Below are 144,179 nucleotides of genomic sequence, written 5' to 3'. Positions count from 1 at the left end.
GAAACAGCATTGCATCAATTTCTCCTAAGCAGAGTATCTTGCAAGGCCTCCACATTTTTGGCCAAGAAAGAGTCTTGGGTTTGCTGTTTTGCAGCTTTATTCCAGGCTTGTCTAGGGCTGGTATTCCTCTGCCAGGTAGGAACAGATTTGCAGCTTTGCAGGTTGCTGTCCTGTTGAGCAAGAAACCTGTGCTGCAGGAATAGATTTTTTAAAAATCTTTGCTTTACCTGCACACATGGTGTATGTAGATACAGACGGAAAACAGATTCAAGAAAATACCTTGGTGAAGAATGTGCAACCAAGAGCACCTCGTGGCTCCTGCTGCACAGCCTCCCGTGTGGCCCAAGCCTTCTTTTTGCTGTTTGTAAATCACTGGCTTGTGCTGACCGCTACGTGTTTAGTCGCTTATTTAACCTTGATAGAGATTGAAGAGAACGAAGGTTAAAATAGAGATGTGCAAAAGATTACTTAGTACCATTAAATTTAATGTCTTTTCTACTAATAGATAAGACAATTTCTGTCTAAAATATTTTTGAGTCAGTGTAGGCTATGATGGCAAAAAAAAAGACATTTTTATGTCTTTCTGCTATTTCCGAGTTTGGATGCTTTCTTTTATTCACTCTTTTATTTCTTTAATTCGTATTAAATGGTTCCAACGTTGTCTTTTGTTTTTCCTGTTTCTCAACGTTCCTAATAAAAAATCCGGCAATAAAAGAGCAATAAAAGGTAAATTCACACTTTAGCTGACATTTTATCATGTATTTCTCATGCATTCCGAAATTCCCACCCCCGAAATCCATAAACAGAAAATCATCATTTAAGCCAGGGGATCATAACAGCAGATACCGCTGATGGTGTCACCCAACCTTTACTCACATCATTAGCCAAAGGGGAATAATACTTGGAATTAGTTGAGTGGGTGCTTATTTTCTGAGTTTCCTGCAAAAATCGTTATGTATTTATTACTTTACTGTGGAATGACTAAAGAGCTGTATTTTTGCTCCAGTCCATAAGTGTTATTGCATAGGCTTAATGCTACTCATAAGACTATATGAGCCACATACACAAGGAGGGCCGAGCACAGGTAACAAAATCAGAGTCTTAAAACCTCACCCTTAGACTTAAGAATCAACCACCCACATTTTAAAACCAGTTCTCTATTCCCACCTCTTCACTCAAAGGCAGAGGGCAGGCTGCTCTGTCAGCCGGGTGACAGAGGTGGCCCTGGCACCCACGGGGAGGGGACGGGTGGGCAAGTGCCGGCACCACCACCAGACACGGGCAGGTGATGGGGCTTGGCCTGACCCGCTTCTCCCTCTGCCGCTGTTTGGCACGAGCGGGATGCAAATGTTTCATCCTTTGAAAGGCTGTCACAGTCCCTTCCTTGCTTCCCCTGAGCAAGCCTGAAGGATTTCGGCCAAAATGCCTGGAGCACCCTTAGCCAGGGCAGGTCTGGTGTCTGCTGTGGGGCAGGGGGCTTGTCCCCAGGGCTGGAGGTGGGCATCGCACCGGAAGGCTGCAAGGCTTCACCAGCCTGATGTGAACACACGAAGGAAGATGTGGTCAGCTGCTTTTCTGACCACCAAGCCTCTGTCTTGCACTTAACGGACTTCAGCTAATCAATCCAGAGCTCCCAAGGAGTTAAATGCAGACATAATTCTTTCGTCCATAGCGGGCTGGAGATCTGCGGGCAGGGTTCAGCCACGATGCTAAAATCCCATTGAAGCAGAAATGTCATGTTATTTACTTACTGAAACAATGCTCTTATTACAAAGACATGTTAGGAGTGAAAATATGACAGCGTCTATTTTAGGTTGTCATTGATCTTTAATTTGCTGTGACCTGAAGGTTTTCTATGTAGTCAGTGCTTTTTGGCCAAAATATATGACTGCAGGGAAATGAGTAAATGAGTGCCAGAGATGTTCTTTTTTTCCTATGAAAAGACTGAAATTGCTTTGTGTAAATGTGTGGAAAATGCTGATATTTTGTTTCTATAAATACTTTGCCTCCTGCGTGCTGTATTTCATTTGTGCTGTTTCCTAGGAGTATTTGGCTTCTTATCACTTTTACGCAGGGTGCTGAATACAAATGAGCTACAGTTTACCCAGCAACCGGGCTGCGGAGCATTTGTGACTGTTGTGCATTTCCTGAGCAAGAGTAACTACTGAATGAAGCAGATTACCCTGTAGCCTTGCAAAACACTGGGGATTATAAAACATGCATTTAGTGGGTAAATACACAGAGGAAAATGCACAGACGCTCTCTGTTTCTATATATATGGATGTGTGTGTATATGAATATATCTGGGTGATGTAAAAAAAACTCCAACCTGAAATAATCCGTCCTTTTGAATGAGAATTTAAATATAGCGAAGGCAAAAAAAATTCAAAGTTGCATATCTTGTTCTCAGTGACACCACCTACAACCATGCTCCTTGTTTATGGAGTCTATAAATAAGGCTCCATTACCACAGACGCATGTGATCACGGGATGATTCAGGTTGGAAGAAACCTCAGGAGGTAGCTACTCTAACCTCTGCTCAGAGTAGGGCCAGCTCTGAGGTCAGACCAGGTTTCTTAGGGCTTGATACAGTTGTTCCTAGAAACCTCCAGGGATGGAGACTGCACAGCCTCTCAGGGCAGCTGCCCCGCTGTCTGATTGTCCTCCTGGGGAAAACCTTTTTTCCATATATCTAGTCTGAACCTCTCTTGTTTCATCATCTGTTGTCTCTCATTCTCCTACCATGCATCTCATTCATCACCTGCCTCCTCAATGACCTCCCTGTAGATGCTGGGGGGCTGCTGTCAGGTGCCTCCAAAGCCATCTCTTCTCCAGACTGGACAAGTCCAGTTTCCGCAGCCTGTCCTCACAGGGATGTGCTCCAGATCCCGGCCAGGCTGGGGGCCCTCGGCTGAGCGCACCCCAGCTCATCGTCCTCTTTATTTGAGAGGGGCAAAACTGGACCCAGGACTGCAGATGTGGTCTCACTACTGCTGAGTAAAGGGGTTTAGTCACTTCCTTGACCTCCTGGCCATGCTCTTGTTAGTACAGCCCTGGTTGCTCTTGGCCACCTTTCCTGCCAGGGTGCACTGCTGTCTCATGCCCAGCTTGCACTCACTGACATCCCCAGGTCCATCTCAGCAGAGTTGGGCTGCAGTTGTGTTGCTTCTGGGGACTCTTCCTTCCCAAGTGCAGGATGTGGCATTCATCCTTGTTGAATTTCAGGAGATTCCTGCTGGCGCATTCCTTCAGTGTGTCCAGGTCCCTCTGGATGGCAGACCTGCCCTCCCATGTATTGAATGCCCCCCTCGTTTGGTGTCATCTATAAACTCGATGAGAGTACACTCATGGTGTCATTGATAAAGATGTTAAACTGGTGTCTTGGTTTCAGCTGGGACAAAGTTAATTTTCTTTCTAGTGGTTGCTCTGTTTCAGCTTTGGTATGAAAGGAATGTCAATAATGCATATTGCTTTGGTTGTTGCCAGGTGATGTTTATATTTTTTCAAGGACTTTTTTCAGCTTCCCATAGTGGCTGGGAAGGAGCACAGACAGAACGATGGAATGGCCCATGGAACACTCCATACCATAGACACCATGCTCAGTATACAAATGGGGTTGGCTGGGGGGCGGTGACTTGCAATCACTGCTCGGGAAGGTACCAGTTCATGAGGTGGTGAGAGTGACTTATGTCATTGTTATTATTATTGTTATTGTTATTTTCCTTTTCTGCTATTGTTCTATTAAAGTGTCTTTGTCTCAGCCCAGGAGTTTTTTCCTTTCCCTTTCCCCTCCTTTTCTCTCTCTTCTCCCTACCCTTTTTGGGGGTGAGGGGGGGGAGCAGGGGTGACTGAGTAGTTGCATGGTCCTAGCTGCCAGCTGGGGTTAAACCATGACAACTGGACAGGTCCCAGGACATGCCTGCTGTACTCCACTTGTTACTGGCCTCCAGGTAGAGGATGGTCCATTTACTGCTACCCTCTGAGCCCGACCATCCAAGCAGTTTTTACACACCAGTTGTCCACCCATCCAGACCATAATGTCTTCACTTGAATGCAAGAATATTGCAGGAGACAGTGTCAAAAGCCTCACTAAAGTTGATGTAAATACCATCCATTGAAGAAAAGTGTTCCTGGAGGACTAGCTCCATGATTTTCCCAGGGACCAAAGTTAGGCTGTCTGGCTTGTGTTCCTCAGGTTATGCTTTTGGCCTTTTCTGAAGACAGGTGCAATATTTGCCTTCCTCCAATTGCTGAGCACCTCTCCTGCTCCCCAAGACCCTTCAAAGGTGACAGAGTGTCCTCACAAGGGCAGTAGCCAGTGCTGTGAGCACCTTTGGATGTAGCCCCTCAGGTCCCATGGACATCTATGGGCTGAATTCTTTTGAGATCCTCATCTGCTGCTGGTCATCTCCTCCTCTTCCCACCCTGCCTCTCAGGGCTGAGGCCTGCCATGATGGTGGCAGCTGGCAAGCGCCAGGGCTGCTCTGGATACAGTTTGTTGAAGCAAAGGGAGGAGTAGGCAGATAGAAGTAACTCCTGGTGCATTTCGAGAGTGGGGTGAACCAAGAGGGCAGGCTCCCTTTGCTGGCAAGGGAACAGGGAACAAGAGGAAAACTTCAAATTTTGTCAAGAATGCTTTGGGTAAAAAAACTGAACAGGTTTTAAAAGACTTTTGGAACAATGTCAGGAAGCTTCTCCTGGGTTGGGTAATCACCCATGGGCAGAGGAGGGGTGGAAAAAGTGCACTTGGAGTTACACACTTGAAGTCATCCTCCACATCAGTTTTAATTTTTGCTCGCTCACAGGCTGAGCAAGGACTTTGCGTTGCCTTCAGAGGGGAATGGCAGTGTAAGCACAGAGGTCCTCAGCCCTTTCCATGCGTGTGCCACTGCTTTAATTGCTAAAATACATGCATGGATATGCCTGATCCTGTTAGGTGGGAGTGTTTGTATAGTCTCAAATCAATTTAAACAAGTCTAGTTCAACTGCTTGACAAACGTAGTATAGATGGACTTGGCAATTTTATCCTTTGTTTAAATTAAACTGTATTCTGCGATATAGTTTGCCAAGTTAGCCAAAATGATGTTATGATTATTGTAAGCTAGTCTCCATATCGTGATTCCCACCTACTTAATACTTGCAATTTTAAACCTGCCTTCCTTGCTATTGTATGTTGGGATAAGCTTTTCAATGCACTGGACTAGGTTGTATGTTGTAGTAAAATATAAATCTATATTATAAATATAAAACATATTTGCCCATAGTGTAACATCATTAAAGACAGAATACACTTAGTGAAAATACTACGTACACACTGTAGCACAGTGGTTACCACACATGATTTTCATGGGACTGGGATAAGAGAAAATGAAAGGAGAGACTCTCCCATGGAAATGAGTAGAAACAGCAAAGGAAGAGCCTCCTTCCATCCTGATGCTCTCCACATGGACAAGACACGTGGGAGGGCATCCAGCGATGAGCAACCCACCTTCAGGTAGTTGCTTTATGAAGAAAGAGCTGGCAAGGGAGCAGAAACATCTACAAGTATTTCAGTGCATAAATACTGTGGTGGAAACGGAGCAGGACAGACTTACAAGGGAGAGAAAGGAGCACGCAGAGCTTGAGAAGGCCCCTTACCCCTTGGTCAGTGCTGCCCCTTCACACTTCCAGCAGCATTTAGTGTGCCCAAGCTGCACAACAAAACCACATCGAAATTAGGAGGAAGATGAGAAAAATCTAGCAAAGGTGGCACCAAATGCTGTGCTGCCAATACACCCAAGCTGCTCTGCATACCTTCGGGTAATCTCAAACTGTTCTGCCGGTCCTCCTTTGCTGAGAAAATGGGGTGTGACTTTGCTGAAATTCAGAAAATATCACAGTACTTTGTAGCATAACTGAAGCTGTGTCAGATTAAGTCTGACTTCTGTTTACAACCTCCAAGATGAGCAATGTCTGTTTTTTGATGGACATTATCTTTAGCTTCATCTCAAGTGTGCAGAAGTCAATTTGGGGCCATTTTCTGGGAAACTGGGACTGCAGAGGACTGGTCCTCTTCTGAAACCTTGTGCCTGTTCATTCCGTAAGGGTACCGTACCAAGCAATCCTGGTTTGAATGGCAAGGTTTGAAGTAGTTCAGTGCACATGAAATCAATAAGCGAAATCGGGGTGAAATGGTCAGGGAACAGCAGTTGATCAAATGGCATTAAAATTTATTAGCTGATTGTATAATTTGTCAGTAAACAGCTATATACAAAGCAAAATCTAGCCGCCTTCATCTCAATAGTCCCCTGCCATGATTCCCACAAAGCCCGCCTTCCTTCTCCCACAGCCTCCCTGTCTCTTTTTGTGGGTTACCTAAAATTATAGGTTATCTAAGGCTTTATTTTCAAGTGCCTATGCTTTTGAGGGATGGCAGGTTATCTGAGCTTTGGCCATAGAGAGAAAAAAAAGGCAGTAATTCTGTTTCATTGATTTCAAAGGACATAAGCCACCCACGAGTGGATCCCTTTTTCTGTAGCCTACGCTATAGATATTCTGCCCTTGAGAATTTAAAGAATGAATTTTATTTTCATTTACAAGTCTAATTTAGAATATTTTTTTTCCCGAGCTTAATGTGGAACGAGCAAAAGGTTAGGTGGTCAAATAGCATCCCAAATTTCACATAGCGAAATAGTGAAATGCAGTCATCCTGCAAATATGAAAATTTCTTTTTCTTGTAGAATTCTAATCCTGTCTATGAGGTTTATCTTTTGCCTGGTGTCCTAAAGAAATGAGACTTCTGTTACTGCACTGTTTGCATTTGGGTCTGTTTGCCAGGACCCTTTGATAACTTTGAGCTTGTTCGGTTTGAGCCAGTTTGGAGAGAAGGAAGGAGGATGCGGAGACATCCTGAGTTCCCAGTGACAGCCGGTGTGAAGAAGAGACGAGGGGCAGGCAAGGAGCGCTCGGCTGCTCCCCATTCTGCTCACCCTTCGCAGTACTCAGTGCTGGGCGGCAGCCGGGTTCCGCACACCCAGAGCGCCACTTCCAATTTCTTGCCCACCTGGCGGGCACAGCGATGGGACACGGGGCTGTTGGGAAGGAGGGGCGACTGTTGCACGAGGATGTTGAAATTGGGGTAGCGGGGAAGCGCAGATCCCGGGTGGGTGAGGATGCTGCAGGGAGGGGTGGGATGTGGATATGCAGCCTTAGGTCAGACTCCATTCATTTTTCTCTTCAAGGAGATGCAGCTCCTTTGGTGTGTCAGGCATTCACACCAGGCATGTGGATTGTTATGTCTGCTAAGTTTTTATTCCATACATGGTGCTTATATAGAACTGATACCTTTTCTCAAGAAGACTTATTGCAGGGTAGGACCATAGGTAAGTGAAGCTACATGTGAAAACCTCTGGGGCACCCCAATTTGTTCCACCTGTTCCTCTTTCCACAGTGAGTCCTTTCCAGATCTGGGGGTTTGGAGGCACCGTGAATCCCTATTTAGGGGCCTTTTGGAAAACATGAAAGCAAGGACAGTACGTGTCACCAAGTCCTCTTTTTCTGGTGGTGTAACGTGAATAACCACCTGCACCACACACAGCGCACAGCACACCTCTGGTGTAAGAGACCGAGGCTGGTGAGCGAAGTGTCACTGCAGAGGACTTGCCAGCTCTCCCAGAGCAGGATTTGGCAAGCTGTAGCGTTGTTTAATTTCTGAGAATATTTTTTTAAAACAGTTTTCATAAAAGCCTGCCTTGTAGTGCCACATTTCAGCCAAGAAAACTGCTTTTGCACTTCTTTGAAGGAACACTGCAGTAACATACCAGGGGTGCAATCTGGACCAGAAATCTTCAGAAGTCAAAAGCAAAGGACATTTAATCCTGACCAAGCAGACTAAACATTTGGTACCAAAGCTGGAGAATGTTCAAGATAATAATAATGTACTCTGCATGTTGCAGTACATCTCCTCTAGCAGTTGGAGTCCAAAAAGGTCACATCAACCATGAGTGCAGAAAGAAAGGAAAACACTCAGCAAGATGAATATTGCTTAGAGCATTAATTTTCCCATACCTTCTTCCACAGCAGGGTCACAAGCAATTAAGAGTCCTCATAGTGGGAACACTTCTACTGACATACTTTCCTCTCACCCACCATTTTTTTCAAATTTCTAGCTTTGGACAGGTGGTCGGTCATGATCCAACAAAACTCATTTTTATTTGCAAATTAACCTAGAAATTAGATTTTCTCAGACAAAAGGTTGAGGTGTTCTTCCCTTCTGTGCTTCTGATTCTGTATGGGGTGAGCCGATCAGCAGCTTTCTGTCCACTTCTGTCAAGCTACTGGAAAAAATACAGTGAACGCATTTACATTAATATTTATTCAATAAAACAGGGGTTTCATGAAAAAGGAGTTGAAAAACAAAAATAAGAATGCGTGAGAAATACCTTCCTGCTCTTGAAGAAACGGAGCTGACAACTTTCACATCAGGATATTTATTTTAATATATATTTGCTACTAAATGTTCTTCTTGATTCCATTCCTCTTTGCAATTCAAGATAAATATCTGAGATTTTGGAAAAGAGAAAGAGGCGTTGTGTTAGCAGGAATGACAGTGACAACGTAATGCATCAAAGTGACAAGAATGTCTGAGCTGTACATCACTGGGAATCAGAATATTTTCCATTTAACATCCACTTGGAGGATCACGTGTACCGTTGTACGTGCCTGCACGGGGGTACACGCGGTGTCCCAGGGGACCTGCGTGCTCCCCTGCACGCTCGGTTACGGTGACTGCTTAAAGACACGGCACATCCCTTGCACCTCATGTATCTTCAGATTTTTACATCATGCCCATTGACGTGCTGTCTGAGTGCTGCTTTGATTGTGTTACCCATTTGAAATGCCATTTTATCTATGGGTGTCTGATAGCACAATCATTCATATGCAGTTGAGTGCGTTTATTTGTGGCATGACTTAAACGGATGCACCTGCAAGTCTATATAAAAAATCACCTGAGCCCATGAGCTGGAATTTGAAGGAAAGCAACAGAATGTGCATTTCAGTGTTATTTCTCGTCTTCTGGAGCTCTATTTCAGTGCCTTTTTTCTTCTCAAAGAAGAGAGAGGATTTCTTTTTTACGCAGGGCTACTATATGGGTACAATAGACATCGCTTTTTAAAACCAGCAATTTTTGCATGTTCTTTTTAAGGAAATTTTTATATGTGTGTGCGCGCCTGTGTATATGCATATTTATATTTCTACCCCCACACACACCTGTTTTCTGTCATGTGAATGTTCCAAAACAATCACTCATTTTTAGTTTCAGCAAGACAGGGCCGTCTGCTGCGTCCTGCTGGCGCTCCAGGCTCTCTTCTCAGCCTTCGCTCTCCGTACCGGCTCCCTCCTGTGCAGTACCCTGGTCCCGCTGCACCTGCCTCTCCTTCCACCTCACCCTCCTCTGGCTTGTGAAGAAGGCTCCTCAAAGCCTCCAAGACCCCCCAGAGAGTGTGGTCCATGCCTGGTAGCCCCTTGTTTAAACTGTAGCCATACCAAACCCCAGACTGCCTTTCCTCACAGCGTGTTGAGTGCCACTTGGAAAGGGTGGACACACCAAAGGCTTCCTGAGGTGACATCCTTGGATGGCCACAGCAGCCATGCTTCATGGGGAAATGTCTTGGGCTCATGGGAACATCATAACTTTGCTGCCATTTTGGGAAATTATTGTTGTGCCTTTTTTATTTCATAGAATCATAGAATATCTCAAGTTGGAAGGGACCCCTAAGGATCATCAAGTCCAAGTCCTTGTTCCTCACAGGACAACCTAAAACTAAACCATATGACTAAGAGTGGCATCCAGATGCTCCTTGAACTCTGACAGGCTTCGTGCTGTGACCACTTCCCTGGGGAGCCTGTTCCAGTGACCGACCACCCTCTCAGTGAAAAACCTATTCCTAATGTCCAATTTGAACTTCCCCTGATGCCGCTTCATTCCATTTCCTCGTGTTCTATTGCCGGTCACCAGAGAGAGGAGACCAGCACCTCCTCCTCTGCTGCCCCCTTTAAGGAAGTTGTAGACTACGATGAGGGCACCCCTAAGCCTCCTCTTCTCCAAGCTGAACAAGCCAAGTGACCTCAGCCACTCCTCATAAGTCTTGCCCTCGAGGTCTTTCACCATCTTGGTTGCCCTCCTCTGTGCACACTCTAATAGTTTGATGTCCTTCTTATATTGAGGGTCCCAAAACTGCACACAGTACTTGAGGTGGGGCCACACGAGTGTAGAGTGGGACAATCACCTCCCTTGACCAGCTAGCTATGCTATGCTTGTTGCACCCCAGGACACAGTTGGCCCTTTCGGCTGCCAGGGCACACTGGTGACTCATATTCAACATGTCATCAACCCAGATCCCCAGATCTCTTTCTGTGGGGCTGCCCTCCAGCCTTTTGTCCCCCAGTTTGTATGTATAACCAGGATTACCCCATCCCAGGTGAAGAATCCGGCACTTGTTCTTGTTAAATTTCATAAGGTTGGTGATTGCCCAGCTCTCTGGTCTATCCATTTCTCTCTGTAAAGCCTCTCCACCCTCAAGGGAGTCCCCAGCTCCTTCTAGATTAGTATCGTCGGCAAACTCACTTAATGTACATTTGATTCCTGCCTCCACATCATTTCTAAAACCATGAAAGAGCACTGCCCCTAAAATTGAGCCCTGGGGAACCCCACTGGTGACTGGCCACCAGCCTGATGTAATCCCCTTTACTACAACCCTTTGAGTCCGACCTGTCAGCCAATTGCTCACCCAACATATTATGGACCTGTCTAGCTGTGTGCTGGATATTCTGTCCTGAAGGATACTGTGAAATGCCGTATCAAAAGCTTTTGATTTCTGGTAGTGTTCTTGTATTTATTTTTGAGGGGCTTACAGTGATCTCAGGGTAAAGCACCCGTGATCCATCTGGAAGAGAATGATAGGAGAATCTAACAGGGCTCACGGTTTGCAACAATCTCTGTCTGCTTGCCAATGAAATAAACAGCCTGAGATTATTGTGGCTGTTGAATTAAGATGCAGATGTGGTGTGGAAGAGCTCCTGCAAAGAGGGGTATTACACGAATCATTAAAATCACTGAAAAGATAAAACCAAGCACAGAAACCTGGGAATACCACTGACCTCAAATCATTTCACTGCCTTGTTTCTACCTAATCAGACGATAAAGGAATTAACCCGCTCACTCAGGTGTTGCTCATGCTTTCTGAATTTTTGCCCCCTGGAGGGATTATGTATGGATGGAGATGATGAGACCTGGGTCTGCTCAGCATGAAGAAGAGGTGTCTCACTGCTGTCTCCAACTACCTAACGGGAGGCTGCGCTGGAGCTGTGCAGTCGACAGTGAGAGGCAGCAGACACGGGTTGCAGCAGGGGAAATTGTCACGAAAATTTCACAACTGGCCCGTGACAACCAAGGAGAAAGGCTTGGACGCAAAGGATAAACAAGAGTAATGAGGTGTCCCATTCAACTTGGGGCACTCCGAAAGCCGTTTATACACATGGTTCTGACACCTTTCAAGCATTCATATACAGCATGATTCGATCAATCACTATTTAACACACACAGATTACTGTTTTGCAAAGCAACTATAATTCTGTGGTGTCATCATCCACCTGCTTCTTTCTTGATCTAGATGTCCCTGGAGCCAGTCTTGCTACAGTTACTTATTTATGATGGCAAATAATCGGAGGGTATCACAGAGGTGTTAGGGGAGCCAAGGATGCTGGTGTCACCTCGGTAGTCCAGGGGTATCCTTTTTTTCTTCAGGGTGGGGGCAATGAGCAAGGAGTCCTTGAGTCATGCTTATTTATTTATTTATTATTTATTATTTAATTTTAAAATTTATTTATTATCACCTCTCCTGTGAGAGCAGGCTGAGAGAGTTGGGGTTGTTCAGTGTGGAGAAGAGAAAGCTCTGGGGACACCTTTTTGCAGCTTTTGAGTACTTAAAGTGGGCTTATAAGAAAGATGGGGACAGACTTTTTAGCAGGACCTGTAGCGATAGGACAAGGGGTAATGGTTTTAAACTAAAAGAGGGCAGATTCAGACTAGATATAGTAGATGGTAGATGCCCCATCCCTGGAAGCATCCAAGGTCAGGTTGGATGGGGCTCTGACCAACCTGATCTAGTTGAAGATGTCCCTGATCATTGCAGGGAGGGTAGACTAGGGGACCTTTAAAGGTCCCTTTCAGCCCAAACTATTCTACAATTTTGTGATTCTATTTAGGCATGTGTTGTGGTTTAACCCCAGCTGGCAGGTAGAACCATGCAGCTGCTTGTGCAGTTCTCCCCCTTCCCCCAGAAGGGCAGGGAGAAGAGGGAGGAAAGGAAAAGAAAGGAAAAGGGGAAAAAAAGTGGTGGGTTGAGATAAAGGCAGTTTAATAGAAACAATAACAGAAAAAGAAAACAGCAATAATAACAATGACAATGATGACACAAGTCATTCTCACCACCTGGTGAATTGGTACTTTCCCACCCCAGCCAACCCCCATTTATACATTGAGCATGGTATACATTCTACGGTAGGGAATAATCCATTGGCTATTCAAATGTTCTGTCTATGCTGCTTCTCAGCTTCTATGGGAAGCTGAAAAAGGTCCTCGAAAAGTATAAACATCGCTTAGCAACAACTAAACCAATATGTATTATTGACATTCCTTCCAGTGGACAACCACTAGAAAGAAAATTAACTCTTTCCTGCCTGAAACTACGACAGCATGACTATGCAATATACAATGTTAGGGGGGGGGGAAAAAGGAAAAACCAAGTATGTTAAGAAAGTTCATATTCAATTTCACACTATAAAGACTAATAGGGAATGAGATTTTTCCTAACGGAATCTGGGCTAGCTAGGAGGAAAGCAACATGCTAGAGATAGCACTCAAGCACAGGCTGCCCTGAGAAGTTGCAGCTTATTTTTTTGTTGTTAATTTATTTTTAGTTGCCCCGAGAAGTCATAACATTTCAGCTGATTTATTGTTTTTTTTTCCTTTTTTTTTTTTTTTTAAGTAAATCGGGAATCCCTGCCTAAACATCCACCCTAAAGTTAAAGGTGTGCACTGATCAAGTGATGCTTCTCCCTCCCCTCCCCCCAAATTTGGATAATTTTTTTTTTTTTTTTTTTTTTTTTTTTTTTTGCAAGAACATCCATTTCTGGGCCAGCATCGCTCGGCAGCCAAGAGCCCGGGGGGGGCCACCGCCGTGCTCCTTCCTCGCACCGCCCAGTCGCCCCGCCGGGACCCCCCCTTCTCGCCCGCCCCCGGCCCGTCCCCGCAGCGCAGCGGCGGGGCGGCGCCGCGCTGATGTCAGGGCGCGGGAGGCGGCGGCGGCGGCGGCGGGGATGGTCTGCCGGCCGGCGGGGTGGAGGGGGGGGGAACCGGTATGGCGGCCCCGCTGCGGCTGTTGTCTCTCTGCACCGCCACCGCCATCCTGCTCCTGCCGCCCCCCGCCGCTCCGCGGAGGCCACCGCGCTGTTCGCCGCCGTGCAGCTGCTGGCGGGAGTCGGCGCTGTGCGTGGGGGCGGCGGGGGCGCCCCGCAGCCTGCCCGCCGGCCTGGGCTCGCTGTGAGTGCTGGGGGGGATGCGCCGTACCGGTGGGAGGTGGTGGTGGTGATGGAGGTGATGGTGGTGATGATGATAGTGATGCGGGATGCTGTGTGGTCCCCCCCCGTGATGGGTGTCTTTCTCCTGTTGTTTTTTGTTTGTTTGTTTGTTTGTTTTCCAGGAGCCTGGTAAACGGGACCTTCTCCGAAGTCAAGGACAGGATGTTTTCCCACCTGCCCTCCCTGCAGCTGCTGTGAGTACGGCACTGAAAAAAAAGGCAACGGCCAATTAGCACTTTGCCTGTTCCTCCTAATTAGAGTTACTGGGTGCCCTTGTAGGAAGGGAGGTGACGGGTAAATCCCCAGCTTGTGCAGCCTCGCTGATATAGCTGCTCTTTCGTAACAGAGGGGTGCACTGTCCACTCATAAACCACTTCATAAAAATGTGTATTTAGCTGCTGAAGGAGGACAAAATGTTTTGTGATGCCCTAAGTTCTTTTTTTTTTTTTTTTTTTTAAATTTCAGCTTTAATAAGTTTAGGGCTGAGTTTTCCCCCAGAGTCATGCGGCGGTTCTCACTCGTGCTCACTTTTTGCCCCTGAGTCTCGCGTTGGCTTTGGGACGTTGTGGGTGGGACGGGGGGCGAGCGGGGGCTGCCCAGACACGCCAGGGAGAAACGCCTCTGTGCGTGAAGCGCTGGTGGTGTCTGCAGCATGACTCTGTGCTTCAGCATCCCCCTTGGAGGGCGGCCTCTCGGGTGCCTTCTGACCTGGTGGTCCTCTGCCCCAGGTCTAGCTCCCAGCGGGCGCTCTGCAGCCCTCCCTCCTTCCTGACCCCGGGCAAGTTGCTTGGTTGTGCCCGTGTTGCAGACAGCCATGTGCCTGCAGCTCCGGTAGCTTACCCAAACTTGCTTTAATTTCGCTGTCCTGGGAGGCAATGGCAGGGAAGACACAGAGATACAGGGTGCGGTACAATGTCCCGGGGGAGCCCGGGTACTTGTTTCTCTGCTAGTCCACAGAGAAGCCATGCCACTGCCTGTGCCCTGGCTAGCCCAGTGCCGCCTGTCTGTAACGCCCCACACCAAGCGGACCCTCCATGCCTCCCCCTGTAAGGACGGGGTTACCCTCCAAGCAAAGACACACTGCAAATTAAAAAATGGCAAAAAGATGCAAGGCACGGCATAAACCCAGGCTAAGCGCTTGCCACAGAGCTAGGTGTTAAAATCGGTCTGAGCAAGAGATAGTCTCTAAAAGCATTTGGCAGCCTGCTGGCCAGCTTCCTCTCCTCGGGAGCCTCCATCTCGTTCTCAAAGGCCTGTCTCACTGTTTAGGAGGAGCAGCACCCCATGGAAAACTCCGGGGAGAAGTGGGCAAAGCAAGGGGTGGGGGCTTTCACTTTCTTTAGCATGGCACCAGTCCCAAACCCAAGGTTTAGTGGGACTTGAGGGGCCACCACAGAGCCCTGGGCAGAGGGCGAGGGGACTTTGCCCACTGGTGAACGGTGGCAAACAGCAGACCTGTGCCAGCTGGGAAGGAAAAGGATGAATCCAAGAGTGGGCTGAGAGAAACTGTGGGTGGAAAATTAGAGATGGGGAGAATCTGACTTGTTGTGGATAGCGGTACTGGAAAGTGGGAGGAAGAGCAGATGAAGGTTATCCCTTTTCCTTAGCTGTAGTAGATTTCCAGGAGGAGATATTGGGGTGTGTGGGGTGGTGGGGCAGAGATCAGTTGTTGAGAAAGTCAGAAGTTGCCCATCTCGCTTTATGTGGTAGATCAGACATGGGAGGGAGAGGGGTTTGTCACCACCACCACCACCACGGGCCCTGACAAATTGTGTTGGTTAGTGCAATTTGTGACTTTTCCCTTCAAACAGGAGAAAAAAGAAAGATTAAATGACAAAAGAGGTACATGCATAATTAAGCACTTGGGTACTTCAGGACTATGTCTTCTGTGGCAGTAGCCATGGTAAAATAGGAATGCAAGGATTTATTTTTGATGGTGGTCTGTATCTTTGTCAGATTTCTGTGGGATAATTTAAGGAGCATTTGTCTAGTATTAGCATAATAACCAAGGATCACAGGGAAAGTTTGCATTTTGTGTTCATTAGTCTTCTAAATTAATTTTAGTAAAATGCCTAAAACTATACAAAAAGAGGATTAATGTAACTCTAATAAAGCGATTAGTGCAGACATATTCACTTGTAGCAGAAAAATTCTGAGATTTTCCAAAAATGATTTATTTTGTGTAGCATTTGATTTTTAGACCAAATAAGAAGTTTTGCTGTTTTCTTAAGAGGAGATCGCTCTCTGTGCCTTTGAACTTTGGAGATCGTCCGCTGCTGTGCTTTGATTCAGCAAAGAAGGAACTTTGCTGGCGAAGCCTTTCTGTAGCATCCTTCTCCCCGACCGCCTTGTCCTGGCTCAGGTGACAGCCGCTCCAGCACAGCTCTAACGTGTTTTGTCCCTGCAGTTCACGCAGGAGGGCAAGGCAGTGCCTGGAGCAGGCAGCACTGCTGCTCTTCCCCGCGGCCTGTGAACACGGGGCTTGGCTTTGCAAGGACAGCAGGAATCTCTGTGTCTGGCAGTTTGGGCACATCTGTTTTCCCAGCTGACGAACCGGCCGCATGAACCATGTGCTGTTCTCCCACGCCATGGGGCCGTAGCCCGTTGTCAGGTCGGGCTTGGAGCATCCCCCCGGGAGTGCAGAATGAGCAGGCGCTGACCCACTGCGGCTGCATAAATGAGAGCTGGTGCTGGTGCTTGGGAACTCAGGAGTGGTGCTGAGATGGTCTCTTGAAAATTGTCGGGGTGGCTGGAGGGGTGGTGTGGTGGGTAACTGGGGTCGGCACTCAGCAGACCTGCCCCCTATAGATGGCTTGTCCTGCGCAGGGGACCGGGAAATTGAGGTCTAGGTTGCATTTAACCAAGGTGAATGGCACAGTGAGCATTTTTCCTGGGGAGTAGCGGACATTAACTAGCATCACATTATGCCTTCGATTTTTATTTTTTTTTTAATAGACCATTCCACGGTATTTTATGTCTGCTGCATTGGTGGGGCAATATGGGCTCGAGTCAGTAAGATTAGTTTGGTCATGGGCAATAAACACAATGGGCATAATCCAGTGTGTCAAGTTTTAATGTGCTTTCCTAATGCCTGCTCTCCATTTTCAGCTTGCTGAACTCCAACTCCTTCACTGTTATACGAGATGATGCCTTTGCTGGTCTCTTCCATCTAGAATACCTGTAAGTTTGGTATTTTATGTCTTCCCCTGTCCTTTATAAATCAGGATGTTTTGATAAGTTGCCAAGACTCCTGCTGTGGAGTCTGAGTCTTTACTGTGATTCCCAGGAGCTGGGGAGATGAAGGATTTATGTTCCACTTCTGTGCAAATGTCCTTTATGATGGCTCACCATTTTTCAGAGGTTGCAGTGGATTTTTAAAATATGCCGTGAATGTGAAGTGGCTCTGTGCAATCACAGTACACCAAAAAAGCACTGCGGAGCAAGAGCTTGTCCCGCCTTTCCAGAACAGTGGCGTCACTGTTGAGGGGCTCTGAACTTCAGGAAAGAGGTGGGGAAGCCTCTCCTGGCTCGGGGCAGCCTGAAGAGGAGTTGCAGAGTATCCATGTACTGCCCAGAACAACCCTGGTTACCAGGCTCGTTCTCTTCCCCCAACTTTCTTCTCCAACTTTGCCTTTTTTCTGATATCCCACTTAATGCCTGTGGCGTTTATCTTTATATTATAAATAATTATAATATATGAATATATAAGGATATATTTCATATAATAGAAATTATTGTAATTATGTATATTATTATTTAAATTTATGTAACTTCCCTTTTCTTTACTTCGTTCACTTAGTTGATTTTTACATTACCTTTATTTCCTGATTTTTTTATTTTTAAGATTTTTTTTTAAGGTCACCCTTTTTTTCTTTAAAAAAAAAGTATTAGCCCCGGTGCCAGGTTGTCCTCACTTCACACTCCGAAGGACTGCCGTTTCTCTGTGTTACCGGACATGAGCCGGTATGTTTGAAACTCTGAATGTGAACTCAAAAGAAATTCCTCTTTCCACCCACTTTCCCGTGGGGAAGGTAGCTGTGGGAAACGTTTCTGTCTTTCTCTAAAGGAAAACCAATGCTCGTAAAACTGACTCTTGCTAAAGTCTTGCAGGCAAATAGGCATTAAGGTGGGTTATATTCAGGATTAATAGTCTGATATATGCGGAGCAGCCAACAATGAAGACTGGTAAAGCCATACAGTTTTGGTGTCCTTTAGCAGCAGCTGAACCAGTGGTCTCAGTTAATGGTTGCGGTCTCCCTCCCGGCCAAGTCTACAGGGCTTTCCCTCTTCCCAGCAAATCACACCCGCGCCTTTTGGGAACTGGGTGTGAGTGGCCTTTCTCTGGGCTTTTTCTTGGCCATGCAGCCAGTAACACCATTACACCCTCCATAACTCATGTCTCCCAGTTACCAGTGATCAGACCTTATGAGGAATAAGAAAAGCTCATTGATGAACGAGAATGACAAGTTTCTTTGTGTGCAAAGCAAAGTTCCTGGATGAGGAGCAGCTAGGTAGCACCCATAGCAGATACGTGTATACATTTTTATATATGTATATATCTCCAGCTGTGTCCTGCTGCGCTTGCAGCACTGATGATGGCATTCAATGCACCCTTAAACTAACTGCCTCGGTGTACAGAGTCTGGATAAGACAGGTCTGATAAAGACAGGCGCTTTGATGGCGAATCGAGTGGTGTTCCCAGAGTAGCACCCCTTCCAGGGGGTTTGGTGACTCGGGAATCTGGCACATTCCTGAGTCCCAGCCCAAATTTGCATCGCCTCGCTGCAGTGCGCGCAGTGAAGCTGTGCTGTTTTGCACAGACGGGTGAGCTGGCGCTGCGCGGGGATGGCAGGCGCCGGTGAGGGTGTCAGCAGGCAGGTTGGCTCTCTGCTCTGCGGATTGAATTGGTGTCCCCAGGCATCCCTGTAATGGCTGACCATCTTCTGACATCTTCCACGTGGACACAACACTGTCTCGTTGGCACCCTTTGCATGCGGTCAGTGTCCCAGTCATTTCGTGAAGGATTTTGGCCACGTCTAATCTGCAGAACCCAGAGCACTTGTCATCTCCTGCATCACCATCTTGACTCTCTCTCAAAGAGACCTTGCCTTATAGAGTTTTTCCTCTGTTTCCCTGGAAGGCAAACAAGGATGCGGAGGAGGAAGGGAGCACTTTTATCCAATAAAACTTTTTATAAAGTCAGCATGCAATTGTCTTCATCCAGGTACAGCTTTAGCATGCAATATCTTGATGGCCACCTGGCTGCAATCGCTTTGCGGGGCTGATGGTGTATTTAGGGATGCGTCCTCAAGCGCTCAGGGGTCAAGATGCTCAAATATCAGCTCTTTCTTTAAATGCTGATGCGCAGCCAGGAGGAGCAGCGTGCTCCTGGAATCGATACGTGCCTGTCATTATTTCCCCAGTGCACGGGGCTGTGACTTGCGTGCAGCCGGGCACCCTGCAGAGGTGGTGTCCCGGCTGGAGAGAGCTGAACTGCAGCAGCAAGAAGAAAACCAAGGCAGCGGTCTTGCCAATTATGCAGACTTTGGCTGCCTGCAGGTCACGCCACGGCTCTGTGGGTGCAGAGGTGGCACTGTGTGTGCAGCCACATGGGAAGTCCCCACTGGAGCATCTGTCTGCCGCCCGGGCAACCCCGGCGCCACTGTGCTGCCCCGTGGTTTTAAAATGCAGGCGATTTGTGAGAGGAAGGTAGGACTGCCATCACAGAAACATGGTGGGATGACTCACATAGCTATAGTGCTGCCATGGATGGCTATAGACTCTTCAGGAAGGATAGGCAAGCAAGGAGAGGCGGGGGGGTGGCCCTGTATGTTAGGGAGTGTTATGAATGTCTTGAACTAAATGATGGTGATAATGGGATTGAGTGTTTATGGGTAAGGATCAGAGGGAGGGCTAACAAGGCAGATATTGTAGTAGGAGTCTGTTATAGACCGCCCAACCAGGATGAGGAGGCAGATGAAATATTCTATAAACGGCTGGGAGAAGTCTCAAGATCGCGAGCTCTAGTCCTCGTGGGAGACTTCAATTTGCCGGACATCTGCTGGGAATACAATACAGCAGGAAGGGAACAGTCTAGAAGGTTCCTGGAAGGTACTGGGGATAACTTCTTGACACAACTAGTGAAAGAACCAACTAGGGAAGGTGCCCTGCTGGATCTGTTGTTTGTAAACAGGGAAGGTCTTGTGGGGGATGTGATGGTTGGAGGCCGTCTTGGCAACAGTGACCATGAAATGATAGAGTTCTCAATTCTGGGAGAAGCAAGGAAGGGGGTCAGCAGAACTGCCACCTTGGACTTCCGGAAAGCGGACTTTGGGCTCTTCAGGAGCCTGGTCGACAAAGTCCCCTGGGAGGCAGTCCTCCACGGCAAAGGAGCCCAGGAAGCCTGGATGTCTTTCAAGACGGAAGTCCTAAAGGCGCAGGAGCAGGCTGTCCCCGTGTGCCGTAAGACAAGCCGTCGGGGAAAAAGACCGGCCTGGCTAAGCAGGGAGCTAGTGTTGCAGCTTAGGGAAAAAAAAAGGATATACGGCCTTTGGAAGGAAGGGCAGGCCACCCAGGAGGATTACAAAGAGGTAGTAAAGCGATGTAGGGAAAAAATCAGAAGGGCCAAAGCTCAGCTAGAGCTAAACCTAGCTTCTGTTGTCAAGGACAACAAAAAAAGTTTCTATAAATATATTAGCAATAAAAAGAGGACCAAGGATAATATCTGTCCTCTAGTAGATGGGGCTGGTAACATAGTAACCAAGGATGAGGAAAAGGCTGAGGTACTTAATGCCGTCTTTGCCTCAGTCTTCAGCAGTAGGACCAGTTGTTCCTTGAATTCTCCGACCCCTGAGCTAGAATACAGGGATGGGGAGCAGAGTGAAGCCCCTGTAGTCCAAAGGGAAATGGTGAGGGACCTGCTTCAGCACCTGGAGGTGCACAAATCCATGGGGCCGGATGGGATCCATCCAAGGGTGCTGAGAGAGCTGGCGGAAGTGCTCACCGGCCCACTGTGCATCATTTATGAACAGTCCTGGATAACTGGGGAGGTCCCAGCTGACTGGAGGTTGGCAAATGTGACGCCCATCCATAAGAAGGGCCGGAAGGAGGATCCAAGGAACTACAGGCCAGTCAGTCTGACATCGGTGCCTGGGAAGGTCATGGAGCAGATCATCCTCAGTGCCATCACACGGCACATGCAAGAGAACAGGGTGATCAGGCCCAGTCAGCATGGCTTTGTGAAAGGCAGGTCGTGCCTGTCAAACCTGATCTCCTTCTATGACAAGGTGACCCACTTGCTGGACAAGGGAAAAGCTGTGGATGTTGTCTACCTGGATTTTTGCAAGGCTTTTGACACCGTTTCCCATAGCATTCTCCTGGAGAAACTGGCTGCTCATGGCCTGGACAGGTATACTCTTCGTTGGGTAAAAAACTGGCTGGATGGCCGTGTCCAGAGAGTGGTGGTAAATGGAGTTAAATCCAGTTGGTGTCCAGTGACGAGTGGTGTCCCCCAGGGATCGGTGCTGGGGCCCGTTCTCTTTAATATCTTTATCAACGATCTGGATGAGGGGATCGAGTGCTCCCTCAGTAAGTTCGCAGACGACACTAAACTGGGGGGGCGTGTTGATCTGCTTGAGGGTAGATTGGCTCTGCAGAGGGATCTGGACAGGCTGGACAGATGGGCTGAGGCCAATGGTATGAAGTTCAACAAGGCCAAGTGTCGGGTCCTGCACTTGGGTCACAACAACCCCATGCAGCGCTACAGACTGGGGGCGGAGTGGCTCGAAAGCTGCCTGGCAGAAAAGGACCTGGGGGTGTTGGTGGACAGCCGGCTGAGCATGAGCCAGCAGTGTGCCCAGGCAGCCAAGAAGGCCAACACCATCCTGGCCTGCATCAGGAATAGTGTGGTGAGCCGGACTAGGGAAGTAATCATCCCCCTGTACTCGGCACTGGTGAGGCCTCACCTCGAGTACTGTGTTCAGTTTTGGGCCCCTCACTACAAGAAGGACATTGAGGTGTTGGAGCGTGTCCAGAGAAGGGCTACAAAGCTGGTGAAGGGTCTGGAGGACAAACCTTATGAGGAACGACTGAGGGATCTGGGGTTGTTTAGCCTGGAGAAGAGGAGGCTGAGGGGAGACCTTATCACCCTCTACAACTACCTGAAAGGAGGTTTTAGAGAGATGGGAGCTGACCTCTTCTCCCTGGCGACAAGCGATAGGACAAGAGGAAATGGGTTCAAGTTATGTCAGGGCAGGTTTAGATTAGATGTTAGGAAGCATTTTTTCACTGAAAGGGTTATTAAACATTGGAATAAGCTGCCCAGAGAGGTGGTGGATTCACCATCCCTGGAGGTGTTTAAGAAAAGGGTAGATGAGGTGCTTAGGGACATGGTTTAGGAGTGGTGGTGTTTTTATCAGGGTAGGTTAATGGTTGGACTTGATGATCTTAAAGGTCCCTTCCAACCTCACTGATTCTATGATTCTATGATTCTATGATTCTATGATTCTATGACTCTAGCTTCTGAAGTCTGTCTCAGAAGCTTCTCCTACCCAGGTCTCTAGCCTCACACAACACCCCCCGAGATGACTAATCAACAGAGGAATGATGTTTTGTGCTTTGTTCGTTTTGTTCCTCCTGTACTGGGTTTGTGTCACGTGCTGTCCCTTGTGCTGCCCGGCATCCGCATCACTCCTCATGGTCCACCCAAGGGAAGGGGCAGAGGGAACATGAGCAGCTCCACTGAGACTTCCCCACTTTTAAGTCTGAAGGGGCTGCCCAGGAACCTGCTGAATTTGGAGACCATAGCTTAAAGCACTGGTGATGCTAATAACAATGTTAATTAAAGTATTTTACAATACTTTTCTTTTTCCCCTAGGTTCATTGAAGGAAACAAAATTGAAACCATTTCAAGAAATGCATTTCGTGGCCTTCGAGACCTGACTCACCTGTAAGTTTTTTAACACTTGGTAGAGTAATTTGTACTGGAGCAAAACGCTTCTGGGGGACCTCTGGTTTTCCCGCTACACAGAAAACCTCCCTTCCCCTCTGTACGTCAGCTTCCTCTTGCTGTCAGCGACGTGCCTTCCGCAAATTAAAACCTGGCCTTAAAAAAAGTTACTGCTGGGGCAGCACCACGGCGTGTTCGGCTGCCTGCGCGCACTCGCAGCTCATGCTGGGATGTGGCTGTGACCTGTGGATGCTGCACGGGTACCACCGTCACTCTGCGCCCTCGTGATTAACTCCCCTGTTTCTTTTCAGTGTGCTCAGCAATTGGTCTGCGTGTTATGTGTGCACCTGGGCAACAAAAAAGCTTTATATAATTTACTTTCACGTGAGCACCAAGCAATCTCCGTTCTTGAAGGAGAATAATTAATTTGTGCCTGTTCCTCATAACTTAACAATGCCAGTGGCCAGACAGTACCAGATAATTAAAAACCTGTAAGTGAGCTCAGACTTAGTAAGGGTCAGCCAGACAAGAGATGACAATGATACTAAGCTCTAACTTTCTTTTCTAGTTCTTTGGCCAATAACCATCTCAAAGCTCTGCCGAGGGACGTCTTCAGTGATTTAGATTCTTTAATTGAACTGTAAGTAATGAGAATCTTTCTATTGACTGCCTGCTTCTGTCACTCTGTTACTCAAGAGTTTTATGTTCTGGGTTTGTGTGGTGCTGTATCTGATATCTGCACAGAAAAGAAATGTGCATTTTGTTGTTCTAGCTTTTCTCATTTGCAAATTGTTTATTTGGTAGACTCCTCTAAAATAGCTGCTATTTCTCAAATCACTGTTGCTTTTTGTGATGCTGTACATAGCTTGCATTATTGTACTTTCTGATCTTTCATATAAATTGTTTTTAGGGAATGAGAGACAATGAATTTTAAAAATACAATTTCTCTGAACATTTTTTTCTGTTATTGTTGCATGTATTCCCTGAGACTATTTTAGTAAAAGGCATTCATTAAAAAAAAAAAAAAAAGAAAGCTTTCTTTCTTGTTTTTGTGCAGTTGCAGCACATTGCTGAGTTACTGCCAGTGTTTTCTTGTATAACTGAGCTGCTAGTCAGCTTCCCCTATTTTTGGCCTGGCTCTCCCAAACAGCAAAGTATAATTGTAAGCCACCAAAATTGCCAAGGGATCGAAGAGCAGGTACAGTGTTGCAATTGCACATACATTAGTAGGGGGAGGTTAAATTGGCTCCACGTCAGCAGCGACTCTAAAAATACAAGCCTTACATCTGTATTTTAATATAACACAGAAATGGTACCAGCAAGGCCACTCTGTCAACTGGTCCAGCAGTACTGGAGTAGTTTAGTGAAGGAATGGGATTTATCTGTGCCAGGGGTAGACAGTGGGAAGGAGGCTTGCAACAGACAACCAGACTGTCAGGATTTAATACTTTACAGTCCTAATCCTATAAAAACTTACAAACATGAGTGACTTTACACAAGAATCACAATGCTCTATTGCTACAATTATATGTGAGCATATTTCCTAGATTGAAACAGTTTTTCCAAGGAAAACACTCAGTGAAGGAGAGTCCATCGTAAGAGGGTCCAAATAAAACTTAAGAAAATTCCCTGTTGTCAGTTCAAAACCAATTCAAGGCTACTCAGATACCTTTAAATTCAGCATGTCGAGGTGATAACAGTTCTATAGTATTCATATTGCTATCAACCTTTTCAAATATGTTTATTTCTGTGTGTTTTTTTAGAGATTTAAGGGGAAATAAATTTGAGTGTGACTGCAAAGCCAAGTGGTTGTTTTTGTGGTTAAAGATGACAAATTCCACTGTTTCTGATGTCCTGTGTATTGGTCCAGCAGAATATCAGGATAAGAAGTTAAATGATGTGACAAGTTTTGATTATGAATGCACCACTACAGGTATTCAGAATGTATATTTCTAAGCACACTACAAATGGTTAAATATCAGAAGTTTAGACTATACCCTTTCACTTCTGTGAGCATGACCTGGGGGGAGGAAAGGGTTACATACGGAAGGGAAGCACTTCCCAGTACTAGAACAAGCATAAAATGGGAAAATTACATTTTGAAGCCAAAGTAAGTACCGAGTTTTTATTTGGATTAAGTGATAATGGGAGAAGAGCTGTGACTATTCATATTCCGAAAGACTTGATTATGACTCACTTTGTGACTTAATTTTCATCACAGAATGCTTTCTATTGTCTGGAATAGGGCCATATAGTTATGGCAGATGAGCTTCCCAAAATCTCTGTATTTCACAGAAAGCAATGAAAAGAAGTTCAAATAATTTGGCTATATCTGTTATCTTTATTCAATAGGCCACAATTTAATAGCATCAAATGTGGTGGCAATACTGCCAGCAGTTCTTCATAGAACTCCATTAAGTTGGAGAGAAATAGCCAATAATATTCTGACTACTGTCTTGTTTAGGATCTTGATTTTTATTTTAGGTAATGTAAAGCATGCTGAAGGAAGTGAAGAGAAACTTGCATGTGGTTATGCTTCTATTTTATGACCAAACAGCCGCAGTTACCTGTCTTTAAATGTAGTCACATCATATAACTGAGAATATCAGCTGCAAGTATTGTTTTTCATCTGTCATGTATATGATGTCAGCACTCTGCCTTTTTTCTGTACAGTAATATCAGAGGCGCTCAAATTCTCATCTGTCATCAAGTCAGTCGTCATTATTAAAAGGCAATAGAAAAGTTGATTACTAGCAATGTAAAATAAAGTTTTGGGACGAGGTATGAAAGCTAATCCAAGGGTGATATGTAAAGGAAAAGAGAATGAACTCAGAATTCAAAAACATGTCAGAAGAGCGGCAGAGGTAAAGCACGATAATCTACTACATAAAAGGATGTCAAAAACAGGAGAGCAGCGTAGCTAAGAATGGTACTGAAGTTACGTTCCTGTGTCTGTAAATCCACTGAGATGCAAAAGTACAAAGTAGAAGGAGGCTTCATTTCATCTCAATCTCATTTAGGCGGTTGCGCAGCACTAACAGTGCGTGAGAACAAGCCTTCCCTACCTGGTCCTCAGACCCATGCTGACCTAACGGCCCTCTGCCGTACCTAGGAAGCTAACTATGATGTTGCTACAGGCAAAATTCACCCTTAATGTTAGTCCCTTTGTCTGCTGTATGCAAAATCATACCAAGCATAAATCTAATTTCACGTGCTGCAGAGTTCGCTGGGGAGCGAAGGCGTTACGCAGTCCAAGCATTGCCCAGCTGAATGTTTGTTCAGGTGCCATCAGAGAAGTGCTCTTGCAGCACAGCATATAGCTTTGATACACTTTTCAGATAGTAAAGGACGTTTTCAAACCGGTCATTCTCTGGCTGCTGTGAGGGCAGGCAGTGTGCCTGACCCCTCCGGCCTGGGGACCAGCAGCCACTGGCTTCCCGGAGTTCCTGTGCATCGGGAAGGCGAAGGGTGTGGAAGACATGGAACTGTGGCGTCCTTACAAAGTGTCCGAGCGGGACAGACTGTATGCAGAAACGACTTGTGAGAGACAAACCAGAGATAAGCAGAGTAGAAATGCAAATCTTCAGGAATGTGTCACCCCTGAGACAGCACCGTGTCCCCTGCGCTGAAGTGCCTGCTGCCTTGCTCGGGCTGTAACCCTCCGGTGGCCGTGGCAGTCTGTGGTGTCAGGCCGCAGCTGCTTTTCCCTTCTCTGCCATTGCCTCCCCCAGATCCAAAGAGAGTGTAAATATGCCCATATCCATTCCCTGAGGACTGATGAGCCACAGGCTCAGGCTTGTACCATATTCTGAAAGTAAAGCAATGTACCCTGTAGGTGTATTCTCCTCTCCCACTCGGTGACGGGCAGTGCTCTGCAAACCTCTTTCATTCATGTTACTCTTTAGTATCGTATTTCCCTCCTTTGCTGGGCGCGATCAGACTTGCCATCATTTCTGGTTGCCGGTACTCTGTGTCGAGCATGACTGGATGCAGGATGTGGTAACGAAGCAGTTTTCTTGGTATGATGTGCATCTCGGCAGCTCCATCAGTTCACTGCACCTGCTGAACTGCTACAGTGCTCACAGGAGGAGAGATGTAAAGAGGTGCTGCCGAATTTAAAAAAAGAAAAATTCCCAAAGAACAAAACGCTCCTACTGCTTCTTCACAGAGAAAGCGATTCACGGTGTCTGTGGTCTGCACTTTTGACTCTTTTTGTGATAGCATCTCCCTTTGCCATTTCTCAGGGCTTGCATCGTGGAGGCAGGTTAAGCCGTTTCGTTTCGTTTCTTGTCTTTCTCCCGCAACAGCGTGTGAGGGGGCTGTGCTGTGGCTGTAAGCACGGCGGGGGAACGTGTACTCATTTTCAGGAGACTGGAAAACGGGCCTCACGCTCCCACAGTCACTGGAAACAGGCTGTGTGTGTGTGCCTGGAACCTGCTGTGCCCAGACCTGCCAGCAGGGATCATCTCGCCGGGCTTGGGAAGCTTGGTTTCCTCTTTCTTTACCTAGCTGAGACTGTCTTCTGGAGGTGGTCCTCTCTTTTCCCTCTGGCTGGAAGGAAGATAGCTTGCAAATTTAGAGGTGCTTTCTCCATAGTCACTCCTGTGCTAGAGGTCACCAGTGCCACTGTGGTGAGGGATGGGAAGGGATGGCTAATGCTCCCTGACAGCACCTCCAGGTGCCGGGTAGCCTCACCTGGAGCAGAAGTCTCCACCACAGGGAAGTAGGGCCATAAGGACAGGGGAACTGGCTGGTGGCTGAGCGGCAGGATCCAGTTTAGGAGCTGCCACCCAAACAGGTCATCGCTCACCTTTCTCTTCAGTGTCCTCCAGCATTCCCCGCATGCTCCCCCTCTGCATCGACGCTCCTGTGTGCTGGCATCAGCCGGAGCGAGGGCTGCCGGAGGGAATATCAGCCCAACCACCTAAGCATTGGGACCCTCATCCGTGGCTGCTCTCAACTCGTTCAACAGCCAAAGGAGCGGAGGCGGAGTGGGCGGCTGGAGGATGGGTGGAGCACGCCAGCCCTCAGCCAGCAAAAAAGCAGCGTTAAAACTGTGTGTCTTGAGACAGGGAGAAGGAAAACTGTGCATTGGGGTGAGAGGCAGGGAGCCACAGCCTGTGCAGCCAGCAGCATGGGGGAAGTGAGGGCCATGTCCCCTTCCATCTCCTGAGCAGGCTGATCCAGCTTGAAAGAGAAAAATGTTGGGAAACTCCCACCCTACCCCTTCGCCCCCAACCCTGTATTTACTATATGAGCTCTTTCCAGCATTAAAGCAAGGCATGTAGACCTGCTTGTAAAACTAAATCAAGCCCCTAAGACCTAAATTTTTGGCAAGCCTGATGTGGCAGCATCTCTTTACTGTGTAACCCTATCCCACATTAGAGCCTGGTATTTACAGCTGGTGCTAAAAACAACCTTGATTGCTTTTTACTGATTACCACTGATTTTGTTACCCATTTTTACTCATCCAGTGACATAAAGAGCCCAATGACAGGTACAAGTAAAAATAGCTGTGTTGACACTGAATCATTTCTGAATGAGCCGTGGATTTTAACACACAGACTTGTTTATTTTAATTCACAAATTCCTTCAACTGTTCATATTTAAAGAGATGTCTTTTTCAGCATTAGGTTTTTTCATTTTTGTTTTTTTTTTCTCAAGATTTTAAAACTATTCTTATTTTCTGTGACTGTATCTGCTATTGTTCTATCCTTAGCTACCTTTCATGATTTATCATTTACTTTTACTTTCTGCATACTTCAGTGTCAGTTTTCTCCAGCCTTTTTATTTTCCCAGTGAGAATGAAGATAACTTTCTTGTTTTCCTACCAGCATTTATGAATCAAGCCCAAACTCTATTTATAATAGTCCCTCAAAGAATGGAGAGTGTCATTTCTTTCGCAGCTGTAGAATCTGCTCTGTTTGTTTAATGGTAGTCATCTATCTTTATTCTCCAGAAGTGTAACTCCTCAAGGGCAAGGCTTTCAAGCATGCAGAGACAGAGAGTTCTTCATTCAAAACCAATTATTTCGTAATGCACCAAAATGAGGAACTCGAGTGAGGACTTAATTACCATTTCACCAAAATCCCTGGATGCTCAGGCCCTTCGAGCGTAGGAGTGCACGGTGAAGGCGTGTAGCAAATGGAGCTTGAAACAGAGCGGTGCGCGGTTCTGCAGAGAAACTCCATCGTAGCAGAAGATGCATCTCCTTTTCTATGTATCTGTATCCATACATAACTTCAGCGCAGGCCTCCTGCCACGTTTGAGACCCAAGTGCTGGCTTTTCATTTTCATCTCTGCTATACTTTTTTCTTTTTCTGGTAATAGTGACCTTGTCCAGCTGTCAGGCCAAAGATCAAATTCACACCCAAGCCTCCTCGCTTTGCCCCAGATTGGCTCTATGCTGACTGCTGACTTAGACCAGGGTGAATTCTAGGGTTAAGGCTACAAAGACACTTGGATTTTGAGAAGAAATCTTGAATTTTGGAGTTACACTCTTAGTCTTTACAGGTTGCTCCAACTCCTCAGTCGTAGTAGCTAGAATAACTTTTCCAATGGATGGTAATTTGCAGGTCGGTTGTATTTTATGCCTAAACTACTTTACAACGCCCCATAAAGTGTTATGTTAACTGAGTTTTTGATTACACCATTTTGTCTATGGTCTAGCCAAAATGGGGTTATCCCCAGGCAAACTTCAGATTATCATTTACTTTCTGCCTGGTTTAGCATAACACAAATTGCTAGTGATTAAATTTGCATGACTTAAGAAGTTATTGGACTTCAGCTGGAAGTTGCTGTCTCTCAGCTTGAAAGTGATTCTAGCAAGGCCATTTCACTTGACGGGAAAGCAACTTCCAGCTGTGGGGAAAGAGACTTCTCTCTCCATATCCCGATTTCATTGATACCAGCCAGCCTAGCTGGGAAATCTGATTTCTGCCACTATTTACCTATTTGATCTCCTTGGCAACTATATTTCCAGAGGACAGTTTATGAAGCTTAAAGCAGGAGATGCTTTCCCCTGTTGCTGCATGCCTGACATGAGCACTGACACTTCCATGCTAGCGTTACACAAAATCCAGAGTATTTAATTCATTTTTCAGTGTAAATCAGTATAATCAGTGACCACTTACTCTGTATTTGCTGTAAGGATGTATGCTAACTGTTGTAAATGTGTGTTTCTAGATTTTGTTATTCACCAGATTTTGCCCTACCAGTCAGTTTCAGTGGATACGTTCAACTCAAAGAATGATGTGTTCGTAGCCATTGCACAGCCCAGCATGGAGAACTGCATGGTGCTGGAGTGGGATCACATTGAAATGAATTTCAGGAGTTATGACAATATCACAGGTATATGAACACTGGGATTCCAGTTGTTGATGAACTGTTGATGTTTCACGGAGATGAGATTTGTAGATGGGACCAGTTGATGTGTTTTGTCCCAGATCAAAGTGTGCAACGTTTGGACAGGAGTGACTTCAATGGAGTAGTGCGTCTTGTTAATACATGCACATTTAACCTCACTGTAGCACACAAACTAGGCTTTTTTGGTCTGATCTTGTAAATTGTTCTGAAGGCACAAGCACTTGCTGTGAATTTCACGCTGTGGCCCAGCTTAGACACTCACTGCCTGAATCACACCACAAGTTAAAGTATAAGTTAAAGGAACCTTTGCTCTTGCCAAAGTGCCTGCAAAGCAGAATACAAAAATACTCTACTGCATGTAGAAGGAAATAGATCTGAAGGATGCATTTAGGGTGGGCTGGCCAGGAAAGCATGTTTCACAGCTGAAGATGACATAGAAATATATGAACCGTGATTGTTACCTAAAGAGATGTGCTGTAAAGCTTTCCCGTTTCCTTTCCATTTACAGACATGCTAAATTAGCATCCTGGCCAGATTACTCATCAAGCACAAAGCCCATGTGGATGCCGGGTGATTTCCTAATGCTAACAACCATTCTGGCCCTGACTGACACTCATGGTGCTATAAAGAGCTCAGTCACGCTATGACAGCAGGGACAGAGCCTCTAGAGCTGTTATATGCTGCCCAATTTCCCAGCTACTTCAAGCTACTGGTTCTGAAGACTCAGGAGCTAAATTTGTTCATGGAGCACCCTTCCCTCCTGTTCCTTTTTACGTGTGATAAATTATTTTTTACCATGCATTTTGGGAAACAAAGAGTGTGCTGCGTCTTAATCTGGTGGTGTCCACAAAGGCAGCGAGGCCTTACCTCCTCAGATCAGCTGCGTGTCACTAATGAAAGTTTACAACATGCTACCCCTCCGTCAGGAAATTTTGGAAACGAAAAATTTTTCTTTTTTAGGTTTCATTGTGTTTTGGTACATAAGGGGGAAATTAGCGGATGTAAACTGAGAGGTCAGTGGCCCAAAGAGAGCTAGCAGAGCTCTAGAAAAGCTCTGGAAATGAAGTTGAGAGTTTGAGTCATTTCCAAAGACAGCTGTCTTCTAGACGTATTTCACTCTCCTGTGAATTACATGATTAGGAGATGCTTCTGCTGGAGACTTGGGTCCTAGCTCCTCCATAACCAGCGTACGGCCCAGGCTCGTTTCTTGAACAACGGTCCTGTGCTCCTGGAAGGCCTGAGCTTGAGCTCTGGACTCTGAAAAGTGAGTGAGAGACTTTTTCCAGAGGACACAGGCACAAAGAGCCTCTTGCGGAGCCCATAAAGTGTTTTGTAGAGCTCAGGAGCAGGCTACGTGCACCACGGGGAGTTTCATTACTCACTGTATGCTTGGCATCTGGATATCTGAATTTAGCCCTTTACAACATGGGCTTTTGGAGCTGAGCTCATTGTCCAGATTGCCTTTACAGTCAACATGCAGAGAATAGGCATTGCTGCCCTCTGCTAAAGGAGACATCTACAGGGCAGGTGAAATCTATTCTAGACTGCTTTCTGATTAAGTTAGACCAGAAAGGGCCTGGATGATCCGCTCAAGCATTCATGTCTACACTGCAGATGCCTTATGGTACTTGAGGTGAATCCCACCCCTCCTACGCTGTGGTGGTAGATAATCCCAGTAGTGAAACAACTACAGGTAGAGGACCAGCAAAAGTGCCAGGGCAAGTCTCTGTAGTGACTGTGACCAAGCACGCATAGGGGAATCTGTGCAGTTACAGTTCTACTTAAACTGTGCGCTTCAGGGAGGAATTCCTCTCTTCTTCCAACAAAACCTTTTGTTGTTACTTTTTTGGTGTGGTTCTTGTAATAGTGACTTGACATTCTCAAAACAGACCATAACCCCATCTGATCTAATCTGGCAACTGCAATATTCCTAAATATTTCTAGTTTAACATAATCTCAAGAGTACTTAACAGAAACAACAGAGTTAGATTGTACTTTTTCATCCTGCTGTCAGGTGACATATCCAAAAGATGCATCAATATTTCTATTTACAGTAGCAAAAAGCTGACTCTGGCCCTCTTGGAGCAAGAAGAATAGACTATATTTCATTCTCTTAGTTAAGCTGAAAAGATAGAGATTCCAAGAATAAGAGAATTTCAGATTCCTGCTGAGTCATGAGATAACAACTCTTCTTATTTTGGGATAATAAAATTGTGCTTAAATAATTGTTTTGGATATTAGGGGGCATGTGTTTGAAAAAAACAGAGAAAGAAAAATGATTCTGGGTAAAAAGGAATGAGCATTTTAGGGTGCTTGCACACCTTGAGGGGTGTGACGTTTCCAGGATTAGAAATCATCTTTCCAGTTATTGGGGAGAAAAAAGCACACAAAGAAGCTCTGACGGCGTGTAGCAGAGGACAAAATTATGAGATGATGCAGATTTAAAAGAGGGGTGGGGTGATTTGGTAATCTCTCTGTACTGTGCTAATATTTGTGCTTTTTTTTTTCCCTTTGGGCAATAGGTCAGTCCATAGTGGGATGCAAAGCCATTCTTGTTGGTGACCAAGTCTTTGTGGTGGTGGCACAGCTCTTTGGTGGTTCACACATTTACAAGTACGACGAAAGCTGGACAAAGTTTGTCAAATTCCAGGATATCGAAGTATCCCGCATTTCCAAGCCAAATGATATAGAGCTTTTTGAGATAGACAGTGAAATGTTTTTTGTCATAGCAGATAGCTCTAAAGCAGGTTTGTCAACAGTGTACAAGTGGAATAACAAAGGATTTTACTCATACCAGTCCCTTCACGAGTGGTTCAGGGACACCGATGCTGAGTTTCTCGATATAGATGGGAAATCACATTTAATCCTCTCTAGCCGCTCGCAGGTTCCCATTATACTCCAGTGGAACAAAGCTTCCAAAAAGTTTGTCCCGCACAGTGAAATCCCCAACATGGAAGATGTCTTGGCTGTGAAGAGTTTCAGGATGCAAGACAACCTGTACATCACGCTCACGAGATTCATTGGTGACTCCAGAGTTATGAAATGGAACAGCAAACAGTTTGTGGAGATACAGGCTCTTCCATCCCGAGGAGCCATGACGCTGCAGCCTTTCTCCTTCAAGAACAATTACTACCTAGCCTTGGGAAGTGACTATACCTTCTCCCAGATTTACCAGTGGGATGGTGAAAAGAAGATCTTCAGATTATTTAAAGAAATCTATGTGCAAGCACCACGGTCTTTCACAGCTGTGTCAACGGACCGAAGAGATTTTTTCTTTGCCTCTAGTTTTAAAGGAAACACTCAAATATTTGAGCATATCATCATTGACTTGAGTTTATGAAGAGCTGCTGGAGTGAAATTCACGTAGAATGACATTTATACACAAAACAAAAAGAGAACTTTCCAAAACCAGGGTGCACCTATGGAGTATGATGACATTTTCTGAACTTTTCAAACTTGCATATTAATCAGGGATTGCATTTACTTGGTTACTGCATGACATGTCCATTTTATCCTTTTTCAGAGACCCTTTGCAATCTGCCGTCATTCAGAGGAGAGTGCAGTGCATTAGGATTAATGTTGAGAGAATGATCTAAAGAGAATGATCTAAATTTTACCCAAAAAACTACCTTGAATTGAGCATCTCATAAAGTAAGCGAGGAGTAAGCCATACAAAGCATAAAAATTATCTTGACTCTTAAACTAACATGTTAGTAATGATTTTAAGATTAGAGCCAGTTCTTCATGGTTGCTGATGAATTATAAAAGTAATGTTCCAGAATACACTTTATTTTGGTTTCTTGAGTTTTGTCTTCAAAATCTGTCTTTCTGGTTTATAGTAAGACCAAGGCATCATTTAAATTCATTGTAGATCAAAGAGAAAGTCAAAATCTATTGCCATTTTTCTTCCATTAATGACTATTTCAGCAACAAATTGTGCATAACTAATAGCCCAGCCCACAGTAACTGCATAGCCATGAAAAGAAGGGTGTGTCACTTCTAGACTCTGAGATCTTAGCAAGTTGACATAGACAGATAATAACAGAGGTCTGCTTGGGGCCATGAATGAATTGATGACAAATTCTGTCCACTTTCTGTTTTAATAGGTATTCCAGAAATCCACCCCATTTTACCCCAATTCACACTCTTCCTGATGATCCCAGTAGACTCTGGGGTGTTTTAACAAGTAAATCTGTAGTGGTCTCTCATTCTAAAAGGCGCAGTTTAAGTTTAGCCTGAAACATCTACGTTCACGTTCTCCATGCTGTAGTTCGTCTGTACACAATGAGGTGATTTATTCTCCAGTCTTCTCCCCTCAGCACAGCTCACAAGCAATAAATTCAGGTTTTGGTCATCAAGAGCTGTGTTTGGGGAATCCTCCTTCTGGCTGAGGTCTAAATATGACTTTGGTATCGCTGAGTCTTTTGAAACCAAGGCAGCTGGAGCCATTTCAGGCTAGAGCTAACCCTGGCTCCAAGAAGAAGGGGTTCTCGGTAGCTCCAGGCTTTTGCCAGGTTGCCACGCCATTGAAGGTTAAACAGGAGGATGTGAACAGACCGTGCTGCCTTGGTGTTTTGGGTGGCTACAGGCTAAGGCATTTAGCCATCCTAAATGGGGCAGTCCAGGCACGCAGAGCCTCTGTCAGGATAAGAGTGAGGGACTGTTTTCCTGGGAAGGCTCTCCACCATCCTCACCCAGCAAAGCTGTCTATCAGAGCCCTTGTTAGTTCCCTTAACACAATATGTTTCTTCAAGTTTGCACACCACTTAGCATACTAGGTTGTTTTGTCATGTCTTGCTGATTCATTTCCACCTTGGATAATAGGGAGGCTTTGCATAAAGCAGGCAGAGCAAAGGCAACTGCCCATTATTCCTTCATACTCGGGGCTATCTCACCGTCTCTGTGCCGAGTGAGCTTCACATTTTTCCCCTGGACACATGAGACATGGCCTATTATCACAAATAGAGATGTTCTCATAGGCTCTCTGACGTCCAAGATGCGAACAGTGCGGCAGAAGAGGATTACGCACAAGGATTCCCATGAGGAGTCATAACATACCAGTGACCTGGCATATCAGAGCCTTCCCCAAATTTTGCCTCGCTGCTATGAACTAAAATTATTACTGGCCTGTCAGAGACATAACTCATTTTATTCTGTTTTAAAATTACGTGAGTTTTTTCTCCTATAGAGGTGCTCATCTTGGTTTTATTTTCAATTACATTGGCAGCTTATCCCATCCAGCCATCTGAGGTATTGCACTCTGCCCTCCAAAGCCCAATGCGGTGTCAGTCCCGGTGGTTCAGTCAGACCAGTGGATGCAAACCAACACTCTGCAGTAGGTTTTAGCAATGCCTCTCCAAGGATTAAGCTCACAAATCTGACAAAATGAAGAGATGATTCATATGTCTGCATATGAATGCAATTTCTTACCATGTTCCCAGTTTACTTTTTAAAGCGGGTATGGCTGGCAAGTGATGGTTCTTCAACCTGGGTTGTGGAAAGGTATTTTTTATTGCTTTTCTGTTGAGCGTGCGTGTTTAAAGAGAGTCAGATATTCTGATGAGGAGGGGTATTTCTCAGTGCGCCAGTACTTTCTTTCAGGGCTCACTGTAAGTACCATTCCCTCAGCAAGGGGCATCAGTCAGAGCTAAAAGCTAGTTTAGAGAAATTGGATCTTCACATCTTTTACTTGAAAGGAAGGAAGAGGATGGTGGAAAAGGGCTTGTGTATTCAACACCAGGAGATTACTCTTTGGAGAGCCAAGGGGATTTTGAGACTTGGCTATCAAGTTGAATTAAATTAAAATGATCTCTGCAGAGACAGGCTTAATGAAGAGAACAAAGTGATCCACAGGAGTCTAGCTCATTCACACGGGACCAAAAGGAGAAAGTGAGGGAGGGAAATGAATTCTGCAGGCAGGCTGCTGTGTCTGCTGAGTAGCCGTGTTGGTTGGTCAGAAAGGCCAGCTCAGCATCCCTCCTGGCTTCAGGAGGAGCCCGGAGTCAGACGCCGGCCCGCCTGTTCTGCTGAGTTAGCGCACAAGAGGTCAAAGCAACTAAGAGGGAGGGCAAAACGCTGATGAAGAAAAGGTTACGGTACCTCTCTCAGGATTAAACAAAGGCGGTGTCTCATAAAGAGCCTTGTTCTGCTCTTCCTGCTCCCAAGGAAAAGCTGCAGGAGGCAGCCAGAACAACAGAAATCACTAAGCATCGAAAATACTCTCTGCCTTTCCAAATGCAACAACAGTCTTGACTCCATGGCCTATATTCTGTAATAGAAATTGTTTTGAGTAAGAAATAAACTATGCATATCCGTAATTTACTGCAACTGTTAGACCATCAGGACAGTGAGAAAGGATAACAGAACATGCCACCTGGTAATTTTTAATGTATTCTAAAATACATACAACTATGTAAAGAATGGTAGTTTGTATAAGCATAGATTTAATACAGTGTGCTAGCTACCGCGGGAGCATTTTAAAGCTGTTTATACATTGAGCTTTTTTTAGTAAAGAGGAGCTGATGCAATCTATGCTACCGACACATGTATGTACTCTTTCAATGTATGAATAAAATGTAGTTAATGAGACTAATAGTGGTGAGTTTTGTGTGTCAAAATATCCATGCTGGGAAGATCCTCACTTCCAGAGAGATGGACAAAGTTGTCCATTTATGATGGGATTTGGCCTTTGAAAACATGGAAGAAGCCGTGCTCAGCTCAGTTGAGCCTAGTTTCTGTGCCTGAGGTAGCTCGGACCTCCAAGGTTTTGCGGTTCCCTGGCTTTCCCCTTCACTCTTTCCTTACACCCCATCTAGTGTTAGCAAGTATGTAATGCAGCTATTGCTACGAATTTCAGCCCGTACTAAACTCGGTTGTTTCCTTTCTTTCTTCCTCACCACGAAACCAAGAGATCTTAATTTTCAAAATAATTTTCAAAAGATACTTAAGATACTTAAGTGGGTTTCTTACATACAGAGTGGGTAGGAACCAAGCCCCCAAATTAATCCCTAGACTTTGAGTTCTTCGCTGTGGGGTCTCTTAAGATTTGTTAAATTTTACTGAATTATTGGCATTTACTCTGAAATTGCAGAAATAAATATAAATCTGTCAACAGTGAATACATTTTATTCAAAGCAATTCTTCAGCATTATCCACTGACCCTGCTTGTCACTAATGCAGGGAATAATCCCTTTTGTTTCCTCTTCTTTCTTCAGAAACAGCGCAATTCTCTGTAACTAATTATAGGCTTGTGCAATCAAAGACATGTCTGACATACCATAATGGGATGCAATTGCTCCGGGATCATTGCTTTCCTTTCGGGTATTCCACCTTTTTATGAGTCAGCAGCTCTTGTGGTGTGGTTCACTGAAACTCCATCACAGCTCAAACATCAGTTTCAAATCAGCACCATTTCCCCACCTGCCCTCCCCCAGTTTCTTTGCCCTTGCTAGTTGAATGTTTTTTTAGCCGCCTGTTACCACCTTCTTCAAATCTTCCTCGGAAAGATTCTATTCCTCCTTGAAAGTCACAGAAAGATACCAAGAGAAAAGCATTCCCAAAGAGCAATGTGGGGATGGTGACTCCAGCAAATTTCAAGGGGAAGACAGAGTAGGGTCTTTTTGAACAGTCAGGTTGAAGGCAGAAGTGTAAGAAACAGCTGTAAGAGTCCCGCTCACCCCCTCTAAATCCCATTCACTCCCGTTTCACCACCCTCAGCATAAAACATTTCTTCCTTCTATCTAGTCTAAATCTACCCTCTTCCAGTGTGAAGCCATTACCCCTTGTCCTATCACTACAGGCCCTGCTAAAAAGTCTGTCTCCATCTTCCTTATAAGCCCCCTTTAAGTACTGAAAGGCCACAATAGGGTCTCCCCGGAGCCTTCTCTTCTCCAGGCTGAACAACACCAACCCTCTCAGCCTGTCCTCATAGGAGATGTGCTCCAGCCCTCTGATCATCTTTGTGGCCCTTCTGTGGACCCACTCCAACAGGCCCATGTCTTTCCTGTGCTGAGGGCTCCAGAGCTGGATGCAGCACTGCAGGTGGGGTCTCACCAGAGTGGAGCAGAGGGGCAGAACCACCTCCATCAGCCTGCTGGCCACGCTGCTTTTGATGCAGCGCAGGATGTGGTTGGCCTTCTGAGCTGCAAGTGCACATTGCCAGCTCATGTCCAGCTTTTCCCAGTACCCCCAAGTCCTCCTCAGGGCTGCTCTCAATCCCTTCATCCTCCAGCCTGTAGTGATACTGGGGGCTGCCCTGACCCAGGTGCAGGATCTTGCAATTGGCCTTGTTGAACTTCACGAGTTTCACACAGGCCCACTTCTCGAACTTGTCCAGATCCTTCTGGATGCCATCCTGTCCCTCAGGCGTGTCAACCACACTCAATCCCACTGTCTATATCATTGATGAAGTTATTAAACAGTACTGCTCCCAATACAGACTCCTGAGGGACTGATCTCCATCTGGACATTGAGCCATTGACCACTACCCTCTGGATGCAACTGTCCAACCAATTCCTTATCCACCAGACAGTCCACCCACCAAATCCATGTGTCTCCAATTTAGAGAGCAGGATGTTGTGGGGAACTGTGTCAGAAGCCTTACAGAAGTCCAGATAGATGACATCTGTAGCTCTTCCCTTGTCTACTGAGGTAGTAACTCCATCACAGAAGGCCACCAGGTTGGTCTTGGAAAGAAATTTCTATAGGCATTTTTTCAAATGAGAAATTTCTATAGGCAATTCCTTATTCCAGTTTTGCCATGTCAGTGTGGCAGCCTAGATGGAGTTTGGTGGAAGGGAGGTGTCAGAAGTTTAATATAAGTAATATTGAAGTAGAGATTAGAAAACTAGAGATGGTGAGGCTGTAGACAAATGTTTAGTTACCTTGAGGGAAACAAATCACATTTTCAAAGCACAGAGATAAATCAATGTGAGATCAGAGAATCAGAGAGAACAAAAAATAATGTTTCTAAATAAAGGAAAGGAATCGGAGTGACAGCATATGAAGTGTGAGTTTACTTAATTGCTGTGTAGAGAAAGTATCTAAGTGCCTTTCCAAGGTCACTCAGAGAATGCAATCCACATCATTTTCCTTTCCAGAGTCACCCTAGTTTATGCTTAATTAAACTATGCAAGCTCTGCACACTCTAGAAAATGCCCTTTTTATTATATTGTAGGCAATTTGCATTTCTAAAGGGCATTTGGGAACAATGACATCACCAGAATGAAGGGCTTCGGGTAGCGTTGCTCCCATTTTTATTCATTTGCAATTGTTGACTTTTATTCCAAAGTTCATTTCTATTTCCTGCTTGGACATTAGCACTGGATTGTACAAAAATGCTCATTTTCCAACTTCAATGGCTGTTTCAGTTCTTCTGACTCAGCAGCCCCTTGGGGCTGACTCATCCTCCAGCTGCAGGTGTGCCCTGGCAATTAATTCTCCATTTTAGCACCCTGAATGAAAGGCCAGTGGGTCAAGAAAGTACTCACCACCCACTGGTGGTGGGGTTGGTGTGGAGCCTGGGCTGGCACATGGAAGGAGGGAGCAGCTCTGCTCTCTGCCTGTTGGTAACTCGCTCTCTTCCATTTCTTTCTCTTCTGGTCTTGCTAGTACGGTAAATGGTTTTACCAGAGTTTTACAGAAAGCAAAGTACTGATGAGGCCAGGATGGTGCAGATTTACTTGGGATGTTTCTGAGAGCAAGCTAGAAATAGAAAGGGGAAATAGAAGTTAAATCAGCAACCCTGGTTGACGGCATCTGCCTACTAGTTGTTTGTAAACTCTGTAGCCCAGGGGTCTCCTTGAATCCCCAGCTCCTCCTGGTTCCTGCTGAGAGCATTTTCTGACTCTGCTTTGTACCATTAGCATCTGGGGAGAAAACTGCAGGCCTTTCATTTTGGAGAAAGGCTCATTACAATTATCTGTGCCTCTGTCACCTCAGGATCTGATTACGGCGCTGGGGTTGCACCTTGAAATCGTTACGGTTAAGACTTAATGAAGTGAGTAACTACAGAGTCCTGCAGTTACTCCCCACCAACATATTGCATCTGCCTCTATCATAGGAATAGCTACCGCCTGATTTTTAAGAAGTGAAACTTCATATTTGGAGTTTGTCCTGCAAAATCCCACACAGCTCGGGCTGTGAGGGCCTGGGCAGCTCTCCTTCCCTGTCACAACGCAGGCTGGATGAGCTTGGAACACGATGCTGGCTGAAAATGGGTGCAGGTAGGAGAAAAAAAAAATCACTGTTTTTGGGGCTGGGAAATGGTAAGGAAATCCTGGGTGACAACTGTGTGGAGAGGGCTGCGCTGACGTCCATGCTGAATGCCAGTCCCACTCCGTGCAGCAGCACGGGCACAGAGGTGGGGGCAGCCAATGCGCCTGAGCCAGCCCCCTCCAGCACTGGGGGAGCTCCACGGCTCCCACCTGGTTTATCCCAACGTGCATTAAGGATACACCTGACTTAAGCCAAAAGAATAAAGAGAAATATGAAACTAACTGCTACTTAAATGCCTTCTTGCCACCTTTGGCTTGAAATGGAGTGTACACGTGTGCAGACACACTTCCCAATCCCATGCTGCCCCGCTAGTAACAAATAGTGATTGGTTCCTTTGCTTTTCTCAGATATGGATCAAGACAGATTTGGGGGTAAAAAGGAAGGTAATAGAGAGTTTATCTCCTTTCAATTTTCTCTCTTTCCCCTTTGCCCCCAATTTATTTGCCTCTGTCTTCCTAATCGCTGGGAGATTATTATGTCTGAATCATCAGGCTTGAAGAACTGGATGCCATTTCCCCTTAAATGACAGCTGAGAGATTTATCTTTATTGTCGTAGGGAGACTCATATCAACATCTGCAGGTCAGATGAGGATAATTTGCCTTTTAATATTTTTGATGGACTATCAATGAGGGCGAACTGGTGCAAATCCTGGCCCTTTGGTGTTGTGGGCAGAGGAGAACAAAGAGGTTCTTGTGGCTTGGCGTCAGGCAGCTCTGAGACCTTTTTTCTCAGTAAGGAAACCAGCTTCCCCATGGAAGGTGTGGAGGGAAATGCTAAACTACCTATCTGTGAAAGTAATGAACTAAAAAACCTCTTTTAAAAAGACATTGACTTCAGTGTCCTGCTCTACTCTGGAATATTTTGGCAAATGTGACCAGGACTTCGAACACAGTACTGCTAGCTTCCGTGATCCCAACTGGGGTTGCAGCAAGCATTTCTGAGATGCCTGGAGCTTTAGGATAGGCAGAGATTTAGAAGCAAGGGGCAGGAGGGAATAGGTTCCTTGCTCATGTGCTAACAGCTGTAAGGGTAGGGGTACGAGAATTACCCTTTGAATCTGGGAGATCATGAAGATGCTGAAAGCTCCAGGCTGCCAGGTGGAGCTGTACACCTCTTTGTCATCTGACCACAGGGACTGGGCCTTTTGGGGAGATCCTCTTCAGTGAGCACTGGGAGGGAAGAATCCATTTGCAATATGTGCACTGTAAAGACAGCTGTGCAAGTCAAGAAGAGCTCTCTGAAGTGAGAAATGCTGCACGTTTGATGCAGTCATCAGTAGAGGCATGCTAGATTGCTTAGGAAAAAATGCAGGAATGTTCACTTTTTCAGCTGTTATGCAATTCCTTATTGGTGTTGTCTTTAGTGTTTGCTTTCCTGAGACTCCTCTCCAGCTTTTATTTAGTGAGCTGAATATTAATTGTGTTTTCTACCTTCTTTGTCCATGTTGGTCAGGCCTGTGATAGGAAGGATCAGCAGAGTCAAGGCATTCAGGCATTCGGAAAGGCTGTCAGATCATTACCTGAGCCCAAACAGAAAAAGTCACAGAATCACAGAACGGCTGAGCTGGGAAAGGACCTCTGGAGGGCATCTGGTCCAAACCCCCTGCTCAAGCAGGGTCACCTAGAGTCAGTTGCTCAGGACAATGTCCAGAAGGCTTTTGATCTCCAAGGATGGAGACTCCACAGCCTCTCAGAGCAACCTGTGCCAGTGCTCGGTCACCTCACAGTAAAAAAGTTTTTTCCTTTTTTTCATTTTTTTTCCTTATGTTCAAGTCCTTCCTATGGAAGAAGAGCAAAGAAGAAATATACCGCTTATAACCACTTGCACAGAAAATCCAGCAATTCTAAGAGTATTTAATTCTCTGTTCCTCTTATCCTCGTCAAAATGTGTATAGATGAAATTACTTCCATGTCATTTGCAGCACCAAAGTGTTCCTAAGTATAGACTTAGCTTAGTGACCTTGTAGTGAATGTCAGCAGTCAGTTAAGTCACCACTTAGCACTGACACTGAAGCTATTTAGGAAGTAATGAGTTGGCACAGCATACTAACTTCTGGAATAACTGGGAGCTTGCTGATGTCTGATGCATGCCCCACGCAGTGGTATAATTTAGGGAAGAGAGCGATTCACTCCTACTGCTCCCAACTGCAGCCCAAGGCATTAAGTTTGTCTTCACTAAAAACATCTCAGGCTCACCCATGGGCTTCTTCCCTGCTATACTTCACCTTCACCTGTCTACACTGACAGCTAGCTCAGGACCTTCCCTTTCAACCCAAGAAGACCAACTATCTGTAGTTACCCATGAATACTGTGACATTGAGGTAAACACTGTAAAAAATCTAGATTCATAACAAAGATGACAAAATGGTGTTCCACAAACCCTCTGATCTGAAGTAGGTTATGAGGTGCTCCCAGGGTCTCACCATGGGTGGGCTCAGAAGAATGCTTATTGGGGCCTCTCTTATTTGTGGGTGGTAGGAAAGCTCAACCCATCCCTATCCTGAGGGGAGATAGGGTCTGGTATCCCAGTCCTGGGGCTCCCCAGAGCCTACACTTGGAAATAAGAAGAGATAAGCAACCCTCTTTGTTCCTTGGAAATGATGCATGGTTGTTGGGCACAAGCAGCATCCAAGGGTGCCCGGGTCTTTAAGCAGAAGACAGAGTGTTATAAGCAGTAAATTTGAATTCCTCTGAGGAACAGAAAATGGGGATGGGAGCTCCTCGGGGAGCAGCTCCTCCCACCTAGAGAGGGCACAGTGTGTGGCAACCACTCCTGCAGCTTATTTTGTCCAAAGAAAATTTCAGTCAGAAGCACCTGATTTACATGAACAATTCAGCAAGAGAAACTGGGAGGAAGTTTTTGCTCCAGTTCATAAGGGTGGGGTTTGGGCCTTCCCTTCCCTTTTTTTTTGGTAAAACCTGACAATGGTTGTCATCAAGAAACCAAGGCACAACACAGAGTTACACACCGCTTTGTGTGGGAAAGCAGAAAGGACACCCAGATGCTCACAGCACTTTTCAGCACTCCCTTCTTTTTGCAGCATGGCCTTAAGTAGGTACTCAAACGAGCCACCTCCGTGTGCTGGCTGGTGAGCCTTCAGTTACGGGTGCCACCTCCAGTAGGTATCGCACCTTTGTAATTCTGTATTTTTGTTTCATGTTCTCAAATCAAGACCAGTTGTCCAACTGGTTCCTCTATGAAGATACAAATATACTCCTGTGAGGAGTACACAGCTTCAGTCTGAGGCAGCTTCTGAAAAAGACAGACTACTTCTTTCACTGAGTTTGTTCTCTCGTGTCAACAAATCAAATCTGATTTTGCTCAGTTTAAATATATTTTCTGAAAAATCCACCGTTGGATACATCCTATTACACAAGTGTATGAAAATCAAAGGAAAAATGATTAGGAAAGGTTTCTATCTTCTTTTTTTTTACTGTTTCTTCCCTCTCTGAAATCTTTCACATGCAGATGTTGATGGTTTGTCAAGCACATGAAACACAACTCAGTTTCTGCAGAGGCAAGGAAACACAATATCTAAGGAAATTGCAAAGAGTAGAAGCAAATGAAAGATCTTTTTCAATAATGTGCAAGGTTACGGAAAACAAGGATATTCATGAACCTTCTAAAACTGAATGCAAAGCAATGAGATTGTATTTACTTTAACAAGAGAGCTTTCTTTTGTCTCTTTGTATTTAACCCCAAATTATTTGCATTGCTTCCCATGGCAACAAATTCAATCCTTTGGAAATGTATTTGCCTTTTGCTAGTAATATCTATTACAATAAAACATATGACATTTATTGTCAAGAGCTGCACAGGAGATACAGATGGAAATTCAAGAAAAGTAAAAAGGAGCTATTATACCATGTGTTCAGCGCACCAAACTACTTAACCTCTTGTCTCTAGTCTTTCACTCTTCAGGTCAGCAGACATTTGAAGTGTTGCCAAGATAACATACTCCTTTTGCATGGACTAGAGATTGCTCAGTACTGACCTCTTTGCCCAGTTAAAGGCTGGACTGAAAAAAGACTGTGTGTCTCGAGGGATTTCTGCCTCGTCCTGCTTGGCCGCATACTGAGAAAGACCATGCAGGTAGTGATTACCAGCAGGTCAGTAGATGCCTTTCAAGAAACAGCACGAAAGAACGACTTCAGCTGGTGCAAGTTGTGTTTGGTTTACTTCTCAGCAGATGGCTAGGTAGGTAAGAGAAACACCAAGAGCACCATGTTTGATCTGTGTGATTGCGGCATTGCTGGGGAGCAGGAGGAATGGGAGGGCAGGGAGGTCTGCCCATCCAACAGGAGTGGATGGCTGGGGCAAAGTACCACACCAACACAGCAGCAGGTTCTGGGCTGGGAGATCTTCAGGTCTCCACAGCGCGCATGGGTCTATTCAGCTGGGCATCATTGCACTGCTGGAGGTGTGCCACTGTGCTTCAGTGGCTGTAAATTTGGTGTCCCTGCCAGAAGCTTCGGAGATAAAGAAGGGGTCCCCCTTTTGCTTCCGACTCCCTTTGTGATGAAACAGAAAAGGCCGTTTCAAAAATCTTTATTTGCATAGTCCGCCTATCCACAATTCTTCTGACACTTGATATTTATGATAAGCAACATGGGGACATGGAGTCATGAGCAGCTCAAGGAGTTGAAAGAGCCCTGCTCTGGAGATAGAGGTGATTTCTGACCAGAAAGACCACACACTGAGCTGAGCCCTCTCAGCTCCTCTCCTTGGTACAATACATAGTCAGAGACAGGATGGAGCAACGACGCAGATCCGTACCTCTGTGGTAAGAGATGGTGCTGGCTAGGGAGGGCAGCAGAGCTGGTCTTTAGTGAGTGCCTGTCTGTTTAACTTCCTAATAAATTGCATCATTACAGGAGGCCAAGCAGTGACTTGGAGCCCTTGAAATGGGAAACAGACCTGCAAATACATGTTTCCTGCTGGGTTTTGAGCTTCTGACTGCATTCACTTCCCTCAGGCAAGGTATGCCTCTTCATACACAGCTTCAGGGAATGCAGTCAGATGTTCTGGATGCTCACAGAGGCTGCATTCAATTTTCTGGGGTTTCGGGATGCAGATTTAGCCCATTCTGTTACTCATTAGGTTGCTCTAAGTACCCTGAACCATAACCACCTGACAGCATGGCAATGTAGTCAAACATTTCCAAGACAGTAGTGGAATACATGATGGATTCAGTGGAAACCTTTGCAGTTGAGGCACCTAATATTTAGTGCAGGTACCTAATATTTCAGTTCAGGCACCTAATATCTCCACCTAAGACTTGCATCTTACCTCATTGTGTGGTTGAGCACAATAGAAATTTGAGCAATGATTCCAGGCAGTTTCTCCTCATACTGTTGTGCGCTCCTGAGAGGGCTTTTTACTCTGAACCCTGCATAATCTATGCCCCCAGAATTGCAAGCAAAATAGCCTAACAAAACCACAAAACTTGGTAAACATTGGAGATTTTCCTACATGATTTTCCTGACTATCAGTCTAGTTATGCTTCCAAAGAGCACCCATTTATCTCCTTCTGCCTGTTAAAGCTTTTTTTCTCTCTGTTCCCTCTTCCCACTGCTCTTTCAGGCTACTGCTGGTGTGGGCTGCTAAGCTGAAAGAAAGAAAAGATGGATGGAAGAGAAAAGATGAAAGACCTCCACCAGGAATCTCTTGCTGATGGAAATTTTCAGTATCTCTGTGGTCAGAGGGTAAGAAGGTGTTTCCAGAGGTCTTCCTGTCTTTGTTTTTTATTGCCTGTCATGGGTATTACTTGCAGGTGAATGAAGCAGAACTAAAGTGTTAGTGTGAAATCGTTCTTGGGACTAAAACCCTCAAACCATCATGGGGTGGTAGCATTTCAAATGGGGCTGACTTTGCCCAGTTTCTGCCAGCCCTGCTTCTAGTCCCATTCCCAACACCACTCGGAGCCACATGAGCATTTTTCAGCAAAGTAACCCCCACAGGCACTTCTGGCCCCCTCTTTGTTAATTTGATTAATAGGCTGGATTGAGCAGCACCTCCTTCTCAGGGCAACATCACATCAGCGGGTACAATGGCTAGTTTCCAAACCATGCACTGTGGAGCACTAAGGCTTAAGAGATGGCTTACAGAATTGTCCTGATAAGCAATGACGAAGGGAGCAGGGACATCAGTCACAAGGAGAGCAGGGCTTTGACAGTGACAGCTGATGATGTACAGCACATACATTTGGTTTGCAATCAGTTCAGGCTACACTTCAGATGTTTAGGTGCCTTTTTGGTTTTAGTTTGGATTTTTTTCCGTTGTGTTTTTTTTTGTTGGGTTTTTTTTTTTTTTTTTTTAGCATATTGCACATTGCTCCAGTTGCTGTGTATGCGCCAGACTGAAAAAGTGTTCTTTTTCAAATCCCTTGTGGCCTGCTAAAGCCCCAAAACAAGCAGCAAGGATTAATTCCTCCCGAGATAAGATTCTCCTAAATCCTAACAGATAATTTGTTTGAAGTTTAATTTTAGTCTGTTATTACACACACGGGCCTTATCTCCATTCAGAGTCGTTAGCGAAACTAAACAAGCCTCTTCAAACAGCGAAGGGAAGCATAGCAAGACGGTGAGCAAATGAGTGAAATGCAGGGCTAATGGCACTAAGGGCAGGCTTACGCAGCGCTGGCAAGCCCAAGCCCTCAAATAACCTCCAATTTGTCATGTTCTTGCATGTTTGATGCATGTGGCAGGGGTGCACCCTGCCCTCTGGCATTCCACGATGCTCAAGCTACCTGCGCTGTGATCTGTGTTAGGGCACCTGTACCCTGCCCCTCCTGCTAGTAAACAGAATGCCTCCTGAACTCCATGGTTCCCCAACCCTTGCCCACCTCCCTGCACTGCAGTAGCTCTGGATTTGTGTCTTTCATCACCAGAAGAAGTTACAACAGCAGTGCACAGTGGAACAAAGAAGAGAAGAAAAACACGGCCACGTCACATCTTGCATAAGCCTTTGAAGAGTGCACTGTACCAGTGGTACCACTGGTTGAAATGTATCCCAATTGCTTTGCATGGTGAATCCATATCTCCACTGGTGGGCTCAACTTTTGTCCTCTAGCCAACGTGACACAGGAGCCGGGGGAGGAAGTCACCTCCTCACTGCACCACTCTGTAAATAGGATTTGGGCCCTCTGTCTCAAGGTGTGGAAGAGTGTCCGAATACGTTAGCATTGTGGTGTGCACCTGGTCAGGGCAATGTTCAAGGGAACACCCAGGCAGCTGCCATGTTAGTATTTGATGTATTTGTCGTTATAAAATGCAAGATTTTCTTCTTCAGAGAGTGCTCCAAAAGTCTCCCTTCCCCAACTGCAGTTTGTATAAGAATCCTAGATCTAGAAGAGAGAAAAAGTTACTTAAACCAAGTTAGGAAAAGAGCAATGCTGCTGGTGTCTGCCTTTAAATGTTTCTTCTTTAGCTCTGCCAGGGCCACATGGGCTCCCTCTAGCGAGTACAGGACAAACTCTTCTGCGCTGGAGCTGTGAAGGTTACCTGGAGCTCATTAATTTTGGCACACGAAACTGTAGGTGATAAGGTAGTTAGGACATGTTATCTATAAGATTAGGTCTTAAGACAGGATGCTGAAGACCTAAGTTGCATTTTCTGCTCTGCCCCCAGTCCATATGTCCACAATCAAGTCACTTATGGCTAGACTGACGGGAACATCAGGGGGATGCCAATGTGTCTCTTGGACATCCAGCCAAACAGCCTGGGGGCTCTCCCCAACCCCTTGCACAGCTCTCAGGTAGAGGCAGGCATCTCAGAAGAGATTAGAAATTGTGGTGGCCATCCAGAAGCCACTCCATGGGGTTTCCCTCTCTCAGGCTCTAAGCATTTAACCCCAGCCTCACTGCAGTATGCAGATCCCTATTATCAGGAAGTAGGGTTTCTCAACTCGAGCCTCTCCTGGAGCTGGATCAGTGATGAACCCTGTGGGCAAGTTTTTGTGAAAGGAGCTAGATGAGTGCTGTTACCACTGCAGAGCACCTTCGTGGGTGCTTGCTCATACTCTGCAATGAATGTAGGATTATGCAGGGTAACTTGCACCTCCATGAAAGAGAGGAACTGTATGCATCTGTGGACTTACCCAAGATAAAATGACTTGCTGCAGAGCTGCACCCTGCATCAGCCCATGAGAAATGTGTGTGACTGCTCACCAGCATTTGGGGACTTTTAGGTGGAGCAGAGGTCATCCTTATCTTTAGTAGCTTCTCCTCCAGTACTGTTTTTAAAGTAAAGAGGCTGTGATCACTGTAGACATATCAGTTGTTCTCTGAGACACAGTGGATCAAGTCTAGGGTCTTAAACAGAGGAAAGCCATCCGGAAGTTTTCGAACAGACCTTATGACAAGACAGATATGGAGTTGTTCATTCCAAATGGAAAGGTGGTTTTGACCACGTGCACAAGCATAAATGCAGGTGCCCGGCAAACTTCACCTGCAAAAATTACAGTGTCCGGTAGGGCATGGGGGACTGCAGCCTTAGGCAGAACATAGGTGTCCCAGCCCAAGGTCCAATGCAAGCATTAAGTGTGGATTTTGGCATTAGTCTCACGGTACCTCAGTTCCTAACCTTAATCTTTGATAATCGTAATCTTGCAGATGTATTGCAGAGGTAGCCACCTAATTTATTATTTACTTATGGGTATAAAACCCATTACAATGAATAGTATTCTTAATTTTTAAATCAAAGATTATAAATCAGACTTTCTTTTTAACTCAGTTAAACAAAAATGAAGGAAATCAGTCTAGATTAGGGATGTAGAGTAATCGCCTTTCAACATAGTCTACCTGTATGTTAACTAATATAAATACATTTGTAACTATTAACTAGCAGCTTCAGTGGTTACAGGTCTGCCACATATGTTTTAAGGACCAAGTAGAAGAGTGAGTGAATAATACCAGTTCCCCATATTTCTCATAAGTATGAAAAATCTACTTCTGCCATAGAAATGAAGACTTGTTAATCCTCGTAAAAGCAGCCTTGAGGCACCGGAAAGCCTGTATCTGAACACCAATGTGATGCATCAATAAAAAACATTGAATTCGGCTATTACCTTCTGATAATGGAGAATTGACTGTATAATTCAATTTAGGACAGCCTGCAAAAAGAAACTATAATAGTCAGAAAATATCTTCATTCTCCCTGCCTCATAATATGGGTAGTTCTGTGTAGAGTTAGATGGAACAGAGAATTATTTTTCTTCTAAATTTAAGTATTGCACAGCAAAAGGACAAGAGGCAACAGTTAGAAGTTGCTGTAAGGGACATTCTTGTTAGATATAAGAAAAGAAATCCTTCTCAGTGAGTGTGATCAAACACTGCACCACTTTGCCCCGGGAAGTTGTGGTATCTCCATCCTTGGAGATGCTCAGTACTTGACTGCACAGGGAGGGCCTCATTAACCTGACCTAACTTCGACGTCTGCCCTGCTTTGAGCAAGGTGTTGGACCAAATGACCTCCAGAGGTCCCTTTAGCCTCAATTATTCTGTGATTTTATGATAGGTACCAAAGTCCTTTTGACACATTAATTGACAAGGGGTTTTTTTATTACCAAGAGGGGCAACATTTTAATTCACATACACGTATACACACATATGCTGGAAGTAGGCAAGCTGAGTTCTAAAGGCAGGACAAAAGACACCATACAGGCCTTAAATATCTACATGTAATTTCACGACTTCAGAGAGCAGCCTCCTGCTCTGAGCCTCAAAGATGAATTTTGAGGTCTCCAAGTCTGGCTGTTCCTTAGAAGTTGGACCACATCTTCGTAAAGTGGCTCACAGACAGAGTTGTATAAGCACATGTTGAAAATAATTGAAAATAATTTGCCCAGAATGCCATTTCCAGGCTTTCTACTTGCACTAATCTGGAGCTTTTTTTTTTTTTTCTGGAAAGAATATGCTACTTCCAAATAGACTAGATAGTATTATGTTCCTCTAGGAGGTCACTAAAATTAGGCCACTTCTTAAAAAGTTATTAACAGCAGGTCCTATTTTCCAGTTACTTCTTTCACGATATTTTCCACAAATTCGTTTTGAGCTTTTTTTCCTTTTCCTTTACAAAATGACCCATTTTGATACCACAACTAATTAAAAAATTATGTATATTAAAGTTTCTGTGAAAACACTACAGCAAATATACCAGTGCATATATGTTCCTCCTTAGCGTGCACAGTCATGCTAGCCTATTTGCTGTAAACAGTAACAGCATGTTGCGCCTTCACACTGTGAAGAGGAAAAAAGCATTTTCCACAGCAGCCTGAGTAGGGTCGTAAACAACATAACAAGCTGTAGAATGACTAGAGGAACGCTCTCTTGCTGAACAAAGACCTCTGAAGACAGATAAGCAAGCTAAGGTACCTGGGTACCAGTATGGCTCGTGCAGATACAGGCTGAATTTGAATTCCTCTGCTGTGGAACTATGCATCCCCTGGGAGATGCAAAGCATGCTTTCCATAGACTGAAAGCCATTCTGATTCAGACTAAACATTGTAACTCACTCTCATTAGAAGTAAGTTAGGTAATTTAGATTAGTCTCAGGTAATTTAGATATCCAAATCCAAGGTTCAAGTGATCAAGCAAAAATCTTCCTTCTTTTCATCACCTTGCTTTCATTTCACCTCTAAACAGTTTGAAAGTGTGATCTAGTGGAAATTCCACATTCAGAGACAAGGACACAAAAAAGAAAAAAAAAAATCTTGACTCTGATGAGCAGATGACAAGGCAGCAAGTAAATTCCAGATTTTTAGATTGCCAATGGTGTTGATACCAAGAGTGATTTCTCTTTATTGTAATCAATTTTTATATCATTGAAGCTTTGATTTTTGAAATTTTTTTTTACTGCTCTACTAGTCTAACTTTTGGTATTTTTTCAGTATTTGGAGTTTCACACATATTCAGGAATGGAATTATGGGGAGTAATCTCTCTCAGAGTTCACCTTTACACATTGTTTAGGGTCACAGCGAAGCAGAACTGTTAGTTTTTGTGGGGAACAATGCCAACTGTCATGGTGGTAGTGTTGAACACTTGACTATGTTTTCTGAAAGCACGCTTCGGCAAGTCTCTCTACCAATAGAGCTCTGGGATCAATCAAACCTTCAGATGCTCTCCAAAGAAATCATATTTGCAGACCTTTCAGTTTTATGCAGTGACAGGCACAATCCAAAAGAAAAACTGTGCTCCAAACACCTCAGACATTTTGGGAGGTAAATTAGAAACTCTCACCCTAATATGGGGTCACCTTTAACAACTTTATTTACGGAAGCAAAATGCTCTCTGATCGAGACCATGGTCCTGGAATCTATAATGGGATCTGATTTGTGTGGTTTGATTTCATCTGGGGTTTTAAGACTGTTGGTTCATATTTCTTCATGTGCTATTAATTTGTGTTCCCTGACAGAATAAGCACAAGATTCATTTACATGAATAACCCCTGAGGGTTGAAATGCTCTAATACTGTAACAGAATACCTCATTTCTATTTATTTTTTGTGGCAGTGGTTTTTTCCCCACTGGTTAGTAACTGCTTTCGTCCTAACATTATGCTAGCGTAAGATTTCAAAGCTGATTTAAATCCCTCCCTTAACAAAAAAGAAAAATGGTAGCTGTGGTGGCAGGCATGAATCTAGCAAGCAATGTAATGGGGGGGGGGGGTTCACTCCCACATCAGCTGTTGTCGGTGCGATACACGTGGTCCAGGTGACAGAAGCAGCTACACAGCCTTATTGACAAAAAGGCGGCTGGGGGCAAACTTCTCTGGTGCAGCCTGCACGGGACAGGTCTTTGCCTCTTATGTAGGTAAGCCATAGGCCAAACACTATCCTGTGGACTGCTCAAATTCATGAAGATTTTTCCCTCCTTTTACCATAAATCACTTTTTCCAGTATCATTTTCTAATACACCTCTCTAATACGCCTCGTTATTGTAAAATGCAGTAGAAGTATGGTATACGTGGAACAGATCCTTGAGCGAAGAATGTTTTACAGAACTGCCTATACTACTGCTGCTCACCTGAAGCCCAAAAATCATGAGTCAGACCCCTGAAAAGTCACAAAATCACGCCATTTTTTACTTGCATGTAGGATCATACCACACTGCTGATTTTCTGTGTCGTTTGCACAGTGTGCAGCCCGCTCTTCCATGCCAGAACCCCTCTGCTTGGGCTGGGAGGTGGGTTTCTTTTTATTTTCTTTTTTTGGCTGTTCAGATGGAAACAGTATCGTCTTCATATGTTAAAGTGTTCCCATTATACTCTCAGCTGGATATTCAATGCACTTGGCTCAGCTCAGGCCTATACCTTTTACATCCCTAGCTTTGTATGATAGGTACGCAACTTGTTTGGTCAATTCTTGTGATTTCCATCATTAGCTGGCATTTTTCAAAGTCCTGCGTCACGCGCCCAGCCCTCCCTCGTAGGGAGTGGAGTGAACACGCAGTGAGAGCCACGGATTGATCTGCTGGACCCAGCTCTTGTGTATCGCCCCAGGGACAGGCGGTGATCCAACAGCATGCCGGCCAGATCCATGTCTGTCACACACAGTCTCTGCTTACACTCCGGTCCGAGTGTGCTGCTCAGTCTGCTGAAGGTAGTTACTCTTGTGGACTTACTTTATCCTTGTCTCACGTTACTGGAGGTTCGGGTAGGATGTGCTGTAGTGCCTTGCAAGTGCTTTCTTCATGACGCTCTGCAACGGCTTCTGATCAAGCCGCAAATGCACTTCATGCCCAAAAGTAACTGCCAGAGTTACAGCAAAGACAGCAGTCCTCACTCTGACCTTGTTTGAGAATGTAGATGGGAGCCGTAGAGGGGCCAGTGACAGATCTGAGGATTCAGGAGAGGAAACCCTCTCTGATCTAGACTTTTGTAATTGTGAACCAGTCCTTCAGTCAGGCCCCGGGCTGGAAAGCATGGAAAGCTGCTCAGAGACAGGTGCACAAAATAAAGTCAGAGAGAAAAATGGCCCATCTAGAGTGAAAGGGCAAAAAGAGATCAAAAATAAAATACAAAGAGGAGGAAAAGAAGCCAATACAGCAAAAATAGGGAAATTCAGGGTGGATTTATTGGAAAGAGGGGGAAAAAGGGAAAGGGAAGCTGAAAGCTAGAAAATTACCCAGTAGGCTGATAAAGGGCAGGTAGATGCACATTCTCAGGCTCTAATTGTCACCTCAGTTAAGCTTTTATGCTTTTATTTAGAGTTAAGAGAAAAAAGATCGGCTTGTCGGCACATAACAAGCTACTATTTTAGGTCACTGTGACTATCTTAGATCTTGCAGCCCTAGGGATAATATTTTCTGTATTACTTGTGGGCTATCTCTACAAAACTCAATTCTGATGTAACCATGCCACAGCATGCAAAAACTTTTATAACTCTTGGCTCAAAAGGAAGGGTTGAAACCTTGGCCTTTCTAACGTCAATGAAAAAACTCTATTTCACTTCAGTGTGAATTCAGGATTTCATCTCAACTATAGAGTTTGTTCAGTGCTGAGAGCTCTGTGAACTTAAGGTCATCACCAAAGCCAAATCGTGCGAGTTCAGGTATTTTTTTCCCAGAAAGTAAAGCAAGTTGGCAGGAGTTTCTCCCATTCCTCATAAGTAGAAAGGCTGTCCAGGGTTCGTATAAAATAAGCTGCAATTCTTCTTACTTTGAAGGGGAATTGCTCTGTGTGGTATAGCAGGGGCAGGTTTCACAAAGGTGATTAGGAAACAAGACTTTGCACACAGGACTTTCAATGAGGACGTTATCTCCCTCTAATCCGATAATTCTCGCTTTTTTTCCCTGTCCTGGGGTGCACAGCGCTTTACAGGCAAACACAAGGCAAAACAGCCATGTGCTCTGAATAACTTACATTCAAATTAGATTGACAACATAATGAAAGCTGAGTAATGTTATATTTGGAAGTCATTGATAGAAATCATCCCCAGCTCGTATCTTGAGAGGATAGTAGGATGAGTAGTTATCTATGCCTCTGCTGCTCTGCTTCTTCTTTCACAGTCATTTTCTTTTCTCAACTTGCCTGGCACTCTTCAAAAATAGCCTCTTTAAGATATGAAATTTATCTTTATTCTTCTAAAAAAATATCCTCCTAACTTTCTGGATGGACTCTTATAACGTTCCGATTATGTTTTAGAGTTGGTGTACTCAAATCCTCACTGATTTCCAGGATGGATCTTAAATCACACGTTATATACCCTTATCCCCCAATACTCTGCTTTGGATTTACAGTTCCAGTTAAAGTTACATCTGTGAAGGAAGATGACATCTTGCTGCTCCCTATCTTTTTAAAATACCAAATCGATTTAAGGGCTTAACTTATTGTTATAGTTTATCCTGAACCTTCTGAATCAGTTCATTGAATTTTAGCTGTAGCTATATAAAATTCTATACAGTGAAATTATTTGGCCATACTGAGAATGGCTATGCCACGATCCATCAATGCCACTAACTGCCAGCAATAAAGAAATCCTCCTTTATTCTCCATTCATTTCAGTGAATTTCTAAAACTACTGTTGAACACCAGGAGTACATTTTACTAGGTTTTAATTTCTTCTTCTTTTAAAAAGCATATCAATTATATTTACCTGAAATGCACTTCACTGTTGAGTGGCTTCTGTAGCTGTCAAAAAGAGACACTGGGAAGACCCAACAAAATACAGACTTGCAAGACTGACTGTAGCAGTGAGTGAGATAATGGAAACATTTATAAGGGAGAAGATTACAATTCAGTTAGAGATGTGATTTAGTAAAGGGAATGCTGCATGGTTCTGTTAAAAGAAGATCATGTATGACAAATGTATTAGGGTCATGTCAATGCATTGCTGAATTGATAAAGATGAAATTGTTGGCATAATTCATCCAGATTTCAGGAAAGTATTTGTTACAGACTGTACAGGAGATCGATTTACAAGGTCAGAAAGCTGAGCGTAGGGGACAACTCCTGAAATGGAATACAAATTGGTTTAGGCACAAGAAACAGATGGTGTCAGTAAAATGAAACAATTCAGGGTGCGATGAGGTACGGATATGCCTGAATGCGAATACTGACTACCACATGATTCAGGTCCCAAATCATTTGTTGCGCTAGGAATGTGGACATAGGCAGGTCTTCACAGCTTCGGAATTAAAAGATTTGCAAACCTCTCTGGGGTGATTGATTGAAAACAACCATGAAAATGCAAATCATCGTAGAGAAACCCATGCAGTAAATGCACTTCTAAAGTCCTCTATGGACAGCAGAAAAATGCCTAAAATTCACAGGTGATTAACCACTTCTACCTGCTTTTTAACACCATCTGTGCACCTTGTTAAATACCAAATTGAAACAGATACATTTTCCTGGTGTGTCAGAATCTGCCCAACCACTAAAGTTGAGACAAATGACATTGTGCTGTTAGTGAAACCCATGAACAGCGCAGAATTGGAGGGCTGATGAGTGCAGAGTGCACTCTCCATCAGAAAAATGTCCCAGGAAGTGCTTTAACCAGGCTTTGACTTCTTTGTTCTTACTGCATGGATTTTTTATCTTTATTTTAGGAATAGACTGAGAACAGTCTAGAACTGAGAACAACTATGACTGAGCACAGCAAGCTCCTTAAAGGGGCCTAAAAACTAGCAACGTTCCACCAAAGTCTCAGTTTTTGCGTACACAAATTGTCTGCCATCCTACTCAAACACAGAAACACCAAGGGGCCTCATTGCTCAGTCCACAATAGTGTTATTGCTTCTTTTAGAGCAGAAGGGCCAGACGTCCTAACATCTGGATGGGAATTAGGCTCCTCATAGTGTTTAAAGTTCCACCACGGGTCTCTCCACATCTTCTAGTCCTCGAGTTGCTTAAACAGTGTGGTCTTCTTGGACCCTACCTCCAGTGGTAAAAGCACTAGTTAATTTTATTTATTCCAGCCTTTAAATGTACGTATTTCTGTAAAGCAAAGATACTTCTACTTAACAAGACTCTTGATATAGAATCATAGAATCATTCAGGTTGGAAAGACCTTTAAGATCACCAAGTCCAACTGTAAACCTAACACTGCCAACTCCAGCACTAAATCATGTCCCTAAGCGCCATCTCTACACATCTTTTAACTACCTCCAGGGATGGTGACTCAACCACTTCCCTTGGCAGCCTGTTCCAGTGCTTGATAACCCTTTCAGTGAAGATACAAAACTTTTAATTCCGTGATGGAGAAAACCCTTCATGGAGAAAACACTTCTGGAAAAGCCATGTAGGGTCTGACCTATTCAGCAGAGGTCTGAATGTCTTTGGCTCCTTTTCTCTGCATACAGCTAACCACACCAAATCACTAGTACACACCCCCAAAACAACTTCTTGTGCCCTGTTGGCAGGTTTCCGGAATCTCACTTGAAGCAGGCAGGTATAAAACAGATGGCTAAAGAAAGTACCATACATAGGCATGGCATTAATTGAAATTAATTTTCATTCATTTCAGTAAGCTTGGCTTAAAATTGTGATTCAGAAGCTGTTCCATAATTTTCATATGTCCCTACAAGCTGCCTCTGGAGGACAAGGCAAGGGCCAGGGAGAGTATCCACTTCAGCCTGTGATTTCTGCCTCCTGGTGAATACCAATCAGAGCCCTCAGCCCTTATCTTACCTAGTTTTATGGGGTTCTGCGTTGGTACTGACTGTTTGGCGCCTTTACCATTTGCAAGAGTAAATAAATAAACATACCATTCACATATGACCTCTCACTAGGACCAGGAGATTATATTTTAAATTGATTCAGTGACCAACAAGCATGAAGAAAAAAACCTTTCTTGGTGAAAGAGTTAATTTCAAAAATAAACAGTTAGGAACGGAGAATAAAAAGAAAAAGCTATGAAATTCAATGGTAAAGCAAGCAGCAATTAATAAATTAAAGGTACAGATCTACTTTCACTGGAGTAATAATTTAATAGGATCATAATCTCATCAGTAAAATCATCACCAACGCCAGAAAGCAGCAGGGGCAAAGAAAAGACATGGTCACCCTAGAACAGCATCCACTCCAATGGCTCCTGTGATAGAGGGTTTAATTTCTTTCCAGCTGATTCAAACATGGAGCGCAGAAACAGATCTCTCGATTTCTTCTGTTAAAGCTGTTACACTTTTATAACTAAGTATTTATGTGAAGAGAGAGAGGCTATATCGTGCTAGTTATGGCTTTATCCGGGATGTAGAAACCCAAGCTTCAGTTCCTTGATCCAATTAACATTTAACTGTTTTTACCAACTGCAGAAGCTTCCATGGAGAGAAAAGAATGCTCACCAAACTTCACTTAGAAGAGACTGAGGTTGAAGTCCCAAAGGTCTGCACAATTTGAATGTAAAACAGGCAAACTGCAGCTCAGTGTCAGGGGTTGATGAGAAATTTCCTTGTTAATCCAGCACATACACTTTGTTTTTTTCCCAGACAGACAGTTTAAAACTGAAAATTATTTCGCTGTGATATTCTCAACAAGTTCTGTTTCAATTTTATTTTTGTGCTTTTGGTCAGTGAGCTTTCTTTCTTTATTCTCTCTACATAGAGTAGGAAGCACAGGATCAGGCTGGTTGTCCTTCATGTTCCCCACCCGGTTCTTTGCTCACAGTTTGTTGAGTATTGACCACATATGTAAAATGGTGGTCTTTGTGCCGAAGAGCCTGGTGTGGTCACAGCAATAAATGTCTTCGCAATGGTCAGACAGCTTTCAGGGATTTGATATATCCCACCAGTTGAAAAATGAACTCACAAGTCTGAAAAGCCACTCATATGTCAGATCTGATGACAGTACTAGGTCACTCTTCAATTTCATAGTAGCAGAAAGTAGTCTGAATTTCCCACCTGGATTTCTTAGTAAAATGAACTATTTCTTATATTTTTCTAACACGCTCAGAGGAACGTAAAATGCAGTACACGTTTCCTTAGTACCCATCAGTTGTGCTTGTCTGAGTCACTTGACAAAATATTTTCTCTGATCTTATATTGCATTTTTAGTTACATCAATAGCAGGATATTTTAAGGGAAATAATAATAATGCAGAAGGAGGACAGTGAGAGACTTCCCAGTTTCTCTTGAGAGACTGTCTTGACAGGAGGAGTTTGATGCCTCTGGGAAAACAGAATTAATTTACACTAACTCTATATTCAATTGTAATGACAAGGCCTTAAAACAGGCTCTGAGATTTTGTACTTTTTTTCTTTACTGCTATCTTCTAGTTTCTACTGATTTGTCCTTATTCTTAGGGTGAAGGGAAGAAGAGCCGTGAATTCTGGTGAACGTAAAATAACTTACTGATAATCCCTACACAGTTATCTACTATTGCTAGCAGAGACAACAGGGCCAAACTTTTCCAGTACAGCCTAGATCAAACCAATTAATTTTACAGATGCCCTTAAAGACCTAAAAGCCTTCTTGGCTGAGTTGGATTTGAACTACCCCTAGCATCTTCCAGAGCCTCATCCACAGCCTGGTGGTTTTGGGGAACTTCACCGAAGCCCCTGCTTGGTGTCAGGCTGAGTATAGCCACACAAGAGTGTGTTTGAACTGAGTGGTTCTGTATAATGTGTGTTCACAAGCAATACCTAAGGTCTGGTGACCTGCTCAAACACCTGTGCCAACCATCCTACCCATTTTCTGAGCACTTCAGCCACAGCTATCTAGGAAACACCCAAACAGCTGTTTTCCAATGAAACCTTCCATATTACCTGAGGCTGAAGATTTCCCTAGACAGAAGTGTGCCTAAAAGGTAAATGCTGCAACAACACAGGGCCTTGGAGAAACCAGCCTTATAAACTAAAATTGTTGAAAGCACCTACATATGAAGTTAGACATAATATAATACTCCTGGAAAACCTATACAACAGAACACTGTTGACTTTGGATTCTCAATCACTCAGAAAACCTCAGTTAGGGTTGTACTCTTGCTTATATGTGTTCATTAATTTTCAAAATCAGGTTTTTTTCCAAACTTGCAGTCTCTCCTCTGCCCCCCCAACTTACAGCTTTCTCCTCAATTTTTTCCATGAGCATCCCACCCCCTACCTGCACTCCTCCCTCTTGGCTGCTGCTTTGCATAGTTTTTCCCTTCCCTCCTTCGGCCAGACCTCACCGCAGAACTCCTTCGCAGAGCTGGTTTGTAAGATCACAGTCAGTTCCTGTCTCTTCCCTCAAATTCTCTTTTTACCACTCTCTCTAGAGAAGAGAGCTACTCTACCCCGAACTCCAGTATCCAGTCACACTAGCCAACAAACACACGGTAGCTTAAAAAAAAAAAAAAAAAAAAGAAAAAAGAAAATAAAGACTGTCTCCAATTTTAATGTTACATGCAGCCTCTAATACACACAGGAATACAATACAATGAAGGTCCAAAACTGCTGAAGAGGAAAAAAGAAACACCATCACTTTAAAGATCTTTGTTGTTTGCCTAAGATGTGTCCTTCACGGACTTGACTGGGCACAAAAGGATTCAACATAAATGAATAACTGCTAAACTGCTTCTGATCTGCAGATCATACTGTCCTGCTGACAGATCATGCATGTGAAGTAGAAGAGCTGATACAGGATAGTGAAACCAGCAATGAACCTGAGAAAATTGAGAAGGCGCAGCTGGAATATAAATGGACAAAAAGCAGCCTCTGACAAGGAAAGGCAAAAGCAAAGGAAAGAAAACAAACAGGGCAACAGATAAATGCTAAAAGTAATAGTACCCCCCACAAACATAGGAGGCTTCCTCCAAAATGTGTGTATAAGGGTTTGAGTGCGTATTTATCCATCATCAGATTAGCAAGAACATGAACTAGAATAATGCTGATATAAATTAACCAAGGTACTAAAGTGGATGTTTTATCTATGATAGGTTATATCCTCATTCAGAGGTATTTAAACCCTGATTAAATGGAACCCTGAAACATCTGTGGAGAGTCAGATTGAATCATCCTTCAGGGGACGAGCACTACATGTTTTCATTACATTTCAATTATGTAGCCTGTCCAGATCTTAAGGATTTACACTGGTTTTTTAATCATACGTTTCTTTAGAGTTGGACATGGATGTAATGATGGTGTTTTAGTGCAGTAGACAAATGTTGACAAAAATAAGTAGCAAAATTTGAAATGATCCATTCATTGGCTTACCTATGGATAAAAAAATAGGTTGTTTTCTTTCTTAATGTCTGACAAAGACACTGATTTCTGAAAGCTGTGTTTTAGAACTGTTGATTAAATCTCCTACAAGTGAAAACTGCTGGTTAAATCTCCTACATACGTTTACCTGAGCCATTGCATCAAGGAGCCACAGGAGCTTGGATCTGATTGTGAATGTGTAATTTGTCCAGGTAAAAAATGGGTTTTTTAAAGTCTGGAACCTTCTTAATGAAATGTAAAAAATGCTTAGAGAAGTGGAGGGTAATCTGGTGAAAAGACAGATGAACTCAAGATACCAAGGGAAAGATTGATCACAAAGCAGAATTGCAGAGAAGGGAGATGAAACACCAGAAGCAGATAAGTTTATCTAGTGAATGTATAGAGGAAGAAAGGAAAGAAGATAATGGATCTAGAGACAAAGACAACAGGATGGTAACTGAAGTGGAAGGTTGAGAGATTATTTTTTTTCTCAGATGTTCAATGACAATACTGTATTCTTCTGATGTTAGCAAGGTTATGGTGCAAAAGCAGTTATTGCAGCAGGTCAGAGAAGAATCAAGACACCTCGTTAGTTTTGCAATTAAAATGGCAGATTTGTACTCTTGAAACCTGCAGTTTCGCTTCATGGTTATGTTTGAAACTTCAGTTTTCTTGGGCAAGGCAATTACTTCTCTCTTCAGTTTCCTATTTTTAAACCAGGGGTGATAGTACTTCTTTTCTATCATGTTCTTCTTGATTTGTTTGTCTGAGTTAAGGCAGGAGCCGTATCTTGATACATGTCTGCCTGGAGGCTAGCAGAGTAACCTGGTCCCAACATACGAGTGTCACAGTAACCACTGGTAAGTAAGACAGAGAGGATCAGGAAAGCTGAAGAAGCTGCCAAAAGGCTTGATATCAGGCACTAAAAGTGATTACTTAAAAATACATATTAGGGTTCTTTTATTTCCTTTCTGATCCTATCAAGCGTACTCAAGGCACATTTCAGCTTATTTTTTATTTATTCCCTTGAATCTTTATTTTACTTCAAAAGAAAGTGGTTATTCTCATCCAAGAGCTTGGGCTTTCTGAAAAACACCAGCTCTCATCAGACTTTTGATAAAATCATAAGAGCTAGAAACATTGAGAGGGTGGTTATTTTTTGCTTTAATAACCTCTCTTTCATGAATATTTACTTCTCATTTGAATAATTATCATCAATAAAAATTAAAACCTTATGTTTGTGGGGAGTGTGAGCAGCTTTGGGATTAAAATGAGTGACATCCTGCAAAAATGAGGGCTATTAGAGGGTTATCTTTCTTACAAGCAGAGCTCTTCCTGCAAGAGCATTCTGAGTCTGGAGTACTACAAAACCAAGAAAATGGAGGAGAGAAATTCTGCAAATGCAAAACAGAACCGGGGAAAAGATTCTGTTTGGTTCATCTACACTACCAGCTGTATAGCTTAAACTATAAACAACACTATAAAAATTACGGAGTTTCTAATATCATTAACGATTCTTTTAATCAGTGCATTTAAATTACAGTTCTTGTTCATTTAATTTTCATTATTTGCTATTTGCCTGTGCAAACAACATTGTGTTTTCAGCAATGGTTTGCCAAGACGCCTGCGAGGACGTGCAGGATTGTGATATATCACACCTGTGACAACATAAACCACAGAAAAATATGAACAGATGAAAGAAAAATGTACCCTCTAGAGCACTAAAGTTACAGAATACCTAGAAGATTAAGAACTGATAATTTAGGAGAAAATGGGCTATAATTTGGAGAAAATGTCTAAGTTTGGGTTATAATTTGCAGGTAAAATGTATGAACTCTGTATTTATCAAACTAAAGTTCCATGCTAAAGCTAGCTGCTCTCTTGGACTTTTTTATATGGAGATAACCACCGGCATTTATTAAACTTGATAAACTTACATTCAAAGAGAGCTCCTGCTTGGTTTAGATGTGGCCTATGTTTTTTTCCCATATAAGCCATTAATTAAGTACCTGGAACAGAAATATTGTCAGTGGCAAGGCTAAGGCATCACCCTCTTGAAGGGATGTAAAGTCGTCAAAGGAGGATCTCTCAGCCATTTTAGAGAACAGAAGGACACTGCCTAGATGCCAAACCACAAACAAATCTTAACAGTGAGGAAATTGTGGTAAGGAATGAGACACGCATATTTTATTGTGTTGTCTTGCACTGTTCGTTGTGTTATTTAAAACAAAAAGTAATTGTGGCTTAAACTGCCTGAATGTTCCATGCAATTACACTTGGACTCTGCCTGGAAAACATACGTCCTGAGATCTCTCGCCATGTTAGGAGTATAACAAAGATTGCACTTGATGTCCCTCAAGGTAGACCTGGTCTGTGGGGACATACCATGAAGCAGCTGTAGCCACAGGGCTCTGGAGGGTGCAAGTGAGTCATGGAGGTATCTGGAAAGGCGTGGAGTGCCACGTGGGTCCTGTGTTTGGGTTTCAGTCTGACGGAGGAGTCTGCACTAGCAGGGAGAAAAAGAAACCAGGCCAAGTCCTGGGTAATTGCATTATTTACATCTCCATGAACTAAGTGACAATAGAGATCTGCGCCCAAAGCAGACAGTGTTCCACTATCACGTTTGGAGAAGATGGTTTTCTACCTCTTTGTCCTTCTGCTGTGTCTTACTTTACATGTACAATGTGATTGTGTACCTAATTCACAGAGGGGTTGTTACATACAAATAATATCTACGGTGGATGAAAAATTGGACATGAGCTAGCATTGTGTGCTTACAGCCTTGAAGGCAAACCATATCCTGGGCTGCATCAAAAGCAGCATGGCCAGCAGATAGAGGGGGGTGATTCTGCCCCTCTACTCTGCTCTGGTGAGACCCCACCTGGAGTACAGCATCCAACTCTAGGATGCTCAGCACGGGAAAGACATGGACCTGTTGGAGTGGGTCCAGAGGATGGCCACAAAGATGATTAGAGGGATGAACACCTCTCCTATGTGGAAAGGCTGAGAGAGATGAGGTTGTTCAGAAGAGAAGTCTCCAGGGAGAACTTATTGCAGCTTTTCAATATATAAAGGGGGCTTACAGGGAAGATGGAGACTTCCTACAAGGCCTGTAGTGACAGGGCCAGGGCAACAGTTTTAAACTGGAAGAGGGTAGATTTAGACTGGACTTAAGGAAGAAACTTTTCACTATGAGGGCAGTGATACACTGGACCAGGCTGCCCAGGGAGGTTGTTGAGGCCCCATCCCTGGAGGTGTTCAAGGCCAGGCTGGACGTGGCCTTGGGCAACCTGGTCTAGTGAGAGGTGTCACGGGCCAGGCCACGGGCCAGGGGTTGAAAATGAATGACCTTTGAAGGTCCTTTCCAACCCAAACCTTTCTGGGATTCTATATAAAAGCCTCTACTGCAGTACAATATACTGATGCCCGTCCCTTCATCGATGGCTGTATGGGTATATCCGACTGTTCAGTGCCCGGGACGGCAGTAGAGCCCTGCTGTTATTTAGGAGGAACACATAAGGAGAGGAAGACCCTTCTCTGGGCAGTGCATCTCAAGACACTTTTGCACAGACCCTCGCAGCGAGAGGTCCCGCCATGCTGCCTGTGGTGCGACCCGTGCTCTCCCCTGCCGACCGGCTCTCCTGCCCGGCCACCGCGGCCCTGCCCGGCTCTGCCATATGGAGGCGGCCCGGGGCCCGGCAGGGCCGCGCTAGGCCGCGGGCGCTGACCCGCCGCCGCAGCTGCGGCTCCGACAGGCCCGTGCCCGGTAAGCCGCTGGGTGGCCCCGGCCGGGAGGCGAAAGGCGGCCGCAGGCCCCGCCTCTCCCCGCAGGCTCTTCGGAGGAAGGCCGGGGCGGGCGGAGCCGCTCGGCGCCGCATGCCGCCGCGGCCCGCCGGAGCCATGAGCTCCCACCGCAGCGAGAGCGACTGGCAGGGGCTGGTGAGCGAGGTGAGGCGGCGGGGCTGGGGCAGGCTGCCGGCCGGAGCGTCCTGCCTCCCGCGGCGCGGCCTGGGCGCCGGGGCACTGGCCCTCCCGGAGCTGCCGGGGGAGAGGTTGGGGGGGACCCTGCCCCGCCGCCGCGCCCGGCTGCTGCCCCGCGCCTCGGGGGATACTCTGGCGGGGCGAGGGACACAGCCGGCAGGAGGGGACCGCGGCCCAGGGTCGAGAGGGGACCCCGACCCCCGCGGCTGTGGCGGCAGCAGGTGGAGCCGGTGGGCGGCATTGAAGGCTGGCAAGGCTGAGCTGTGCGGCCCCGTCTTGCCGTGTGGCACCGCCGACCCCCGCTGCACGGCCGGTAAATAGCGGGGAGGAGTGCCTGCGAGCCTCTCGCATCCATCGACCCCCGTGGGGCTGCCAGGAAACGGCGCTGGGCCTGCCGGTGGTTTGCTCTGGCCCGAGATTCACCAGCGGGGGCGGCCCGGGGCCTGGGGCCTCGCCCCGCTGCTGGCTGCGGGGGGGCGGCAAGAGCCGGCCCTGCTGCGGCGGGGACCGGGCCGGGCCTGCCCCGTCGGGTCCCCTCCCTTGGCACACGGTTTGTGTTCTTACCTCACCGGAATCGCGCATGAGAGGGTTTTGAAACCCACGGTGTGCTGTGTGCAACGGGGGAGAAGTCTGTGAATAGGGAGAGGGAGCGTCGCCTTCCACAGGTAGAGGGAGGATTTTCAAAATGCAAGGGTAGAAAAATGTATTACCTGCTACGTCCACATTAAAAAGATCTGCAGTGCTTACCAGTACACATTTTCACGTAGGATAAGTTACCAAACTCAGGGCAACTTGAGGTCAGTCTGCATTAAAGGAATATCATCAAAGTCAAGTCTGTTTATAGGCAAACCCATGAAGTTTGAAGTAGGTTGGTGTGCTTTTTACATTGCCTTTTGCATTGCATTAATTTTGCATAACTATAAAAATAGTATTTTTGTGTTTACAGCTAGCAAACACAATTTCTGTGCAAATGGCACAAGCCTAGATAACCTGACCGACTCTACTGTCCTAGACTACAGTTCACACTGGTGAATTCCTCTGATTTCAGGAGGGCTTTGCCTCTGTTATATTATGTGAACGTGGCCTAAAGCCCTGACCTCTCAAAAAGATGCATGAGTTCAGGGTTCTGAACCTTTCACTTCTCCCAGTGATTTCGGTGGGAGTTTGTGTGGGCCCAGGTCTGTGCTAGTACAGCATGTCCGGCATTGGAGTATACCTATGCACACAGTGCTTGCAAACATACAAACTAATCCAGAAGAAAGTAAAAAGTATGCTTTCAGTAGTGTCCTGATTGTGCAGTGTTGCATCTGACCTCTCATTTCCCAAATGGAGTTTTATTTGGGAGTGGGGGTGGCATAACATGGCAGGGAAGGGTAAGAGATAAAGACAAGTCACGAGGTGTGTTCAAAGGAAATGTCCCTATTCTTGGCTTTAAAAAGTCATTTAGAATTATTTTGGAACTTTTTTTACCTTTGATATGATTTAACCTAGAAACTCAGTCCTGAAATTGAACACTCAATTCTGGTTTAGGGACTTCTTGATTGTAGTCAAGTTTAATGACTGTGCTAAGCTACATTCTTGCAAATACTTAAGCATACATATAATTTCTTTTTTTTTTTTTTTTTTTCAGGAACAATTAGAAGCCTAGTGATTTATATTCCATTTTTCTTCCTTTCTCTCTGTTCCCACAGCAGGCTTACAGCCTGTTTTTCTGCATGAAGTCTGTAGTGCATGCTGTCAGGGTATAAGGTTCCCTCTTTTGACTTCTTCCTTTGGCTATTGTGATTAACTTTGTGCGATTTACCCATTAACTCCAACATCCTAATGGGTCTGTGAGAAAGCGGCTCTAACTTCTGAAGTAACTTGTAATAAGTTTTTACAGTTTACCTTAGTGGTACAGAGCTTCTCCAGGCCTCTTACCTTCAGTGCTAAGCAATTTAAGTTTTGTCCCTACACATTTTGTAAACATTTTGAAGTGCTTTCAAAATATAAGATAAGACAGGCAAGAAAAGACATGGTAGCGCTAAACAAACACTCTCACATTGCTGATGCTGGACAGTTAAAATATAGAATGGGGTTCACAATGTTGATATAAAAGACCAGAAGCTGATGGGTTCAGATCCGTGGTCACATACTTTTTCATTTCCACAATCTCAGTCCTCCAAATTTGAAAGACAGAAGTAATTGAAATACTCATCAAAGCAACTGTAATATTTTTAAAAGTCTGATATTGCAGGTGTTAAGAAAAAAGGTAGGATATATTTTTGGTCCTTATTTATACGTACACAACCGCTTGTACACACAACTGTATATTTTTGTAGCTTGGCTTTTCATTCTTCATTAGATAAAAAGAATGCTTGGTTTTTTTTAGGGGTGTTCCAGTCTTTTTTTGTATTTACTCTTTTTTTCCTTTTGACTTTTGTTCCATTTCAGTGCCTTTTGCTCTGTACTCTTTCACACATTTTTTTCTGCTTTTATTATGCTTATCACTGACTTCTTGCTCGTTCTTTTGCCTCCATGTTTATGTATTTTTCCACTTATTCTACAGCTACATGTGTTTCGGGCCTAGTGTGCACCTGGTGCTCTGAGCAATGTTTGCACCACATGTACCTTGGACTTTCTTTGCACTAACTCTAAATAGGATGACGTAGAAAGGAATACTGGCACAAAGCCAACTTAGGAAATACTGAAGGAGCACAAAGAGTCATTATTTCCACTGATAATATCACCAACTGAATACAAAAGAACAAGCTTCAGGAGTGAAAATCCACATAAATTTTGCCCATTCTTTAGCTGAGGTCAGGTATTGATGGTGGATGAATATATATAAAAGGTAAAATACTCTGTTGGGTTACCACGTAAATTTTGCTTGGAATCTGTTTTTTTTTTTTCCCAACATTTACCTCATGGAATGACCCGTGTTTAGGATACTAATAAGCCTGTGTAAAGCTGTAGGATGTAGACCTCATCAGCAACTGCTTGTGTGACACAAATGAAACTAAGCCATAGGAAGAAATTTCTTGCTGGCTGGACTGAGATGGTGGCCTAAGTCTTCCAGAAACAAGTGATCTTCATAAAGCTCAAAATACTATCCCAAGAGTACAGCCCATTCCTTTGAACAAGCCTTGGAATGTCTCTTATTTAAAAAAAAAAAAAAGAAAAATCTTTGATGCAAACAAAATACCTCTCCCACCTAGAAGAGGATGAAAAGAGGAAAGTGTGACAGTTATTAGTTGCTTTGCTGAGTGCACTGCTAGAAAGCAATCACAGAAAGGTGGATATACTGTACTCTTCACTGAAGAGAATAGAATTCTTTAAGATAATTTTGGTCACCAAAATCTTGGTTGCAGAGTTTTGTTTGCTTGGTTTTAAGTGTTTTTAAATGTTCATACTTCTCAGCGTGACCACTGATACAGATACGCTAAGCTGTTGACTTACACAAATTCATGAGTCAAGTCCTTAGTGGCTCAGTTTTCCTGTCTCCATAAGGGAGATGAAACATAACTAAATCCCATGAGTATGAATGAAAAACACGATATATGAACTTTATTCGAGGGTAGTTGGGGGCTTCTTTTTGAAAGGTTGTAGAAGCTTCCAACTCTGTATGTTCAGCTGCGGAGAAGGGTGTGATTTCAGTTTTTGCGTGAATCCCATGTAATCTGTCTTGGAATCATTTGATCTAAGGATGATGACAGAATTAGTAATGGAGAAAGTAGTAGGTGGTAGCATGATCTTGGGGTGGTAGGATGAGTTGAACAGTACTGGGACATCATGTGTGGTAGGGAAAAAACACTTTTACATAATCTGCAAGACCACCTCTGTCCTTGCTTTTGCGAGCTGACTTCTACGAGTTCAGTCTCCTTTCTGCTGAAGTCAGCGAGTGTGCTTCCATTCACTTCATTGAGTGTTGGCACCAGTCCTAATTTAATACTGCTTGGAGAACGTGTACTTTTGGCAGTGTTTTCCAATGGAAGCAAGAAAGGTTTCCTAGGAAACCCATAAGACTAGAGTGTCTGTCCTCTGTCCTTTCTGCTAGCTTCTCCCTTGGATTTGCCAACGTATTAAATCCGATGTCAAAATGCTTCTCTCTTCCTTGTCACCTCCCACACATTAGAGCATTTACTCTGTGCTATTTACAGCTACTCATATGTGACTGTGCCTCCTAAAATTAGTTTGAAGAAATTTAGTCTCCATTTAATTTGTCATTCTTAAGAGGCTATTTCTTGATTATTAACTGTGTATGGTCTTCAGCAACACAGAGGGAAGTGATATCCTTGTGCTCTTGAGCTCCCTTGCCTAGTAATTGCCAACCTAAAACTTGGAGAAAGTTTTGGGGAATTATTTATTGAATATGTGACTATTGAGCAGTAGTTCTAGTTCAAATAGCTAAATGTTCCAGACATGAATTCTGAATAAGAGTGAGAAACCTAACCTGCTTGTAATTGGAAGACCATATCTTTCCCATTGGTTGAAGATTTTTTTTTTTTAATGTGGACAAGAGAGAAGAGGAAGGAAAATAAGTGAAATTTTCATGTTTATAATATCTCTCTAACTTTCTGTCATATTGCCTTTTCAAACAGAGTGTGAAATGTAATTCACCAAACCTATATGAGGGGACACAAGCTTTGGAGCCACCAATTTCAGGGCTTTTCTAAATGTGGGCAAGTGCTAGCAGCTGTAGGGAAGAACAAAGGGGAGCAGATGCTCTGAGGTCCCTAAGTGATTGGGTTGGCATTGTAATTGCTTTGATATTTGGAAAAGGAAGTGGAAACACTAAAAGAGCTGGCACTGTGACTTACTGCTCTCCAAAGTTCTCGGGAGCTACGGGAGAGGTGCTGCAGAGACCTGCTTGCTGGGCTTTTAGGCAACAAAAGAAGTGTTTGCTTCTCATGTTCCCACGTTCCAGGTTAGACTAAGATACCCACATGGATGTTGAGGAGCAAACACAGAGAAATTAATGATGTAATCCAGCGCACAGCGTACAAAACTTTTAAGGGCTGGGCCACATTGCAAAATAGTGTTATTTTGACTAATCAAATCAAATGATGGTATTTCCTACGTGACCAGTGAAGATGATGTGGTGTAATATTGTCATCAGGACGACGTGGTGTTCTGGGGAGCTGCGTATATCACTTATATCATCAGTGAATGATAGAAGTCTGCTGTGTGTTTCAGCAGTCAGGAGGTAGTGAAGCAAGCACTGGGCAGCAGGAAAAGCAGAGTTGTGGGATAAAACCAAGGACACTACATTGTCTGGGGTTTTATCAGAGATGAGGACATGAGATGAGATGACATGGCAGGCAAATGGCCAGTAATTGTGTATTTCTCTGGCTTTGAGAGCTTGATTTTTTTCAGATAAATTGAACAGTTTAATCTGAAGTGAAGCGGAGCAACATCACTGAAACACAGTCAACAAATACCCTGAGTAGTGAGGTTACAATGCATTTTGGGACTCTTCAGTTTGTCGTTGGCACAACAAAATTGCCTCCAAGAGTACAGTGAGGAGATATTTGATAAAACTTCAGGCAGTTCAATAGCAGTTGGATCTCTTGTCCAAAAGATGGTGAGTAGGATTCATGGTTTCTCTGAGAACATGGTGGACAATAGGGTTTCCAGGGCCGCGTACAATGTGGTGGCCCATTGGCATTTGGGAGGACACAAGGTCCTGGAGTGTTGAGAGAACACAGAATATAGTCCACAGTGATTCCAAAGCACAGTTTGGAGATGGTATCTCTATTTTTACCCTCAGAAAAAATTAGATATTTTCCTTCTTGGCACTAATTGTTATAAAATACCCAAGTATAAGTGAGTAATTTGTACCAATTTTAAATAATATATTTTGTGATAGGAATTTGGTGTGTTTGTTGGTTTAAAAAAAGAAAGTCTAAAACCTTGACAGTGTCCCAGATTCATCAGATTATTAGACCATGTCTACAGCGTTGTTAATGAGATCTATCCAGATTTGTCACTAAAAATAGCAATGGACAAATACGAAGTGTTTGATGTAGAGGGTCACCTTGGAGCAGTTACACTCTCCTGTAATGTCAGTCTCTTTTTACTCAATTTCACTAAAGTAGTTATCTGGCTGTAAAGAAGTTCAGGCAGTAATGTAGGGTGTCATATATATTCCTTTAATTATTATGATCTCCCTTGTAGCAATTATAATTTGCTTTATTGCAGATAACAGCGAATTGGTAGATAAAAGTCACTAGACAGATATGAAAAGTTGTACGTTGTAGCTTTTAGAATGAAAGTGTAGCAGCTGGTTCTTGGTTAACTTTGCTTTTTAAACTCAGATTCTTTTGGAACATCAATTAAAAAGAAACAAAAGATAATAAGAATATTTCATAGTAACGATAGTGCATAACAGAATTCACTTGTTTGTCTCACTAATAGACAGTATTTTTCCTGTGTTTGCAGAGGAAGAAATCTCTGTATGAATGCCAGAAGTATCTATTGAATGCTTTTTCTTAGACTACATGAGAAGTTTTTCCTTATTGCTTGCATTGCCCCAAAGACTGTTAAAACTCCTGTGTTCTTTTTGACAGCATACCAGTTTTGCTGCGCTTATTTGTCCGTACATGGGAAATTGTTGGTGGGATTCAGTTGTTTCCCTGAGTAGAATCCATTTCTGGTGTACAGTTGTTAGGTCAGTTTATGGCCATTATTAGGACTTTTTTGTAACATTCAGAAGCATATATATTGAATAACCCCTTTGAGGTCTGTCTTTGTATAATTTGTTTTTCTTTCAAAAATAGTAATAGGAATTGGAAATAGCTCTGTCGAATAATCAAATTCCACAGGAATGCTCTGGCTTTATTGTTTCTCGTACCATAAGCCCATGGAAGCAAATTACTATACATTATTACTATTTTTATCCCATTTATTTGGGAAAGTCAATATATGCAAAAGGCAAAAATGGCTTCAAAAAGTCTTCTAGGTGGTCATTTTTATAGCGAAATGCAAACAGTACAACAGCAGCAATGCCAAGCCGCTTCTTTCTGTATGGCACATCATCAGTATATAATTCATCAAGTTAAAATATACTTTAAACAAGGAGGAGATCATTATTCCTTTTCATTCAGACCCTGAACACAACTGTCCCCACAATCTGTTTATGGTTCATTATCCTCAACCTCAGAGATAATGGACAATTCCCTTGCCCCTGCCTGTGCTGCTGTGAAAGGTAAAGCCTTCTTTTATGCTTTGAGCGTGTCCTTTGTGGAGCGCTGTGACTCATGGCAGAGGCAAGATTTGTTTAGCGCTAGGTCTGCCTTTCCTCCCTGATAAGTATTATTTTTGATAGCCTTATCCACATGCTCCAGTTAGCTTCCAACTCTCTCGTACACTGTTTCATATACCAGCACTTGTTGCAAAGCTCGGAGGCAACTGCTGGTGGCGTGGGCGTCCTAAGGGGAAGATGTTTAGCTTTGCTCCCCTCCCACTATGTGCGTTGTATAGGCTATTCTGCTCCACGTAGGCGTTGGCTGGACAGGCCAGCTTCGTTCTTCCTGGTGGTTAAAGGAGCAGGACAGGCTACTTGGTTCAGGGGTTTGGGCTGTTGTTTTGGGTTTGGTTTTTGTTTGGTTGGTTTTTTTTAAGTGATTGTGAGGTTTGCTTTTACTCATTTTTATTTGCAATTACTGTATCAGATTGTTAGTATTTAAAAACAATGTAGTGAAGGCATATTTTAGAATTGACTAAGACATGAAATGAAACTGGAAAAAAAGAAGAGAGATTGTCTGAGGTAAATCTTTCACTGTAAGGGAAGGAATTATTTTATCAAGTTTGAAGCAGTTTGTGTCACTATAATCACTTGCTGACAATATTAAAGTTTAGCTTCTGATACCTTTCAGTGCTTTATCAGGGGACTTGACATTTGTGTAAGATATCAGTAAGGACATAAGTACATAGGTACAGTTGCCTTTGCTGATGCCAAGGCATCATAATCCAGAAAATTTATGGCAGGATTTCAACTTCAGTATTGCCAGAAATAAAATTAATCCAAGGTGGAAGTGTCCTTTTTGAGAGTTCAAATCCTTCTTGGAATTGCTTTTCTCATTCCCTTCCTGCTTTTTTGCAACTAAGCATTTACCATTTTTGGAAAACGTTGGCTGTACTAATATGCCAAACTCACTTTTCCCTTTCTCATTGACTTGAAATTGAGGTTAACAAAGTCAATTCCAAGCAAGTAGTACATACGAGTGTCCCAAAGAACAGTACTGACTTGAACAGTGCTGATGCTCTTGCTTTGTGCAAGAGCCCATAATGACAAAGTATTCTTGTCAGAGTATATAATGAAACTATAAATTGTTTTCATGACTGCTGTGATATTTGGTCTCTTGCAGAGCACATTCAGAAAGTATTTAGTGCCATGTCTTATGTGAGTAACATCAGAAATAGAAATATACGCTTTAGCATGAGTAGTGTCAAGTAATGGGTAGGAAGAATCTGCTGATTGAACATCACGTTAAGTGAAAAAACTTGCCTGAAACTTCTGATAGGTAACATTCAGCCACTGCAGGAAAGAATGACATACACATTACTGTCTCTTCTTCCCAGTGGGGAAGGGCAACGAAGCAGATCAGACTAGTACAGAACAGCTAAGATTTGCAAGTTCTGCTTTGCTTTGTGCATGATAGGTGGTGGCTGGAGGGGAAGGCTCCCCATTCAGGTGTTTGCAATATTCCTGCATTATTTCCCATTCTTTTAATTCAACAAGCATGTGCATATAGTATTCCAGCTGAAATAGTTTTTTACCTGTGCCAATAGAGTATCACACTGTAATTAGTTCAGACTCAAGGCAAATTTTGGTTGCTACCTGTGCTACCTCTTCTGCTGTATCATGGTGCTGTTTCACTGCCCAGGTGGAAGGCTGAGTCCAGCAGACATTGCTGGTAGTGGGGAGGAGGAGGAGGAGGAGGGAAGGGGTAATAAGGTGGGAAATGCTGGTTGCTAACTGACAGCTGGGTATTGTGGACACAAGTAGAAAAGGGAGTTTGCAAAGGCTTCTTCCTTCTAGCAGCCTTCCCAGGGCTGTGGGTCAAATTGTGAGGTTCCTCATACTATTGCATATGGGAAAAAAGAGGAGAAAGTTCAATTGGTGAATTTTCCTAACTAACGGTAGTCAGTTGAGCATGTGGCCTTACAAATAGATTTCAGGCTTCTGTTACAACAGACTTTTTTTCCCGTTGTTATTAGCAAGCTAAGATGACTTGCATCAGGCTTTGATCTTGTGCAGAGTGTCTTCCTCCATCTTTTCAGAGAAAAACTTGAGCCTCTTGAATCCAGTACTGGCTGGGGTAGAAATGGATGTTACAATTATGTTTTTTTTCTCTTCTGCAGTATCTGGTATGCAAAAGGAAGCTTGAAAGTAAAAAGGAGGCATTGCTAATCCTTTCCAAAGAGCTGGACACCTGCCAGCAAGAAAGAGACCAATACAAGCTTATGGCCAACCAGTTGCGGGAACGACACCAGTCTCTGAAAAAGAAGTATCGGGAGCTGATTGTAGGTTGTTCTTTACGAATACTGTATAACTGGGGGACAAGGGTGAACCTCACAAAAAAAAAAAAAAAAAGGAAAGAAGTCCATAAGGGCTGCTGTAAAAATGTTTAGGTAGTTGTGTACAGTAGTCCTCCGGTTGTACAGCCCTGATCATATTATTACTCATTTGTTCCGGATTGATGAGGTAGTGCCTGTTATATAAGACACAGAAAGACAGCGTGTGCTATGAGGAAATTAGTTTCAGTCATAATTCCTTTTAAAAACTGACTGCGGTATTATTATTCCACAGCAACTTAATGTACTGTTATGAAAAATAATGCAACATAAATTTGTAATGACTTGCTGTTCTAGAAATGTAAACGAATCTTCAACCTTAGACAATTTTCTGAGTTGCCATTAATATTACGGTATTAATCAAGATGCAGTATTTTAGAAACAATTTTGATAACATTTTAGTTAAAATACATGTTTTAAAGTTTCATCCACAAAGTTAATATATAGTTGCTAGCTTCAAAAATGAGTTGCCAATAAAATATGTCCATTTATTTCTAGGATGGGGATCCATCCCTTCCACCTGAAAAGAGGACACAGGTAGGATTTATTTTTCAGTTGGTGTTATTTACCTGCTACAAAATTACTTTGCAAAAGTGTGAAAATATTAGCTAAGAAATCTGGTAAAAAGCAAGCATTTCTGTCTTGAAAAGCTCAGTCTTTAAACTGTGGCTGCTTGTGCTTTTGTCTAACGTGTTTCACTGAAATATCTGAACTATCATTAATTAGAATATATGGCTTTTATGCTCACCTGAGACTGAAATTGGTCAGTGTACAGAGACTTGAGATTGTTCTCCTTGTTGTTTATCCTTCTTGTATTAAGTCTTAAAATGGGTTCATTGTAGGACTTCTCATACTTAAAAGCAATCTGGGAATGCATTGTCTGCATTCCATAATTGTTAATTTATTGTTGTGAGTACTGTTTTCCATTAGGTGCTCTCACGGGTCACTTGGGCTCCCTGAGTTATAAATGGTAAGAACAATGGCAATTGCATTTTATGGTTCTCCTGAAAAACTTTTTGCTTGCTCGCTTTTTTTTTTTTTGTTGTTCCTGGAGATCCGCATAGTGTGTCCCTGTTGTGGAGTGTTGGTTGTCACATCCTAAAGTTATCTTAATTTTTAGAGAAAAATGGCACCCAAAACACAATGTTTGAGCAGGGAGAGGAGGACAATCCAAAAGAACAAAAACTGTTACTCTAATTGCCAGTCCTCAAAGTCTTTTAACCAGGTTTAAAACATGGTTATTGCATTCTGTTAATGGGTCAGAAGTGTTACTCATCATCCTTTCCTTGGGAGTTTGCATGTAGTTCTTGCTATTTTCTTAAAATTTTAGAGTTTTATGGGCTTAGGGTTTTGGTTGTTTTAAACTAAACGTTCAGAGGCAATATAATTCAGGCCTTCAGGCACTTAAACAAATAGCTGCCAAGAAGTCAGTGGCTCAGTATAGAATCATTTAACTTCCTCATTATTTAGCATAATTTATTTGAAATTCTGTTATTTCAACAATTCTAATAAAAGTTTATGACCAGATAGGTTTGTGCATTCTGACTGCTAAAACTAGAGCTGAGGAATATACAACTAGAAGGGCAAACCCCAATGCAGTATGTGGGTCATTGCAGAGATAAGTAGCAAGGGGAGACTTGCCACCCCATGGATGTTGTTCTAATTTGTCTTTCATCCTTCAAAACAAATAAATCTGACACTAGTTTCTAAAATAATATCAACATTTAGTCTAAATTCAGAAGCTGCAATTATATCAGGTTTTGACAAATCTTACCATGGTAAGTGCCTGGAAAACCATTTAATAATCCAGCTATGAGTCTTTTCTTTCTGAGGAAGTTCCGTATTCATGCTAGGTAACAGTGAGAGAAAGAAAATCTTGTTCTTAAACCACGTCGTTTGTAGATCTCCCCCAAGGACAATATATACAAGGTTGTACAGTAATAGGCTGTTCATGCGCTTCCTGAGTTTTCATTTTCCCAGGAAGTGTGTCTGCAGTGTGCAAGGTGGATGATCTGGAGTAGGTAGAGCAACCTTCCTGAAGAAGAATGTAGTTTTGATTTGAGAATGCATCAAAGACAAATAAAATAAATTTATTAATATTTTTCCATTATTAATGCATGTACATTTCTTAGCATTTTCTCATCTATGAAAGAGTGAAGTTCTCTGTGCTCTTTTGGACTTTTTCCATCGTCTTTTTGCCCTTCCATCGTCTTTTTGCCCAGAGGCTTAGTTGACTGCTGGGAGAAGTTTGTGACCTCAGTCAATTTATAAAACAGAGACCCTGATCCTATAATGAATTTTGTGTGACACAAAAGTGCGTGCTGTTCTCATGGTCAGAAGTAAGGTGAAAACATGATATTCTGAACAATTTGCTATCTGTTATGTTTCTTTACCATAACTGAGAAATTGTTGTTGAAATTCCAATCTAGAACCTTAAATGTAATAGGTGGGTTGGGATTGCTACTTTTTTCTCCTTCATCTCTTCATTTTTCACCTGTATTATCAATTACACTTCATGACTTCTTAAAATATCTTGTTTTTCACACTGTGCCTTCTCTCCCTGTTTTGCAACACAGGATTTTCATGTTTTGTATGGAAATATCATGTAAACAGGCAATTTCTATCAGCAAGCAGTTAACTCAGAACTTGTTTTTGTAAAATTGATGTTACTTAAAGGTATCTTCACATGCAGTGCTCTGCAGTGTTTTCCTTCTCAAAGCTGTGTGTGCGGTGGTACGCATCTGACATAATCCAAAGATTGCTCCATGGGTATTGCCTTCTGCCAACCAACAAAAGCAGGAAATGAGAAACTGCTACTGAAACCTCTTTTCCTGCAGCAAGTGTTTTACCATTAGTGTTGTTATCACAGCCTGTGAGCTGTCAGTGCTTTTCTGGCCCTTCTTACCAAACATTCACAATTAAATGCTGCGGTTGAAGGTAGTTTTATAATGTCTTGTGGGGTCAGGTGTAGGGTAATTTTTGGATAAGTAATAGAAGGGTGAAATGTTTCAGGAGGACAGGAATAATGAAGAGTTGATTTTGATGTTAAAATTCACCAGAGATGGTGAACAATAGACACTCCCCATTTTGAAAGGCATGTTAAAATGTTGCTCTGTCTACAGAGCCTCTGTTGTGTGTCCTATATAAATAGAAATTGTACCATTCTGCAGTAGCATACCTCTATATGCATTTGCTGTGATACAGAACATTTTTATGACATTGACAAACAAACACTGGATATCTGTTGGACCGTGTTGCCATGCTGGGAAACTTGAAGGAGAAAACAAAGATGGGATTTCTAGCTTGGTTTATGCTGACTATTATTTTCATCCATATTGCTTAGATTTTCAGTATAACTTCAGTTTGGGAGACACTTTGTCATTGAAATAACAGATCAGTGAATCCTTTGACCTTCTATATGAAATGGGAGTTCTTTTAATACAAATGAGTTCCTTTGAATAAACAAAGGTGAAGTAAAATGCATGGTTAGGAAAATGACTGTGCTGGGCCACACTCCTAAATACGCTTTGCTTAATTTCATCTCAGTGAGACCACTCAGTTGGAGATAATGGGTTTCCAGTGGGGCTGTGTGTCAAGAATAAAGCTGCAATGCATATGTTCACTGGTGAGGGCTTATATTTGTATTTTAAATGTATGAGGAATCAAATTAAATGGAGCTAAACATCACAAGATCACAGAATGATTGAGGTGGGAGGGCAGCTTTTGAGATCAGCTGGTCCAATCCCCATGCTCAAGCAGGACCACCTAGAGCAGGTTGCCCAGGACTATCTCCAGTCAGATTTTGAATATCTGCAAGGAGGGAGACTCTCTGAGCAACCTATTCCAGCGTTTGACCACTCTCACAATAAAAAAGGGGGAGGGGGTGGTGTTCAGATACCTGCAGGTATTGGGGTGGCTATTGGGGTGGCTAAAGTTCCTTGTGAAGTTCCTTGTAAAGTTCAGTTGTGTGAAGAAGGGCATATCTACTGCTTCTTCCTGATCCAGAGACCTATAGTAGATACTCAATACAGCAGCACATATATTGATCTGCCCACTAATCTTCCTCACCTTCCTGCTCTTCTTCCTAAAGAGCCTGTATTCCTCCATCACAGCAATCCAGTTGCATGAGCTATCCCACCATTTCTGCATGATCCCAACAAGATTGTAGCCCTGTAACTGCACACAGTCTTCAAACTCCTCCTCTTTGTTCCCCATGCTGTATGCTTTAGAGTAGATGCCTCTGAGGAGCATCCAAGTGTGCTGTTTCTGCAATACAAGCTTGAGAGCTTTCCTCACGAGGCTGTTCTGCAGGCACTTCCTTCTTTACATGCCTATGCTCAAAACGAGTTACACTTCATATCAGTTGCTTTGTGAATTGCTATGTCCCTTCTCTTCCCATCATCCCAGGGTCTTGCCTTGCCTAACCCTATCCCAAACCTCCTGTTCCCTCCCCCATAATTTCTAGTTTAAAGCTCTCCTTATGAAGTTGGCCAGCCATTTGGCAAAGATACTTTTGCCTCATGTAGTCAAGTGGATCCTGTGTCTTCCAAGCAGCTGTTGAGCCTTAGAGAGGGTCCTGTGGTCATAGAACCTTCTTTGAGGCTCCTAATAATGAGTCTCATAACACAATGATGACATAGTCCCACTGTAGAGGACAGCTTGATAGCTACTCTTTTTGCCAGGCAAAAAGTCTCATCGGAGAACCTGTGTGCATCTTTTCTGAAGGTCGTGGTCCTTGACTCTGTTATAGTTATTCATAGGTGTCCCAAGGTGCTTCATTCATCAGTGACTGCTTCAGCAATCGTTGACATCACAACAGCATGCAACCCACTAATCGAGACGTTGGTCAGACAGCTTGACTTCTGCTAATGAGTAAATTCATGAGCGTGGCATCTGGGGACAAGTAGAATATCAGAAGGACCAGAGGTTCCAAACAGGAGTATGTTGTAACGTACCACAAATAGATCCATTTTGATCCCTTTCGTTTCCACTTTCAGCTTAACGTACGCAGTTGTTGTCACAATTCACTTTTGAAACAAACTTCAGGGATTACCTTATGACTGTTATTGACATCATCAGAAAAAATGACTATTGTGACTGTAGCGTGACTGTTTCTTGTTAATTAATGAATTCGGGAAGTTTTGCTGGTCTTATGCTAAGGTGCAAAAGCTGCATTCACAGCCCTGTGAGATAAAATCTTCAGATAAAATACACTACAGGGTAAGCTATCATTTTGTATGTATTTCACAAGGGTGCTGCGTAGATTGATGTGATTTCCTCCTCTCTTCAGAGGGTTCAAAGATGAAAAACATTATGCATGTGCCAAACTTAGACCTGTGCGCTTTACTCTGATTTGTAGGTGCATGTTTGATTCACATAGTGTGAAGTAGCAGATGGAAAACAGTAAGATCGTTTGCCCTTGCAACGCATCAGAGACCAATGTTCTCATGGATTTCAAAATGTGCCTACTCCGAGAACATAGCCAGTAGAGAGATCTTGATTTCTGCACACTGAAATTTGCTGTTCCATTGACTAGAGCAGGTGGCAGTATGCAAAACCTAGACCTTCTCAGCCACACTAGGAGTCATCCTTTGTGAATTGACACTGTTGTTTCTTCAACTTGTGGGTTCTGCAGTAAACGTGAGGCTAGGAGAGAAGAAATGCTGATTGTAACAGATGCAGTAGTCCGTCTTTAAAATTTGGAGCACTGTTCAGACCTGATGTGTACAACAGCCCCTCCTCTGGTTGCTGTGTCTTATCTTAACAGAGTAGAGGCACTTGTCCACACCCCTGCACCTGAATACTCTCAATAAATATTCTGTTAACTAGTCACAACACTCAAAATGTTTAAAGGACTTTGATTCCTTTTGTGCATTATCTCAAGTTTTAGTTGTCCTTAAGGTCTCAAAGCAGCTAAAATAATTCTGATAAAACAAGCCAATGAAACAATCTTTTCTTCTATCCTAGTGTAGTAGTCTTTGTATAAGTACAAATTAATCATTTCTCTTTAACTACATTCATCTGCTGTCAACAAAAACTGGATGTCTATATGAAGTATGGGGAGACTGAAGTATCTTATCGAACCTTCACAGTGAAAGAATTTCTACCAAGTAACTTCTCATGGTACTGGTAGTTCATACTGACATCCTCAGTTGCTGCTTTTGATGTGTGTGAACAAGTTGCTTTGCAAAAACTGGTCTCAAAGGAGTCTGTAGTTGATGCTAACCTTATTTTGTTTGTCAGCCTTCAGCAAATGCTCTCGGTCTGTCTTGGTGGTGTTTGGTCCTGTACAACACTATCCTAATCTAACACACAAGACTGGTTGAAAAGGAGGAAAAAAGTATTAATTTTGTCTACTGCTAAACTGTCCTTTTGGTTCTATTAATCAGCTCTATAAAAATTCTGATTGCTGAGTGTCTTGAAGGTATGTGAGGGCAAGCAAGTCTTTCTTGTTTTGCAGAGCCTTGTCAAGTTTTGACTGGTGTGCTTCTGTGGTGGGATTCCTGCCTGGTTCTCAGAGTGGCAGATACTTAGAGGAGGAGAGGATTTTCTTTGTCTCTTGTGTTATGCCAAGTGACTGCTTGGCAAGGCTTTGATGTTTACTGTTGTTTTTCTGTAGGGAAATATGACCCATCTTAAGCATATTTTGTTTAGTATGCCCAGGACCTATAATTTCAGAAGTCTTCCTTACATGGTTTTTCAACTTGAAGAGAAAAATACAGTAATTTTTGCTTTTTATCATGAGGAAGCTAGTGCTAGTGGAGGTCGTCATTTCTTCTACCTTGGAGTGAAGAGTGGTAGCTGGTAAGCAAAGCAGGTTTTTCTGTACTAATTCAGCCATTGCAGTCATATGAATGCATTGGAGAAGAAACTGCAATTAAATTTGCTATCAGTCACACCCATCAAATGTGCTTAATGTTGCATCCAACTTTTTTTTTCTGTCAGCCCCATAATTCAGTGTTCTTCTTTGTTTGAAGGTGTGGCTGAAAGAAACATAGGACTGTAAACTGCAGTATAGAAATGCTTGTTTGTATTTAAAAATATTTTTAAACTGTAAAGGTATGTTGAAAGTTTCTCCCTCTTCCCCCTTGCCAAATTATTTTTTCAAGCAGTATCTAAAGGCAGAAAGTCCTTTTTTTATTTTTTTTTTATGTGTCAGATAAGATTTATGTGCAAGAGAATTGAGAGCTATATTAAAGACTGTGTTACTATCCATCATTTTTAAAGTGGTGTGAAGAAAAATAACACTGTGTGTATGTGTGGCTAGATTTGCAAAATTATTAAAGAAACCAAATTCAAGTGTAGTGCATAATGCCAGAGATCACTATTTGGAGTTACTTTCCCCCCCCCTCCCTTCTTCTTGGGTCATTGGTCAGTAGTGAGCAAAGATCTGTTGCTGTCTGACAGGTATTCACTGGCTTATGTTAATAAATATTTATAGGTATTCACTGGCTTATGTTAATAAATATTTATAGGTATTTTCCTCAGTAGTTTCATATGCTCATCTGTAGCTAAAAGTAAGGCTCTTTTTCCACCTTCTATCCCCAGATCCTTCTTTCAAATTTTAACAAAGTCTAAGTGGAAAAGGGTGAGGTCTATGATCCCATCCCATTGAATCTTTCACTCTCTGATCTGTTCTGATTTATGGTGCTTTTTCCCCCTGTGTAATAAAGGCAGGCACTTCCCACTCAGCACTCTCACATCAGTCTTTTTCTCCTTTCTTCCTAGCTTCTGGTGGGATTGTTGGCTATGATCATGCTTGCTTTTGGTCAGAAGAAAAAGGAATACGGGGACAGTTTCGTATGTCTCATACTGTAATGGAGGTTTGGACTGCACTCAAATCATACTTCACTGAGAGGGTCATCAGTCACTGGAACAGGCTCCCCCAGGGAACTACTCATGACATCAAGCCTATCAGAGTTCAAGAAGCATCTGGATGACACTCTTAGTCATATGGTTTAGTTTTAGGTAGTCCTGTAAGAAGCAGGGAGTTGGACTCGCTGATCCTTATGGGTCCCTTCCAACTTGAGATATTCTATGATACATGCAAGCTTTCCGTGACAGATGGATGTAAAACAAATAGCTTGTCGTGCTGCAGAGGCTCATGAATACCTGCTGGAAACTGAAGATCGCCAGAGGTGGACAAAGCTCTAGAAAGGTTGTCTGATACTGGGCAGTTAATCAGACAGTTGAATGAAGCACTGTTATTTAGTATTACAGTTGCATTGAGAGAGGGTAGGAGAAACAGTTTCCACTGCTGCAAGTTGTTGCAGAGGCAAGACAAGATAAGGCAGCAGAAAGGTATAGACCTCTGCATCTTTCCCTCCCATTACCCATGGCTTGGAAGTCTCTCTTCATCAGTACTTCGGAGTTAGTTTTGAATAGTGTGAGTGAAAGAAGGAAAGTCTGACAGTTACAGGAGTCTTTTTAAGGCTTCACCTAGAATCACAAGAAACTGTTGAGGAAATTGAGTCTAGAGAAGCTGAATTTGGCTAATTTTCAGAGACTTGTTCTCTGTTGCACAGGTAAATGATATGAACTTCATTGTCTGCTGAAGTAACCTGTCTTGAATTTCTAAGTGAATTCTGTGTTTGTTCTATGAAAGAAGTTGCCAGGTGGAAAAATGAATTGCCTTTCTCCTTGCAGAGTTCTCCCCTTTCCTCAAAAAATACATGTTTACAGGTTCACGAAGCCAGTCCTCCATTGTTAGTTTTATCATTTTTCAGCCATATGGTACGTTTTCTTACATATGCCAAAGAAATGGTACCAAGTCCAGGTGTCGTTCAACATATCCTCTTGGCTGGCTCTCTTTAAGCCCAGTAGAGCACTTTTGAAAATCAAATTTTTCTCCTTCTATCCACATTTAACCAAGAGCTTTAATGAGGTCTTGCCAAAACCTTTAAAACTCAGAACAAGCTAAATTATATGTTGTATGGAACCTCCAAGCCAGGGAAATGAGTAATTGCTGGAGAATACTTTTGTGACATAGCTTGGTTGTTTTAGTTTAACAGAAGTATAATAGAAGCTTTGCATTAAGGAGCGAGTCTATACTTAGCTCATTGTAATGCTCTTAGCATGCTTAAACGAGGCTGTTTTATTTTGGTGTCTAAAATTCTTCGTTTAAAGTTTCTTCCAAAATCCCTGTCTTGAGTATAAAGGTTTTTGTCACGTTAAGTCATTTATATGACTGACAAATAAAATTCAGCGTAGAATTGCAATCCCAGAGAAATGGTTTTAAAAGAAATAAATCTGAGCGGGAAGATTTAGTATAGGCATGGTAATGCCTTTCCTGCAGTTGCTGGGAGCTGGGTTTTAACTACAGACTGCTAGAATCCTGGTGTTGTGACTGTAAACACTGATTAGTGAGATTTTGTTCTTCCCAGGTGTTGAAATTACATGTGCTATTGCAGTGTTATGAGTTGTTCAAATTCATCATAAAAAGGGACTTTATAAATAGAAGTGTTTCAGAGAGGTTTGTGCAAATCATGTTCGTTTTATCTAACTCAGTCTGGTGGCTGGATGGCCTTTACTGAAAGTCAGCTTTCTTCCAAAAAAAAAATTGCATCTGAGCAGTAGCCATAGATACTTCAGTTTAAATACAATTTCCTGCAAACATGGGTTATTTATTTTTTCTTTTAAACAGCCATTAAGAAGTACCTCTCAAAACCATTGACTGAATGTATTCTGAAGCTCCTTGATTTATTCAATATACGAATGACTATTACACATTTATTTAATGCATAGAAAAAAAAAATCATTCTACCAAAGCATCCTTGAGGAACCTTTTGCATTGCTTGAATGGTTGCTTCCTTGAAAATTAAATCAGAAGCAGCTTAATTTTGACCCTGTAATTGGCTATTTATGTTTTTTGCTATTACGCTCTTTTTCCAAATTATTTATTTGCAGTCTTCAGTTTTATCAGTAGTTTTAAAAATATCTTCCAAAACTAGGGGAAACTTACCTTACTTTCTTCTGAACCTTTGATGTCAGAGCACCAGAAGTACAGAAGCTGCAGCAGTGAATTAGGCTTGTTGTTTATCAAGTAGGATGTATCAGTCTCTCAAGCTATTTTTCCTGTTTAAAAGTTTGAAGCTATTGCTACTTTAACTCAATTGGAATTTGGAGCTGGCTTCTTCATATAGTAGTGTACAAAAGTTCGTTATAATTTAGTAGTTTAATAGTCTAATCCTGCAAATGGTCAGATGCACGCATAGGTATGTTCATGTTAATATTCATGTTAATATAGTCATGCTAATAGTTCTCTTAAATATAAAACAGGACGTGTGGAAATAGCAGTTGTTAGTAAACAACGGGAAAGATTGCAGGAATGGCTGCACCATTCTTGGTTTGATAGTGTATGAGTTTTAAAGATAAAACTCACAAAAACATCCTATGGGTTGTGAGGTAGTGAGAATGACTGGGTAAAAGAGCAGGACTGAAAAAGAGAGAGATACCAAGATAGGGAAATGGGGGAGTTGAATGAGAAGCACAGTAAGTAGGGAAATTAAAACTAAACCTAAAATACCGAGAGAGAACTAGGAACAGTCAATTGATGCATTGACCTCAAACCCAGGGAGTATGTGCAAAGGTAGCTTACAAGTACTGACTCCTGAGACTTTACCGAGTCACGCTTAGAAGATCTGAAAAGTCTTTTTTCATTTCTTTATATACTCTTCAGATTTATGGCAATGGGTAACACACCTAGCTGTCCATAGGCAAGGTCTCAACAGGCTGTACGTTAGCTGCTATGATTATAACTCTCTGAGGAATGAGCTGTCATTGGTAGGCTTTTCCTGTGCTGGGTCAATGTTTGTGTATTCATGAGGTATTGTTAGGATAAAAATATAATAAACTTATCTGGAGTATTTGCTCATTTTCAGATATCACAGATAGGAAAGGAAGAGACTGTATTATTTTTTGGTTAGTGATCAAGCTGATGGAATTCAATTGTAAAAATTACAGACCAGACTGCTAACTTAGTAAGCTAATGTGAATGATAACTTTTGACTTGAATTATTTGGGGGTGGGGTGGGTGTTAGTTTTTAATCTCTAGCTTTCACCTCTATTTTTCTATAAGTCTATGTACTAGCTAATAACACAAGTCAGGTCATGTTTGAACTTTTATGCTACTGGATATCCATGGTACAGCCCCGTATAGGGGCAGGGAGTCTGGCTGGCATCCTCTTCACTGAGTAGGAATCTGTTCTAAACACTATTAGGGAATGTAATTATATCATAATCATTTATCAGTTGTGCCTTTTGTCTAATTATATGGAAGTTGAAAACTAATATTTTTGGCATCTTTGTATAAATATTGTCAAAGTACTCTGCATTTTGCTGTTCCCACCAGCCAAGATACCAGAACAAGCATAGATTTTTTCACTTTGTCTTGTTTCGGGTTTGTGTGCTGTTCTGGGAGTGTGCATGCACACACAGAATCATAGAATGGCTAGAGTTGGAAGGGACCTTAAAGATCACCTAGTTCCAACCCCCTTGCCATGGGCAGGAACACCTCCCACTAAACCAGGTTGCTCAAAGCCCCATCCAACCTGGCCTTGAACACTTCCTGGGATGGGGCATCCATAACTCCTTCCTCTGGGCAACCTGTTCCAGTGCCTCACCACCCTCAGTGTAAAGAATTTCTTCCTGATACCTAATCTAAATCTACCCTCTTTCAGTTTAAAACTGTTGCCCCTAATCCTATCACTACACTCCCTGACAAAGATACACACACACACCCACCCCCGACTTTCCTGTAGGCCCCCTTTACATACTGGAAGGCTGCTATAAGGTCTCCCCAGAGCCTTCTCTTCTCCAGGCTGAATAAACCCGGCTCTCTCAGCCTGTCTTCATAGGGGAGGTGCTCCAGCCCTCTGATCATCTTTGTGGTCCTCCTCTGGACTCACTCCAGCAGGTTCATGTCCTTCTTATGTTGGCGTCCCCAGAGCTGGATGCAGTACTGCAGGTGGGGTCTCACGAGAGTGGAGTAGAGGAGCAGAATCACCTCCTTTGACCTGCTGGCCACGCTTCTTTTGATGCAGCCCAGGATACGGTTGGCTTTCTGGGCTACAGGCACACAGTGCCGGCTTATGTTGAGGTTGTCATCCAGCAACGCCCCCAAGTCCTTCTTCTCAGGGCTGCTCTCAATCCATTCTCTGCCCATTTGTGCTTGGGATTGCCCTGACCCACATGCAGGACCTTGCACTTGGCCTTGATGAATTTCATGAGGTTTGCACAGGCCCACCTATGAAGCCTGTCCAAGTCCCTCTGGATGTCATCTCTTCCCTCCAGTGTGTCAACCACACCACACAGGTTGGTGTCATCGGCAAACTTGCTGAGGGTGCACTCAATCCCACTGTCCATGTCGTCAACAATGTTGTTAAACAGGACCGGTCTCAGTACTGACCCCTGAGGAACGCTACTAGTCACTGGTCGCCACTTGGACATTGAGCTGTTGACCACAACTCTTTGAGTGCGGCCATCCAGCCAATTCCTTATCCACCAAGTGGCTCATCTGTCAAATCCATGTCTCTCCAATTTAGAGACAATGATGTCATGCGGGACAGTGTCAAATGTCTTGCACAAGTAGAGGTAGATGACATCAGCTCTTCCTTTATCCATGCATTTCCTACTATTAAAGATAAAGGAACCCTTGTGACTTTTTTGTTCTCTCTCTAATGAAGCATGAGAAGTCTGGGTACCAACAACAGTAAAACTAAAGATTGTTGGCAGATAAGAAGTAAGTCTAGGGTTTCTTTTCATCACCGCTTCTCTCCATAGGCACTAATTTCTGACTGATAATTACTCCTTTTCTAGGCAAATCTTGCTCAACTGCTGAGTGAGGCTCAAGATCGAAATAAGCATCTTGGAGAAGAGATTAGAGAGCTTCAACAGAGACTGGGAGAAGTACAAGGGGACAATAAGGTATTATAAACTTTTGTTATCAGTAAATGGCATGGAATGTGGAACTGGGCTGGAGTATTGCATTTACTTCATAGGAAAACAAATAAAACAATGGGTTACAGAGCTTCTAGAATACTTTGATTACATTAAATGCTCAAAACAGTAGAACAAAAGAAGCTTGTACAGGATACCAGTAAGTGCAGCTTATTATACATTTTTGTATGCTGCTTTTGCTCTGTTGTCTAAGTATTTTGCACCTAATCTTGCTTTAAGGATTTCAGACTTTCCTTCTTTTTTTTTTTTCCAAATTTATTTTATTAGTGGTATTTCCTCTTAGAAATAAGTACAGATAAGTATGTCTTCATCATGTGATAATTTTCAATTTTCAATGAAAATGCAAAATTTTAGTAGATGATAAAACCAGGGGAGGCATATTTTTTCCCTTTGAAAATATGGAACAGTTGATCACAAACACATATAGTGAGCTTTGTATTAAGCCCTCATTCCATTACCCTTATATAACCAATTTATTTTATTGCTAAATTTAGCAAGTTATATGGAACATTGCTCAAAATCTGCCATTTGGTATTAATCAAACTCCTGTTGTCTCTGTTAATTGAAATATTTAAACTCAAGCCAAATGCATGTAACATTCACAGCTGGAGCTGTATGCAAAAGTACATTCGGAGATCAAACTAGTGAGAGGTTGAATTTGAGAGTTGAGGTGGTTAACGAAGTAAAAAATGAAACAAATAATGAATGATAACTTCCCTCCCTCATCTACAGTTTTGAAGTTATGTGATTTAAAAATGTGAATAAAAATGATGTGACTTTTAATTATTCAAGTGGGGTTTTTTCTTTCTATTTAATTTCATTTTATTTATTTTATTTTAAATGTAAGTATATTGTGATAATGTAGTTTTATTCATTGTTTAATCACAAAGGATTTCCTTGAAGGTGTGCAGGGAGCTGGGAAGGGGTCGTGAGACCTGAATTTGTAGTATGCATAGCATTCAGTGTAACTTGCTCAAGTCTTCAAAGACCAGCTTTCCCAGTGTTTCTTTTCATTTGAATGTTATTGTTTGAACTATATTACAGTGTAGAAGACAGTGCCTTGCGGTTCTCCAGTACCAATATTATGCCATATAGCCTTTGCCAAGCCAGTCCTGAACAGATAATGAGGGTTTGTAAGTACAAACAGAACACAAAGGTAGTGAAGCTACAACATATTTAAATATCAAGGTTATGTACCTATTCTAATTCCTTATAACAATATGATCCTGGTAACACAGAGGCTACTTATTTGTGCTTGTACCGACTTTGTTTAGATTTGCCTTTGCAGGTTAACTTGATATTAGCTGGTCAGCTTTGACATCTGTATTCTCAGCATGAATTTAAATTCATGATCCTCATAATGAATAAAAATAATACAAAAAGGGTTATTCTGCCCACAGTGCCCCTCTGCAAAAGGTGCAGAATAGTGCATCACTAAATAAAGAGGGGGAGGAAAGAACTGCATCAGACAGGGATTAATTTAGACTAGGATTTTGATTTTTGGAATACACTTTTCCTAGTAAATGAGAAACAGAGCTTATTTTAGAGTCAGGTTGCTGGTTTTTGAAGTGCCTAAAAAAGCATTGCCATCTCTCTGAGGGATTTAACGCTCTCCTCCTGTGTCAGCTTTTGCTCCCTCCTAGCTTCAGTGATAAAATTCTAGGCTTCTTCCTGAAGCCATTCTGCTCTGTGCATCAGTTCTCCTGTACTGGCCGCTGGGTTACTTCAGGCAGTGGAGTCCAGATAATGCATGGTATATACAAAAACAAAGAACTATAATAATTTGCTTGTTCTTACATTTTTCTCTTGCATTCTTCTCTCTGCTTTTTCCAAAGTGAGGGAGGGCATCCTGCCCAGCTGGTCTACGTCAACCTCACTTCTGGCAAGAGATGAACAAACAGCTGTTTTTGCAGCAAGTGAAGCTGCTTATGGATGAACAATTCTGCCTGTGTCTGAGCAGGGGTGACTCATGCAGGCTTTGTCGCTGAGTGGCAAAAGCTTTGTAGGGCTAAAAAAGAAAAAACTCTTTAAATATCACACATTAGCTCTATTGATAAAGAAATGTTTTGATGGCTTGACTTGTTTTTCACCACGTTAATGTTTGCTACTAGTAGGATACAGTCACTTGGATTAGCAAGAAGCCCTTAGACTGGTGACATTTTACTTGTTGTTGAAATCATGTTAAGTACATCATCAGGCAATAGCAAATTACTTGCATTTAGTTTAACTGGACTATTTTTTTCCTTTAATTTCAGCTAGAATTCTGTTGGCACAAATAATAAAACTTCTTCAGGCTGTCTCTGGAAGGATTTGTTGCTGCAGTGTGAGAAATACAGTAATAGTGAGACCGCAGCGCTCCAGCAACAGATATCTAAGACTATTTATTTTTATGATTGATCACAATCTCTTATCAGCTCTGACACATGAAAACTATTCTCTGTTTAGGATAGTTATTTGTAAATCTTTTTCCTTCCTAACGTTCTGGCAGCAATGCTTGGAGAACAATTACTGGAACTTAGAAGAGGATAGTTAGGAAATCCAATTCTCCCTTGTAAAAGGGTGAAGATGGAAAGCATAAGAGAAACTGGAGGCTTCTGAAAGAGTAGATGACTCAGTTGCCTTCGCTTGAATTCCTACCCACGCAAAGAAATGGTTTTGTAAGCTGTCTAGGGCAGCGCTAAGCGAGAGGAAGATACATGGAAAACAATGGCTGCAGTATTACTGACAGTTCGTTATTATAAGGCAGACAATCATTCATGCAGCAACAGCGCGAAATGTTAAATGTGGTGTGTATGTTTTGGCAGAACTGGGACTTAAGGTAGCAAATTTGCATAGTTCTGGTCCACTTAAGATTTTGTAGACAACGTGAAGACAGTCGCTGTCAGTGACTGCGGCGAAACATCATGGTTTATGCCTTCCATGAAGAATTTACTGCTCGTACTTGTTTCTATTTTCCTTCTGCATGTTTTATCGATAATCAGGAATGTCCAGCTTTGGCGCAGGCATTGTCTGTGGACTCCTAGCCTGCACAGCAGCTATTGCAGTGAAGCCTGTTTGGGGCATTGTGGGGCTGCTACAGTTGCTACCTTATGTATGATTCTTTTAGCTGACACTGATTAAGAAAAAGCTGTGCTATATAAAATAATGAAGGCTACTGGCTTGCAGCACTAGATTGTTTTGGTTAACAATCTATGGGTTCTTGACTGTTTGTTAAGAGCTATCTCTGGTAAGGTGCTGTTAATTTAAATCCACTCTGCTGTGGATGCTGTTCGCAGCATCCTGAGGGGTAGCATTGACTTATTCTCTAGCTGCAAAATGAAGTTGAGCAGTCCTTTCCTCGGTGATTTCTGAATGACAGAAATAAAAATACAGCAGCCAGAGGGCAGGTGTATAAAGTTTATAACAAAGCACTAATATATGAAATAAACCCTTAACCCTCTGGCATAACACTTTGTATCTCTTTGGGTCACAGCATTTTCAGGGAAGATTTTTATAGCAGGTGGTGCTGCCTCATGAGGCATTCGTGATGCAGAATTAAAGGACTTGGCCTGTTCTGCCCTGTCAACTCTGATTGGCCAACTGTCTGGAAGAAGCACTCTGTCATTTTATGGATTTGTATTTTACTTTATTTTATGTGTGTTTATAATGCTGCTTTTACTGGCTGCATTTGGATTTCTGAAGCATTCTTGCATTCTTTTCATAAGACTCCATGCTCTTTTTTTTGGCCTCAAAATTAGTAGTAAATAAGGAGTTCTCCATTTTTTGGCAGACTGTTTGACCTTGCAAGTAATAATTGCTTGCAGTTGTAATTGCATCTTATGCCTCATCCCCTCCCAGGCTGGAGGAGGGTTGGTCATAGTGCATGAGTCACAGCTCTGATCCAGTTCCCAGCCTGGTGCTGACCGTTACACAGAAGTTCTGCTCTGCTGCACACATTGAAGATGTTGGTAAAGTGTGATTCCCCTCCCCGTTTCCAGTTTTTCTGAACAAAATTGAGTCCTCAGAATGTTATTACATTTGTTTCTTGCTACCTTTCTCACTAGTGAGAGATTTGAGAAATTGAATTAATCTAACTGAATTAAACCACGTTACCGTGCCTTTTGTTCATCAGCCTTTTAGCATTAAAAAAAAAAGAAACGGTCTCATTGCTATGAAGCCATTCTGGGATTTGCTAGTTGCCTTTTTGAGTCACTTGTATGGATAAAGAAATTAATAGGAATTATATCTCCTAGGATCCATTCAGCCTTACTAACTGTGCAGTGGTTTGTACTTTCCCTGTGGGGATAGGGAAATGTAGTTTGCCAAAACCAGTTACTTGTGGGGGCACAGCTTCCCCTGAACAAGTGGACTGCTTATCAAAACAAGTTGTACCAGCTTCAGTGACTTGCACTGAATTGGAGCTGAAATAAGTTGGGAGGATGATTTTGGTAGTCTGTCTTGCATCAGCAGGATTTTAATTGGCACATTGCGTCTATGGTGACTGGCATCCCATAAATACCAAAGATAGATTTTAATGTACAATCTTCTACTTCAGAAGATTGATTATATTTTTTTTTCCCTAACTCTGCAATATAATGATGTACATTAATTCCTTGATGCAGTCAAAAATATGGGGAAAGTCAGGCTGCTGGTTATTGTGGTGGGTTTCTCTAGTCTCTGTGGAGCTACTACAAATGAGGCTATGGGGAGGCAACACTTTTGGCTAGTTGTACTCAGTGTAAACAACTGTAAATGCTGAATGCCTTATAGACTGTTATTTTAATACTCTGTGGTTCTTGAAAGATAGCTGCTTTTTTTGCTTTGGATATTGAATATAACTGTGTATTAATTCAAGTTGGAGTGTTTTCAGCAGTCACAAAGCTCATGAGTTCATTAGCTGTTTGAGCATTTTGGTCGAGTCCTTTTGTTGGCCCATTTGTGGTTTGTTTTTTTTTTTTTTAACAAAAATTAACTTTTGTGAGTAGATAATATATAATGCACAAGCATTATTTATTTTATATGTATTAGCAGCTGTTAGTGCAAATTCTGCACTGATGTAGCGCAGTGGTATTTTAAGTGGTATCAGTAAAATGAAGCTGGGCAAGCCACTTAGTGCCTTTTTATTCTTAACTAGGAAGAGTTCTCTGCTGCAGAGAATTTTAAGATTTACATATGAAAATGGTTTTCTGGGAATGCTGTAGTTTTATTCTGACAGGAATTAGTTTCTGTCACTCCTAAAAAACATTGACCATGTGCCTGTATTTACTTGGTCTATCACCATTTGTATACTCTGGTGACTGACTTGTTGCAGGGTGTAATTCAGCTCCTGTTGATGCTTTGAGTGTTTGACTGGAATTTTTCACTGAGAACATGATTGAGCCCTCAGCTCAGAAAATTTCCTCTGGTTTAAATAATACTAGCTGTTTGGCCCAGAAGAGATTAAGTCTATGACAGCTTTACTCTTTGTAATGCAGATGTACTCTGATGCCACAGTCTGTTTTCTCTTGCTTACAGAATCTTTCTTTTTGTAATCACAGCTCCTTCGAATGACAATAGCAAAGCAAAGACTTGGAGATGATGAAGTTGGGGCTCGCCACTTTGCAGCACATGAACGGGAAGACCTTGTTCAACAATTGGAGAAGGCTCGAGAACAAGTAATAACTAAATGGGCATACGCTGCCATGTTTTACAGAGTTAGTGCAGTAGCAAGTAAATGACTGCTTCTATTGTGTTTGGAGGGCTGGTAACTGATTAACATTGTGATTAGCGGTGAAGGTGTTGGGATTTTTACTGAAATAGGTCTTATTGAGCACTAACTTAAACATGCATATGTAGCTGGAGTGAGTTTCCTAATCTCAGGAATTCCTTCTCTAGATTATTGATTCTCTCTCCTTTTTTTATAATGTGCAGCAACAAGTTGTGACAATTGAATATTGTCAATATCAGTGAAAGAGACTCCTTAGTGAAAGCTGTTACAAGTATTCAACACAATATGTGGTGGCTGATGCATCTTCTAAAGATATTCCCTGAATCAAATTTTCTGTAGAAGTGTTGTTAGTCTCCTCTTCCTCCTGCCTCTTAGCTATTTCTTCCCCTCTTCTGAAAAATTCTTGCATCAGACTTCTCCCTACCTCAAGTCCATATTAATACTATGTACCCTGTGGCATTCATTTCATCACACTTTTTCCCTAATACTGATACATAGCTTTCTGGACAATTTGGGGGGTTTGTGTTCTCCGTTGTTCCCACACTGATTCCTACTAACGTCAGTTCCACCCTGAATCAGCCATTCTGTGATCCAGGAGGAGGTGCGGATTTCTTGGTTTTCAGTCTTCGTTACTTTAGCTTACCAGAAAGACTGTTGACTGCACTTGGTCTTCTTCCTATGCGATTCTCTCTGGCATCTGTTCCAAAGCTCGTGCTCTCTCTGTTCATCGCCTTCCCTCTTTTCACATGGTCTTCTGTTGTCCTTCCTGGCTTACCAGTGTTTGCTGAGGTGCCAGTGGAGATTTCTCAACTCATTGCAGACTTTCCTCACACTCTCCATCTCCTTTCCTTGGAAATTTGAAGATCTTTGTCCCTGAATACCTTTCATACTGGACTCCTTCACTCTTTTGCTTAATAGCAAAGCTCACCCTGTCAACTCCATGCTGCTTATTTTGTACTTTTCTCAGTAGTTCTTCCTATTCTGTGGAACTTCATTGCTGAAAGTCCCATAATTAGTATAAATTCCCCCTTACAATTTTTTCCTTATCCTCCAAAGTTGCCAAATTCTTATTCAGTTGAGTTCATTCCTGAAGTCCTAGAAATTATATGCTAAAACCAGCTTAATATGGTTGTAGTAGAATTATAGTATGATTAAGATTTCTTTTGCTGTTATGTTTTAGTTGTTTTCTAGACATTTTGTAAAACACATGTTACCTAACTTCAAATTAATGAAATAATACCAATATAGAGTAAAAATGCTGGGGGTTCTGAGCTTCAGAAAGACTTTTGACAGTCCAAAATCAATCCTGTTCAGACATGCAGTGCTTGTTGCTGTTTTCAGTTTGGGTGCTATGTAATCTTTTGTTTAAACTTCAAAATAGTCATACAGCTCTCCTTTCTTCTCAGATTGAGACTCTCAGATATGATTTTCAGGCTGCACTGGATGAGTTACAGGATGTGAAAGAGGAACGCTCTTTTTACCAAGATAAGTCTGACAGACTAAATCAAGAACTTAATCATGTTTTAGGAGGGCATGAAAACCGTATCATCGATGTAGATGCTCTATGCATGGAGAACAGGTGAGTGCATTGCAAACCTTACTGTTTCCCTAGAACAAGCAATGTATTGCTTTAACAGGAGCATCGGGAAATCTGTCACAACAAAACTTTAAAGTAAATATGTCCAAGAATAAAAGTCAAGAGATTTTGGTAATTTGTTTTGTCTGGGTTTTTTTTTGTACTGTAGCAAACCATCGACTAATACTGAGGAAGTTAGGCTGCAGGAAATTACCAGTGTTTTAGTTGGCTACAGGCATGTCAGTGATATTCCCAAATAGAGCTAAACAAGGAAAAGGAAGAGAAGCACAGGCTTTTTTATTCCCATCACTGTATGGCACCAAATGCGAGAATATTAAAAATCAGTGTCTTCAGAAACTCATAGTGAGCTGTAATAAGCTAATCTAGGATTGGAAACAGGGACTTTGAGTACTCTGAGTTAACAGTTTTGGACATAATTCTCACCACTGGGAGAGGCTGTCAACATGGAGTGATTTGCCAACAAAAGTTGCTGGTGAAATCACCCGTGTAGATGTTCTTGCCACTTCCTTGGGAGAAGAATGTGTTTTATGGTCTCTGATGAGGACAACACAGAGGAGTCACTGACAGAGCCAGAGCAGGTACCTCCCTTAATGTCAACAATTACCTTAAAGTGAAATAGATCTTGTAAGACACTTTCCATTTACAGAGACTTTCGTTTCAGGTAGGAAAGTGTAATACCAAAGGCATTACTGCCTCCCAACAACTCCTTTTTTTTTTTTTTTTTTTTTTTTTTTTCTGTTTTGCATGACCTACAGAGTTCTGTATCAATTTAAGGTCCCTGCTCTCCTGACAGTGATATGATTCTTTTTCTCTAAAATAGTTAAATTGTCACAAACCCTAATACAGCTGTAGTTGCACTACATGAAAGAGGATAATTTATAAACACTTTATACACGAAAAAGGTATTTTCCTATGTAGAAATAGCTGTCTAATCCAAGTGCATAAACTCTATTAGGAAGAACTGTACTGTTTTAGTTAGCTGTATACCATTTTTCAACTAGACTGTTAAATTTTCTACTTTGTGATTGCTAATGAGAAATGCCATGTAAGTGATGGATAATGCAATGCAAAAGTTCTGCATAGATGAGTCTTGTGTTGACATATATACAAATCTTCATGTGTCCATCTCACAGACCTTCAAGTACAGAAGGCATGAGTATGTGCTTCCTGACTATTTCCTTCAGACATAAATATATCCTCTTAGCTTCCCTCCCAAAAAACCTGAGGACCGATATAAAATGGTTGTGCAGCATGCTTGACAAATCTAACAGGAGGGCAGCCTCCTTTTCTGATGCAATTTGTTTCCCTACTTAAAGTTTTATGGGGTCAAGAGCAGTAAGATTTTGTTATTTTATCCCTCACAGAACTGCAGAGGGAAAAGAACTCTCAGTAGTTCAAAGAGAGGACATGCCAAATAGTAAAGAGGAGCGCTTGAGGCAGTATTTGAAGGTAACATGAAGTAACGGATTACATTTCTTTTTTTAGGTATCTTCAAGAGAGATTAAAACAACTTCAAGAGGAAGTCAACCTTCTTAAGTCTAATATTACTAAATATAAGGTAGGATCCTCTCAGTGTATCATCTAATCTATGCTTCGTTTTTCATGGAGGTTATTGTTCATTCTCATGTGCATTTAAAGAACAAAATTGTGTCTTCATAGAAAAATCCACCATTAACATTCTGGCAATATTAGTATGCATACATACAACATGGTCAGTCTTCCTTGTAGGCTTCTTAGTGGACGTAGTACAACAGGATACCCATTAAGAGCATTTCGAAAAATAAAATATAAATAATTTAAATACCATTTTTTAACTTCTGTGGGGGAACCCTTCTCTTGCAAGGATCACCCCACACCTGGTGATCAGCCTTCCACATGGTGTGTGGTGAATGACTGCAGCTGTGTTGCTGTCACAAGCAGGTCTTGTCTTTTCCCTGTGCCCTAATAGCCGCACAATTTCTTCTTGTGTCTTAATGGTTGCTAAGTATTCGTTGTTCTTCCATTCTTGGATTAAGATGTATGCTGTTTTGCATGCAACCTTCAGGACTGAATCCTGAGGGCAAAATATTCCCTGAAGTCAAGCACTCTTGTTTTCTTTTGCAAGTGATTTTGGGGTGTGGGAGGAGAGGGCTGCTTGTCAGGGCATGAGAAGGGTGGTTTTAGCACTGTCAATAGGACTTCTTAACCATTTAGGTCTCTGTGAAGCAGTCACAGCACTAATTGCTTTTATTGCATGAGGAAAGCTCCTCAAAGTACCAAGTTCATTTCAGTGTCTGTTCACACTTATGACTTGGGTCTCTCAGAGTATGAGTTAGTTTATCAGTGGTTTGGTGGGTTTCACAGAACTGTAATTGTTTTGCAAGAGCTGGGCTTCTGTAGCAGAATCATTCTGCTCCTAATTCCTGAAAGTCAGTATTTGCTACTAAAAGGGCTTCTAGAAACTCTGATAGAGGAGTTTGAGCTTTCCCTTTGAAGCCCATCCAAAGAAATGCTGGGGAAAGTCTGATTATTTTTTTTTCCCCAACTGATATTCTCTACAGGATACTGCAGTATCTTCGCTGGCACTCAGGAGATCATTAAAAAATAGACAAGTCTTCAAAATGCATTGGTGGTAGTGGGTAGGAGAGACTACAATAAAGTGATTGCAGTGAGACAGAATAAGTCTTTGTAACATTGCAAAGACTGTTTTGGCTGGAGAATAATACTCTAGGAGAGTCATGCTCCCATAGGTTACTATGGGTGTAAGCTCCAGGCCCTGCAGAGTTGTTCTGAGACCAAAATCCAAAATTCCAGATTCTTTACTCCTAGTGAAAGGATTTGTTGGCTACTGGTTTTCTAAATAAGGTATTTGTTATTTCCTTAGAATGCACTAGAGAGACGGAAAAATTCAAAGGCTCATGGCAGATCCAGTAGCAGTGCTCTGACTGGCGTCCTGTCTGCAAAGCAAGGTATTACATAAATGCAGCATTCTCGTTGAATTCCTCCCATCTTACCTCTTAATTTCAGTAATCCTTTCCTCGCCAACCAAACCAAAATCTTTCTTCTCTTTCTTGTTTATTAAGATGTGCCAATTTTCGTCCTTTTCTCAGTTGACCTGACAATATAAAATTTGCCTCTTGAGTACTGCTTCTCCTTTTATTACTCTTTTGCCATTCATTCTCTCCCCTGTCAGTTTTATCAATTTTATTTTTTTTAAATCTCTAAACTCCTCTGCAACCTTGACCCTGACAAATCACTTCTGTATTCATCTCTTTGCTCTGCTAACAATGGCAATCACAATTCATATTACAATGAAAACTAGACTGGGTGGTAGAGGAGGGGCTCTACGTCAGGTTTTCTGCTACTGTTCTTGGAAGCTTATACATTCAGATGTTTTGCAAGAAATCCTTTTGTCCCATGTTTGCTACCCATTGGTAGCAAAATGGAGTAATCTTTTTTTCCCCCTTCAAAGAAAACGTCAAGATTAGGAAAGAAAGGGGAAGAGAAAATTCTCCCAGCCAAACAGTGTACCTGGCACCCTACTGTTTAGGTGTATGTGTATTCGTACACATGCAAGATCAGTAGTATTTGTCATGGTGGGTTGAAACTCACTTTTCTGTTTTTGACTTCTGTCCTCTTCTCCACGTACTTGCATACATAAATATATATATGTATATAAAAAAAGAGGTAGACCCAGATTCTAGTTACAGGAGTTAATGGTACTAGTGAACTTCCTGATGTGGTTGAGAGGTACAGCCTCTAAACTGCAAAGGAAGAGTTCATGGGTGTCTGTATTTTCACATCAGTCTTAAATAAACTGAAAGATATAATAATTCTAAAAAGTAATGTAAAAGCTTCCTTGTGGGCTTATGTTTTAATGTAAGTGGGAGAGAGATGACTGTGTTTTGCCAATATGTAGGCCTGTCGAAGAGTAAGTTTGTTTCCTTCTGAACGAAAGTAATTTTCCAAAAGCAGAATTAAGTTAACCTAAGATGTGTCTGCCTATACTTGTACTGGCAATTGTTGTGGAATAGTGATCAGCTTAGAAAGCCATCATCTGTATGCCAGATAGAGTTTATATTACTGGTCTTTTGGCTTTGTTTGTTAATCGAAGGAAAAAAATATGTATTTATTTAAGTAATGAGAATAATTTCTTAATGCTAAGTAAATGTTTGTGTTCCATCTCTGTGCATGAGAAGCCAAAACTCATTTGTATTTTTAACATTATAGTCCAAGAGTTGTTGTCAGAGGATCATGGATGTAGTCTACCAGCCACACCACAGTCCATTTCAGACCTCAAATCACTGGCCACTGCATTGCTGGAAACTATCCATGAAAAAAACATGGTCATACAACACCAAAGGCAAACCAACAAGTAGGTAGCATGACTTTTAAGTAAAATAGAACTTACCAAACTACGGAAAAGTCATAGTTTTGGGGGAGTTTCAGGGAAATGGGAAGGAAGGTCCATTGTCACAGAAAAGGACGTGAGAAAATGGGTTCAAGTTATGTCAGACGAGGTTTAGATTGGATATTAGGAAAAATTTTTTCACTGAAAAGGTTATTAAACATTGGAATAGGCTGCCCAGGGAGGTGGTGGATTCACCGTCCCTGGAGGTGTTTAAAAAAAGGGTAGATATGGTACTTGAGGACATGGTTTAGAAATGGTTTTGTCAGGGTAGGTTAATCATTGGACTTGATGATCTTAAAGGTCCCGTCCAACCTCAGTGAGTCTATGATTCTAAAATTCATTGTCATTTTTAACTGGTGGGTTCTTTAGTTTTTGAGATAAGATATGTGTTTAGAGAAAAATTACCTTTTCAAAGTAAAGGCTGGGGTTGACAGAGACCTGTCTACCTCTGCTGTGCATGGATGTGCATGGTTTGCTGCTCAGGTTTAAGACAAACCATAGTAACACAGGGGGGACTTCTAGCAGGTAGTCCGTTGAGAGAGCTAAAGAAGAGCTGCTGGGAAGAAGGACACCCTTGAACTGGAGGAGAAGATATGTGACAATTGGTTGTTAATGTAGCAATTTGCTAATGAACACCGGTGGGCGTAGTAAATGTTCTACCTAGGAAAGGGTCTGAAAAAATTTAGTGTAACAGTTGTCACAGGCTAGCAGCCTATGTGTCATACAAATGATAGCTGTTGCTCCTATGGTTACTTTGCCAAAAGTTGTAGGAGATAAACACAGTTGGATTGCTACTGTATGATTATTTTTTTTTTTTAAATCTGAACTGAACTTTCAAGGAGAATTTGTTTACTTTTAGCTATTCTACTCATCAGTACAATTCTTTGTGTCTTGCACAGCTATCATGGTGGAATATAATAATTTTTGACACATTTTCTGACATTCTGATATTATTGTCCTTATACAGTGTATGAAAATCAGAGCTAGGAAGTGTTCCTTGGTTCTGTGCTCAGTTTTTTTTTTCTTTTTTTTTTGAACACTGAGTCACTACTGGTAATCAGAGGTTATTCAGGCTTCTCAAAAGCACATCAGGACCAGATGCCAGAAACAGGCAGACATCTTTCATGAAAGGAAGGAGTAGCACTGAAGTAAACTGTATTGCACTAGAATAGATAATTCATTTTGAAAATTGATAACTGACACTAGGCAGACTCCATTGCATGATTCTTAGTGATGTGGCAACAGAATTGGAGGAGCAGTTTATAGCCACTCTTAATACTCTTGAGAAATCAAATGTCTAATCAGCTAAAGGGAGACTAAAGCCGTGAAAACGTAGCCCAGATCTAACTGATGGCAGCTTAGTCAATTCATGTCTGTAAGTGTGTCATGTAAGGCAAGAGTAGTTCCTGCACTGAGCAGTGCTAATGAAGGGCTAACACCTGCTTACTCCCTTCTTACTGCTAATGTAACATCCGAAGGAAAACATCCAGAGAACAACTTTTGTTATTCCAGATATAATCAATCTTTGCCTTTTACATCCTGATACTGTTGTTCTGGTTTGCATACTCTTGCCTATAACTATAGCACTTCTTTCTTAATTTTGTATCTCTCTTTGATCACATGCAGTCTCTTGCATCTCTCAAATGTATTGTTGTGATGATGGCTTTACTTTCTGATACCACTGTCTCTGCTTTCAACTATTGAGTATGGGTTTTCTTAAGATAAGCCTTCACAAGGAGATACGGTTCTTTTATCTGCATGCCCAATCAGTCATATATAGCCTTGGGAGTAGAAATTGGATTTGTGCGCAAACTAGTATTCTGTGCCCAGTAGAAGATCAGGTCTTAGAGGGAGGTGACAGTCCACATCTCTCCCAGGTCAGGAGTGTGTTCAGAGCTGTAGTGTTGTATGCTTCAGGAAAAAAAGGAAAGATAAATTTGGGGCAAGTTGAGTGAAGAGCCTCAGCAACACTCCTATGTGGTATGCTCATTCTTTTTGTCACCTTTAGATTTAGTTGGGTTAAAGAAGCTTCTAAGGAGCTAGGAGGAATGAGAACAACTTCTAGTAGAAACACCTAAGACACAAAAGAGTTAAAAGTGAAAAAGGGAAATGTTAGTAGGACATCAGGGAAAAACATCCTGTATTTGAGGTGCATTAGCTAGTTGTTAGGGGTGCTTATTTGCCAGGTAAAAAGTTGCAAGTAAAGGCTGCTGACTTCTGAAAATGGGGAAGAAACTGCCCACCTGTTGGAGAACGTTAGAGGTGAGAGTGAGGTCAGTGCACAGGTAAAACGGACAGGTCCATAAACTGGTACTAGTAGAAGATGCATTCTTTTGTTGAAGACATTTCTCCATTCAAAGTAGGAAGTTGAGAACGATGTGGGGCTAGAGAGAATTGTAAGGACAAAAGGTTTTACATCAATCAGAAGGTAGAAGTCTTTACCTTCACTCTTCTGTCCTCTGTGCCTGGCTTTCCCAGTGCAAAGAGCACGTTTGGAGGACACAGTTAACTCTTTGAGATTGTTGTGAGAAGAAAGTGAGATTTTGAGGTGGTTGTTTCATTCAAGGAAGAAGTTCTGCTTTTGATATTTGATAGTTGATTGACCTATTGGTGATTCCGTTATTAGTAAATGAGACTTTTCAGACCACATGAACTTATTTTCATCCAAACAGTTAACCTACTCAAAAGTCAAATCCTCTTTTTTTGCTTGCAGATTGAGCTATGGCTTTATAAGTTTACAACAGCAGAATGGTAGATTTGTTTTCTGACTTACTGAAGCAATAACAAGACAGTGGATTTGATTTCTTTTACATAGATTAGAATTTGGATGTGCTGTTGAAGTTGACTTTCTGCTGTTATACTGTTGTTAAAAACATCCATTGCAACTTGCTCTTGGAACAGACACACTATTATTATTGCCGCTTTTCTAAATACGTGGCATGATAAAAGGAGCTGTGGGAATATGTGCCTAGGAACAAGTAGGCTAAGTCCAGCCTTTGTTTTTTTAGCGTCACTTTTAAGAAAAAAAAAAGTTGTTTGGGAAGAAAACAGGTCATTTTCCCCACATGATTCATAGCTACTACTGCTAAGTTTAAGTAACATCCTATGTTTTTCCTCACAAGCACATTAGCTTAATTTGAAAAGGCAGTCATAAATGAATTCTGTATGTAGTAATGTCTTTCAAGATTAAATAGTTACATAAATACAAAAATAAACAGTCCTAACCCTGCCTAGCAAGGGGATGAAAATCTTTTTTTCTTCTGCCAGCAACAAACTGTTTATTAGATGTTCTTTTTGGAGCAATTTGTTCCTGAAATTGTCAGCGCCCATGGAAGCCAGATCAGTATAGAAGTTACTCTGCTGCTTAGACACGTTGCACTAATTTTAACATTTCTTGGTCATGACCAAAATTGCAAAAAGGATTGTATCAGTCTTTAACTGAGTAAATGTTTCTATGTGATGTGTAGAACTAGATATGTGACTACGACAGACCCTATTTACAGACATTTGGGTAATTGTATGACGGTAAATGTCTTCTGTAGCAAGAGCTAAATTGAAAGTGAGGTGAGTGGAGCTCAGGTGCTGTAAATGAGCACAGCTCTGTTCAGATTATGGCTATGTCTGTTGGGAAGCATGGGAGAGCCAGAAAGGAGCTTCTAAATTCAGGTGGGAGCATGGCTGCTGTCACATGAACAACAGATTTCTGTAAAACCTTATCCTGGAGGGAGACTTAGACTAACTCCCTTGTTCCTTTAGACAAATGACCAGAGGACAACAGAAATAGCTATCGATAGGCACCTTTGTCCATGACACAGTCTTTCTGTTTCAGTCGAAGAATTTGGTCCACTATGGCTAGAAATAAAAAAATAGATTAGGGAATTTGATTCTACCAACCTGTGGAACCCCTTTAAAAATACCTACTGTTCCAGGCCACCACAACTCAGTCTTCCCAGAGCACGTATGGAGGTAGCAAATTATCTGCAAGTCACAGGGGAAAGGAAGGAAGGGGGTAAACCATGTTTTGTTCAGGATTGCATACACATTTATTTTTCAAAAAATGTTTCCATAAGAACTCACAGAATTATATAGGGTTTATTTCTCCCATACCTGTCTTCAGATAATGTGGTCTAGTTTGGAGCAAACTAGAATCATACTCATCACTGAATGTATTTTGCTTTCTTCCTGAATGAAAGGAGCAGGGTTAAGTATTGTCCTCTCTCTTTGCCAACTATTTTTCAGAGCCGCAGAATGATCCTTCTATATGAGAAGCTGCAACAAACGTTAAAAAATAGCTCAGTACCTCTTCTGAGGATCCAGTAGGAATTATCAGGATATATTTGCTCCAAAACCTTAAGAAATGGTGTGGTACAGCTGATAAATGAATTATAAAATGTAAGAGAAGCAAGAGAAGAGTGACTTTGCTATTGTTATCTGCATGACGAGCAGTAGCAATAACTGCACTTGATGCAGAGGGTTGAGTTCCCTTCTGTGGTATGGCTAGCCAACAGGGAGGGCAGTATCTTTCTCCCTTTTCTGCCAGGGATCCACTGGTGAACTACCTAGGAAAATAATAAGGATTTTGTTTTTTCTTTTCCTGGCAGAAGTGCTAAACTTGTGACCTGTGTGTGGTGACAATCATTAGCCGCATCAACATTATTTTGTTGCCTTTCTGGCTGGGCTAACATGATGTGAAGAAGTCTTGCATCATCTCTGGCTGTTCCCTACCCCTCTAAGCCAGGGGAACTCCAGGTCCTTTGTCTGACCCTTGGTGGGGCTGATGGGAGTGGGCTCCCTGTGTGCAAGGTAGAGCTTCTTGCAAGTTGCTCCGTGCCTTTCTCCCTCACCTGTTTGTACTGCAGAACACAGTTGCTGGATGTCAGGTCATACACTGGGGTATGAAAATAGAGTTATTAAGGCTGAGTCTCTCATACCAGACAGCAGCATTCTGAAACTGAAATCTAGACTTGAACAATTTTGATTGTAATTGGAGAAGACAGTAATAGATCCATCATAACCTTGCTAACCTATTTGATTACTGAGTTTCAATGGGGAAATAAACATAACTGCTCCCAAATGTCTTCTCTCCTTTGCTTGTAAACGTGATGGACTGTTTGCTTTTTAGTTGATATACACCCCTGTACCTCTCAGTGCTTTCTTTGGTATTTATTATAAGCTTTCTCTTTCTCTTTTACATTCTCTCTCATCTTGATATCTTTGTAATCTTTAAAATACTTAAAGGCTTTTATTGTGTCATTGCAGAGCCCTCACAGTAGAGATTTCAAAAATACTTAGTCCTTGTTAATCAATTTTTCTAGCCCCTTTGATATTTGCTGGGTTTGCTATTTTTCACGTCCTTTCCAGATTCTGCCATCTTGTCAGTAATGACATTCCCAGTATGCTCAAATGTCTGCAGCATAAAACCCTTGCTGGAGAGCATGCAGTGCAGTATTACACAACTCTGGTGAGCATGGGAAGATAGTGTTACCTTGCTGCGTTGTGATATGCTGTTTCTCAGCATTCAGTTCAAATTTAACTGACTTATCCTGTTGCTGTAATTTGATGAGTAAAACTTGCGGTCCATTATCTCTGCTGTCGTGTTTAGAATCGCTGCCTCGTCTAGGTTTCTCACTCGATTGAGTATTGTTTGGGATTTATTTAAAGACTTCTGACTCTAGGAGACTTGCTGTGCCTGTGCAAGAAACGCTTTCAAAAATTCATTGGGGAAAAAAAAGCTTTCTTTGCAAGATAGAAATCTCATTTGATCTGGGGAGAGAATTAAGACTAAAAGTTAAATCCTGCAGGAGAGCTAACTGCAAATAGTATTTGTGTTGGAATTGGATACAAAAGAAGAGATGACCCAAGAAATGCAGTGAAAACTAAGAGTGGGTGATAAAAGCACTAAAGAGCTTGAAGCTTTTTAGTAAAGTAGAAAACAGAGTTCAGCACAAAAACATTAAAAGAAAAAGATGTAGTGGAAAAGATATTCCTTGCCATTTTAAGCAATCTAGTGATAGAGGAACCTCTGTGGTCAAAGGACTAGGTCAAAATTGTGTCTTAGAACTTCGAAATCAATCTAGATGTTGTCTTGAGTTTTCTGTATTTTGTCGGCATAGCTTTTACCTTCTGGATTTAGCTATAGAGAAAGTAAAAGTAACTGGACTGGGAAGAGATATTTGCAGGCAAGGAAATAGAAATATTGTGAGTTGCTATTCTTTGTGTTTACCAAAGGGCAAGGGTTGAATGTCCAGTACATCCTAGGACTTTTTTTTTTTCTTTTTTTTTTTTTTTAATCGTGGGATATATTAGACAACTATATTTCATTTTCTTTTAACTCTGGGGGAGGATGTCCATTGCCATTAGTGAAAAGCTATGACTATATACAGGTATACACTATATACAGGTTTACTGCACTAGTTAAGTAGCAAGTTAAAAATTCAACTGTAGTCATGTAAGCAATTGGGCTTTAGTTACCTTAGTATAACAAGGAATCTCATCTCAGCTGACTGTCCCTGGCTTTTTTTTTTTTCTTTTCTTTTTCCAAAGAATTCTAGGTAATCGAGTGGCAGAACTAGAAAAAAAATTAAGGACTTTGGAAATTGCTGGCTTGTGGAGTCTTCCAGGTTAGTAAAAATTCAAGAGAACAGCTTGCATTATTTAGTTTTCAAGGGTATATTTGCATTTAAGAAAAGCTTGGCTGTAATTTTTTTAATGACAGTTATTTGCGAATATGCTGTTCAGCACACTTGCAAAATTAGAAACCTCTAATAAATGTTAAGTTGAAACCAAAAATCACTAGGCTCTTTAAACTCTAAGTCAAATATGTATACTGAAAAAAAAGTTTTAAATACTGGAAATAATCAAATTGTCTCATAGCCTGCAGGTAAAAAAAAAAAAAGGAACTATTTTATTTGAACAGTGTTATGAAATGATACACAATATATTGGCCATTATGTTTTTCAATAAATTTTATTTATTAATTTTGTACTTTTTGTAACTTCCATGGCTTTTATCTCTGTATTTTTAATGTTTTTCTGTAGAATCATAAACTCTGAGAAATTGGAAGTGTAAATGATCTTAAATTTTCTAGTCCATCTCTCCAGAACAGGCTTATTCCCTGTAGCATCTTAAGTATTGTATTTGGTTTTGAATTACTCAAGTAATGGGAGATTAATCTCTTTCCTAATAGACCTCGCTGTTAGGAAAACGCAGTATTTAATTTACATTTACTTTTTGTTTCTTTTCTTCCCATTACACCTAATTGTGTCTTCTTTAACCACTGTAAATTATGCTACTCCATTGTTGGTGTTTGCATCATTAGGCTTTGTTGTTTACAGCTTCGTATCAGTGCTGCTGGGGGTGGGAAATGGTGTGGTTTAGGCTTCCAGTTTTTTGGCTCTGTTTTCTCCACCTAACTTTTCCATCTAGAAGAAAACATTTGACAAAGCCAAAGAGACCTTGTGCCAAACCTATGCTGTCTGACCATTTGGCCTGATGTGGTGTATTTCCACTTTAGCTCTCCCGTTGTAGGCATTCTCGATCACCTTTCTGGAACTGGCTCGCTTCTTGATGCTTTCCAGAACTGAAAGTCTCAAATTTGTTTCCATGGATTACTCTTCAGTTAGTCACCTAACGTACATAGGGTACTTAGGTGCCTTTGTCCCTCCCCACATTCTCCAAAAGACGCAGGTGAAATACTTGTCTAAGACCCTGCTAATGTGGTTTTGGACATTAGTACAAATGTGTATGATAAACTCACCAGTTTGAGGCACTGTAGGTTTGTTGGGGTTTTGGTTTTTTGTTTCGGGTTTTGTTGTTTTTTTTTTTCCAAAATATTGTTCCATTAAATTCATACACTAATAAATGCAGTGTTTCTAGTCTTTGCAAAATGTATTAAAAAAATGGAACAGTGGGAACTTCTTGCACCATTGTTGGTCTGTGTAGATAAGACATCAAATTAATGTTTGTACAATAACAACTGTCTCTTTTCCTTCCTTTCTTTTGCTACCTGAAGGCCTGAGCTACAATGTCTCAGTGGGATTTGGGAGTAGGTTCTGCTCGATGTATATTTTTAGTAACTGATTTTAGCAGTACATTAAATATTGTCACTGCATGTAAACGAACGGAAATGTTATCTGAACATTTTTATATCTGACAGATTAAGATGTTCAGTCAAGTGAGTTAGATGACCATAAGAGAAATAGAGACTGCTCTACCAGACAATTCCTTTAAATTGAGCAAAATAGTAAGAAAGGATGATCTTAAATAGTTGTAAGGGAATTTTACACTGGATTGCAAGTTCTCTTGAGCCCCAAGGTTTGTTGATTTGCTGCTTCCCTTTTAAATCAAGGGTGCGCTTTGGTTTCCAAGTGCACTCTAGTCCCAAGGGGGTCAGAAAGAGCCTTGCAACACCTGCTGGGTCACCAATTTTCTTTTCAGAGCGTGGAAAGCTTCTGCTCCATAAAACAGCAGCATGTACCAAATAGTGTGGGAACTATCACAGTGGACTCTGCAGCTGAATGTAGGCTCAGGTGAGGGGCAGAACATGGAGAGTATCTCATCTAGTTAGTCGTAAAGCCAGAGAGACGAAGGTTGTGAATTGAACTTTCTGTCGTTGGAAAAAATAGGCAGATGAAAGCTAGTGTTCAGTCTAGCACTGAATGAAATGTATATTATAAATTGCAGTTTTAATCTGAAGTTAATGTTCCTACTTAGGCATCATTGTCCATATAAAATTTATAACATCCGCTGTCACCATGATATTAATATCTTCCAAATGGTGTTAATAAATGATGTTAATAAACTTTATCCTATTGAAGAAAGAGCTTGACCGCTTCTGATTTTTTTTGTCAGGTGACATATTTGTCATCTGCTTTTTGAGCAATGCATGAATGAACTATAGGAAAGCTAAATCAAGAGGAAGTGCATATTTAACTTTTGGAATGGTGAAACTGGTAGCATAGTTCATTTTCTGTGGAAGTTCTGCCTACCACAGACTTTACCTTCCCCTGCTTGGAAAATGGACTTTAATTAAAGTGAATCTCTTGTGAGGTTCATTGCTGAAAAGAAAGCAAGCTTGGGCATAGATTTGGCTCTGATTTTCTTTTTATGAGCCCACTGGCCTTGAGAAAGAAGCAAAGGATGTGATGTTCGTAGAAGCATTGAATTCTTTGCTTTGTCATGGGTACATTGTGGTTCAAATACGCATGCGTAATATGTTAAGTGTATTCAGTAATAGTACATAGTAGACCCACCTTATTCCTCTCACAATTTGATGTCACTAGATGTTCAGATAAGTAATTCTGTATTTTTTAGAATCTGTCGTTCCCTGAAAATTCCAGATTTCCACTGAAAAAAAGCCTGAGAAAAGAGGCGACCGTGACTCAGCCTATTTCTGTCTGGGATGATAAGAAAGTTTCGGCACTGCCTCTTGCTCTGCAGTAATCAGCATAGAGCAGAGGCGAGGTAAAATTAATGGGCTCAGCAGCTGCTGTGGGTATAGCCAGGTACAGTGGGGTGGGGTGCAGCAGAGGTTATAAGTGGATGCCCAACCCTGGAGAAGAAAAAGAAGTATTTATTACTACTGAAAACTTGTTTCTCTGCTTATTTTGAGATCTGTATACTTTTCTCTAAACTCCTTGAAAAATTCATTAGAGGAACAAATAAGTTACAAAACTGAGCTTACACGCCAGCTGATTGAAATTCCCTGCCTGTAATCCAACTTTAGATCATGATTCACAGACTATAGCACAGTGATACCCCCATGTCCCTCCTTCATGAATGGATGTGAGTCACTGTTAATAAATAAATACGCATCGGGCCACATCTGTTGCTTAGACGTGTGGATACTGAGCTTAGCTCTATTTTCTGTGACCAAGTTGGTTTTCAGAGAAAAATGTGAAAATGAATGTGTTTACTGTGTAAATGCTGGCTGGAAGTCAAGAAGTTTCTTTTTTGAAACTTGTCTCGCAATCTTCAGGGATTTTGGCTTAAGCTTTACATTTTTATTAAATAATAATAATAATAATAAAAAGACTGCTTTCTATTTTCCTGTTAAAGCCGCCTCCCCCCCCCCTCCCGCCCCCCCCCGCAAATTCTTTATTCATCATCTTTTTGAATTTTACTTCTTCCATTAGATTTATTTGTATCTTTTTGAATGAGTGGCTACTTTTGACTGTGTATAAGTACCTATTGGATGTTCTCATACTACTAGTTCCCTGTATTATTTAGTTCTTTTTCGAACACAAAATTCCTTCACTGTTACAGGAAAGTGCATTCTTCCAGGAGACTTTTGCATTTTGAAATAGCCACTGGATTTGTTTTGCCTTTTTTTTCCATTTTAATTAATTTTGCCTTAAAGTAAAGGAGTTCTCCACTTTGCTGTTAGTGGGTTTTTTTGTTACTTGCTATGGTGAAGGCAGAATTGTAATGTGTACTTGACAGGGGGAACAAAGCTTGACAAATCCATGTTTCAAAAGCATTAATTGCATTCATATTGCTGAAGTATATGTTAAGGATATAAAAACATCATTAATACCCTCAGGATCAAGGTATTTACAGCCAGTACTTTCAAAAGTAGTTAGGGATTGAGATAGTCCAGTTAGACTCCATGGGAACAGCTTGACTTTCATTATCTCTTAGTAGGTACCAGAACTTTCTCAGAGCTGGATTTATTCCGGGTATCTCCTGACCTGGTGCTCTTTTGAAAGTCTTTGTCTTGGATGGGTGATTAGATTTAGGATGTTGCCTTAAGGTGAAACGTGCGAACAGATTTAGAGGGGAGAAGTGGTTGTTACATAAATGTCCGTGCTTATGGAGATAAATAGAGCAGTACCTTGCTGTCTCCCCAGCCATTACTTATGGGTTGGCAGTTGTTCTGGAGGCCACACAAACACCACGCTTAGCTGATCTTGCACATTTCCTGCCGTTTCCCCTCTAGGTTTAAGGTAGTGTCAGTCACTAAAAACATGAGCATCCTGTATGGTGGAGGACTTCCTAAAGGATCTGCAGGTGTTGCTTTCTGTATTGCTAAAATATGTAAAGACTAGGCATCTACAGCAGAGTCCTAGCTGAAGAGTTTCTTGCACTATTTTGTCTGCAAAAGAGCTGGAAAATCGTTCTTTTCCGTTTGGCTCCAAACCAAAATGCTCAGAAATGGTTTTGGAATTTTCAGATTAAAATCCCTCCTGTTCCCCAGCAATGTAGACTTGTTTGCTCCCTCAGTTCTTAGTTGTACTAAGCTTTTAATACTTTTTTTTTTTTTTTTAAGGCAGTATTGTAGGATAATATGCGTGTGAGTCTGTAGTGTAAAAGTACATATGTGATACGAGCAGGTTCATCACTGAGGCAGAGTAGTAGAGAGTAAAGAGTCAGTGCTGAACACTTGCTGGTAATAGCATGCAAATGATCCATTACTCTGTAAAATTTTTGGTATGATCTGATTATTAATATTCTGAATTGAATGCTAATTGCTAATACAATTTGCTGCACATAGCACCTGGTCTTCTTTCAAAATCTGTCCTTTACTCAGTACTCCGGGTAAAAACATACACCTTTTCTGTATTTGACTTGCATATTCCAGCTCCAGTACTGAGTATTTTTTTCCTGTGCTGGAGAAGGATCATTTGAGATGCTTTTCCCGTTCCTGTACTTTTCAATAAAGTTGCAAAAAAAAAATTGTAGTGGATGTTTGAATATCACGAGTGCACAATGGATGTAATTGGTGAATTAATGGTTCTAACACTTTGATTGTTTCAGGTGGAAAGGATACCATAACATTCAGTGACCCAACCTTGCCTGTTGTACAGCGGTCCAGGTCACCGTTGTTAGCGTTTACTGATAAGCCACAGAAAACTGAGGTACAAGGTGAGCACCTGGAACGTAAGGAACATGATGAGAGCTGAGCACTCATTTCTTTCCAAATAAAAAGCAATAAATTTTCATGCTGGGATAGCAGAAGGCAAAGTTTCAGTGGTCACAGAGATTGAATAAATCATCCACAAGTAAAATGGATAGATGGTCCCAGTACAAATACCAAAGAAACGACTGAAAAATGACTGTTGAATAGATTGCACAGGGCTAGGGATCAGGTCTTGCACCTCAAAGAATTTTCCTGCCAGATAACTTGATACTGTTAGGAGTTATTCATGCCATCTATGTTACAGTTAACTGCCTCCTGCTCTTCTTCCCTTGGTTAAAATGCACAGTAGGAAAGCAGTCTGTGGAACTGGCTTAGCACTTTCCTGCATTATAGCTGATATCTAGATGAGAGGCTTCCTGATTGCGCCTGGTAAATTGAAATACCCAACTTGTTTTCCCAGAGAAATTGGCTGCTTTTTTTTTTTTTATAATCTTGCATGTGTTTTGTTAAAAATCCTTCCCCAGTAGCAAGCTTTAACATGCATCCAAAGTCAAGCTTAACTTTATTTAACAGTAGCAAAAGATAGTGTTTTACTGATAACCTTGATTATTTTTTTTTTTGCCTTAGTTTTTCATAATGGATGGGATATGGATTATTATGCTTGCCTATCAGTATTTGGATAAGCTCTTTAATGGGCATAATGTTTTGGTATGCCCAGATCTTACTCAGCTAACCATGAAGCATCGTAAACAATTTATTTGTTAGTCCTGAAACTAAATAGATTGTGGCTTAATTTTGACTTTATTATCCATGTCATCATCTGATAAAACTCGACAGCCAGACTGATTGTTTTTTATAATCTTGGTCAGCTGATATTTTTGCTAAAAATAAGAAGTGAAACTATAGTGAATAGTTCTCTGGTGAGTAATAACTCATAAATACTATTTTTTTTCCTGCTTAATCATTGATTTTTTTAATTAAATCTGCAGTTACTGAAAGTATTTACTTGGTGCCGTTATGCTCTTTTCTTAACATATTTATCCTAGGTAAGGTTGGTATTACAGTTTTGATTAAAGCTGCCTGTCAGATCTCATCAGACCCTGTTGCTGTCACTTTGTAACACTGCCAAACTTTAGCTCTGGGCTGAAGTTTTCCATGCTGTGTTTTCTATTTCAGCTGTTTTGGGTTTTTTTAATGTCAGCCAAATCACTTTTTCTTTGTTAAATTCTGATGACCACGTGTTTTGTTTTTTCTATTATTGTTGTTGGTTTTTTGGTTTGTGGTTTGTTGTTTTTTGTTTTGTTTTTTTTTTGTTTTTAACAGGCAAGCATTTGGTATATCTGTAATTGAAAGGAATTTGAAATCTGCGGAAAAGGTTTCCACCCCATTCTAAACCATTCACTTTGAAATCTCATCTGCTAAAAACAATGAAAAACAAACCAATTATTCTGTTGAGCTTGCTTTGTGCCACCAACGCTGGTAAAACTCTGCATGCACTATTCCTTCAAGACAGTGTAAACCTAGAGGGAAGGAAGCCTGGAGCAGAGGGGAAAAGAAGGCTGAGATCAGGACTCGCGAGCAATGGGAAGACCAGAGTAGATGGGGATCGACAGATCCAAAGGAAGTCTGAGTGAAGGGGGACCTGCATCGGGCTGAGCAGAACTCAGAGCACAGGAGTGAGGAATCAAAATGCTGACAGTGAAAGTAACGTGATTGAAAGGTGGATGAGGAACGGGCAGAGTGTAGTGACTGGATAAACAAAGGGATATATGGCAGGAGCAAAGAGCTAGGCAGGGAAGAGAAGAGCGGAAGAAAACAGTCGTGGAGAGGAGGGGGCAAACAAGGATTAGGCCTGTGACAGTCATGGGAAGAATCAGCTCCCAGTAGGTCATCACCCTCTTTCCTCCTCCCTGTCTCATAACTGTAACAGAGCCAAGATCAGTCACAGAAATCCTGTCATTAAACTGGAGTAGGTTAAGAAATTACCGTTATGCCTGCACAGCTTGGTTTTTTTCCAGTACTCACCTGGAATGAGAACTCAGACAAAACCCACCTGTATGGTAGTTTATTTAAACTGGGCCAACTTTTCAGTGATACAGATGAGCATATATTACTACCAGCTGTGCAGGGGACGCCATAGCTTCTAGCAGTAGATGGAGCAACAATAACTTCTTCTGTTGCTCCACCTCCTTTTTCTGGAGGATGTTTGGGGCTGCCATCTTCCCTTCGAAGCCTGGAAAGGAAGCAGTATGTTTTCAGGGCATGTCCCTGTGCTTGGAGTCACCCAGCTCCTCTTCAATCAGCAGCTATATGGGAGTTATGCAGAGTCACCTTTTGTGCCACTCTGTGTAGAGAATGAATGTCTGCTGTTGAGTTTTAGAAGCTTGGTGCATACTGCAATTTTTCATCTATATAGGGTACCTCCAAAATCTGGGGGAGCTTGGCAGCTAGGTAGAACATAGGAAAGTGTTCATGTGCCTTCATTTACCAAGCAAGTATGCCCTTGGTTTAAAAGTATTCCAGAAATAAAAACAAAACCACTTTTATTTTCCTATTAGTTGAATGATCAGTTGAGTCAAAACAGTTGATAAGCAAATAGCAATGAAGTTCTTACATATCTTTAAGTACTGGGCCTGATGTCACATCAGTCAGCTATAGTCCTTTGAATAGTACCATTGATATTCGGTGCCTGTTTGGCCCAGGAAACACTTTTAGCTTTTGCACTAACATATATTCTTTATCAGAACTTTCTATATTACATCAAATGTTGCTCTAGCTAGATCAACAGATAATCAGAGGGCTTTTTCCGGCTTTTTTTATCTAATCTGTCTGGTTACCCTGATCTCATCAAGGCCTGATTTAGTCTGTACTTGTTATCATTGTTTCGGTTAAGCTGCACGCTAGCAGTCTGTAGGATATACTGTGCACACTCCAGTGTGAAAATGCATAATGACATAGTACAATCATATGAATTAAAGACTGTCTTGTGCTACTAAAGCTCACTTTATCCAATGCACAGGATGGATAGTGTCGTGGGATAGATTGTGCTTGAGCATGACAGCTGCTAATGAACAGCTCTTCAGGTTTTTTTCTTCTCCGTTGTTGAATGCATTGTTCCTGTTGTATTGACTGTGCGCTATTTCCAGCATTCCCTGAAGACAAAAGTACTGTTTTTCTATGAACTTTTTCTCTGGTGTTCTAGTGCTTTGAAACAATTTAGCTTCAGAAAATTGCAGCAGGGTGATGGGATGGTGTTATCCCACCGTAGAGGGAGGAAACTGAGGCATACAAAGAATAAGGTCCCTGCTAATTTTGAGTGCCAATTTGAGGTACATACATTTTGGCTCTTTTCGGAGCACTTTGAGTATGTGTGTTCAGATATACAACATGAGCAGAGCAGGTACTGCAAATCAAGCTCCTAGGTTTCCATCTGAGTGCTCAGGTAATGAGGATTAGATCCAGTCAGTGATCATCTTTTGAAAGTTAATTTATCCCTGCCTTTTCCACAGACTTAAATTCCAGCTCTCCAGAGTAGCATTCCTAGCTTCCTTAATGGTAGGAACAGTACCTGTTCCCTTCATGCCAACTCGTGTCTCACTCGCTCGGCAGCTCTGGAATTAAAAATGAGGAGGGTCTGATAGAGACAGTGGGCTCCTGCATGGTGTAGCTCTGGGCCCTCCCTGCAGCCAGGCTGTTCTGTGCATGGCATGAGGCAGGGTTCCTGCGAGAGAAATAGAGTAAATGCTTATATACTAAAAGGTAATGCATCTGCATGACAAGAGTTGTTTTAAGCTGTCAATGCAGCCGTACTTCTGGCATTTCCTAATTTTTCTGACTTGACTTTGCAAGCTTATTTTCAATGAGGCTTTTTGTCCTTAACTGAGATGAGGACAAATTCTCTCTTTCACAAAGCTGTTTGTTTACACATTGCTGTTTTCTCTATTCTGACACTTTGTTCAGTGTTTGCCTTTTGGTATAATGGTATATTTAAAATTCTTCTACTGCTGCTTTGTTTTATGCTGTTACCCAAATTAGAATAATCTTTTATGTTAGGAGAAATGTTGCAGGACCAATAACAAAACTTCATTATTGGATGAAAGCCTGTGAAAAGCTCCAAATAAACGGAGCTTGTGTTAACCCCTGGAAGTGGTAGTGATGTTAATGTTAAGCTGCGCCAAAAATGTCTGTAGCTGAGTGCCTTGCTTAAAGTTGATATACTTTCTCAAAAGTTTGCCTGACCCTGCTGTTGTACAGTTCGGTATCAACTATGACTCTTCTAGAGTTGGTGTTAGGGACAGACAGGCTCCAAAACAGGGCCAGATCCAGCAAGAAACTTAGTGTTGATTGCTTATCATCTAAGAAATGGGCCTGGGTTGGGATAGGGAATCACTCTTAGAAATTCCTTACTGAGTTAAATATCTCTGTGGCCTGGCACTGGTGGTGGTGGTCTTCAGGTCAGATGTATAATAAATACCTGCAACTAACTAGAGCATCTCTCTGTTCCATTTCTCTTTCAGCAGAACAGAAGGGAGAATGTGATGAAACTTGTGCTGTTGCAAGTGCGTCCCTGGCTCCAGAGGGAACAAACTTAAATAACAGAAACAAAAATAAACATTTTTATCCTTCATTACCCCAGCTACCTTCCGAGGAAGAAGAAATAAACAAGCTCGGAAGTCAGATAATTAAACTGACAGAGCAGGCAGTAGCAGAACTGGAAGGGAAAAGCGCAGGCACTTCTGCAGGGGAGCAGAACGCTGTGGTTGGAACAGAGTTTAATGGTTCATCTGAGGGAGAGTTCCCACTTTCCAGCCCTGACTCATCTGACCCCACAGATCCCTTAAACTCAGAGAACGAACAAACAGCTGAAGTTGAGGCCCTGAAAGACAATGACAAAACCTCAGAGAGTGACTGTGAAATTCCCAATGAAGGAGGGGATCAAAATAGCAGCACCGTGGATGTGGTGCATGCTGAGGACCTTGGAAGGCACGGAGGGCTCAGTGTTACAACTGCTCACACAAATAACAGCTTTGAGGAGCTCCCTGAATCTGAAAACAAGAAACCATCTGATTCTGCTGAAAACTGTGAATATTTGGATAACAGTTTGGCTTGAGGTATGAAATTAAGGCTCTGGAGCTTCTCCCTGTAATCCTTTTGCAGTGTCTGAGCTGCTGCGGATATGATTGGTGAAACAGTGTGCTATAGGGTTGATTTTTACATCGATCTGTTAATATTTGTCTAATAAAGGTGTTTTTCTGTTAGTTTTGGGCTACAGTATACAAAAAATGTAAATTACCTAAGGGAAAGAATTTGAAGCTGATGAGGTTTAATCATGTTGGTCCTTTGTAATGATTTGAAGTTTCTACATAGATTGATGTAATTTACCTTAGTGTTGCAAAGAGACCAGTGATAATGATGTATCATACTATTACTAGGCCTCTGTAATGTGTATGGTCCAGTGCTGGACTGTATTTTAATGGTTATAAGTGTCTTCCAAGGATAAAAAATTTGGAGTGATAAATTGAGAAGCATCCTAAAGTTGCAAGCTTTTGCTTGTTTCTCAGACTGCATTCTATTTCTCGTTATGTATAGTGCCTGTAAGTACATCCTTAGAATAAAATCACTCTTCCCTTATAGGAAGTTTCTAAAAACCATCCCTGCATGTTTATAGTTCTCTCATTTCAAACATTTATATCTTCTCAACTGTATGAAATTTTTTCTTCCCTCTCCCAGCTCATCTCATGAAAATATAGGGAGTTATTTCACCAGATACTGAGAACCCAATTTAACAAAGCTCTGAAGGAAACATCGTCAGAGAAGCCAGAAGCCTTTCTGTGAGAAGCAGCAATGCTGTTCTAAAGCAAGAACAGCAAGAGGAGAACCAGTGATGCCCTGTCCACCTGCTTGGCGCTCTGTTACTGGAATCGCATTTCTCAACCTACAGGAGCTGGAACAGCCCTCAGGCTGAGTAACGGGTGATGGATTTCAGCCTACTCCATCTGTGCCCTCCTTTTTAAAGGAATCTGTGTCTTTTTTGTGTTCTTATGTTTTGGAAATAAGGATAACTCTTCCTTTCCTCCTCATTTCACCAGCCTATGGTGTGGTAGGTTTATTTGCATTGTTGCCGCTTTCTTAAACTTCTTCCCTTGTTGATATTTAGTCATAGGAAAGCATTCCTTTAATAACTGGGGAAAAGGGAGGCTGCTGTGTCATTCCCTAGCTCCCTCCTGACGCTGGAGCTGTGCCACTCTGCTCCTAGGAAGGCAGCAACAAGGGAATACTTAACGTTGAAGTTAGCAGCTGTTGGAGATGGGGAGGCACGTCCTTCCTCTCCTGTTTGTAGCATAAGGAATAGTCTCTGCAGCTGTGGAGCTTCTATGGGCCAGCAGCCGTCAAGGCAATTTTTCTGCTGGCTTGGGACCTAATTGTCTGTAAATGTTCATTTCTCACTCCTAGAACTTGAAACCAATCAGAGAGAATTAAACCAAATTTAATAAAATACTACTAATAAAAAGGAAAATCCCTCCCAGATTGAGTCCTTCTTTGACAAATAACTGCCAGCTGCAAATTTTTACAGCCCACTTGTCAGCTACTGAATGAACAGTTTATATTAGCAATACTGACAAACTCTTCTGTATGTGGAAGATGAGCAAGCAGGTGCTGCCGTAATCAAGGTGTCAGAGTCCATGAACAGTTTGTATTCAGCAGAAGAAAGACCGTATGTAAATGATTACACATAAGTATAAGGAATGGTAGTGGGAAGGTGAAAAATGTGGCTTGTCTCTGTTCTCGTGTGTTTTCCCTAGCAGGTGCATTCATGTAACCCTTTCAGTGTCTGTCTGCAGGCAGTAAAGCCATACTCGCAGTACTCCTCAAATACGTTTCGTTTCTCTTTAAAGGTAATTTGACATTGCAGCATTTCACTGATATTTAGCAGCAGTCTTTAAGAACAAATCCAGCTGTATATTTAAGCATGTTAGGAACCTGAAGCAGTAAAATTTTTTTTCTTTCATTATCCTGATCACCATTTAAGTTCCTCATCACCTGAAAAAACAAAAAGAGTTTAAGTATTTGAAAGATTGTTATGCTGTTCCCATTAATTGTAACTGACTGCGTTGTTGACTCGTTTATATGACAGTACTGACAAGTCAGAAGAGAAATAGCTGCAGAAACTGAAATCTCTGGGAGAATGTGGCAGGATTTTTTTCCTTTAATGCTTGAATGTCACATGAAGTAGCACTTTATTCAAGATGTATTCTTTTCCATCTTTCACAGGCTAATCCTCCGCAGAGCTAAATATCAATGCAGTCAGAACTGAGGCAAGCGAATAAGAAGGTCAAGGTTTCACGTAGCTGAGCCCTGAAATGTTCAGGGCGTTATATTGTTCCCCTGTCCTGGGTCTTTCCTAACCTACAGTTGTGTGAGTTGACATTTGCTCCTGGTCCCTTAACAGCCAGTTAATGCTATTAATTAATGAAGAGCTTGGTGCAAAAAATCGAGCAGGTAGAAGCAGTGCTGGACCAACAGCTTTTTTTAGCACCTCATTCGTTGATTCTTTTTAGTGTGGTTTTCCTGTGAGAACATAGTGATGTATGACCCAACAATTAGGACATCTTGGTAGCTATCCTCACGCCATTCTCCGTCTTAGATGCCATTTTTATATCTTTGCAATAGTTAGATTCCAGTGAGATATCTAGATCTCTGGAAACCTCATTTTTATCACTGCTGCAATACTGTCCTCCTTACTGCTCTAGGGAATGTGTGTTCTAGCTACGTTTTTAGCCTTCTCCCAGGAACACAAGACTTCAAAGCCTGGACACTTGTAAAAGTAAGACTTCTCGCTGCACTATGTGGTAACTCATCGAACGTTCTTGTCAGTATCTGCCTTGGGTATTGCTTTAATTGATATTGTTGTGCTAGTAGAATGATGATTTTTTTCCCCTGTAAATTAATTAGTGGTTTTTTGTGGAATCAGCACTACTTTACGTTTTTTGTGGGGGGCTTGGTTTTGTTTGGTTGTTTGGTGGGGTTGGTTGTTTGGGGTTTTTTTTTGGACTTTTGTTCCCTTTTTCTAGGATTTTAGAAATGCAAAAATCGCATCCAGACGTATAAGCTTTTTTGGTGGTGGGCTCTGGGGAAGCAAACTGGGAAGGGAATGTTGTGGCAGGGGGATGGAAAAGATGCATTGTGCAGACTGATATTAAGGAGGTTGTCTCACCTAAGAGTGAATTCATACATCATCATATCTGTGAGGAGGATTTCATTTGAAAGTACGAAGTTGTGGTTATTTGAAAAACAATGTTCACCGAATTTGTAAAATAAGTGTGTGAAAATGACAGATTAAGAAACATCTTTTAGACTGCTGCTTCTTTTCTAACTGAGACTATTTTTAAGCATATGGAAATTTGTATAATAAAGACGATGCAATTTCTTTAATCCGTATGAGCTCAGGAATGTATTTCAAAATCTTAACTGAGATTAAGTTGAAAGTCTGCTACATTTCTGAAAGATAGGATTTTGTTCACCAGCTTCTGTTTTGTAGTCTTACTTTGTAAATTATGCAGTTTAATTTATTTGCAAACCTCTCTTTTGTTGCTGCTTGGGTTAACTGCACAACATGGTTCAACTATATTAATACGTTTTGTCATCTTTAATAAAAACGTTTCCTGATATGCTTGTTCTACCTGCTTGTTTCCTTTTCTCAGTATCAGAGGAATGATAGTCGTGAGACAGTGTTTTATTATTTTCAGTGAGTTGTGTTAAATTAAAAAAGTAAAGCTTTATTGAGTGAGAGTTTTAAGTCTGAAAATTATATGACTTAAATCTTTTCACTGTCACTTCTCCCAGTCTAAATTGACTGATTTACTTCCTACATTTTTGTATGCAGAAACACACTCAGTATTTTTGGCTTTGAAAACAATATTTATCTCTGATCTGCTAACTTTATCATCATTGTCTAAGCAGCATTAAAACTTTTGTATACAAAACTTAGTTACTAACAGGCACAAACTAGAGGCTTTAGTGAATTTTTGCTGGGGAGCGATGGTAAACTGGAATATTTCTTTTAAGTCTGCTTTCAGATGTGAACAGTATGACAGCTATAGCGATGTGGACAATTTAAAATAGTTATATATGTTTGAGAATAAAACCTGAAAATGCAAGTAGAATAAAGTACAGGATCTATAGTTTAAAACAGAAATGTCTGTACTTTCCCTTATTTTTAGGGGAAGTGCGTTATTCAGGTCTCACAACACAACACTGTTGAAAGCATAGAGATCAGTTTACCTTTCAGATCTGCAGCTAAACATAGGATAGTGTCTAAAGAGAGGCAATTTCTTACTTATTCACTATTTATTTTCTTTGGTATCTGACTTATGATCCCTTAAGAGCTCTTTACAGCACACAGACTCTTCACAGACTGTCAGCCGCAACCGTTAGCACTCTCACTTACATGCATTCAACTCCCACACTGCATAAAAGGGAATCTTTTCTCTTCAAGAAAATACGAGACAGTGTTGAGTTGATGCTGGTTTTATTGATGAGCTTACAGAAAGGAGGCTCTACATACAAAGTGATATGCATTTCTTAGAGGAGCAAGCAAATGGAAACAGGAATCCTTTAGCCATGTATCTTAGCGGCCAGTGGCACAGCCCAAAGGTACTTTGTGCTGCCCAGGCTGTAGCCGGCTTGTTGGTCTTCACTTAAGCCTGGTTCTACGTTCGTTTGAGCCCTCTTTTCTTCTTGTCTGTAACCTCAGGCAGTTTCTCCTCCCACAAGTTCTTGTTGCATATCCCAATCACGCAGCAAGCCAGGCGTTTCCCAGCATTTCCATTTTCCAAACTGGCCTTGTTGTTGCCCTTGCCCATGTCATCTTCCTGCTCGTGGATCACAACGGATCTGCCCATGATGGAATATGGACCAAACATAGTGGCAAAGAGATTTGTTTTGTATTTTCTGATTTTGCCTTCTTTAGGAAAAAAGTTGCCGAAATCCCCTGGGTGCCGGGGGTGATTCACGCTGAAAGGGTTATAGTGTCCTCCCGTAGCATCGCAGCCGTTGCTGAGATCCCCAAGCTCGTGGATGTGTATAGCTCTACCAGATTGATTATTATCCAGTGGAAACCCATCCAAGTAAAAAATGGCTTCTAATCTTCCGTATGAGTAACACTGTCTGAATAAGACTTGTCCACTCACTTGTGGCTTGTCAGCATCTATTTTGGAGCTGGGCTTCATTTCACAAGTGGCGTAAATCATCCCATCAGTCCCATTACCAGGCATTACCGGATAGAGCAAACTCTGCCAGAGGTCGTTCACTTTTTTCTGTGTGTCATGAAATGACTCTGGGATTGGATCAGTTTCTTTGTCTGCCACGACACCAGAGGCAGACAGGGCAAGCCCAGCCACCAGAGAAAGAAGCAGAAGCATCCTGGCAATTCAGAGCCTGCAAAAGGTACAAGAAGCTACAAAGAATGAAGGGGCCTTTTGTAGCAGTATGACTGGAGAGAAAGGCACGCAGCCCGTGGAGGGGCTGAGCAAAACAGCTGGAGCATGGTTCCTGTAGACCTGCTGCTTTCTAAATCTGTCTGATGTGATGAATTGAAACTAAATCGGAATGCATACGCGCGTTTAAACACATACAACCCACACCCATGACTAAAACAAACACTAGTGGTTTTACGTTTCACGCGAGATCTTGGTCTTAAAAACTGCATCTTTTTCCCTGCAAGAAGCAAGTAAGCCTAAGTGTTATTTAATCTATTTTTGAGTTTGTATTGAGATTTTTCTCCAACTACGAATTCCGGCAAGACAGTTTGCCAGGAGGCTTTTTTTTTTGGTCCATCTACTTAACTACTAGTTAGGCATTACAAATGAAAAGTAAAAATCCAACAAGTTGGTTACCTTGCAGAGCTGCTGGCGAAGCCCTCAGCAGTAGCCCTTTGCCTCTGCTCCCCTAAAACGAGATGTGATCAGACGGAAAGCCAGAGCTGTTTGAAGTTGATGCTTATGGGAACTGCGTGTTTGTGTTAAAGTTAGGTAACGCTGGCTCAGGGGAGGCGTCACCGGGAGAACCGTGGGAGGGGAGGGAGGGGAAAAAAGTTTTAGGCTTTTTCGTTTTGGGCAGGGTGAACATTTTGTCCTTTCTTGGTTAGTTTATTAGGCTGGCTCTCGGTCCTCATGGACATTCCAAAAAAAAGGGAAAAAAGTTAACAAGCTTTTAAATTAATTTTCCTTTTGATGACTTAATGTGCTTATCTAAAACAAGCGACCTTCAACATGCAGTGAGGGGAAAGGAAGGAGCTTATTAAGGCACAGCCGGGCAGTTCACTCACTTCTGTCCTGGTTGTCACAGAGCTGGTTTGCATTTTTATTTATTAGCCAAAATTGAAAGTGGGGCTTGAGCGACATAAACGTAACATCAACATGGACGTATACCAAAGTTTCTCTGGTTTTAAAACCTGAAGGGCACAATTCAACCCGTCGGATGTTGAGGTACATTTCAGCAATGCTTCTCTATAGAGTCTTAGAGCTACTGACAGCAGCTTTACTTGCCAACTTATCTGCTCCAAAGAAGTAATTTTTTTCTTCTGTTTTTTTTTTTTTTTTTTTTTTTTTTTTATTTGAGACAGCCGTGATTTCTTTCCAAAGAGAGAAGTAAGCAGTACTGAGGCAGTGCGACATCAGACTAAGGCACGGAGAAATTGTTTCCCAGAAGCTGTCTGGAGCACGGAGAGTTCACATGTGTTTCATCATCCCGTGAACTGAGAAATGCTCTCCTCTTGGGGGCATAGCCCTGCCTGCAGCGCTTCCCACTGTTACAGCTGAAATGTGGATTCAGCCTTCACAAGAGCAATTTAACAGGCTGAGATTTTTGTAGAGAGAGGAGAGTAGCTCTTATTACTCAGGAACAATTCTCAACACAAGAAAATTGTGAAGAAAATCCTTTTTCCCAGTTCATGTCTACTGCCAGCTGGGTAAGGAATGTGACTGTCGGCTTCTGGAATGGTAAAATTGTGTGTGTTAATCTTACTGCTGGCATATTCTACATCAGATCTGAGATACTCAGTTATTGGAGATCTGATTTTTTTTTCTTTCTGTATGAGGGAGAGTAGATTTAAAGGGGTGTCCACTTTGTGGACCATTAGCCAGGGACTGGAAATGCAGAGGTAACTTCTGCTTGGGATATTGGGTTATTGAAGGTGTTACTTTAGCCCCGGGCTTCAGTTCCTAATCTATGAAATAGGACAACTAGTATTTCTTTTCTTCGGGGTATTTATGAGTTGTTCTGGTTACTGTGCTCATGGGAACCACGCAGTGTTCAGTGGAAGCTGAACTCTTATGACCGAGAGCCAGGATCGCCCGTCACCCCAAGCCTGACACTACCTCCTTTGCAGCCTTTCCCAAGTTCATTCACTGGCAGTCTCTGAGCTGGGGAAATCCATACTTGCAACATGGTAATACTATGAAATCACTTGGTTAAAAACCATTTGAAGGAAGTAAAACGTTTCATAATCAGGTTTTATAAACACATGCAAAAAAATCTTCAGCGAACAGCTAGCCAAATGCAAAGGGGGACGGTTTAAGTTTGCAAAATGCAAGCAGCAGCTGTCCAGTCTAGGTTCTATTAGATAAAACTATTTCTTAGCATCTCAAAATATGTTTTAAGGGGATGGGATGAATGGAAGGAAGAAAAGATCATCGTTCATGGTTTACTCCTTGAATCACAAAGTAACGGACTGCAATTGAGGTTAACACTTCTGCAAGGAAATTGCCAAGCCAGCAGTCAGCACTCCAGGAAAAGAATTTTAAAGCGTTAGTTGAATTATAAAGCATTTTGAAATAGGAACTGGGGTCAGAATTTTAGCTGGTTTAAATACAATAATGCTGCTGACTTCAGTGGCATTTGTGCTGTTTTGCACCAGCTGGGATTCTGTCCCTGAAAAAACCCCACCCCGGAAAGCCCACGGTGCTTGCTGCAAAGCTCTTTTTTGATGTACTGCACATGTGGGAATGAAGCAGAAATGCAGAAGGGTGTAAAGGAGATGATCAAAGGGACAGGAAGGACTGCAGCAAAGCTAAATGATGTATTTGTAGTGCTCTGCACTTCAGAGAATGAAAAGGAAATACTAGCTGTGGGCTGCTGTCAGAAAGACGTATTTTAAAAAGGAGAAGGGCTGATAACTACAAGAAATGCAATTGCCAGAGTGATTTGGCATTCAGTCTGGGTGTGAAAGATGGTCACTAAGTACTAACCAGGTGTATCATTAAAGTCTATTGTTACCTACTGCCTATGTTTTAGCTTTCTGGTTGAAAGGAGGAGCTGAATAATGGGCTAATGGCCTTTAAAGGGGACAGCAGTTAATGGGAGGAAAGCCCACAGCGACATGACCGCACACTTGTATTTGTGTTACAATCCCCGTTTAAAAAATAGACCTCTGCTTTTGGCCCAGTTGTACAGGACCTATCGTATCCTGAATTTCATGCAATATCCTAGAGTTTCCCGGGCTATACAAGGCAGAGTTGTCAAAGCAACTTCTGCAAGGCTCTCTGGACGCCATAGAAAAACCAGGCTTGGCTTTACTGGTGGCTTTACGATGGACTTCAGAGGCAGCTCTGCTCACATGTTCTCAATCCATGCTATGACCTTCAGTGTTGGTTGGTTGGTGGGTTTGTTTTGTGGTGGTATTGACCCATTACACCACCCTGATGTTCAATTTAACACCGTTTGATTTGTCCAGCATAGAGTTAAATATGGTGAAGAAACGACGCATAGGAGAGCATCCTTTGTAGCAAGCAGTAGCCTTGTTTTGTGTCTCCAGCAGCTGGATCTGCCCTCAGTGATTTCATGGTAGAACGATTGTCCATAAAAATGACATCCAGAGAATGCAGGTTTTACATCTTCTGCAGCGGGTGATGGAGCTGACTGCTTTTCTCCACGTATGGCTGAGGCTAGAGCCACTAAAAGAATGGGGATGTTTGTGGCCTGAGGGAAGCACTCAAGATCTTTGGGAACCTCATCTGCTCCTTGAGTTCAGGGCACTTTCTGCCATTTCTGAGTCATGGTCCCAGCCTGAGAGCCAGTTCCTACGCTGGTGGGTCATCAGGCAGCAGCAGGAGCATCCAGCATTTGTCAGTGGGTGGGAGTTACCTGCTTGCTGTGTAGAGACCGCAGGGCACCAAAACTTCCTCGTGTTGGGTTTGGCACGGTATCGTACGTGCTCCGTGCGCAGCAATCGCCTGCAAGCGCAGCAGCAGCCTCGCCTGACTTATGGCGTGTCCCAGTACCTGCCCGTGGGTCGGTGGGTCACGCTTGCAGCGTTGGCTTTCATCTGTAAGAGCTACAAGCAGAGTCAGGCAGGATTTAGAAAGCAGAAATGCTGTCAGGGTGTCCACGAGTGTGCAATGACTTTGGCAATTTACGGCCCGTCACGTTGTCCAGCGCAGTCCTGTACAGGTCTAGCGGAGCTCCGGTGCTCAGGAGAAAGGGGTGTCCTCCCGGCCCCAGCGGGTTCAGCCTGCGAGGTGAGCACGGGGCTGGCGCTGGACTGCAACAGCACCTCGTCCCGCAAAAATAATCACGGCGGAGGAACTCGTTTGCAACTGCTATAAGGAGGAAAAAAAAAAAGAAAAAAAAAAGAAAAAAAAAGAAAAATCTTGCTGTCACTGGTCTAGGCTTACTCTTCCTGTTTATCCCTCTTCCTTGTCTTGGTGTTTCTATTTAAAGAAATAAAGATATTTAGTGCCCGAGATAAGCATCCATTTATAATATTCTTGCAGAAGAGCTATGTGCATTTCCAACTTTTCAGGGCACTACCCATAAAAAGTCAAGTTGAATAAATACACAAAAGGGAAACAACACTGTTCTCTCTGGGGAATAATTTCTCTTGAAAATAGAAGATCATGCAACTGTCAAACTACTCTACCATCAGCCAATTTGAAAAATTCTTGAAATTCTTCCACTTTAATAGCTTGAGAAGAAATAATTTTATCAGAGCGAGGGAGAGATGAATTGTAAGTAAGCTTTTGGAAAAAGCTGCATTCAGAAACTCATTCTAGGTCTGTCAACCTAATTTAACAGAATTTCATCTTCGCATGTGGATATAAAATATAAAAATGTACTGTAAAAAGTAGGGACGGAACCCAGAAAATTTAGGTTCTTTTTTGTATTTGCATTAATTCCCCGATCCTTTATTAAATTTTTATCCTTTCTGCTGCGTAGCAATAATCTGAAGAGGGGTTCGTTGTTTGAGAGGAGACAAGAAATAAACACAAGACTTTCCTCAAGTTCAGTGTCCAATGGCCATAAGTGGAAATATCTTGATTTTTTTTTTTTTTATTTCAAAGTGCACATTTCACACATTGTGCATATTTGCACAACTTCAGCACTGTGTGCGTAGCTTCAAGTCAAAGCTCAGGAGCCGCAGGGAGGTTGGGCCAGTAGGTCAGATATATGAGCAGCGGTTACGTGCAAATAACTAAATACAAAACAATCTCTCTTTTTATGACACTTAATAGCGGCTGTCTCAGAAGTCTAATGATCATCATGGATGAACTGAGCATGATTTTCAGATGTTTCTATCCTTCCAGTGTACTAAAGAGACACAAGCGTTGATAACGGGTTAATCTGTGCCTTCTGCCTGTGGTACGCGGCGACGCTTCTGTTGTCACTGCTGGAGCAGGAGATGGGTTTGTGGGTACCGACAGCTGCTGGGTGCTTCTTGGGAGCAGTAGACTTGAGGCCTCCTATTTGAGTAGGAGGCAGCAGGACTTTCCAGGACCAAAACGGGGAATCACGGAATCACAGAATCTTCAGAGTTGGAAGGGACCTCTAGAGATCATCTAGTCCAACTCCCCTGCCAAAGCAGGATTGCCCAGAGCACATTACTCAGGACTGCATCCAGGCGGGGCTTGAAAATCTCCAGAGAAGGGGACTCCACAACCTCCCTGGGCAGCCTGTGCCAGTGCTCTGTCACCCTCACCGTAAAGAAGTGTTTCCGTGTATTTGAACGGAACTTCCTGTGTTCTAACTTGTGCCCATTGCCCCTCGTCCTGTTACTGGGAACCATTGAAAAGAGCCTGGCTCCATCCTCCTTCAACCCACCCTTTAGATACTTGTACGCCATAATAAGGTCTCCAATAAGGTCTCTTCCAATAAGGAAGCTCAGTCCCTTCCTACAGGAAGAAGCCCAGCCCTGGCCCAGGCTCTGCCCTCTCCTCCAGAGCTTGTGGGCAAGGTGCGAGAGGGCAGGCAAGAGCCACTGCGAGAAGCAGGGATGGAAGCAAGCAGGAAAGGAGGAACTGCAGATACTGCTACAGGCAAAAAGTTTGGGAGTCCCAAAATGGGTCCGATCCTTCTTCACACATATAAGTTTCACTCCCGTTATGTTTATGTGTAAAGGATTGGTCCAGTTTCACTTAAGCAGCAGATAGCATTTCAAATAAGAGAGTTTAAGCTCTTCTGATTTACATATCACAATGCAGATACACTTTGCTTTATTTCAACAAAACATAACCCAGCGTTGTCTTTAAATAACCTCTGAAATTTATTTGAAAGGCTGTGGACTATCATGGATACCCGGTGCAGTTAAAGAGTAGGAGGAAAACTAGCTGTGCAAAGGAATACAAGCTGTTTTAAAGAATGCTAGGGAAGTGGTGGTGTGTCCGCTCATGACCCCGTTTTGTACCTGTGCTAGGGTCTGAAAGGGATGTAGAGACACCGTACCCAACCGTACCAATGTAAATAATGACTGAAACTTGTCTATCCTGTTCTTAAAACTCATAATTGATGAAGAATCTACCATCACCCATAGCTTGACTATCTTTTCTCTTACAGGTTTTTCTACTGGTTCTCGCTGCAGATTAGGCCTGTTGTTTTGGTTGCATCCACTACAGGGGACAGATTAGTCCATTAGTAGCGGACAGATTGCAAACTTGAGAGTTCAACTCTGTACCAGTGCCCCTTCCCACTTTCAGCTAAGCAGTCATAGATAGTCCCAATTCTTTTAAGCTTTTCTCCTAAATTTTGTAGGCTCCTACGTTGAGGAGATCACCTTTTCCTATGGACTGTGCACCTCTTTCTGGAAGAGAAGTGCACAAACGTCTCGGCACATCAGCCGACCGGCACGGACTCCTACTGCACCTGTCTTGCAGACTATTATGCTCTGTATCGTAATGTGATCTTTGCCTGATCCTTTCCTGCAGGACTGCTGTCTATGCAACGTTTCCATTTTATATTTTTTTAGTTGGCTATTCCTGTCAAGTATGGGATTTTACCTTTGTCTTAATTGAGTTACCTCCTTTTTTTTTATTTCCCCCACCCCTTATTGTTTCTCCAGCTTTTCATGAATGTTTTGAATTCTAATCCTTCCCCACAGTGTATTTACAGCCCTTCCAGCTTGGTGTCAGCTGTGAATTTAATCAGTTTACTTTTTGTTCCGTCATCCAAGTCATTAACAGAAGGGCTGAATAATACTAAATCACAGGAAGACTTCTGCACCCGAGGCGGGCTCTCTTCTCCCTGTTGGGAACGGACTGGTTTCCACACTGGGTGCAGATTTCCCATCATCTCCGTACCTGCTTTATAGGAGTGTGATTAAGACCACTTTTTTTCCGCAGCTTGTAAGAATTTCATGTGAGATAGGAGTTAAGATACGTAGTAAAGATAAACATCTACTACTTCTCTATATGCAATACTTGTTTTAGAAGGAAAATAAAAAGTTCCTGATGTCTTTTATTTATTTCTTACTTATTTTTTACTTATTTCCCTTTCTGGCTTTCAGGCAAATGCAAAAGGTTTGCCTCTTTTAGTTTGTTTTTTTTTTCTGTGACTGTGACCCCTGGCCTGAGCCTCGCCCATCCTCCCTGAATCCTCAGACTTTGTTGTAACCAAAATCATTTACTGGCCTTGTCTCAGTGTATCCGCATTACCTTTATTCCCCTGGGAGAGAAGTGGCTCTGAAGTGCCGCCTGATACCAAGCAGTGTCTGAAACCTTCGGCATCCAAAAACTAATGAGAAGCCGCCTTTTATGTGCACATCCCCACGCTGCTGTATCTCCCTTCTGCCAAAACAGTCGAGGGGACCCGGTGTATTTTAATGTTACACCAACTACGGAAGCAAAGATGAGGTTAATTCATGCGAACTAGACTAAATACATTTCCAAAGGTTCATGTTTCTGACCCTCTTACTTCTTGCAAGCAACACCCGTTTATAAAAGTCTCCCAGTTTGTCCGTGTTCCCCACCACCTTCATTACAATTGCCAATACCACAAGGCCCACCTCACCAAAACCAGGAAAGCGATGCCCGTTCCTAAGTTTGTGTTTTATGGTAGAGTCATATGTGCATGTCAAGTTACTAAATAAAGTGAAAAATTATGAGGTTATATTTACAAACTCAGGAGGCTCTTGGTTACTCCTGTGCCACAGACAAGAAGCCTCCCATTAGCGCTGACTTCTCGCAGGCACCACGGGCTCTGCTTTGCACAAGAGCAAACTAGAGCTCAGCAAAAGCTGAGGGCAATCACGTTTAGTGACGACAAAAGCCCACCTGGCTCTGATAGCCGACAGCAGTTGCAGCCCCACGGCAGATGCTGCCTGTGGAGGAAGGTACCATTGACCAGCAGCTATGAAAGGTGACAGCCCCGGGGCTTTCGCTCAAGTCGAGGCTCAGCAGCATCTGGGAGGCTCCTGAGGAGGTTCCTCGTCCTTGAACGCTGCAGGGTGCAGGAGAGCAGGTTGAGCTCCTGGAGGCTTTCTCAAAGCAGGTATTTCACCACAGATGTTGTGGTATGCTACTATTTATTAAAAAAAAAAAAAAAAAAAAAAGAAAGTCTGGCTTACTGTTGGATACCCATCTTCTTTGAAATTGTGCGGAGTAGTTCAGGGCCTGAACCTCTGAGTACTTTTCAAAGCAGTTTGTGATAGAAAACATAGTACTTGTATTTTTCAGAACGGCAGGGGGAAAAAGAATGTATTTTTTTGTAGAGTAAAAATTGTTTTCATTGTAAAGCAGCTCCCCAACATTTTAGCCATATTTATTCCAGTAGGTTGATTTTTCGTAAGCATAACTGAAACCCTGGGAGGCTAATGAGGTTTAACAATGTGTGTTAATTATATCCACTTTTGTTGTCTCAGTGAAAACACGGGATCCTAAATCCTGTTTACCATCTGAAATTTCACAGCTTTCCAGCCCCTCAGCTGACCTTAACATCTCTTAGTTTCATGCAGCTTTTGTAAGCCTGTGCACATATTTAAGTTCCCCCGTGGAGAATGGTTTTGGAGATCAGATGTTCAGGGATTAGGAACACAAGAGCTTTTTACCTTGTTTAAAATCATTTTGACATTTTAGTGTGAGTCATTAAGATTGTTTTCTTGAACTGTCAAATGGGCCACGGTATGGGTGAACCACTTTTAGGAAAATTAAATAAAAATATTTTAATTTCTAAATGACTCACCTTTTAAGACTTTTAACATAAATATTTTGCATGCTCTGAAGTTTCTATCTGAGGTAAATATTTTCACCTGAATTCCCCCCCTGGCAATATTAATTCCCAGCTAAGTAAATAATTAAAGTCAGGGGCCATCCTCAGGGAGAGCAAATAGGAATAGTCACTTCTACCTGAAGACACTCTTTGTGTTGTTTATATTTGCTTTTGCTTGCTTTTTTTTCCTTTTCTTTTAACTGCGCAGTGGAACAAAGTTTCCCCAAATGGTGTCAGGTTTTAGGATCTCCACAGAGATGCGGCGTGGTTCTGCGGATTCTGATTTCAGACCAGGTGAATCCCATTAGTTCCAACCCAGCAGCACAAAGGATTCGAGCCTCTCTGAAGGCGGGTGGTGTTTGCCTCTTGAAAAATAGAGGATAGATAGGAGGCAAAACACATGAAGGGACTATGTTTTTACCAGCTCGGATGTATGCATTAATAAGCAAGACTGAGAATGCCACCTGCGTACAAAAAGGTTTTCAACTCACGGGGTACGGAGTTCTTAATAGTATTCCATTAGATATGATGAGGTATGCCGGTGCAGATTTCCCCCGCGAAGTTAGTACACATTTGTACAAAATAAGGCTCCTGCTGGGGTATTTTATGAATGTAGAGTCTTTCAGCTCCAGGTAAATAGGATAACCAGGATTGGTTGTCGTTCCTATTCTCGGCATTAGGATGCCTCCAAAAAAAAGGATAAAAATCCAGAAATATTTCACTTTTGAAGGGAAAGCAATGCCTCGAATGCATCAGAAATTGTTCTAATAGATGCAGAAAAAACAAAACCAAAACAAAACAGAGAAAAATCCATTTTCTTTGTCCTTTTATTGTGTTACAAACCTTCCTTGCATCTTCAGCCTCCAGGTTTCCCTCCCATGAGTTGTCATCTGTTTTGTCACTTGCAAGACTTTTTTCCCGAAACCTGCAGATGTTATTAAAACTGGGGATTATAAGGTTATGTAGTACGTGGGAGAAGCCAGATACAGACTGGATGTTTTTATTAGAGGATTACCAAATTTTGTTAACGGGAGTGCGCCTGAGTAATTCCCCTGGAAGCTCTGCCGTGCTTGTTATGAAACATCTGATCCCGAAGCTGATACAGAGCTGCACCTTAGCAAGGTCCAGTTCTCTAACCGCGCTGAGGATAGGTCACATTTGTGATGTGTGAAGCTGGATCACTGTAAACGATGTATAATGGTTTCACTGAAAAAAAGCATAGTGGTCATGGCAGAAAGTATCTCACCTACCATACAAGGGCAAATATCCTGATCTCTTCTTCACGTCAGAATCTTCTCCCGCTGCTGGCACGCATTATAGGCAACAAAATGAAATCAGCAGAGGAAATATGTGCTTCAGTGTTAGTTTTAAACATAGTGAAAATATCTGACACTTTTTGTAGCTTTTTAGAACTTGGATATCCCTAGTGCATGGCACTAGGCCATTAAGCAAACTTGTTGCCCCTAAAGCATGAGATTATGACATACAACTAACTCTCTTAATGTCAATACCTTGGTGTGTTTGCGAGTGAGGGGCTAGCTTAAGCTAGTGAACCTAAACTAAGAAATCAGAGAACGTCAACACTAAAAAAAAAAAATAATAATAAATCTGACCTTAGAGCCACCATTTTCTCACAGTGAAGAACTTGTTTATCTAAGGCCACCCAAGAGCTACTGAGGAGGTAACGTCTACAGGCTTTTCATTTAAGAGGAAAGTGAGTCTAGAAGTTTCCAGAAGCTTCTAGCATTTTGCATAACGACTTGTAGCCTGCTGTGGTGGGTTAATCATGGTGGGCAGCTCAGACCCACCCAGCTGCTTGCTCCCCCCCAACAGGATGGGAAAGAGAATTGGAAGGGCAAAGGCAAGAAAACCCGTGGGCTGAGATAACGACAGGTTAATAAGGGGGGGGGAGAGGGGGAAGGCAATGACAACGCGATGAAGAAGCAATCGCTCACCACCAGCAGCCCTTGAGTAAATGACAACTTTGGAAAAGCTTCGGCCCCTAGGTTTATTGGCCAGTGCTCTGCCACCCTCAAAGTAAAGAAGTTCCTCCTCATGTTTAGATGGAACTTCCTGTGTTCAAGTTTGTGACAGTTGCCTCTTGTCCTATCCCTGGGCACCACTGAAAAAAGACTGTTCCCACCCCCCTGGCACCCTCCCTTTAAGTATTTGTAAGCATTGATAAGATCCTCCATCAATCTTCTTTTCTCCAGACTGAAAAGACCCAAGTCCCTCAGCCTTTCATCATAAGAAAGATGCTTTATCCCCTAATAGCCTTTGTAGCCATTTGCTGGTAGTTCCCTGTCCTTCTTGAACTGGGGAGCCCAGAACTGGACACAACACTCCGGGTGTGGCCTCACCAGGGCAGAGCAGAGGGGGAGGATGCCCTCCCTCGACCTGCTGGCCATGCTCTTCTTGATGCACCCCAGGATGCCATTTGCCTTCTTGGCCACCAGGGCACATTGCTGGCTCATGGCCATCCTGAGAAACAGGCAGCCTTGACGCTGTGTAAGCACTGCTTGGCAGTAGCTAAAGCATCACTGTGTCATCAACACTGTCTTGGTCACAAATCCAAACCACAGCACCCTCTGGGCTGCTATGAAGAAAATTAACTCCATCCCAGTCAGACCCAGTACACCTGCCAGGCTGGATGCTGGCATAGCCCTGTACTGGAAGGGGAAAGAGAAAACAGATTTGTGAGTCACAGCTAATGTGGTTTGCAATTCCAAGAGGAAAGTGAAAGGTATTGAATAAGGACTTTGTTTTGTGCTTTCAGGTACACCTTTCCTTCTGCTACAGGGCTGAATTACCGCTGCTGTGATAATAAAGTCCACTTGATTTGTCTGAGCAGACTCCTAATCACTTAATAAATCACTTGAAAAGTTATTTGGTAGAGTGGCAAATTATTAACTGGCTGGAGATCCAGCAAGCAGCAGCTGTTTCATACTAGAAAGTTGACTGGGAGAACTGGCCCAAGAATGCCCGTGTTCAGTGCCAGAACCATGATTTTTTCTAAGTTTTAAAGTTATTCCCCACTAGTATCCACAGGGAAAGGGAAAAATTTAGATCCATGTATGTAATTTTAAAGTGTAATTAGTGGCATAAATGAACATTTGGTATTTATACTATATTTATGTATTTCCTAGCTGTGAATTAGTCATACAGATCCTATTCCACTCTGAATCTATTCATCAATTTCAGTTCTTGTGGTTATTCAGTTTATTAAAATCCAGTTGTATGTTTCTGCAGGAAGGAGGAGTATCTTTTGCCTTTGTTATAGATACTCACTCATGTTTCTGACCAGACCTAAACTGGCATGGTAGTATTCTTTTGATTTAAAGGATAATTTTTAATTTCGTGACTGCTCTCACACTATCCAACCGGGTGGGGATTTTAAAATGAGCTTTGGGAGAGTTCAGCTAGCATTCCACTGATTTTAAAAAAGCATCACGTCAAAAAGTAAATGTCTCTACAAGGTGGAACAGAGGATGCACACTATATGTAATTGCATAGTTACAGAGTTCCTCATTACAGCCGTATAGTCTCATTTTTCAGACAAGAGAAGAGAATCTCTGTGTTCTGAACGCTTCTGGTGTGGTGTGACTACATAGTTGGATAATTGCTGTATATAGCTTCATCAAAGAACATTGTCACATCACAACAGGACATAGGGTCCTAAGATGAAAAGGCAGATTTGGATTCCGGAAGCATTTTAGTCAGTGTCTTTCTCTCGACACGGAATAAGCCGTCTAACCTCCTCTTACCTCCAATTCGCCCTTCTTCAAAATGTTCATAACGGTGAATCACTTCCTCAGGGGGGTACTTTGAGGCTTAGATCAAGTCTGAGAAGTTGTTTCTGACCCTGAGAAAATTGATGTCAGAAATCGCAATATTGGAATACTAATCTTTCCAGGCTTGGATAAATAATTGTCTGCAAATGAAAAGCTATTTTCTCTGCAATTTTTTGGCCTCCTCCATAATATTCCTTGAATTAGTAGAGTCCAAACTTAATACAGACAACAGCGAAGACAGTGGACACTGCTTGCTTAAGTAAACAACAGCCAGAGCCCAAATTATTAGTAAATACCAAGGCTTCATTTAGGTTGAATAACGCTGCAATCCAACAAATAAATGAGCCATCAAGTTTGAATTTATGTAGCATACGAAACACATTAAAGCCATCTGACCATGACAAAGGCCTTTTCTGCTGTGAATAATGAGGCCAACACATTATAATATCCTTTAGATGAGACATTAAACCCAAGGTCCTTTCTGTTTGTCTCTGGTGGCTGTCCAGGTGGAAGTTAAAGACTCCATGGCATTTCACTATAAACCATACAAAATCTCCATCCCCCAATGGTATTAGTTTCCCTGTAAATAAATAAAACAAATTAAAAAATTAGAATAGCCAAGGCTGCTTATGAGTTGAATATCATCAAGGAAAATGCCAGCTTTGCTATCCGTGAGGACAATGGGGAAAGTTCGCTTGTTTCAGTGAGAGCAAGGTCAGTGTCCCTGGTACAAATGTAGGACTTTGAAAGTCCGCTGGGATTTTGAGAATGTAAAGCACAGAAAAATGCTTCATTCTAATCATTAATAAAAATTCTGGTAAAGAAGAACAAATCACAATAATATAGATGTTTGCATGTGTCTGTGCATACGTAACTAGCTATGCACATTTTCATGCGTCATTTCCAAGAAGAAAGGTTTGGAGACAAACAGAAGATAACTGTGCCAGGCAAAATTTCTTACCGTAGTCTGTACATCTGTGATTCACTTCAAAAGTCCATCTCCGTTTTCAGCTTCTTATGTATAATCCTAATGATTTTGTATCACTTGAGGTGTTTTAGCTACACCTTGAGTTTGATACAAGCCTTGGTGAATATTTACCTACCGAGCGAAAACCAGGCTCTTGTTCCCTGAGCCTGCATCATTTTAGTTGCGTAGTTTCACACAAAAAGTTTCTTAGCATTAGGCTCTCATAAGGGTATGGCACTAGAGGTCATGTGAAAGGTAAATTTCGGAGTCCTTGCATAGGTGTAGATCCATTATCTTATCGTTATCAAGCTGACTGGACTCCCTCATTTGAATTTAAAGGAATTAAAGAGAGGATGAGAGAACAGCCCCCTTGAAAGAAACAGAAGAATCACACTAGAGCTGAACTCCCTCAGCAGCACAGATGATAAAGCCTTTCGTGAAGAACTGACTGATGAATCTGAGCATCTTTCAATTTTCTGAATAATGAGCCAGTTCTTCCCTCTTGCCGAGAAACATATGGGATGTGAGGAAATCAGCTGGAAACCCAGCCATGTCTCTCCCGTTCGCCATCCTCTCCGCTACAGGCGGGAAACTGGTGCTTTATGAGGAAAGATGGTTTGAGGGAAACCCTGTTATTCAGTGAAAGCAAGCTCAGTCTTTGTGAGTCTTCCGCTCTTTGTTGTCTGCTCCCCTTTTATCAGCAGGAATGCCACAGAAAGCTGAGGTACTTGTCCAGCACAGATTAATGCTGGCTGGGCTAAGGAATCCATTCTGCTTCCTTCTTTTAATGCATACCTGGTTGAAACTCCTGACCCGATGGAAACATCCCACAGGTCGTATCTTTCAGGTCCTCGTATTTGAGAAAGGCATTTTCCGAGAAAGGCATTTTCCAAGAAAGGAGAGGGTGGTAAGAGGAGAGGAATGTAAATATATATCCATCACACACCTTAATAGTGGTTTCATTGACTTACATTTCATTTATCCCCACGTTAGTGATAAGAAGTTCTAGTAATGAGAACTAAAAGCACATGCTGCCTTTGATTACTTTCTTTTCTTTCTTTCCTTTCTTTTTTTTTTTTCCCTTTTGCAAAAGTCATTAAAGACCACACTTTAAATGTATTTAATGACACTTAAAAATATAGGGTTTTCGTGGGGTTTATTTTCAAAGTGCTATGACCGTAGTAGTATAGCCTCACCTCATGCAGGGAGGATGAAGGTTACTGAAGCGGCAAAGAGAGGCTGTGGCACAGGACCAGTCTGAGTGGGCTCCGGCAGACTTGCCCTCCGCACTGCCGGAGCAGAGACGTCTAAGCTTTCCTTGGGTGTTAGTTTGAGAGTAAAGCGTGAGCCGCGTCCGAGGCATATCCGTGCTTGAGGCTGTGGATGGCAACCACTGAAGGCTCCGCTCGTGGAGCGAGGATGGCTCAGCTCCAAACACCTGATGAGGTTGCTGCTGCCATACTGGTCTGGCTCTTAGGGGATACACGTATCCTATGACAGTACAGCCCGGTGTGATGCACGTAACCTGAGTCGTGGCAGAAGGAACGTCCACAAAGTTCTGCAGCCAGTCCTGCCCCTATTGATCATCGCATGACTCCATTTCACCCTGTGACATGAAAGCCTGAAAACGTTAAAAAAAATTGTTCCAGATCTTCCTATCAACTAAAATTATGTGAGCTATCTGTGCTACTTGTCTAAATGGGAAGGTCTACAAAGAAGATATTTAAATATCACATGGATTTTTAAACCATGCTCTTTCTTTCATGGCAACAATTAAAGATGTTCTACTAATCTAAGGGGCCAGATTCAGCCCGTGCTTTGTGACAGCCACTTTGCACCAGGTAACAGCAAGCCTTGACAGTAGCATAAGTGGCCTTCAAAGCAACCGGTGGAGATTTCTTTGTTGTGGACCTCTCCTAGATGGGAACAGAAAATAATTTGTCCCTTGAAATTTAGCTCACTAACTTCTAAAAAAAAGAATATTTCAGTGATCTGAAAATTTTGTCTAATCTTCCATATGATGTGGTTTGGTATCTCTGTGTACCCTTCCACAAATTACCTACATGGCTTTATTCTATACCTTAAAATATTTTCAACATGCATTATTTAACTCAACAGGAGTGGGTTTTTTTAAGTTACTGATTCTTAACCTTCCTTTTTGCCTCTTTACCTGCTGCCCAAAGAAATGGAGGCAGGGTGCTCACAACATAGGGTCTGTGATATATGACTGGATTGTTTGGACTCCATCCAGCGGAGGGTGGTGATAGACATCTGCCCAAAAAGCAATTAACTGCAATGTATCTGGAGAGACAAAATAATCCAGTGGTGACTTACCACCTCAAGGAAGTGTTTGTGTTAGAAACAGGGTTGATGTTTATTGTGGATTTTGTTTTTCAGCTGTTTTACTCACAATTAAGAATTAAGAAAAAAGAAAAGTTGCAAAATATTTTTCCGTATAACACAGACAACAATATGTAGAAGTAATTAATAGGGACATTTGAAGGGAAAACAGGGTCGCACCATTAGCCCCTACTAAAACGCCTCTGAGTTGATGAATTATTTTAATGGGACAGAATGACAAAAAAGGGACTGTTTCACCTAAGCAGGGACAGCTGGTCCCTGTGACAAGGATACATTGCTGTCTTGTGGAGTCTGCCAGCCAGCAAGGCTGAAATAATAGCACTGAGAGAGGTGTGAACGTTCCTCGTTCACCTTAATTGAGAGCTAATATGAAGTCTAATTATGAACACTTTGCATTAACTGTTTGGTGCCTGAAGGCAGACATCTGATCAACAGCCCCAGTCATGTCCAGGGAAGGCCTGCTTTGATTTTCCGGAGAGTTGCACATCCCAATGCCGTGATGCCAGCTGTGTCAAACCACATCTGACTAACAACTGCCCCCTACCAGAGGCTTTGAATCCTATTTGGATCTCTTCCTGGCCTATGGGAGCTTGGGACAAAATTTCCATCTGGGGACCAAAGTGCAGAACCTCAAGAAGCAGAACTCCTCCCTCACCGCAGCCTGTGGGGGCCAGGCGGCAGCTCTGCGGGACCTTTAGAGGCCGTACCTGTAGAGAAATACCCTCCTTGCTGCAAACGGGGCTGTGCGGGGCAGCCCCAGGAGCGGGGTTCATCCTGCTGCCCACGGCTGCCCTCGCCCCGCTGCCAGGGAGAGCCACCGCGGGGCGTCACGGGATGGAGGTGCAGGCACAGACCGCGCCGACCCCACCATCTGCCAGGATTCAAAGCGCGCCAGGTGGGATTAGAGGATTTAGGCGACTAATTGCAGAATCTACTTTCGTACAAAGTGTTTGTGTGAAGTGGGGGGAGAGAGGAGGATTAACGTAACTGCCAAAGATTTCTCCAGTCATTTGAAAGGTGGTTGTAAAATGACTATTTAATCTTGCACCTCACCTGCTTCTGAGAACAAAAGTGCTTAAATTTAAAAACACCGACTAGATGGGGATGGGGTGGCTCAAGGGACCGAGCCTAAGGCGCCACGTGGCCAAGGCTGGCGCCAACCATTTGCCAGCTTTTGCAGACTGTGTTAAATCAGACTGGAAACTCACAGCAAAAGAATGAAGGACCCGATCCTACTTCCACTTAAAACAGCGGTCCGAGGTTGAGGCTTAAGCGCCGCGTTGCGAATAAATCCTCGGTGCTGCATTCAGCATCGGTCCTGGCAAGCGGCGTGGCGGCGGCGCAGGCGCTCGAGCGGGCTCTGCAGAGCGAGCGCTTGGTGTTGCCTGATGGACCAGGCTGAGCAGCACCGGCACAGCAGTGCGGGGCTCATCCTGATCCTCCGGTTTGAAAGGAAAAGGCGGGGGGTATCTGCTCTCTCTTATCAGTGTTAAAAAAAAAACCACAAACCTACATGGGAGGGAGGGGATGGAAAGCAAGCTAAAAAAACCCCAAAACCACAAACAACAAAAGAACAAACAAACAGAAAAACCACGCCAAAACCAAAGCCTTTGGTCCCCCGATCAAAACAACTTTGATCAATGCATCTATTCTCAGAAGTACCTTATTTGAGAAAGCAGCTAGCTTTCTAACAAATAAAGAATTGCTCTGTGGTTTCTTTCCAAAGCTTAAATTCAGCTTTCTAGAGTAAGATGAAAAGCTAATTTTCTTGAAGTTTAACATATTTGTGTAAGCACGTCAGGTGAAATAAATGACATTGATATTCAGTGTGTATATAGGTGGCACCAGCTCCCAAAACTCTATCTCTTTTTCATCTTACTGGAACATTAACTTATGCTCCTGAGGGCTATGCAGCATGCAGAGTAAGAGTGCGGACTTAGGGATAATTTATCATAGCTCTCTCTTGTGTATCACTCTCCTTCCCTAAACTTTTCCGTATCAGAATACAGAATAGAGGGATTTTACTTGTGCCTTAGCTGCCTCTAACGGCACCCATGCAGGGTCTTATTCAAAACAAACGTTTGCGTCCTTCAGATTGACTTCTCAGCCATGGTCCCGCATGTTCCCTTGGTAAATAGATGAGTGGACATCCTAGCATAATAACTGGGTCAAAGGAAGCTTAAGAATTGGTCTTTGGAATAACTATAGTAACAGTAAAATATATCAAGAGCTGTCGTAAGGGCAAAAGAGGTGGAAGGAAGAAAGGAATTTCATGGGAAAGCCTGTCATCCAGGCCAGTAGGATCTGGTGACAGAGAGGACCAAGGAGCATCATTCTTTACTCCTTGCTCCAACCAACTGGGAGCAACAGCTCTGGAAAGGCTTGGACTCTCTTTTTATTATGCATTTATATACTGATCAGTGTGAGAGGTGTTCTTCTACTAAAGGTGCTATCTGAATAAGCACAACAATTAATGAGAGAATAGAAACATAATTTTAATAATGTCATAGAGTTTGTAGGACTGGCACCCGGTTTCCCTTTTTCATATTAATATTGATAAATGACTCTGCGTGAATTACTTAAACTTACAGGTGCTGATCTCTTCTCCCTGGTATCCAGGGATAGGATGAGGGAATGCTTCAAAGCTGTGGCAGGGGAGGTTTAGACTGGTCATCAGGAAGCATTTCCTCACCAAGAGGGCGGTCAAACACTGGAGGCGGCTTCCTAGTGAGGTGGCTGATGCCCCAAGCCTGTCAGTGTTTAAGAGGCATTTGGACAATGCCCTTAACCACTCACTTTGACTTGGTTAGCCCTGCAGTGGTCAGGCAGCTGGACTCGATGATTGTTGTAGGTCCGCTCCAACTGAAATAGCCTATTCTAGTCTATTCTATAATTTACCTTCCAAGTAGCGCTCAGTTTTGCAATTCTCATTTAGCAGAATGGCAAATTGAGGCACACATAGGTTACAAAACTTTTTTTTTCCTGATCTACTGTGAGTTTTAAAAAAAATGATGTAATGGCAGGAGTAGGAGTAGCTGCAGAACAGGTAGAAAGCTATGAGTGAGAGGATGCATGGCCCTTTGAAGAGACAGGATGCAGAAGGTAGCAACTGCCCTGAAGTATCGAGATCCAGAGTTACTGTTTATTTGCGTTTAGCTGTGTCTACATGAGAAAAAGGTAGAGCTTGGCATAGGAGCACACCTTGCAAATTTGCTTCCACACCCTTTACTTCCATCCATCAGAGAGCCAAACCATAGAAAAATAGTCTTTAGAAAAAGCTAGCAGAACGTGTGATCAGATTGGCTGCAAGTTTTGAAGAGAAATGAGACTGTCACAGTAGATGGTATTAGACAGTCTCAAACCTGTAGAAACGGGCAACATCGAGGCAAAAATAGGCACTACAAAGAAAAGTCTGTAAAACGTAACCTCTGAATTCACAAGGAGCCGAATGAATGATTACGTGTGGACGGGGGGCGCATAAGAGTGCTAAGCAGCACTCCTCCACCCATAGCCATTCCCATAAGGAAGAAGCCATTTCGCAAAAGCTTGCCAGTAAGGGGAGCGAAAGAGTAGAAAAAACAAACAGCGCGTAGCCTGGAGAGCGGATGCTGCGCAAAGACGACTGCACTGCCAGCTGTGTGGGACTGTATCGGGTTATGCTGTGAATATGGTTCCAATGGTGCACGACAAAACAAAATGTGGAAAATACAAGCTCTACAGTGGTCTCAAGAAAAAGACTATTGATTGTAGAAGGTTTTGAGAGTATTCTCAGGAATGTTTGATGCTGTATTTCTCCTGTTCTTGCAATTTCTCCTTACTCATAGGCTACTGGACACCGTCAGCAGAGGACGCTGACTAGCCCGACTTGTAGTCTGGCTGAGTACAGCCCTTCCCGTTCACCAGTGTTCAAGAGGAGGTTTTCAGCCTTTAAGAAGAGGGGGTCATTGCAGAAGTTACAATGTAATGAGAATTTCCAAAAGTAACACCAGCTTTTGATACTGATTGTTCCATGCGACACATATATCATAATCTTATTAGAGTTTTGTTGGAGTGGAATGGACTGATTGTTCCTCAGTCCTTGAAGCAAGAAATGTTACATCTGCAATGTAGGATACCTAGATACGGAAAAATCTAGACCATAGGTCAGAACCATGCTATGCAGGAATAATGGACCTAGGTAGAGAAACAATATCAACGGATGGTTAGAAAAAAAAACAATTCTCAAAAATAGCTGAATGAAAAATGTGGGAGAACAATTCCAGAAATTGTAAGACTATGGTCTAAGGCTGGCATGGATTTTTTTTTTTTGCACTGCAGACAAATATACAGTGGGTTTGGATTATTACTATCATTGGCCACAGTTGCATTGTTTGTGGAGGCAGCTACAAAATGGGTAATCTCGCATGTGTTGCCAGAAAATACTTGTTGTAAGAAATACTGAGCTGTAACTTGACAGTTATGTGTTTAAATATCAGAAGAACATGATAACAAGCACTCTCCTCTGAGACCAGAATAGCCAATGGTTCCATTGAAGATAATATGGTTAAAATAATGTTTTAAATAAAAAGCTAAGGAATGTTATACCCCTGCATGCAGAGCTGTCACCTGCAGGAAGTGTTGTTCAACAGAAAAGTTATTACCAAACAACCTGACTGCTGAAGTGTGGAAATTAAAAATACGGACTTGTGGAGTCTTTTAAACACTAGAAAGACGCACACAGAAAACACGAAACACAAGCTGCAGTCTATGCTAAGGCAGAACAATATGAATATTAATATGAAGAGTAAATACAGGTTTTAAAAGACTCTTCTGGTTTTGGTTTGTTTGTTTGTTTTTTTTTTTAAGTTTTTTCTATGTTTTTTAAACCAGAACAGACTAAGAAAATGAAGCGGATATGCCTTCAGAGGACGAAAGGGATTTGAATGCTGAATCCCAGAATCAGGTGGTCATGGAAGAGCCTGACATCTTTACAAGGATGGACTGAGAAGAACCATGCAAAGACTAGAAAAGGTGAGATGTTTTATAGCTCCAGAAAGTTAAGCAAACCACCTCACAGGCTGAGAATATAAGGTGTGGTGTCTCACAGTCCATACTTTGTCCTTTCCCTTTGGAAGAGGGACGTGATACAAAGATACATAGCTCTTCAGTGGTTTGCAGTGAACCATGGGCGTCCTGGTATAATATCTTGGCACAGATTAGATGTTTGGAGTTAGCATTAGCAGCCTGACAGGCTCAGAAATCCCTCTCCTTCTCTGATAAGCTCCTTCCACTGTTACCTGCTGGTCATTATAGCACAGACTCGTCACAGCTATAGCTGCTACTCCAACAGCAAAGAGCTGTTGCAGAACAGGAGCAAACTACCCCGATGCTAGTGACAAAAGAGGTCATCACTTTAAAGAAGTAGGGTCTAGCTGATCCATTTCTGCTTCTCTTTCACACAAATGCAGAGCTTAAAAAACAAACAAACAAAAATAACACCAAAGCAAAAGAAAAAAAAAAGAAATGGCATCATCGTGGTCTTCTGCTTCATTAAAGTCATCTCCCTTTGCATGTGTCCTTTCCTGAATAGTTAAAAACTGTATTTTTGTAATCGCAGCTCACATTGTTACAAGTTTGTGATAATAGGAATGCACAAATATCGGTGCATTTATATGCATAAAGCAGTCTTATGAGGAAGGATTATAAAAAAATCCATCAGGATGTGCTGGTTTTGGCTGGGATAGAGTTAAATTTCTTCATAGTAGCCTGTATGGGGTTATGTTTTAGATTTGTGCTGAAAATAGCAACACACTGATGTTTTAGTTACTGCTGAGCAGTGCTTACACAGCTTCAAGGCCATTTCTGTTCCTCACGCTGCCCCACCAGTGAGCAGGCACGTGAAGTTGGGAGGGTACACAGCTGGGACAGCTGACCCCCACTGACCAAAGGGATATTCCACGCCATATGACGTCATGCTCAGCAATAAAAGCGGGGGGGATGTTCGCGGAGGGACCGCTGCTCAGGGGCTGGCCTAGCATCCATCAGTTGGTGGTGAGCAATGTTTTGATTTGCATCCCTTGTCTTTCTTGGTTTTATTTTACTCTCTCTTTGTTATTTTTTTTCCTCTTTACCTTACTTTTTAAAAATTATTTCTTTTTAATTATTAAACTGTTTTTATCTCTACCCACGAGTTTCTTTCTCACTTTTACCTTTCCAGTTCTCCCTCCATCCCACCGTGGGGGGAGTGAGTGAGCGGCTGTGTGGTGCTTATTTGCTGGCCCACGTTAAAGCCTGACACAGGGACAATGGTTTTCGTTATCATTTCATTTGTCATAACCAAAGGATATTTGTTTCTATCCAAGGATCCCGACGGTCTAGTTCCTACATACTGAATTAATCACTTAAGCATGCAGTAACCATTGGTACGCAAAATTTGTTGATTTCCAAGGTAAAACTGGCATCAGCGAGCAAGCGAGAACACACCATGTTCTCACCCAAATCTTTAACTGATTTCTTCAGCCTTGCCGTCTGGCCTATCAGGAATCATTACGTTGGCCAAACTTGGAAAGAATCAGGTGTGTAACGTCTCTCTCTGACCAGAGAGCAGGGGTGGCAAAGAAGGCAACAGCCACTCAGCTCCATGGTTGCTCTGAGCCAGCAGATGAGGCTATTGCCATTCTATCAAGAATCCATTAGAGCTGTTGGCTTGCTAGGTCAATCAGTACTATCTATTTACTTATCTGTCATTAAGGTGGGAACTATATAGGAATTATAACTGGAATATTTGTGCGTGTATTTTTTTTTCCCTTCTTTGTTCCCTGCTATACTTCCTATAGCATCAGCACTGTGTTAACAAGGATGACGTTGGGGCTTTTACAGATTGCTCTCTGAGGAGCAGTATTCTTAATGCCATGAAGATTTGCCAGAATAATAACCAGCAACCTTAGTAAGTAAAACCCAAGTCTTGGAATCTGAATGTATTCATCAGTATGCTCTCTTGCACTAATGGTAACAAGTGAGTTATATGCCTATGTATATAGAGCTTGATTTGAGAACTGTCTTGGGACAAGTTAAGTTCCCATCAGCTACTGCTTAAAGTAAAAGTGGCCAATATATTATCAAGATGTAACAAAGACAGCATTGCATGTGATATATGCATACACCTTTAAAGCATCCTTGCTATAGATACTCCTCTCTTCTGGGCATTTAACCTCCAGGGTGACAACAATCCACAGCATCTGAAATCTGACTTAGATCTTCTA

The 144,179-nt window shown here is 42.3% G+C and overlaps 3 protein-coding genes across 4 annotated transcripts; 2 read left to right on the top strand and 1 right to left on the bottom strand.

Moving 5' to 3' along the window:
• Positions 1-13,398: 13,398 nt before the first annotated feature.
• On the top strand, positions 13,399-33,272 carry LGI2 (leucine rich repeat LGI family member 2; the record flags this gene model as incomplete). The annotated part of the gene is made up of 8 exons (XM_082482671.1): positions 13,399-13,582; positions 13,743-13,814; positions 16,729-16,800; positions 22,496-22,567; positions 23,136-23,207; positions 24,331-24,500; positions 29,753-29,917; positions 32,455-33,272. The coding sequence occupies exons 1-8, from the start codon at positions 13,401-13,403 to the stop codon at positions 33,270-33,272; spliced, it is 1,623 nt and encodes a 540-aa protein (XP_082338797.1). The 5' UTR covers positions 13,399-13,400.
• A 30,914-nt stretch (positions 33,273-64,186) lies between these two features.
• Positions 64,187-116,366, top strand: CCDC149 (coiled-coil domain containing 149). Its single transcript, XM_082482981.1, has 13 exons — positions 64,187-64,268; positions 73,647-73,808; positions 74,358-74,396; positions 86,676-86,783; positions 92,333-92,449; positions 93,909-94,081; positions 95,585-95,657; positions 96,963-97,047; positions 98,309-98,453; positions 105,033-105,109; positions 110,244-110,351; positions 114,864-115,457; positions 116,077-116,366. The coding sequence occupies exons 1-12, from the start codon at positions 64,197-64,199 to the stop codon at positions 115,454-115,456; spliced, it is 1,752 nt and encodes a 583-aa protein (XP_082339107.1). The 5' UTR covers positions 64,187-64,196; the 3' UTR covers position 115,457; positions 116,077-116,366.
• Positions 116,367-119,864: 3,498 nt separating this feature from the next.
• On the bottom strand, positions 119,865-121,366 carry SOD3 (superoxide dismutase 3). 2 transcript variants are annotated; one of them, XM_082482077.1, is made up of 2 exons: positions 121,242-121,366; positions 119,865-120,802 (listed from the first exon to the last, which is right to left on the bottom strand). In XM_082482077.1, exon 2 carries the CDS (start codon positions 120,765-120,767, stop codon positions 120,057-120,059), a length of 711 nt encoding a protein of 236 aa, XP_082338203.1. In that variant the 5' UTR covers positions 120,768-120,802; positions 121,242-121,366; the 3' UTR covers positions 119,865-120,056. The 2 variants fall into 2 exon arrangements, with proteins under 2 accessions (XP_082338203.1, XP_082338202.1); XM_082482076.1 differs by having other exon boundaries at positions 119,865-120,783.
• Between the last annotated feature and the right edge of the window lie 22,813 nt (positions 121,367-144,179).

This window comes from Vanellus vanellus, assembly GCF_965231255.1.
Source record: "Vanellus vanellus genome assembly, chromosome: 4".
NCBI lineage: Eukaryota > Metazoa > Chordata > Aves > Charadriiformes > Charadriidae > Vanellus > Vanellus vanellus.
This window is presented reverse-complemented; position numbering and strand designations above follow the sequence as displayed.

Bases quoted from the DNA above. Each gene is read 5' to 3' on its own strand.
- CCDC149 (XM_082482981.1), top strand. From the start codon at position 64,197: ATGCCGCCGCGGCCCGCCGGAGCCATGAGCTCCCACCGCAGCGAGAGC. The intron at 92,450-93,908 runs GTAATAACTAAA...CTTTCTTCTCAG, and splicing joins TGGAGAAGGCTCGAGAACAA to ATTGAGACTCTCAGATATGA. The intron at 105,110-110,243 runs GTTAGTAAAAAT...TGATTGTTTCAG, and splicing joins TGGCTTGTGGAGTCTTCCAG to GTGGAAAGGATACCATAACA.
- SOD3 (XM_082482077.1), bottom strand. From the start codon at position 120,767: ATGCTTCTGCTTCTTTCTCTGGTGGCTGGGCTTGCCCTGTCTGCCTCT.